General features: G+C 42.2%; 1 pseudogene; it reads right to left on the bottom strand.

Moving 5' to 3' along the window:
* Positions 1–26,498: 26,498 nt before the first annotated feature.
* LOC140342907 (ubiquitin carboxyl-terminal hydrolase 12-like) lies at positions 26,499–125,959 on the bottom strand (annotated as a pseudogene).
* Positions 125,960–135,407: the final 9,448 nt, after the last annotated feature.

Below are 135,407 nucleotides of genomic sequence, written 5' to 3'. Positions count from 1 at the left end.
GACCTGCATTTGCCTTATCCTTCTGTACCTTGCTTGATTGAAATTAACCCTTGCTGTGCTGTGCCGCTTTGAATAAACCTGATTCAAGGATATCTGGAGTTGGTTGTGGTTTGTGTGCCCAGGCGCATTACACTCATTATTATTCGTTTATCAACTCTGCTTTCCAACAGGATACCATTGACCAAATAATGAGGGACTATTAATATACAAAAAACCCTGTCATTCCAACCTTCTATTCATTACCAAAACTACATAAAGATCTCAAGGAAAAGATATATCGAAGATATCTTTATGGTTTGGACAGGCTCGGAGTCACTACTCAATTCACAATGTCATGCAATGCCCATGGCTGAAAGAACAACAGCAAATCAGACGTCCCAATATTACCATACACAAAATTAGACATCATATTGACTGTTCCACAATAGGTATCATTTATCACCTAATTACATGTATATGTGGAAGATTTTATGTTGGAAAGACCAAACTCGCACTGCGCGAAAGAATATATGAACATATATATTCCATCAATACAGGAAAAATGCTAACCCCAATTAGTTTTAACGTTGGTAAACAGCACAACTTCTGTTCTGTAATCTCCTTTTCAGCCCTGGAGAGGATTATCCCCAATCCTCGAGTTGGGGACACTGATAAACTATTATTACAGACTAAAACGAAATGGATAATTACTCTAGAGCCCTTATGCCACCTGGATTGAAAGACATGCTGTCCTTCAAACCATTTTTATGTATAAATCTAATATATTACACTATATCCAAAATAAAGTCCCTCAGTATCCATGCAAACTCACCAACTCTATATATGACTTTACAGACCTTTCTATTCTATTGCACTGTTAAACCGTTTTCTAGTGTCATCTAGTAACATTTGATCTCAATAAAAACCTTTTTGTTACCTTTGAATATATCCAACTCCCAACATATATGTTGTTACTATATACAGTTACACATTGTGGTATGTTTATTTATATAAAAGTGTTTACAATTCTTTAATAATTACCACCCATATAAAACAATAGTATGATGGTTCTCAGTTAATAATGTTTATATATATATGACTATACAGTAAGACCTGGAGCAGGAGTGACTAAAGGGAGAATAGGCGAAGAGGCTGCATGACGGGGAGAGGGGGGACACCAGAGGGGGTGAGGTCAAGGAGGGGATAAGTTGGACTGGGCAATAATTAAAAACAAAAGGAGGAAATAGTAGGTTGCACTCCAGCATGGTCAAACATGGCTTCAGGAGAGACTTCTTCAGCTTCTACGTGGTGAGGCATGGGGAGAGGAGGAAGTGGGGCCAACTAACATGCAGCCTCGATGGGTCTAGAGGCTATCCCCAGGGCTCACGGCCGCATAGGGAGCCCTACTAGGAACCATCCAGACCTGCCAGCTGGGCCATCTATGGCAGGGGCTGTGCAGAGGTCTGGGAGGAATCCTCGCTTAGGCAGAGCCCGCGTGGCTTGGGTGCACCAGTATTCCCTCTGGGGCCCCCAGCCACTGCTACAAGAATCCGGGAGTAAATGGCCTGCGGTAGTAGGTCCTTACCTGCCACCAGCACGGTCCAGCGTAGGAAAGTATCTGCAGCGGGTGCCAGCCTGTCTCCTGGTGCAGTTGGCACCTCAGGGAGCATCCAATTGCGTTCTTTAGTGTGTGCTACAGGGTTGCCAGTAACAAAGATGGTGTTGTGCAATTCTCGTTCTCGGGGGCGTGGTCTTGCGAAATGAGGACCAAGTCTCGATGACATAACAACGGAGATGGAGAAGGCAGTCCCTGCACCTCCGGACTCAGAAGAGGAGGGGGAGCTGCATTCCAAATGATTTGCCAGCACATGCAGGAATGGTCAGTGACAGCCAGGTTCCTGATCTCTGCAGGGAGGTAGTTGGTGCCAATAGACAGGGCAGCAATGATTTGATTGTCAATAGCGGGGCAGAGACAACGAACGAGAGGGGGGCGCAGGACCAGGTGAGTTTGGCGGATACTGCTAAATACGAAGTTTATGTATGCTTCGAGGGGCCTCACCTGAAAAAAGATGTCAAGGAACAGATATGGCGAGGGGAATTTGTGGACATTTTTTCACAAATTCCTCTAGTGAGGTTTCATTTTGATAGAATTAAGCTGGGTGAAGGGAAAAAGGGGGCAGGAGGAACAGCGTGCGGTGCTCGCTATTCCTCGCACGTTTCACACTTGGCTGCAGGGCTTTGAAATCTTGGCAAGTGTGATAGGTGAAAAGTCACCTGAACATTGCTCTGCTTTGTTCTGCTACTTGGATGCTGTTGGGGAAGCTTACAGGGTTTATGGGGGTGTGCCGTCAGCGCAAGGTGGTGCGCCCTTCCATAAGATGGGACCAGTACCACAAGGACATCAGCTTGTGGATGAAGCTGAGGAATCCTAGTCAGGCCGTGGTTCAGCCCTTTCATGGGGGGGCTGGCGGACTGTTTACCCCGAATTTGCCATCCGTTAAAAGGCGAGGCTTATGCTGGCTATACAATAAAAGAGCATGCAAGTTTGGATCAGTGTGCCGTTTCAGGCACGAATGCTCCTTCTGTGGGGGATCTCACAGTGCCTCTAGGTGCTTCCGCCAGGCCAGTGCCCGCAATGGCGACAATAGTGGAAAAAGGGAGGACACCGCTGAAACTAGGAAGGATGCCACCCTTTTTAAATAGGTATCTGGATAGGGCGGCGGGGGTTTTGGAAACAGGTCTGCGGGAGGGTTTCAGGATCCCTTGCTCGTTAGTGCGGGTTCCACCGGAGGCTAGGTTTCTGCAATCAGCTTGAGACAATCCTGAGATTGTGAGAGGAAAGTTGAAAAAGGAACTTGAACTAGGCAGGTTGGGGGGCAGTATCAGACCTCACCCCTGACAGACATAGTGGTGACACCTTTGGGACTGATTCCTAAGAAGGAACCTAATAAATTTAGCCTCATTCACCATCTCTCGTACCCACCTGGAGGGTTGGTGAATTGATCCTGGAGGCCATTGATCTTGATTTGTGTTCAGTCCAATACGGCTTTGATTGCGTATTGAGATGGGTGCAGCGATATGGGGAGGGCTCTCTGTTGGCAAAGGCAGACTTTGAATCGGCGTTTCGCCTGCTGCCAGTTCACCCGGACAGCATGCGTTTGCTGGGTATGCGTTGGGAAGGAGCTTACTTTGTTGACTGGTGCCTGCCCACGGGTTGCGCCATCCCCTTGATCACTGACCTTTAGTACTTTTGTGGGGTGGGTTGTGTGGGATCTGGCAGGGGTGAAGTCATTCACTATCTGGATGACTTCTTCTGTATCGGTCCGCCGCAGTCAAAGGTCTGGGGTGTTAGAGACTATGCAGTACATTACGGATTACTTTGGAACTCCACTGGCGAAGGACAAGACGATGGACCCATGTCTGTCCTGTCCTTTCTGGGGATACAGATTGACACTGTTCAAATGGAATGTAGTTTGCCGACAGATAAGCTAACTGACCTAAGGATGGTGATTGCTTGGGCATGTGACTGCAAAAAGATGCAGCTGAAGTATCTGCAGTCACTCTTGGGGAAGCTCAACTTTGCATGTCATATAATTCGGATGGGCAGGATATTCGAGAAGATTGGCTAGGGCAACGGTGGGGGTGCACTCACGGGTGCATTATGTACGGTTGGGGCGAGAGTTGAGGGCGGATTTAAAGATTTGGAAAGCATTTCTGGAAAAATTCAACGAAAGGTCAGTTTGGCAGGGAAGGGCAGTTATGAGCATTAACATGTAGCTTTTTATTGATGCGGCTGCATCTGCCGGTTATGGGGCCTACTTTCAAGGAAGCTGAAGTGGGTGGACGCAGGTCTGCTTTCCAATCTGGCACTGTTGAAACTGTTTCCTATAGTGTTGGCCCTGGAACTTTGGGGTCATAGGCTAGCAAACAAGAGAGTTCGCTTTCACTGTGACAACTAAGGTCTAGTTCAGGTCATTAACAGGTTTTCGGCCTCCTTCCCTCCTGTTATTCAGTTGATGAGGAAGTTAGTCTTGCAGTGCATGATGCGGAACATGTTTATTAGTGCGGTGCATATTCCACGGGTGTCCAACAAGCTTGCTGACGTCTCGTTTTCAGTGGGACACGTTCCAAATGTTGGCGACAGAGGCAAAATCAGCATGGCCATCCTTGTCCGGAGGGATTATGGAAAATTGCGGTCTGTCACCGTGGGGACATGGTCTTCATATGGTAGGGTATGGCAGGAATGGGGGACCTTTGCAGACAGTTGAGGTCAGATGGACAGGAACTGGAGTTTGCTAATGTGATCCTCTTTTGGGTATGTCGCTGTTTTATTTGGGGAATATCAGTTTCTGGTATTAATCAACGGATGGCAGCAATTGCTTTTCTCCTTAAAGAGATGGATTTTCCTGATTTCACAAAGAATTTCCTGGTTAGGCAGGCGCTGAAGGGTTACAGGAAGGGAGCGAGTTGGGGGCGACCAGTAATGTTTCAACTATTGTTGGGCATGCTGGAGAGCCTGAGGGGGATTTGTGTTAGTCAGTATGAGGTGTTATTGTGTACAGCTGAGTTCTCCCTCACCTTTTTTGGGACTTTCAGGGTGGGTGAGTTGGTGAGTCCTACTAAGACTACATGGGGGGGTTTGTTGAGGGAGGATGTGGTGGTGACAACAGAGGATAGTCTTTCTATCTGGATTAGGAGGTCAAAAGTCGATTGGGGAGAGAAAGGGTTTGGCTTCACTATTGGGGCAATTCGAGGTTCCAAGGCCTGTCCGCTAACAGCAGTGAAGGAGTTTTGTCAGGTGCATCTAGCCATAGGGGGTGCCTTTTTTTGGTTCATGAGGCGGAGTTACTGTTGTCAAAATATCAATTTGTGGCAGTCTTTAGAAGGTGTTTGGGAAAATTGGGGCTCAATCCTAAGGACTTTGCGTCTCACTCATTTAGGATTGGGGCAGCCACAGAATCGGACAAATGGGGTTTGGATGAACAGATGATAAAACGCATAGGTAGGTGGGAGTCTTGACGATATCGTCTGTATGTGAGGCCTCATTTGGTTTAAACCATGGGGGTGTTTCAGGGGAAATTGTGACGAGGGGTGGGGGGTGCATATGTTTACAGTAGTTGATGGTGGATACTCTGCATGTCGTTGTGTTTCGTTTCAGGCACAGGGTGGTGTCTCATTTGGATCCTCGGCCATTCATACGTACACTGGGGTGCCAAGTGAGCGGATGTAGGGCCGCAAAGCCGTCAGTTAGGTGTCCCACGCTCTGTGGGGTCGGTTAGATGGATCGGAATCCCTGGCATGCTTTGGAATCGGGTGGTGGCGGAAATTCATTGGTATGCTAGATTGGATAGGGCGCCTGACATTGTAGTGCTGCACATTGGGGGCAACTATCTAGTGAGAAGGCCATCTCGAGAATTAATTAAGGACATTAAGAGGAATTTTCTACATTTGAGTACCGCTTTCCCAGGTATTATAATATGGTCTGATATGGTGGCCCGTACTTGCTGGAGGCTGGCTAGATCTGTGAATTGGGTAAATAAGGCCAGAAGAAAGGTTAATCAGGAAGTTGGCTGCTTCTTTATGAGGAATGGAGGATTGGTTATTAGGCACCATGAGCTGGAGGAAGACACTTGGCAGTTTCTTCAGGGGGAAGGGGTCCACCTGAATGCGGTGGGCACCAATTTTTGGGCCCTGGGAATCCAGAAAGGGGTACATCGGGCTTTGCGGGTGTGTGGGGGGGGGGGCGGCGCAGGGCAGAGGGGTCACCCTGGCTACCTTATGGCGGTTGAGCTCCTCAGGGTTGGTAGGAGACACCAGGATGATTTGGATGTGGGAGAAGCCATCTCAGGTGCGGGGACTCTCAGTGTGATAAAGGAAGCTGGGGAAGGAGTTCCAAAGAAAAATGGGGATGGGCTACGCATGGGCGAGGAGGACATTTTTTGAGTCGGTGCAGGACGGCTGGGTGCAGGAACAGACGGAGTGTTAGCCCCTCTGGGAAGATGGCGGGGGATAAGGCATTTAAGGACCTGCAAACAGGGACGGGTAGGGTGGAAGGATTTACAGGTTGGAAGGAGTTTTGTTAAACAAGGTACAAGTCTGGTTAAATTATGTTAAGTTATGTTAGGAATATGTTAATTCATGTTATGGATGTTAAAATATTGAATAGAAGACTGGTTAAATTGTGTTTAATAAAGCGGCCTGAAAGGCCATTTAATCCATGCGTGGGTCTCTGTTATCATGAAGGTGGGGGGAGGGGGTGTAAGGGTAAGCCTCTGAGCTACCTACCATATTTTTCGGACCATAAGACGCACTTTTTTTCCCCCAGAAGTGGGGGGAAAAAGTCCCTGCGTCTTATGGTCCAAATGTATCAAAATGTATCCTTCCCAGCTGCTGTCCCGTCCCCCCTGTAGCCCCAGGAGGCGAGTGTACGCGCACACTCGAGTCCGGACCGCGGTAAACCGCGATCGCTGGCCGCGCGTACTTTCGCGCTTCCAGTGAGCGCAGATTTTTTTGATGAATCAGGGGCACTATGTTTTAACATTCAAAGTTTTAATGCCAGTAAATATAGCAAATTATGTATTACACTATGTTAACTTTATTAACAACTTTAACCAACAGATGTCAAAATTTTTCATTATTTTTAAATTTAATTAAAACTTTCCCCTCCTGATCTCTGCCCCCTACGAGGGACGGGAGAGCCCTAATTTATGGGCGCTATTAGGTTTGGCCGCACGGGATGTACCCTGTCCCTTGTTTGGGCATTTGAAGACATTTCCTTCATTTGCCCAGGACCTGCACTGGCGGAGAATTACTTTTCCCCCATATGTTAGGTGAGAGCTCAGCGATAGGGAGGAAACTTGCAAACTTACACACTCTTAAGGGAGGAGGATATTTTACTTATCACCTCCCTTTTTCTGATCACCACCACATCTGTAGGAAATATCACGCATGCTCAGCCTGCAAACAACTGTGACATATAAATCACATTGACATCAGGGCGGAAGACGGTTTCTAACCCAGCTTCTAGACTATGCAACACGTAAAGTCCTCGCACCTGCGCAAAATCCTAAGCACGCGCACCTTTAAACCAAACTCAGGGCGGAAGCCAGCGATGAGTCTGGTTTTTAATAGGACAACTGCGCATGCGCAAGCCTTTTCAGCGAATGCGCAGCCTCCCAATCAAGGACGCCAGTTTAACTATTTAAAAAGACGAGATGTCTGCAAGACCAGCTCTTTTGTCAGCTGGCTGCAAACATCTCGTCCCTACCACTATTCACCAACTGTACATATAGGTTACTCTCTAATTTTTCAATTGGTAAACATAATAATTGTAACTCATCTTCAAGAGTAATTTTCCCTGATTATCTTTGTTCTTCTCCAAAATAGAGCAAATTTAACAACCTGGGAATTCTTAGGATATTTATTTCTCTTTGTTTCCCTCCCCATATAAGGTCATTCATAGTATACTCATTTAAGAGCCTTTATTATTAAGTACAAATATCTTTACACCAATCTTACAAATTGCCTTTTAGTGAATTAAATAGTAATCAATTGCTCGAAAAACTATTCCTGTTTCACTATATTTTAATACATAGATTCTCCTCACAACAATATATCTATTACTGACCGTTTTCAATATACCTGGATGCATGGTAAAAGTACTAAGTACCTTTTATACGCAATCTCAATAATTACAAGTAGGTTTATTTCACGGACTATTCTTTATATCATACCTAGTACTTAAATGTTAATACTTTTTATCATCAATTATATTGAATGCACTATTATTCAGATTCAAGAATGAGAAATCTAGTGTATACTGAACTATTCATATAATACAGTAGGATCTTCCACTCAAATAAAATCAGATAGCCCTCCTTTGAGGTTTAGTATTTAATATTTTGAGGTTTTGAGCCTCTATAAAGAGTTTATATTCTTGTTATTCTTAAATCCACCTCATTGGTTCTAATACACTTCAGGACGAAGTCTAACCAGTTTGAAATACTTCCCATGATAAAAAGACCTTCTTTTTCTTTCCCACCACAATCAACTTAATCTAAGTAATAAATTACTATTAATATCGTTCATATACAACTTGTTTTTTGTCAAACCAGATATTAGTGTTTATCACCACACTATACAGCTAACATTATTAGGTTTTCAGTTTTCTCGATTATTTGAAATAAAGTAGTTTATGATCTTAACAGTATCAATATGCCATAAAAGCCACTCTCTTTCTCTCCTATATATTGGTCATCAAAGAGTTACAAGAGTTTGCCAATGAGCTCAGTCTCAGCTGTGTTTAGCAAAAGATTTCTTCTGCAAGTCACGCAAACCGCCCCCTCCCCCCCATCAAGTCTCCGTCCTGCACAAGAATGAGCAGGAAAGCCCCGTACGTATCTTGGAGTCGTCCTTATGTCCTTAACCTGGGCACTACCGGTATATGAAAAAGATAATAGGTAAATGGGAGGTAGACAATTACTGTGAACGGCAACAATCAAGACTGGTATTCAAAGGTATTAGAACCCAGTTGAATATTGGGCTAGGAAAAGTTATTCTAAATTGGAGGGGGGAGTGTGAAGTTATGGTCTTGTGTAGAGAGTGGGGGTATTTATCAAAGAAATATACAGTGATACCTCGGCTGAGTGACCCTGCTAACAAACTTTTCAGCAAGCTATTTTTTTTTTTTTTGCTTTGTTTGTGGTTAACTCACAGTGAAGATTTTATACAGTAACTTACACCACACTGCCTCATAATATGTTGAGACTGTTCCAATTGGGAAGCTGTTCACCTCAGCCTTTGGTGAGTTTATGACCTTTTATATTGTGCTTTTTACTATTTTTATAAAACTTATTTAAAATTGTGGGCAACATCCAGAACAAATTAAATGATTTTCTTTAGAAACCTGTGGGAAATCATGTTTCGGCTAACAAATGTGATTCCTGAATGAATTACTCCACTCGGTCACATATTGAATGTGGTTGAGTGTTCCTATGAGTACAGGTCTTATACTCTAAAAGAATATATATATATATATATATATATATTTTTATATATATATATATATATATATATATATATATATATATATATACCCCTATAATGCGTATTACTGTAATGGTTGATTGAAAGGAAATAAAAAGCATTTCCAATATAGTGAGGGAACATACTTACGGTTTCAAATGCTAGATTGCTGGGTTAAAATTGATCCTGTTTGTAGAAACTCCTGAAGGTGTCCCAATAAAATAGGGTACTATAGAAAATATGTGTGTATGATATCACATTCAAGGATTGGCTAAAAGCCTATTGGTGTAGGGTTTCAGGGATATTTCTTACCTTATATATTGTAACAAAGGATCGCTTATAATAAAAGCCAGAGCACTATAAGCAAGATAAGCTCCAAAGGGATCTGTGTGAAGGTTAATAACATTGATTTGTACGTGTTTATGAGGAAATAGACAAGTACATCTCGTAAAATTAAAACAATAGAATTATTCCGTGTCTGCGGAATACTCTAGTCCTTTGAGGTAATGGAGCAGCTGACTGGGAGTCACATGACCTAGACCAGGAAGTGAGCTGAGGAGGTGATCCCTTAGCAGAGCTGGTGCTGGCAGCAGGGGAGTGTAAGGTGGGCGACACTGAAGGGGGCACAGATCCCCTGGTCCTGCAGGGATCTGTGATAATCAGGCTGTCAGCATGACAGACAGGAGGGAGATGATTGCAGACAATGGTCCAAGATCATATGAGGGGCAGGGGACATGAGAGAGGAAGAGGGACTGAAAATGACCACTCACTCAGCCAATCGCCAGTGTCCCCTACCCCCCCATAAGTCACGACACTGCTTGAATGAGAGAGAAATCTGGGATTAAAAATGTTTTTTTTCATAATAAAAGAAACATGATGGTTAAAGTGTAACCATAGTTAGTTGGTAGGTTAGAGGAAATGTTTGGAGGTCTTGATATACCTATTGTCAGGGGGGAAAATAATAGGAAGTATGAAGATAGTATCATGTAGTGTTAAAAAATATTAATATGGATATTGGTGTTTATTTAGGGGATTAGAGATAGGGATTAGAGTTTTCTAGGATGATTTTGGTTACCAAATACATATCCGAAAAACGTATCCTATTTGGACTTAGAATACAAATATTTCCTAATGTCAAATACGTATACATTATTAAAACAGAATGAGAGGATGCTCTCAATCACTGCTCAAAGCAACTCATGAGAATCCTCATTAATTACTAGGAAAAAAGATCTGGCCATAATTGATGCAGAACTGCAAACATTACAATCCCATAATTTAGAAACACTAAGCTCACCCATGTTTGAAAACAATTTACAGAATTGAAGACACAATTGGAAAAATTAAATACTAACATCTTTAACAAAAAAGAAAAAAAAAAAACTTCAAAGGGACAAATGGGCCTTCATAACTAAGAAGGCCTACAAATGGGAATACACAGCTACTAATAGGAAGCACACACTTCCTGCTACCTCCACAACATCATCATCATCATCATCATCATCTACTCTTGCAGTAAACACAACCATTGACACATATTCACAACAAGTCACCACACTTGGCCTTAAATCTAAGTTTTTCTCCCAACCTCACCTTCTATCCATCTGCCTAACACGTCCCATGTAGCACGCACTGGAGGCCTCTCTTCTCACTACATGTACCACAATATTCAGTACGACCATGTTTCCCCGCTTATCACCACCTTTTGAGAGATGGGAGCATGTGCCTCAGCTGGACTAGCTGGGCGCACTCTATTTAAGTGATATTGGAAGTCACTTCACAGCCCACTACCATAAACACAATATTTGCATCTTCCATACCTGCCTCTGTTCAAAATACCCTTTTTAAATCTGGGAACCATCCCTAAAATTGACAAAACAATATGGGATTCCCTCCATGCTCAATTAGAATCTCCTGTCCCACAACAAAAAAAACTTGATTCTGCAATATCTAACAAAAGCCAGCTAGTGACAAATCAATTGGATATCATCAATCTGTCCTCATATACTCTGAGTGACAGAAAAGGAAGTTCTTTGAATGGGACTTTCCTTTTGTCTTTTCTTTTTGTTTCAAAGATCCCTAGTACTCGAAACAATGTTTAACATATCTAAACATATCCCAGTATAGGGAAATCTGCCTTAATATCCTGAAAAAGTATCCTGAAAAATGAGGGGTGGTACACTCCTATACTCAAAACCTCCATAGACCTCTTCAAAAAGGAATATCACTCAAACTTATGGACACTTTAGAGTTAGGTGCGATCCCAATCCTACACTCCCAACTTTTTATGCTCTTCCAAAAAAAAAAAAAAAAAAAAAAAAAAAAAAAAAAAAAAAACACAAAAGCATTCAAAATCCTACAGGACGCCCAATCGTGCCCTGCATCAACCCAATTGCATCAAACGCAAGCAAGTTTGTGGATGCAATCTTAAATCCCTTTATAATGCAACTTCCATCATACATCAAGGACAAAATTGAGTTATTGAAAATCGCTAATAACATGACAGTCCCACAGAACAAAATCCTTGTTGCGATAGGCGTGGAAGCATTATACAGTAGCATTCCCCACATGAAAAGCCTGGAAGTCATCTCCAATATATTAGATGACAATACCGACCTCTCCACAAACCAAAAAGGTATTGTTTTGACACTGCTAAGATACAACCTCACAAGAAATATTTTCACGTATGCTAGCACTATATACCAACAAATACAAGGAGTTGCCATGGACACCAGGTGTGCACCATCGTATGCAAATCTTTATTTAAGTAAATGGGAGAATGGCCTCTTCCTAAACACTGACATCACCATAATCGAAATTCATCCTATACTGGAAACGGTACATTAAGGATATTCTGATTTTTTGGACAGGCTCGGTACAATCCAAGAATTTATGGAATACATACAAACCAACCACTATAACCTAAACTTTACATTGGAGTATAGCACTACAAACATATCTTTTCTAGACGTGAGAATTGTCATAAACCCCAACTTGACTCTCTCCACTACCCTTTTCAGAAAAAACACAGCAGGCAATACAATCCTCCATGCCCACCGACCCCCTCTAATCAAGAGTATACCTTTCAGCCAATACCTGAGACTTGGATTTGTTCTAATCAGTTGGAGTTTATCATACAAGCAACTACCAACTACAGAACTGCAAATATGCCTCAATCAAAAAGGTTATTTTGAAAAACATCTATAAAGAAAAAAAAAAAAAAAATTACCAAAGAGTGTTAAACCTTGATAGACAGAAACTTCCTTTTCCAGCATAAAAAAACCTCCCAAACAAGAAGTTACTAGAATCATCACTTGTTTTAGTCATCATGAAACTTTGAGACAAATTTGTTCCAAACAATGGAACATCTTAAAAACAGACCCCCTTCCCAATCAAGACAAAGGAGATGAGCTTCTTTTTGTTTATCGGAGAGCTACATCCTTAAAAGATCACCTCTGTCGCAATACCTGTCTGTTCCTACAGCGGTCCCTGCTAAACCATCCTGCTGCATCCAGTGGCTGTGTACCCTGTCGAGCTGCCAAGCGCAGCACTTACTCTCTCTGTCTCTGGCTGACAGAGCATGCAGCACTTCCTGTCTTGCTCACACTAATACAGCACAGGGAGGAGGAGCTTCTTAAAGGGGCAGAGGCTATTTAGTCTCGGCAGTATTTGAGGGTGGTGCTGTGACATTGTACTAGCTACCTTGTTACTCTGTATTGTGCCGCTTGTTATTTCCTGACCTGACCCGACCCATGCCTGGACTCTGACTAAGCCTGCTTGCCGCCTGCCCTGACCCGTGCGGGGACTCGGACTACGTTTGCTGTTTGCCCAGACCTGTGCCTGGAATCTTCCCCTTCGGTCTGCCACCTGTCTCCACACCGAGCCCACTCCTGCTTACCTCCTCAGATAGGGTGACCCCAAGGGTCGCAACTTGGTGACCCCCAGCAGCAAAGAGCTCCAAGCTACTGGCCCATCACCCCTTGCAGGGTGCCCTGGTAAGGACCTGGTGTCACTTAGACTCCGCGTCTTGGGTGATTGCCTCTTGAGGAACTGTGCAAACAGATCACTGAGCTCAAAATTTCTGTACAAGAATTTGAAAGAGGTTACTTCCAATTGGAAAGCCATTTTCAAACCTTGCCTGCTCCATCAGCTCAACCACTAGCTCAGCCAGTACTCTTTGGATCCTTCCTTCCAGTCACACCTGAGCCCAAGTGAAGCAAAGTGACTTTTACGTCAGCTTATTGGCAGCAGTTCTGCTTCCCAAATTTCAACCAGCTATTGTACCTGGATACAGAGAAGAAAAGGCTCATTCCACCTGTTTACCATGACTTTTTGGATGTTTTTGAGAAAAAGGGGGCTGACGCTCTTTCCCCTCATCGTATTTACGACTGCCCAATTGAACTTCTGCCTGGAGGATGGTACCCGCTGCCCTCTGTATAGACTTCCGGGATCTTATTAAGGTGACAGTCAGGAATAGCTATCCTTTGCCACTTATTCCGGAACGTGTACAGAGGTTGAGATCAGCCAAAGTTTTCACCAAGCTGGTGTCGCAGGGAGTCTATATTCTAGAAGGAATTCAGGAAGGAGATGAATGGAAGACAGCATTCAGAACCTGCTTTGGTCACTTTGAATATGTCATCATGCCTTTTGGGCTCTGCAATGCCCCTGCTACCTTCCAGCATTTCGTAAATGACATCTTTCGTGTTTTTCTAGACATATTTCTGATAGTCTACCTCGATGACATTCTGATCTTTTCCCCATCCTTGGAGAAGCATACAAACCAAGTCAAAAAGGTCCTGGGTCGCCTCCTGGGTTCATGGGCTATATGTCAAGTCAGAAAAAAGCGAGTTTGAAAAAGACACCATCCAGTTTCTGGGCCTTATCATTTCCACCCAGGGAATCACCATGGATCCGGAGAGGGTATCAGCAGTAGCGTGGCCAGCACCGACCAACTGGAAAGGTGTACAACGATTTTTGGGGTTTGCTAACTTTTTTAGGAAGTTTATTAGGGGTTCTCTGCTATCGTATCCCCTCTAACGAAGCTCACAAGTCCACACGTTACCTTCACCTGGACACCTGAGGCACAGCCCACCCAGTTGACCCAAGCCTCAACCTCTGCAGAACAGGTGACTTTTGGATGTATGAAGGGAATATTTTTGTTCCTGAGACACTCCGACTTGCCACTATAGAAGTTTGTCATGACTACCTGTTGGCGGGTCATTTTGGAGTGTCCAAGACTCTGGATCTCATACAGCGGACTTTTTGGTGGCCAGAGCTTCCCCAGGATTGTAAGCCATTTGTGTCCTCACGTGCCACTTGTGCCCATTCCAAGAGTATGAGAGTTAAACCATGGGGATTACTTAGACCCTTGCCCATCCCAACCCGGCCATGGAGCATGTTATCTATGGACTTCATTGTGGAACTTCCCCCTTCAGGGCTGTACAACTCCATTCTTGTAGTCCATTTTGTCCCAATTAAGGGGACACCCTCTGCGTCAGCTGAGACATTCCTAAGGGGGGTAGTCAGACTCCATGGAATTCCGGATGATATTGTATCTGATAGAGGGGTGCAGTTCAGCTCCAAGTTCTGGCAAGAGCTCTGCAAGCAGCTTTGTATAAAAACTTCTTTGTCCTCTGGCTATGATCCCCAAAGTAATGGTCAAACAAAGAGAACTAATCAAACCTTGGAACAATATTCTCCGCTGTTTCTCAGCTGCTTCACAGGAAAACTGTGTGTCCCTGCTGCCCATGGCGGAGTTTGCATACAACAATGCTGTTCACCCAGCCACCTCTCCATTTTTGGCAAAATATGGATTTCATCCTACCTCGATCCCAAATTGCCCTGTTAAGTCTTCAGTTCCTAAGGTTCAGGATCATGCCGCTTTATTCTCGAACAATTTGAAGAGGATAAAGTCTCCCAAGCACAGGCAAGAACAAAAAGTGAAACTGAGAAGAAGAGGTGGTCTTGCCCTGAATTTAAGCATGGGGACCTTGTCTGGTTATCCGCTTCTAACCTGGGACTTTGCTGCCCCTCTAGGAAGTTGGGTCCCAAGTTTATTGGTCCTTTCCCTGGCTTGAAGGTCATTAACCCGGTGGCTGTCCGACTTACACTTCCTGAGTCCTTGAAGATTCAAGTATTCATGTGTCTTGTATGAAACTGGTTATACAGAGACCCTTGGCTGGCAGATTCTCTCAGCCACCTCCTCCGGTATTGAAGGCAATGAAGAATTTGAGGTTGAGGCCATCCTGGAATCTAGGAGGTCAGGGGGCCGTCTTCAGTACCTAGGTAAATGGAAAGTATTCGGTCCAGAAGAAACTCCTGGGAGCCTTCAGGTAATAGTAATGCCACCAGGTTGGCAAGGGCTTTTCTTCGGGCACACCCAGATAAACCAGGCCCTGGGGGCACCCGGAAGTTGCTCTTAAGAGGGGAGCATGGTCACAATACCCGTCGGTTCCCACAGCGGTACCTGCTAAACCATCCTGCTGCATCCCGTGCCTGTGTACCCTGTCAAGCTGCAAAGCGCAGCACTTATTCTTGGTCTCTGGCAGACAGAGCAAGCAGCATATCCTGTCTTGCTCACATTGACACAGCACAGGGAGGAGGCGCTCCCTAACCCCCCTGGCGATATTCCAAAGTGTGGCTCAGGATAAATTTTATATACCAAAAGCAGCAACCCTGAGCCACATTCAAGGTAGCATAAAAAGAATCCTACCTGCTCCCCATGATCCTGCGGCGTCCTCCAGCGAACCCTGGCCGGCTTCTGCATCACATCCTCGGTTTGCTGGACAGGTGTGGCCTTGGGGTAAATTTAAAGGAGATTACATTGTAATCTGCTTTTAAAACATTGATAACAGTGAAATATAAAAAATAAATGCAAAAGTATATCTATTATGCATCCAACAGCTTTGTCCAGTGCCCCGATTTACAGTTTTGTCCACTACCAGCCCTGACCTTTGCTTGAACTTTTCCTAACCTTTTCCTTATTTTCTCATTTGAGCACTTGTCCCTGACCTGGAACGTCCCTGACTTCTAACTGGAAACTTGACCACATCCATAGCTTCCAAAAGGCATCTCGGCAGCGCAAAAGCGGTTTTCGAACAGCTAGAAAGCAGCAATAGTGATGTGGAATCTAGCGATAGTGATTCACCAGGAAACTTTTCATCAGACAGTGAAAGTGAACACAGCAACGAATCTGAGTTCAAAGTCAGTAATGTGTGCACTTGGTGCTCTATTGACCTTGGTGCAGCCCAGGCAGTGCCCCCAAGATTCCCATTTCCTGGAGCACCTGGTGTGAAAATGGATGCTGAATTCGATGATCCCTTGGCATACCTGCAATTGTTTCTGACCGATAAGGTTATTGAAAAATAGTTGCAGAGACAAACAGGTACGCTGAACAACAATTAGCTGCTCCACACCGAGGGTTTGCAAGAGGCAGAAAGTGGCAACCAGTGACATAATGACATTTGGCTATTTCTGGGCTTAGTGATACTTCAGGGAGTGCTGGGCAAACCCTTGCAGAAGTGGTATTAGTCTACTAATAAATACTTGCCACGCCATTCTTTGACATAGTCATGACAGAGTACAGATTTACCCTGATCATGAAATATTTACACTTCGCAAACAATGAAGAATTTGATGAAACTACTCATCCTGCAGCCAAACTCAAGAAAATTTGGGAAGTATTTCAAACGATTCTAAAACATTTCTAATAGACCTATGTGCCAGAAAGAGACACCAGCATAGATGAAAGTCCAATGGCCTACAAGGGGAGGCTCAGCTGGGTGCAATACATGATTTGGCGCAAAATCATACATGCTTTGCGAATCATAAACTAGCTACATTTGGAATTCAGTCCTACACACTGGAAAAGGAACAACATTCAACGCAAAATAAAGCAACTATGGAATGGCAACAACTTCTGTTCTCTAACTCATTGAGCCATTGCTAAATCCGGGCTATTGTGTCACAATCGACAACTTTTATACTTCTGAACTTTAGGAGTTTCCTCTGCAACAGAAAACAGATGCGTATGGAACCACTAGGGCTAACTGGTGCAATATGCCATCAACGTTTGCTAAAAGGAAGCTGAAGACAGGAGAAATGGTTGCCTGGCAGAAAGGCAAAATTATGGCCCTGCGATGGCGTGACAAAAAAGATGTGTGCTTAATGAGTACAGTCCATAATGCCTCCACTGTTATGGTACGAACAAAAGGTGGGAAAGAAATCATGAAGCCACAAGTAGTGATAGACTATAATAATATCATGGGAGGTGTTGACAGAGCTGATCAAGCAATGACATTCTACCCAGCAATGAGAAAACAGCAAAAGAAGTACTACAAAAAGATCTTCAGCCATCTTGTTGTGCAATGCCTGTGGAATGCCTACATTCTCTACAAACAAAAGAATGACAGGCCTGTGAGTCATTCTGACATCATTTGGAAAGTTTCGAAATGTATTGTCAAGAACCACCAAACACCATCAATGTCCCTGAATGGACCTGAACGTCGTGCTGTTGCAGTTGTCAACCCGGACCGCCTGATTGGTCGTCAGTTCACGGACTACAAGGATGTGCATGGTTTGTTGCTCAAAGAGATGACAGTGGAAGGAAGATGAAAAGGGACCAGGTTCTACTGTCCTGATTATGACGTTAGACTTGGTGCAGTCCCATGTTTTAAAATTTACCATACCTATACCGGGATGTCTACTAGACCAATATGAAGTGTGATTGATTGATTACATTATTAAATTAAATTTATTGTTATATTATTTCATTTTCTTTATAATTATTATTTATTATTATTTATTATAATTTATGATTTGTGTTTTAAACTTTACCATACCCGGGAGTTATTCCTAAGAATTACAGGCCTACAATATTAAACAACAAAATTTCCATGCAAAACAATGTACCGTTTTTGGCATAAAAATACTGACATAATTAGACCGCCAGGGAGGTTAAAGGGACACAGGCTATTTAGTCTCAGCAGTAATTGAGGCTGATGCTGCGACTTAGTACCAGCTACCTTGTTACTCTGTATTGTGCCGCTTGTTATTTCCTGACCTGACCCGTGCCTGTAATCTTCCCCTTTGGTCTGCCACCTGTCTCCACACTGAGGCCGCTGCTGCTTAGCTCCTCAGGTAGGGTGACCCCAAGGGTCACGACCTGGTGATCCCCAGCAGCAAAAAGCCCAGTGGCCCCCAGGGTACTGCCCCATCACCCCTTGCAGGGTGCCCTCGTGAGGACCTGGTGTCACTTAGACTCTGTGCCTTGGGTGATCCCGTTCTACCTGCCTGGGGAGATCCCGACAACCTCACATCGAGTCACTTTATGGAACAACAACCAACTTGTATACCTCAGGTAAAAGGGACTTCAATGCCCATGGATAAATGAGGAACAGCGAATTATCCCACCCAATAGACAATCGTTTGCCTTTTTGTAAATTTTAACACTACAAGTGTTATTTACTTGCTCACCTGCCTATGTGGTTGTTTCTACATAGGTAAGATGAAACATGCTTTTAAAAAATGGATCTATAAATATGTTAATTCAATTACACATCGAAAAATTGTAACCCCTATAGGCTATCCTGTAGCCACTAAACAGAACTATAACCATAATATGACCAGTACAAAAAAAGAGAAAAACAGAAAGGGGCTTTCTTTGCGGCACTTCAAATTTTATAAATATATAAATAGATATAAATAGCATACATCAAAATATAATATAATAATGAAATAGGATGTGTATTACAGCCATGGAAATATTTTGGGTCTGCCCCATTAACATCATGGGGCGTTTGACAGTGTTTGATCAGTGTCAACGACCATATAGATGTGCATATACAAGATATTTTTTATATCAGTGTGAACGGCCATATTGTAACATAAGATATATTAAATTTTATCAAGCAAATAAAAATAAATGAAGGTGAAAAAAAGGCCTGAAGTTGATTTTTGCTTGTATGTGGAAGATTTTGCTGTGAACAGACAACATGGGGGCAAAGGAGCTCTCCATGCAGGTGAAACAAGCCATCCTTAAGCTGCATAACCAGAAAAACCCATCCGAAAAATTGCTACAATATTAGGAGTGGCAAAATCTACAGTTTGGTACATCATGAGAAAGAAAAAGCACTAGTGAACTCAGCAACGCCAAGAGACCTGGACGTCCACGAAAGACAACAGTGGTGGATGATCGCAGAATCATTTCCGTGGTGAAGAAAAAACCCTTCACAACAGCCAACCAAGTGAACAACACTCTCCAGGAAGTAGGCGTATCGATATCCAAGTCTACCATAAAGGAAGACTGCATGAAAGTAAATACAGAGGGTGTACTGCAAGGTGCAAGCCAATCATAAGCCTCAAGAATAGAAAGGTTAGATTTGACTTTGCTCAAAAACATCTAAAAAAGCCAGCACAGTTCTGGAAAAACATTCTTTGGACATATGAAACCAAGATCAACCTTTACCAGAATGATGGCAAGAAAAAATATGGAGAAGGCGTGGAACAGCTCATGATCCAAGCATACCACATCATCTGTAAAACATGGTGGAGGCAGTGTGATGGCTTGATGGCTTGGGCGTGCATGGCTGCCAGTGGCACTGGGACACTAGTGTTTATCCATGATGTGACACAGGACAGAAGCAGCCGAATGAATTCTGAGGTGTTCAGAGACATGCTGTCTGCTCAAATCCAGCTAAATGCAGTCAAATTGATTGGGAGGCGTTTCATAATACAGATGGACAATGACCCAAAACATACAGCCAAAGCAACCCAGGAGTTTTTTTTTTTTTTTTTAAAGCAAAGAAGTGGAATATTCTTGAATGGCCAAGTCAGTCACCTGATCTGAACCCAACTGAGCATACATTTCACTTGTTGAAGACTAAACTTCGGACAGAAAGGCCCACAACCAAACAGCAACTAAATGCTGCTGCAGTAAAGGCCTGGCAGAGCATTAAAAAGGAAGAAACCCAGCATCTGGTGATTTCCATGAGTTCAAGACTACAGGCTGCCTTTGCCAGCAATCTTTTTGTTCAACCCACTGAATTAAAGCTGAAAGTCTGCAGTTCAACTACATCTGGGTTGTTTCACTTAAAATTAATTGTGGTAATGTATAGAACCAAAATTAGAAAAAAGTTGCCTCTGTCCAAATATTTATGGACCTAACTGTATATTACTTTGATAAATACCCCCACTCTCCACAGTAGACCATAACTTCACACTGCCCCCTCCATTTTAGAATACCTTTTCCTGGCCCACTATTCAACTGGGATCTGATACCTTGGAATAACTCTTTTAATTGTTGCCAACAATATGGTCATGGGGTTGTTGATAGTAATTGCCTACCTCCCATCTACCTGTAATCTTTTTCATATACTATATATAGTGACATAATGCCCAAGTGTATTGGATGATTAAGAAACAGACTTGACACCTATATTCCTAACTACTCTACAACATATGTATTGGTGAATATCATTTTTACACTGATCACAATTTATATTTGTTATATGTTCAATTTATTAGTTTATGTATGTCTCAAGCTCCCCTCAGGAAGCCGATATGGTGAAAAGCGTTGGACCTAAAGAGACTTAAGGACTCCACCCACTAGGGTATACAAGAAAAAAGTTTGTCTATTTAACCCACCAGGATCCATCTTCTTCTTTTCTATATCAGAAGTGCATGTATAGTAAAAAAAAAAAAAACTATGCTTCTAATGAGAAATATTGTCACACTGTATATACTTTTTAAATATTGTCACACTGTATATAATTTGCACATTCTTTTGCCTTGTGTATGAATGCCAAAAACTCACTCTTGACAATTAGCATATTATGCAACTGCAGGAAAGGCAGTGGAAACTGTTTAGTTATCCTCATAATTCTTCAAATGTAATTACTGTAAAAATATGAAACACACAGCAAGCATGCTGGAGGAAAAAATGCAATGGGGGGGGGTCTTGTACATATAGACTTCTTTAGGTAAGAGCAAGGTGTACAGAAAGTTTTTAGAATGTATTTGTAAACTTTTAAAGCAAACATCAGTTCCAAGTATCAGAAGGATGGAAATGTCACTTAAAACCGATTAGGAGGCTTTCAACAGGCCTCAACCAGTTATGAAGTGTTCTGAAGCCTGCAAGCAGCTTTAATGTCACTGTTCGTGGTTCTATTAAAATCTGTATTTATGTATGTGAGCAGGCAAGTGAGCACTGTATGTGGAATGCAAGTCAGACACGATAACATTTTTTCTGTAAAGAGTAGGAAAGTGTGAACAAACTGCTCATTGTGTATCTGAATGCAATGTCTACACTCAGTTCTACATGGCATTTATAGAAGGAGATATAGTTGTCACACTGCCAACATCTGCATTTGTTGATCATTATTCATGGTGAATTGAATGATTCCTGGGCCTTAACATTCCAGGAAGTATCTGCCCTAGTAATTTATTGACCTGTATTTTATTATTATTTATTACACAGTATTTACATAGCACCATCATATTACCCAGCACTGTACAAAGTCCCATAGTCATGTCACTAACTGTCCCTCAAAGGAGCTCACAATCTACTATATGTTATATGTCATTAATATAGTCTAAGGTCAATTTAGGGGGAAGACAATTAACCTAACTGGATGTTTTTGGGATGTGGGAGGAAACCCACACAGACATGGGGAGAACCTGCAAACTCCATGCAGATGGTGTCCTGGCTGGGATTCGAACCTGGGAGCTAGCGCTGCAAAGGCCGGAGTGCTAACCCCTGAGCCACCGGGCTGCTGTATTTCAAAAAAGCATATGGTGTTCCTTTGTACAATGTGTTATTAACAGGAATGGATACAGTAGGAGGACTAGAGACTAAATGCACAATTTTAGCTGATTTATGACAGAAAATGCCTGAATAAATATGGCATATAATGGAAATCATGTCTCAGTCTGTATCACTAAATTTTAAAGATTCAAAGTGCAAAACAATTCAGAAAAACTTCCTGGAGAACATGGTCATATGACAAATACTAGATCTTTGCTAAAAAGAAGCATTGGGGTTCCGACAGAAAACATTCTCTGGCAGTCTGTCCCATTATATCATTCTCTAAAGTTTTTTTTGGCTAAGTTGACATGCTCAGTGCATCAGAATTTGCTCATGTGATTGCTTCCATTGCTAGGAAGGTATTAAGAGTTTTAGGCGAAGGTTATTTGTGACTTATTTGTGTCTGTATTTTTGTTTGTACAAGGTAATTGTAAGGAACTTACCCGTCCTGCGAGCCCGCGGTGTCCCTGGGGATCCCAGCCACAGAGGGAGACGCCGCTGTAGCAGGCAGCATGGCCGAGGCTGCTTCTCTGCTCGCAGCTTGTCTCTCTCTGCAGGCGGAGGGATCCGTCCTGGCCAAACTACTGTTCAACCAGGCGGCATCCCTTGCATCCCTTCGGACATGGTTACCGAAACTTCTGCTCTCAGCACTCCTTTGCATGTGCAAAGTAGTGCACGTCCTAGGGGTGCTGTGGGAAGAGGTGCACATGCTACCATGCGTCCCTCTTGTACCCCCCGAGGGCGTGGCACTCGGCTGCCTCGCCGCGGGGCGGGACATAGTTAGTTTGAATTCGGCCGCAGGGGATTCACTTAGTCTCCTATCAGACGGCGCCAGGTGGTGCAAGGTCATTGGTGACTCTGGCTATTTAAGGAGAGCCTGTCCTGTACACCATTGCCCGCTATAAGCCTCTGTTAACACAGTGTGCTTGGGTGCGTCCTTGTGTTGGTTTAAGTTTATCTGCTTTTGTCATCTCCATAGTGAACTGGTCTGAAGCTGACTCTGCTTGAACTCTGCCTGCCCTGACCTCGGATTGTTAATGACCATTCTGCCTGGTGCCTGCCCTGACCTCGGATTGTTCTTGACCTGTCTTTGCCTTACCCTCTTGTACGTCGCTTGTTTGGATTTAACCCTTGTCGTGCTTTATGACATTGAATAAAGCCTGATTGAAGGATATCTGGAGTTGGTTGTGGTTTGTGTGCCCAGGCGCATTACAGTAATGTTATAAAAGAGACGCTCAAGCAACCTAATCATACCTCAGCTAATCTTGCCCTGCAGGAATTGCAAATCAAAGCATCCCAGGATTTGGTAGCATGTGGACTTTATGACATGCTACAAAAATCTACACTTAATAGAACTACTTTTAATTTCTAGAGCAACCTATGTCATGCGGAAATGGTAACTAAGTACTAATATATGTCCTTTTTGGAATAAATTACATGAATGATATAAAGTGAGCAAATTATGCTCCTTTTCAAGTATTGGTTGTGAAGTTGCTATTTAAATTTTAAGGGGTAATCACAAGTTCCTTAGTTATTAACAAGTATACCACTTGAGATATTTTCCACTTGTTAGACATTAGAAATTAGCAATACAAGGTTACATCATACCAAGACCGTACCACTCATTTTATCCCATTACTGATTGTAAACACCATTCTATAAACGTCTATAGTTATCAGTAACCTAAAACTCCTGTTCAGAGAGGTGGCTTTTAGCACAGAGTGTAAAATAATTAACCCCTTTTTTCAATGTGTATACAGGAATTTCATACTGGATAGCCTACATCCATGCAGGACTCAGAAACCAAAATGGTGCAGTAGAAGATTGGATTTTTTACTAAAGGTAGAAAATCAGCTTAAATTATCTTTAGGTCCCAAGCCAGACTGTGCATTTAAATGTATATAAAAAATGATGTGTGTACTACACAAAAAGATATCTATGCCATTATAGTCAATTTCACTATACCTGCACAGATCTCATCATTAAAATTTGCACAATATCAGATATGATTAACTTCACCAAAATGCAGTTTGAACAGAGCCTTTTGTAAACCCATATAGCCACAATGTAAAACAAACATCTTCCTATGTTCAGTGAGAGGATGCTTTATGATGCATGCTCTTTTTCATTCACACCCTCACACCCTGCTGTAAAACAAATCAGAACTAAATTTCAAAAGCATGTTTAAATATCAACAATGGCTGTGAGACGCAAGTTTGTGTATATTAGCTTTTCCATATTGAGGAGGATGTGAATACTACTCTTACCTCCATACCTCACTAGTAGGCTGCACAAAACCCAGCTGCAGTTGGCTTGGAACAGATTAATCAAGAGCTGCTATAGGGAAGTGCAGCAGCAGTATGTAGAACCGATAGATACAACTTGTGTAAGCTTCTCACAGTCCAAGATACACTATACTATGCCACTATATATAGGACATACAGTTAGGTCCATAAATATTTGGACAAGAGACAAAAGAAAAATCCACACTGTGTAATTGCCCCCAAGAGTGTACGCAGCCTTAGCTGCAAACCAAACTTAGTATCAAACAAGCACCCCTCCACTGTGGATGATTTCAGGGTTCTGGTTGAGGAATTTAGGAAATATTAGAAACATTATACCTTCTGCATCTAGTGTCATTCCCTATAACCACCAAATTTGAAGAAGGATTTTCAATCTATAATTTTATATATACATCCCATGAAAAGTACTTTTATTTTTCACATAACAGAAGTAACCTTTTTTTTAACTATTATATACCCACCAATAGCATTCATTTTCCATGAATTTTTAGCATTCTGATCAGCTTATGCTCAAAGACAGCTTACCTGATGTTACTATACCTACATTTTTACATTATGGAAAAGAGTTCCCCCCTACTTTAACAGAACATATGAGACACTTTGTAGGGGAACACTACTGAGGAGGTGGGGAGGGGGGGGATAAATCTCAAAGCCGGGTTACTCACCCTATCAAAGTATACAATTTTTTATTGCAAAATGTCATAACCATTTTTAACCATTAACTTTAGTATCTGTAGGTTATACAGTTAGGTCCATAAATATTTGGACAGACATTTTTTTCTAATTTTGGTTCTGTACATTACCACAATTAATTTTAAATGAAACAACTCAGATGCAGTTGAACTGCAGACCTTCAGCTTTAATTCAGTGGGTTGAACAAAACAATTACATAAAATGTGAGGAAGTAAAGCCTTTTATTTACACAATGACTTCATTTTAGGGGCTCAAAAGTAATTGGACAAATTAAAAAGCTGAAAATAAAATGTACATTTCTAATACTTGGTGGAAAACCCTTTGCTGGCAATGACAGCCTGTAGTCTTGAACTCATGGACCTTCTTTTTAATGCTCTGCCAGGTTTTTACTGCAGCGGCTTTCACTTGCTGTGTGTTTGTGGGCCTTTCTGTCCGAAGTTTAGTCTTCAACAAGTGAAATGCATGCTCAATTGGTAATTGATAATGACATAACAAAGGAATTGCCCACACCAACCCATGAAATAGCCTTTGAGTCAATTGTCCAATTACTTTTGAGCCCCTGAAATGAAGTAATTGTATAAATAAAAGGCTTTAGTTCCTCACATTTTATGCAATCTTTTGGTTCAACCCACTGAATTAAAGCTGGAAGTCTGCACTTCAACTGCATCTGTGTTGTTTCATTTAAAATGAATTGTGGTAATGTACAGAACCAAAATTAGAAAAAAGTTGTCTCTGTCCAAATATTTATGGACCTAACTGTATATCCCATAGTAGGATGTGTTACACGGGCTCTTTTTGTACTAGCTTTCTGAAATCCTCTGTATATCAGCATTCAGAATGTGAGAGAAAGCAACAGAACTGGCAACCAATCAGGCTTTACTACATTGCACAGGGCTGAAAATACAACAAATTAAACTTGCAGATTGGAGGAAAGAACACAGATGTGATCTCAACAGAGAGCTAATGTTCCCTTGCTAGCTAATAGGTCTTGACCAGGCTGTATTAAACTGACCAATACTGAGAGGAATAAATGGTCAAGACCTTGACACTTTGGCAGAAGTGTCTAGAAAACTGGTTAAACAAAATTTCAAATCCTAGGAAAGTTGAGTCAATTATAGGCAGAAACATTTTAATTAGGTATTCAGCTGTTTGCCTACACTTTAAAGTACTGGGTGTGCCTCTTCTCATGCTACTTTTGGGTGTGTGGACACCTTTATATTATCCAGGCATTTCCAATGTAGGATATGGTTAATGATACAGAATGCAAGGGCATTTTAGACTATTATGTGCTTCCAATATTTGGTGACATGTTGGAGAAGTCGTGTTCCAGCATGACTGCTGAGGTGTATATAAAGAAGACGTGGTTTAAATAGTTTGGTGTGAAGAAATACAAATGGCTTTCAGTCAACCTCACAAAAACCTTTGGTAAGAACTGGAACAGCAATTGTGACACAGGTCTTCTTATTCAACATCAGTATCTGACAGAGCACTCTGAATAAACTAGCACACATTTTAACAGACACACTCCAAAATCTATTGGAAAGCCTTCCCAGAAGAGTGAAGGCTATTTTACTATTTTAATAGCAAAGTTGTTTAAAGTTGTTGGGAGGGGGGGGGGGGGGGGGGGGGCTCCTTAGTAATGCCCTTGGCAATGAAATGGGATGTCATATAGGTGTAATGGTCACAGGTATACAAACATTTGATAAGATAGTGTAAGTATATAACAACTTCCCAGGCATGTTTTTTATCTTTGGAAAATGAAAAAGGTAAAATATTGTATACATTTGACAAGTTCATATTTTAAACCCTACAACATAGATAAATAATTAGCTTTATTCATTGGTTTTGATCCTGTTGTCCGTTCCCTTGGCTAGTAATTTATAAACCAAGGCTGCAAAATCTGCACAGATCTGGAACTTCTTACATTACCCATCAATTGATACTTTTCATAACAAGTTTAGATTAACACAACTGAATAAAATCATAGAGTTAATTAAGGTCAGAATTTTTCTACCCGATCAATTCCCTTGTGCTCAAATGCTAAAATTTCTTTGCAGCCTTGGCAGTTTATGTCCAATTATGCAGAAATTTCTTAAGAGGATGACTTAAGTCACAAAAAGGTGCTAAATTCAAAATATATACTAAAAGAAAATTTAATAAAAAAATAGAAAAAAAAAAAAGGAAAGAATTAATGATCCCATTATTTAGCGTGCAGAACAGCAGCCTCTTAACACTCACCACAAGGAGTGTTACAGCAGACATATGGAGCGGAATCATTTGACTTGATATAAAACAGAACCAAGTTGGTTTGGAATACATCACTTTTTCTAAAATATAGAACCTTGCACTGTGAATGTACTGAGCACCAGACCCCAGCTGTCCTGTTTTACAGATAGTTATTATCATTGCATGGGTGAATTGTTATTCCCAATGATTGAGTTTGCCATTTCGAGGAACTTTATTACAGGATAATGCCAACCAAGTTTTTTCTAAGTCTAAATTTGGAAGGTTCTGATGCTTTGGGGTGATAGGAAAATCTTGCACATGATCAGAAGAAGATATACTAAAGATCTGACTTGTGTGGCTATCCAAATGTCGGGGGGAATTGGAATCAAATTCATTCTTCTAATTACTGTAAAGCAGGTATCTGAAGTGGCAGTAACACAGTTCCTTAGGTTTCTGTTGTCAGACTTTCATCCCTCTTTCACTGTGCAACAGTTTACCCTTCTTAAGAACCTGGCTTTTCTCAATTCTCATTATGACTCTCAATCTCTGGACTGGTAAAACAGAATATATCCTGACTCTGAATTTTTGGAAATGTCTGATGTTAAACCAAAGAAGTCTTCAATGGCTTGGGCATCAATTTTCTGTGAGAGAGAGGGAGGAAAAAAAAACTCTCGACTCAAACAAGAACATAGTAAACAAAAACATGTCTGTATAGTTAAAAGCAGAAGTAAACCCAAAACAATAAAATCACAGTTACCTTCAATCCCGCAGATCAAGGGTTGCACTTAAAATTTTAACTTTACATAAAAGGGTAGACAAGCCTTTTATTTAAAAAAATCTGAGTTTGGGTACACTTTATATATCTTTTTTATATATCTGTCACGCTCAGAGAGACAGGACCACTAGAGGGCGCTATGGCTTGCACGGAGGTGGTGTGAGCCCTGAGAAGGGCCAAGGCGCAGAGCCTAAGCTGTAACCAGGTTTTCTCTAGAGCCTCTGATGGTGAGGATGTTGCGGTTGCTGGTGGTTACTGCCAGGTTCCGGTCCTTGGGCACACCAAGGTGGGCAAAGCACGGTACCAAATCACTAGGCAGAAGGGTAGTCAAGGAAAGCCGAGGTCAAGACAGGTAGCAAGCAAGAGAGGTCAGGTCACACGCCAGGGGTCAATAGCCAGTGATCCAGGAGACCGACAGAAATGCCACTGCGGGCACAGGGAACACAGGAGACACTGGAAATAGCAGGAGGTACAGGTGATGCAGGGATATCCACAGGCAGACAGGAACACTGGAACAGCACAGGGAAGTTGGCTGGGAACCAACAAACTGGACAACGAAGGGTTGCTTACACAGGAGCTGGACACAGGAAACACTGGATTAAGCAACAGGTGTACAGGAACTATATCACAGAACTAGGGAGCTCGAGCCACTTAGGATAGACTTGTTGCACAAACAAAAAATACAGTTTGTGAGCTAGCTAAATAGCCAGGGCTGTTCAAGAGGCTATTTCCTGATTGGCCAGCGGATTGGACGGAGTTGATAAAGCTTGAAAACAGAGGCACGCCCAGCATCAGAACTGCAAGCATGCGCAGGAGAGAGATGCCTGTGCTATAGTGAGGAACAGGTAGGTGTGACAATATCTTCCTTTAATATCTCACTAATCTATAATGCCCCTATTTAGCTGTGAACTAGGTAGGTATGTCTTGGACACCCATGTATTCAAGTCAATACTATAGATTGGAATGTGAAAAAAAGGCTATCAAAACTGTGCATCTCATAGACAAACCTTTTAATTTTTTTAAAAAAGGAAAATAAACCAACCTCTACAATGTCGTCATCAAACAGCAGCCAAAACCCATGACTCTTTACAATGGTGATGTAGTGTCCGCGGTTTGGCCCACTGTTTTGGATTGAAAGAAAATAAGGATAAGAAATCTTACAAACACTTGTAATCAGATTCATAATCGGCTAAAAGCAAACAAGTACTTTCAGAGCCATTGTCCCTACACAAGTCAGATTTCAGAAGTTCTTTATTTTCTTCTGGCTTTAATAACTGTATGATTCTTTGGGGTTAGAGACTTATAAGACTGAAGCTAAAAATAGACAACTAGCATTCTATACTGTGTGTGTTCGGTTTTAAAGCTTGTAATCCATACCTGCCACAGTCAACTACTACAGCTACCAGGTCATACATTCGGTCTGGATTTGTGGCATCCCCCGAAGTGTTGAAAAGCCGAAGCTCCAATGAAAACACTATATGAAAACGCGATAGGAAAGTTTAGTATATCGGTGTAACTGGTCCATGTATTTAAACCTTTTCAAGTGCAGGGCTAAAATCGTCGGCAACTTCTTCACTCTCATCCTAACAAAAGATAAATATTATTAGCAGTTGGCTCTTTTTATGGGGAATAAACTGCACTCCGTGAGGATGATAGGAACAGCTAAAGTGGAAAAGAATGCTTCTGACATGGTTTAGACAGCTGATAGTTTTATAACAAACTCTACTAAGAGGAATACTTTGTGGAGCAGCCAAAAGTTAAGTAAGGTAACTGGGTGGCTTAACAAAATCTAGAAGATAGAGAAGCACGATTCATAAAAAATAGAATATGGGTGAGTCAGTGAGCAGATTTGTATGACATTAAGCGGGATACCCTCAGGATCATGACAATATTGTTCCTGCCCATAGTATACTTCTCCATTTAACATTTATTTCATAATTTAATGTCCAAACGTACCTTTTCTGTCCTTCCCGTTTGCTTCGACATTGCTCACAGTAATACTTGTATTCACTGCATAGTGTTTCTGTGTTGCTGAATCCCCTGCAGAAACACAACTTTAAGGTCATAAACTGCAAACAATCCCCCAGAACTTTGTCTATCAAGCTTTACAATAACTTGAATTAAAGATAATGTGATGTCAGTTTCTTACTAGAGTCTATTGACTCGATAAGGACTTCATGCCCAGGAAGTTATGGAGGTGAGTGTTTTGTACATAACACAAACTGCAGCAATGTTATTTGTGACTCATAACCGTGTAATCACACCACTCTGGTGACTAGCTGGTTCCTGTACTTTCTCTTTTTAACCACCTCCACTAATCGTTTTCTCCTCAGAGTCTTTTTTTCAACTACTCTTTCAGACTCCTGACAATGCTTTCAAGGGATTTGACTTCTAAGGAGATATTTGTACCCATTTACCAATCCCCCAGCTCGCTTCTTACTGTGAATTCTTGAGTTGCAGCAGCAGCTGATCATTTTGCGACGTAACAATTTGCCCTTACCCCAGTCTAAAAATTTTTAGGAAATATGTCAATATATTTTACAATACAATTATAATATTGTTTAATGATCATATAGATTATATAATAAAGAGTGACAAAGATTGTCGCTCAATTACCCTAAATTTGTCCACCTTCTCTGTGCTCTCAACCCCAATATACTGTAAGCTCTTCTGTATTCTTACAGTCTAAAATAAACTCTTCTATAAGCTCTTCCAATCCTTAGCCCAAAAGATTGTACGCTATTTGAGTTTCTGCATCCTTCATGTTATACCCTTATAGCTTTACTCCCTCTGTACACTCATATGTATGTAAGTTCCTCTGCCTTATGTATCTCTGGTGATGGCAAGTGAATGGCAAACAAGTGAATCAGCGTTTTTTTCCCTGCATTGTTAAAACATAGGTTCACTTTCATGAGCATCTCCAGGAATGCCAATCACAGTGGAAGAAGTGCACAAACCAATTTAATTTACCTGTGTGCATGCAGTCCCTGCCTAGTTATGGATCTCTAAAAAGTAAGCAGAGATCACAGGTTGTTGGGTAAAGCTTTTTAGCCACTCATTCTCCCCTTGTTTCTAATATGTTTTGAGCAAAGGTGATTCAGGATTATCATGGTAGGTGTCAAGGTGCAGAATGCCAGGAAAACAGTGAATGTCACCAGAAACAATTAGCTTTGAGCACTTCCAATTCATAGTTGTCATTCTCAAACCGATACTGGATGGAATAGGGACTAGAAGATCACCATTTGTACACAGACAGCTGCAATGAAGTGCAGTGCAGATAGGTCCAGCACACTCCCTGATGTCTCTTTAAGGAGAACCTGTCACCTGCACAATGCTTTTACACCAAGGGCTAACCAGAGCATGTGATAGCAGTAATGATTGTTGATTATGCCCCGAATTCTCTTGACTATAGTTACACTGTAAGGTGTCCTCTGATACACATGCCACTATTTTATCAACCAGGGCTCCCTTATAGAACTGTAAAAGAGTGCTACCAAATTACATTTTCTCTAAAAGAATCAAGAAAACGGCAGAACTGAGTTTAGCAGTAGTTTCAGCAGCAACTGTACAGTACTGAGTACTGAGTTAATTGAGCTGAGGTGAAGGACTTCCTTGGACCAACCAAAAATTCCTACCACGTTTATATGTGTTTTTATGCACTTTTACAAGCGTTTTAAAGCTTATCCTTAAAACGCTAAAAAACTTTTATAAACGCCTATGACACGTTTTACTGCGAATTGCCGCGATTTTACATAGGCGTTTATAAAAGTTTTTCTTTTAACCCTTACAGGGAATGAGTACTGGGGTACATAAAACCCTTTACTCATTCCCTAAAAGGTTTAAAATCTGTGTAAAAAAAAATTAGACAAGGCTTTAATGTTAAATTATTTTATTAAATGTGTGTGTTTGTGTAATTAAACTTTTTTTTTTTTTTACAGGTTATCCCAATGACAGGATGATTTTAGGGCTGCAATGAACATAGCCCTGGGAATCCTCCTGACAGTGAGGGATCGCAGGGCACTAGGGGTTAAATAAAGACAAGCCTCTCCATTCACCCCTAGTGTTCTGTGATTGGCTGAGGTTTTACGTTTCTCAGCCATTCAGCACTAGACATGAATGGGAGACTTGTGCCCATCCATCTCTAGTGTCTGTGATTGGCTGAGAAATAGGAAACCCCGATGTGACATGTAATACAGATAAAGAAAACATGTAACAGCTCCTCTAGGGCTGCGGGAGTAATCAGGGGAGCGGAGCTGTCAGCATAGTAGAGCTCTGCTGACTGCTCTGCTCCCCGATTGGCTGAGGAAAGGGAAATCCTGATGATGCTTGAGCTGTCATCAGGGTTTCCTATTTCTCAGCCAATCACAGAGCACTAGGGGTGAATGGAGATGCTTGTTTAGTTACACAAACACACACACATTTAATAAAATAATTTAACATTAAAGCCTCGTCCTATTTTTATTACACATTTTAACCCTTTCAGGGAATGAGTAAGGGGTTTTGTGTACCCCTGTACTCATTCCCCAGGGTGGGGTGGTGGAGATCTCGAAGTCTCCTTATTAAAGGGGACTTCCAGAGTCCAAAGTCCTGCTAAAAATGTTTATAAAAGCCCTCATTGTTTTCAATGGAAACTTTCATAAAAGCTTAAAAACGCTTGAAAAAGCCTCCATATAGTTCAATGGAAGCGTTTTCATGCGTAGCAAGTTTAAATGTTGCAAGCAACGTTTAAAATAATGCTCAAAACATGCCTAAAGGAAATGTCCTGGTGTAGATTAGCCCATTGGAATGCATGGGGACTTCAAACATGGGCTTTAAAAGCCTCAGGTTAAACGCTTGGGAAACAGTCCATGTAGACTAAGCCTTAAAGAGAAAACCTGAGCATTACTTTCACTTTACTGAAACCTTTAACCTTTCAAGGTTAAAAATGTCAGTTTTTAAACTTGGACAGATTGCTTTGAGCAACACAGACACAGAAATTAGGATCCTATCACACTGGATGCATTATTATTATTATTCAATCTAAGCTCCTCCAAACAGCTTGCCGATTAGGCAATAAAGACGTTGCATCACACAGATAAAAGGTAATCAATCTGCAGCTTAAAACAAGCTCCCAGCATTATACTGACTACGCTGTGCAATGAAGCACTCTGCTAGCAATGCTGCCAGTGCATCTAACTCTAATGTTTGTGGCAATATACAAAGCAAAGTCAAACATTAATTAAGGTATTTATAAGCTAGCTGTTTTCCCACAGTCCTCCCCAGCACAGATATATGACGGTAGGGGATACACAAAAGCCAACAAGGCTTCACTGCGTTTCCAAAATTATGCTCTTACATTGTTTCATGAGCAAGCAGGTAACACGAGAAGCACCCATGGGGAGCAATGGTGACACTAACCTGATTATGCATTGTACCGGCGATGTATAAAACACAAGAAAGCCTAAAAAAATATTGCATCAATACATACATAAAAATACACACTGTGTAATTGCCCCCGACAAAAAATCTGTATACATAGATATGACACTTCTCTCCCCCCCTCCCCGCTCCATAGAACCAAACAGCACTATCACAAAAGTTAAATGTGTGTATGCAGCCTTAGCTGCAAACCAAACTTAGTCTCAAACAAGCACCCCTCCACTGTAGATGATTTCAGGGTTCTTTTTTGGTTATTTGAGGAATTTAGGAAATATTAGAACATTTTATGTTCAATATTTCCTATTTCAAAATTAACTGATTTTATGTATTTCTGCTACTCATTCCCTATAACCACCAAATTTGAAGAAGGATTTTCAATCTATAATTTTATATAAATATCCCATGAAAAGTACTTATTTTTCACAAAACAGAAATAACTTTTATTTTTTTTTTTTTTAACTATTATATACCCACCAATAGCATTCCTTTTCCATGAATTTTTAGCTTTCTGATCAGCTTATTTTCAAAGACAGCTTACCTGATGTTACCATACCTAAATTTAAATTAAACATTTGGACAGACACAACTTTTTTCTAATATCAATTTCATTTCGAATGAAACAACTCGGTTGCAGTTGAACTGCAGACTTTCAGCTTTAATTCAGTGGGTTGAACAAAAAGATTGCATAAAAATGTGGGGAACTAAAGCCGGAGGCAGTGTGATGGCTTGGGCGTGCATGGCTGCCATGGCACTGGGACACTAGTGTTTATCCATGATGTGACACAGAAGCAGCTGAATGAATTCTGAGGTGTTCAGAGGCATACTGTCTGCTCAAATCCAGCTAAATGCAATCAACATTGATTGGGAGGCGTTTCATAATACAGATGGACAATGATCCAAAACATACAGCCAAAGCAACCCAGGAGTTTATTAAAGAAAAGAAGTGGAATATTCTTTAATGGTCAAGTCCGTCACCTGATCTGAACCCAATTGAGCATGCATTTCACTTGTTGAAGACTAAACTTCGGACAGAAAGGCCCACAAACAAACAGCAACTGAAAGCCGCTGCAGTAACGCCCTGGCAGAGCATTAAAAAGAAGGAAACCCAGCATCTGGTGATGTCCATGAGTTTATTTTCAGCTTTTTAACCCCCCTAGCGTTCTAATTCTGTCAGTTTTTTGATGCAAAAAGTGATCCTATTTTTTTTGCATAGAAATTTTTGTTTATATTGTCGGCCCGTAATTCTTAGGATTAACTTTTATCAAATACCATGCACATCCTTGTAGGTGCTGCCTTTTTCAGGGTTGGTGGGATGTATTCCACGAAGTGACGACCTGTCAGGCGTTCTGGGTTGAAGCACGACGTCCAGGTCTATTCATAGCCACTGATGGCGTTTGGTTGTTCTTGACTATGGATTCGGAAACTTGCAAAATGAAGTCTGAATGATTCACAGGCCTCTGACTATTTTTTTTGTACAGAACGTAGGCATTTCATAGGCACTGCTCAACAAGATCTCTGAAAATCTTCTTGTAATACTTACTTTGCTGTTTCCTCATTGCTGGGTAGAATGTCATGGCTTGGTCAGCTCTGTCGACACCTCCCATGGTGTTGTTGTAGTCAATCACCACCTGTGGCTTCATCACTTCCTTCCCAGATTTTGTGTGTACCAGAATGGTGAGGCATCATGGACAGTACTCATCAGGCACACATCTTTCTTGTCACGCCATCTTAGGGCCATCATTTTGCCTTTCTGCCAGGCAACAATTTCTCCTGTCTTCAGCTTCCCTTTTGCAAACAGTGCTGGCAGGTTGCGTCGGTTAGCCCTAACGGTTCCATAGGCATCTGTTCTGTGTCGCAGAAGGAACTCAAAGGTCACGAGAGGTGTAAAAATTGTCAGTTGTGACACAATAACCCTGATCTAGCAATGGCTCAATGAATGATAGCACTGAAGATGTTGCCAATCCATAATGGCTGTATCTGGGGTTGAACTGTGTCTCTTTTCCAGTGTACAGTACTGTATTCCAGATGTAGCCAGATGAGGATTCACACAGCATATAGGTCTTCACGCCAAATCGTGCCCTCTTTGACAATGGAAATCTTGGCGGTGCTGCCTGGTCTGCATCAAGGTCAATAGGACACCATGTGCGCACACCACTGACCTCAGGTCCAGAATCGTTGCTCAGTTCACTTTCGCTCTCCAAATTTCCTGGTGAATCACTATCGCTCGATTACACAAAGGACTCCAAATTGCTATCGCTGCGTTCAAATCCCTTTCAAAGGAAAGATTTTATTTATAAACAGTAAAGATTATTGTGATTTTAGATGAATGTATAAACCTACTAAAAATTCTAAAGCTACTAGTTAAAAATTATAATGTATATTTTAAAAGTTCTATAAGGATTTTTAAATAAATAGAAGGCATTTGCCCCAAGGAATTGTGCTGACAACAGATGATAGGTGATCGTTAATGTTGGAATATAGTTACATCTGTCTTTTTACTTAGGCAAACTGAAATGAAAACAAAGATACAAAAACACTGTTTCTTCTAGATATGCTGAAACAATCTTTAAGAGCCTTTTAACATTATTAATGTCATGCACAGGGCTCAGAACTTCATATAGCCAGGCTTGGCCAGGTAGTAGGTGCTCTGTAGAACAACTTGAGAAAGGTGTGGCTTAAAGTAGGGTCTAAGGAGTCAGTGGTGTTCATCAGAGAACCATCAAAGGGTAAATGGGCTCTGCAGGCCTAACAAGCCGTCATAGGCAAGACAAATGCAGAGTCAAAACCAAGACGTGCGTTCCATGGAAAAATTAATGTGGGAAACACTTATTCTGACCGCAATTACATCCACTCAAAGAGTCTCAGAGTTTCAATCGCTGTTGAGTCGAGAACCCTATATTGGCCTGTATCTTCAGAAAGAGTATGTTTACGTCCCTCTCCACAATCCCTTCCCAAGGTTTCATCAGCGTTTCATCCAAACTGGGAAGCAGTATTACCGGCAATGAATGAAACACAAGCAGAAATTCAGGAAGGGGGTAGACGAGTCAGAAAAGTTGGATATGGTTCGGATAATATCCACCTATTTACAGAGAACACAGAGTTTCAGAAAAGCGGATAATTTGTTCGTAAATCCCAGCGGACCTAAGGAGGTGAGGCGGCTCCTGCAAGAATCATTTCTTTCTGGAAATAATCAAATGGGCTTACTCCCTTATGGGCTTAACTCTACCACAAGAAATCAGGCCCCACTCAGTGAGAGGCAAGTCGACATCATAGGCTGCCTATGCAAAAGTTCCAGTGGAAACAATTTGCAAAGCAGCCAGCTGGAAGTGGCCCAATACGTTCATTAGACATTTTAAATTAAATGTCTTCTCAGACACAGACGCAACATTTGGCTCATCAATAATAAACTCTTAATATAAATAAATAATAAAAACTAAAGCTTTACAGAAAGTTTAAATGATAAATAAAAGAATTTCCTTTTTGTAGCAATATTAATATCTGGAGTTGTGTGTTTTTAGCCCTCCCTTCAGAATTTTTTTTTTGCTTGCTACATCCCTTAGGTGCACTGTTAGGAGGAGTGCCAGAAATAGGGAAAATTGTTGTCATACTTACCCATAATTTTCCTTTTCCTGGCAACTCCTCCTGACAGCACAGTTCCCTCCCTCTCTTTTGTCCTGTCGCAAGGCTTGATACTGAACAGGGAGGCTAGGAGGTAAGGGCTTTTTATTTTGGATAGTGGTCCTGGGGGGTCAAACAGGGCGGAGTTGACCCATAGGTGAGCTGTCAGGAGGAGTTGCCAGGAAAGGAAAATTACGGTTAAGTATGACAACAATTTTCCCTAATTTCACAGATAACAGTCATGATAAAATAGTTCACTGCTGTATTAATTAAGCCCACTGCAGAGTTGTCACTGGTATGAAGCTCATCTGAGCTATTCTGCAGCCTAAAATGTATACATCTATGTAATCTGGATTATACTTTTTATAATTTGCTTAGTGCTGATTTAATTAAATGAGGGTTATACAGTAAGATTACATTCTAATTATATAATATATATATATATATATATATATATATATATATATATATATATATATATATACATACACACACACACACACACACACACACATACACACACACACACACATATACACACACACACACACACATACACACACACATACACACACACACGTCCCCTGCAAACTGAGAATGTTGTAAGAAAGCAGAGGTGTTTACCACCCCATGCATGCTTCACACACCTGTCTACACTACATTTATTTACTAACTATTTTACAGCTATATGCCAAGTTTAATTAACATTTATGCAAATGATGTGCCATATATTTTAAGTAAAATTGCTCCTGATCCTCATTATATCTGCAAGTACTAAAATGTATAGCCTCTTAATATAATAAATATATAGTATAATAATATAATATTATAAAACCAGTAAATAAAACTCAAGGCGGTCTGGGGGTACCTTACTTTAAAACACTACTACATAGCAGCCCAAATGTCACGGTCCCTTCCGTGACTGAGGTTAGAAGATCTGTGAGACAAGCTACACGTGAGGTTATCTGACAGTCTGATTGTTTTTACTTGTTTCTGTGTTGTTGTTTGTAATGACCACACCCCTTGTATTAGCTGCAGCTGGTGGTCATTACTGCTCCTCTATTTAGTCTGGCCTTACACTTCATGCTATGTGGTTGATATTCACTTCTGGGATGTGAAGAGCTGGTGTGTTGTACTCTTCAGGGTTCCTGCTTCTCTATTTGTTTTCTAAAAGTTGAACTACTTTTGGTGTTTTTGTTCTTTAGTTGTTACTAGGCCTCAGGGAGACACAGATTCTTTCATCAGGGAAGGAACCAGTAGTCTCAAGCCCAGTCACTACTCCTAGGGCTATTCAGGGTTACTAGGGCCTAGGTTCCCGTGTATGAGTATTCCCACCATCAGGGGATATTCATACTGTCAGGAGTTAGGGCTAGGTTAGTGTCACGGACAACAGGGAGGGGAGGGAAACAGAAGGATAAATACAAGGGACTAGGCCTCCAATGACTAGGGAAAAGGGATTGGTCACCACCTGCAGACACCCTAACCTAACCCTATGATGGTGGGAATACTCATACACAGGAACCTAGTCCCTACTAGCCCTGTATAGCCCTAGGAGTGGTGTCGGGCTTGAGACTACTGGTTCCTTCCCTGATGAACGACCCAGTGTCTCCCTGAGGCCTAGTAAACAACAAAAGAACCACAAAACACCTAAACACCAAAAGAAATTCAACTTATCTTACTAGCAGATAAATAAACAGGAACTCAGAACTTATCTTAGTAGCAGATATATAAACGTGAACTCAGGATGGCACACCGCACCAGCTCTTCACTTCCCAGATGTGAAATCGGTTTTCAGTTTCCTGTATATGGAAGAATATGTATGCCCACACAGGGCACAACTTATGATGAAGAGAGTGTATTGTTAAATGTCATTATGGTTTTAAAAATTAATAAAAAGTTTGAAATATAAACAGCAAGCAATACGCTGTTACTCCTTTAATAGCTGGACCAAAAAAGGGAGCGATATCCTAACGGGGTGATAGTTCTCCAGAAGAGACCAGCCAGGCCGCCAACATAAAAAGATTGACCCAAGAACGTCACCTATGCCTGCCTCCGAATTTCTCCCAGTATAGGTTCTCTTTTACTGAAAAGTCCAATGCAGGACGGTCTAGGAACTGGCAAGGGTGCATGGGCCAGAAGACGGGGGGGATTACATATTCTTTGCTAGGTAGTCCAATCCTTTAAATCTCATTTCTGTATACCGCAATCTGTCTGGCGTTCAACTTTAAAATATGTGAAATCTATCATGTGAAGGTATTCTTATTAAAAAGCTAAACAATCTAAATTAGAAAATCCTAGTGGCAACAAAACTATGGAAATGCGTGCAATGCCGCCACTAGGATAGCAGGTGCTAGAAGCACACACAATAGATCGCACAATTTAGAAACTTTACTAATGTACAAAAAAAAGAAGATCATTGTAAACCTGATGTAAAAGTATTTAAGATCACACGCCATGTCAGAAATGGACGAAACTCTTTTTTTTATATATATGCGCCTTTTGGGGGATTACTTATTCGAACACATTACACTGCCTTGATAAAGTAATAAGCACAAGTTCATGAACATTGTACCGATATAGGTAATTAATGCTATGCCCAAATAAAGAAATTATGTTTTTCTAATGAAGAAATTTATGTTCTAGTGACATTCCTTGCAAAATACTAGAGAACTACAGTGTACCCTAGAGACTTGAAGATATTTAGAATGCTAGGAGGTAATCAGTTGTAAGTGAAAACAAGTTTCTATACATTGCCAGTGATTACAGCATAAACAGGTAGTTGGTACTAAAATCATGGGGAGAAAATATGAGTCATGAAAGAAATGGGTCAAATAAAAGAGGAAATAGTTTAAATACAGAGTACAGAAATAGATTGCAGAAGAAAACTTAGAAAGGATGAATTTATAGTCAACCTGTGGGTGAAAATGTTCTAAAGCTGTACTTACCTTAAATAGATGCTACCCTACCCCCTCCCTCCTGAACTCTCACAAGAAAAAATGCCTGCATGTTGTCTCCATCCCCCCCGCCCCCACCACCACATAGATCTTTAAAAAGGTAGGCCACTTTTAAAAATTTACTAACATTTCCAGGGTCACTTCTTTAGTTATTACTATTCTGTCTTATGAGAATGGAAAGGAGTCTTTGTCATACTCTACTTCATCCAAAAGTAGCTGCAGTGCTCAAAGCCTCCAAAGTGCTGATAACCTGATGTTATGGAAATACCCATTTGTGTATTATTTTCAAGTGACATAAGGTGTTCATCACAACACTCACACTACGTCCTGTGTTCCAGGAGGACTAACTCTCCTCTACATGACATTATCAAGTTAGTACTCTCCTCTACCTGGCGTTTCCTGCATCTATCCCACAAAGCCTCAGACAAGTAGCTAAGTTGCATTTCTGACACACACACTAATAAACTTGTGTAAATCAGGTGTCTTGCTAGTAAGAGAGGTCTTTGGAGCGCTGAGCTACACAATAATTGTACTGTAAAGACAAACAAACAGGGCAATGTCCAGTTGACCACAGTAGACACTGGCAAAATATCCAAGTGAAAAATGTGGTGCTAAGTATTTTCATTGACCTAATTCTGTTCTTCTGTAGTGTAATAACCAAAGAACAGGTTACAATTCTGAACTATTCCATTATTCGTCTTGCATCCATTTTCTGTTTGTTAAACATGAGGCAGCACTTGTGTGTCATTATCTGCATACCATTCTCTTTCCTCAGCTTGGAGATGAATTTCTTAGGGGGTATAACCCCCACTTTCTTCTTTTGCATTGCAATGCTGTTAAAAAGATCGGCCAAACACGTGAGCAAGTTTTCCTTCTTCCGTGGCTGGACCTTGTATGCCAGAACATTCTCCCGAAACCGGCGACAAAAATAAAGTGCTTGTAGAACAGAGTTGCAGTAGCAGGTGTTGCCAAACTATGAAGAACAATAACAAAAAAAAAAAGACAATCATTTCAATCTTTAACCTGGAAAAAGGACTTAAAACAACACTAACTTTAAAAAGTTTGGTTCCCACCATACGCATGCTCTGTATTTTGGGCAACCGTAAATATTAGACATAAAGAAATTATTGAGACATATTGTGATACATGCAACATAACTCCCCTCAAAATGAGAGTTACATATTTTGAGGTCCACAACATATACCAAGTAATTGCATAACAAAGCAAAATCATTCCAGCTGCTGTAAGTAACATATGAAACTGAAGCGTCCTCTAGATTAATGCCCAATGTACAGGAACTCTTTCTCACTCCAAATCAGGTCCTTTCCTTATTTTACTTGCTATACCTGTTTGAACAGACTAGCAAGCCACATAACTTTGTTTCATATTGTTATTTTTTTTTATGTTCCTCTTTCTCTATTTGCATACCTAAATACTGTAACAAAAATGAAAAATGTTTTTTTTAACAAAAAATATTTCTTGCATAAAAATGGTTATGGGGGGGGGGGGGTTCATCCTCATTAGTTTGCACGATTGGCTTAACAAAATGACAGGAGAGACACAAGGACGGCTGTGGCTCAGTTCTCTTTAATTCCAGTACACACCTCGAGTCTACACAAGGAGGTGGAACTTCACAGGAAGTAGGTGGTGAGCAATCTGTTAACAAAATACTAAAAGGCACAAGAGGTCCTAAAAGTCTGTATAGACAGGTGCACAGCTACAGCCAAACACAGCTACACAATGGGTTTCTGAATTTGAAAGGTTTAAATCAAAAGCCAATAGCTATAATTTTCACTAATCAACATGATTGCTTTGAGATTTTGCCTTGTTTAATTTTGGCTTTAAAGTTTTGCTGCAGTTGCAGAGAATGACTGCTTTAGTAGTGGCACCTTTCTACAGCTGAGAGCCGTCATGTTAAATGATTAAAGGAACCTGGATTTACAGACTGGAATCACAACCTTTTACTGCTAAAAATAAACAGCAATAGGGATGAAGTGTCTGAAAAACATTGACTTAAAGTGATGTCCAATACATAATTATGCTTCCTACAGGAGTGCATAAATGAACATTTCTTGGAAAAAATTCCAATAGATAAAAATTATTAGGAAATATGCTTTGCCCACAAGTGTCCCCAGAAATAACTATATTTAACGGAAATAAGATTTATTTATATTTTCAGCTTAGTGAGAAGGCCATCTCTCCAACTGCAGACACCAGCATTTTAGCCAACCACAATAATAAAAGTCCACTTAAAAGCAAATGACGTGCAGCTAGAGAAAGTGGGAACCGTGCTTTTAGTTATTTTAGAAAAATATTTTATTTATAAATAGGAGCCTAAATTATTTACAGTGAAAAGAAAGAAATGGTACACAATCACATAAGTATTTATTTCATGCATACAACTTATTTGTGACATTTAAAGAGGTTTTCCACATTTGAAAAGAAGCTGGAAAACCAGATCCTTACTGGTCCACTGAAGCTTGAAAGAGGACACATAGGGGCATGATTTAAAAAGACTCTCCAAGACTGAAGAGGATACACTTTCATCAGTGAAGCTTGGTGATGGAATGGATCTGGTCCAGGATTCAAAACATTTGTTAGCAAATGACTTTGAAGAAATACATTCCAGGTTTGCTGAATCACACAGCTTCACTGATTTAAGTGTATTTGCTGCAGCTTTGAAGAGCTTTTATAAATCAGGCCCACTGAATGAAAGTTTTTTGATTATGCAGGGTATTTGTTTTTTTATTAAATCTACTCAACCCTGGAACAATGCAACTAAGTTTAGAAGGTTTAATGTGCTTCTGCATTGACTGATCAGTGGCAATGCAGTCTTATATAAAGCATGTCACAGTGCACGGTGTTCCAACATCGTTGTCTTGTTTGCCCACCACCTTGTCCTTGTTACCAGATGTCCATCCTTGGACCAACTTTGATAAATGCCAACCAATGCGCACAGAAAACACTCCACACCTGCCATTTCAGAGATGTTTAAGCCCATATTGTTTAGCCACCACAATTTGGCACTTGTAATAATCACTCTTTACACTTGTCCATTTTTCCTGCTTCCAATATATCCTTCCCTCCTAGGAACTCACGGTTTACTTTCTGCCTAATTTACCTACTCCTATGGCACTTCAAGTAGAAAATCAGTTTGTGCTCTGTGCTATTACTGACATTATACATTAAATTATAATATTAAGGGACTTTCAAGGGCGGAGCCTGCATTTTATTAGCCCTCCGACGTGACTCATTGAAAAGTCCCTGCTACGGAGCCGCTGCAGAAGATTTCTGACCTCACCTGGTACCAGTTTGTTTCTCTCCTCACGCAGCGTAGGGGAACTCTGTGCCGGAGTCAGTGCTCTATTCAACAGGTGCACGTGAGTGGCGGCCATCTTGGCCGCGTGGCATGAGCACTCTTTATTGATTCTACTACAGCGCTAACTAATACTGCCAGTCACAGCTTCCAGGAGATTACTGCCCAAAGGATTTATAGTTTCCCTTTTTTTGGCTACACTTCTATCTTTCTTGCTGCTACATGGAGCCTGGTGATATCCCTGAGGGATTCTCAACACAGGAGTGAGTACTGACTGCAAGTGGTTTGCCTTGCCTGAGGCCCTACTCCTTCTCACTACCCCAAACATTAGTTGCTTGTACCTGACTCCTGTGCACTGTGGCACCTTTACACCGTTGCCGATTTCCATTACTGGCAGTTTCTTTAGTGCTTGATTCTAATGTGTTGTGCTGCAGTGGCTTGACTCTGCTTTTTCTTTATTGCCTTGAATCTTCAAGCTCATTCATAAAAGTATCATATAGCCATTGTCTGCTCCCCTGCATCGTACATTAACAAGTGGCAGATCCTGGTGCTTTGTCAAAAGACGTTCTATTTTAAGTGATGTACAAGTACATAACCGGTTCTACCCCGGGTATTGTGGGCAAACACAACAAGGCTAAAGGAGAAGTACACTCCGCGGCACGTGACACAGCCCTTAATTCACCTGCACATTCCTTATCAGGACAGGATCCATATTTGTCATCCCATGGACATGTCTAACGCTGAACCTGCACTACCAGAGTCACAACAACCCTCCTCTTCCACCGTTCAAGAGGTCTTTAATCTTTTGTCACTCACCATACTTTGACAAAAAATTTGATTCACTGCAGTCCTCAATTGACTCGGCTTTACAACAAATTTCCAGCAATACAACTCGAGTGGGGGGCCTAGAACAAAGGACTAGCAACTAAGAGGATCAAATCTTATCACAACAATCCACCATCTCTTTGCAAACAACTCAACTTGCATCGCTTACAGAAAAGTATCCTGGACCTGGAGAATCAATACCACCGCTCTATCATCCGTTTCCTGAGGATACTGGAATAGTTTAAATACCCGGACCTTCTGAAATTTGTTACAGTGGACCTCATGCGTGCACTTTATCTGAACCCACTCTCCTCACGCATGATAGAACGCATTCATCGTAATGGCCCAGAAAAACATGCTTCTAATACAAGGCCTTGTGCAGTGATTGCGAAGTTTTTCCATTTCATAGATAAACAACAAATTCTCTCTGCCTATAAAAAAGGTAGATCCAAATCCAAGTCAATGGGTACAAAATTCCCATATTCCAAGATTTTTTGGCCGCTGTTACTCAGCAACAAAGAGTGTTTTCTCTTGTGTTTAATTGGCGGTGGATAATAGCTATGCTTTGCACCCCTCTAAGTGTTCTGGTTACTGAAGTCCACTTGTCACTTTATGTTTATAGATTTCAACACTGGCTATACTACTGGACAAATATCACTGGATATTATTTCAGATCTCCTAAGTTTAGTGCCTTCCATTAACCAGGGAAGGTTAGGAAAGTTCTACGTTCATTTAAAATAAAATGTGGTTTGCAGTGTAATACATTTGGCAGATTTTTATACATTTTTTGGTCGTTTTTCAAGGTTTGCTCCAATTTCAAATAGGGCTGTTTTCTTATATACTATATGTATTGGTGTATGAGGAAGTGACTAGAGCTATTAAAACCCATAAAACTGGGGAAAACGCCGGGTCCAGATGGTCTAGCGGTGGAATTTTTTAAACCTTTGGATACATATATTTCTCCCCTGCTGCTAGATATATACAACGGTATCTTGGAAGATCAAATTTCTTTTCCTGGTTTTACCCAAGCCCATACTTCTTTAATTCCTAAACTGTTCAAAGATATTGAGTGCCCCTCGTCATATAGACCCATTGCACTACTTAATACAGAATACAAAATGATGGCTAAAATTATGGCCAAACGCCTACAACCGATGCTAACTAACTTGTTAACCAACCACCAATTGGGTTTTATAAGTAACCGTCTGATTTCCATAGGTATCAGAACAGCCATAGCAGCAACTACTCTTCCATATAACAAAAATAATGTACTCTTGTACTCATGTACTAAGTCTTGACGTTAAAAAAGCGTTCGATAAAATACTTTGGCCCTATTTACATTTACTGCTGGAGCTAAGGAAATTTGGAGCTCACTTCTAAACATATGCAAAATTTCTATACAACCATCCCACCACACATTTTATAGTAAATAATCAGCTCTCTCAGCCTATAATAATGCACAGTGGAACGCTAAAGGGTTGTTCCTTGTCCCCACTAATATTTAATCTGGCTTTAGACCTGCTACTACGTTTGTTGGAAGGAGATCCCAGGTTTTCGGGGATAAAATTCGGCACTACTGAAATCAAACTAACGGCAATTGCAGATGACTTACTTTTATTTATCTCAAACCCGAAAGACTCTCTTAGTAGTATTTGGGTCTCTTTACGAAATTCCAAGAAGTATCAGGATATACTATAAACTTTGATAAATTTGTAGCACTTTTTCTTTTCCCTAAACATAAACCCAACTGGAGTTTGTCCTACCGATTTCAATGGGCAAAATCCTATTTTAGATATCTAGGTGTGCTGATCCCAAAAAATCCAGCAAAAATCTACACTCTTAAGTTTGAACAAGCTATTCGTTCAATGTAGAAAGATTTTAGGTCGTGGGCTTCCCTCGCTCTCACATTTATGGATAGAGTCGCACTAATTAAAATGGTTTCTTTACCCAGACTTTTATTTTTATTTCAGACCCTTTCTTAATTTCTACCACCCCAAGATCTAAAAATAATTAATTTTTTGTTCAGAACATTTATTTGGGGATGAAAACATGTAGTAGCCAGCCGTATGATTTTGCGACAAACCACACAAAATGGTGAGCTGAATTTACCAGATGTGGCCCTGTACAAGCAAGCTGCGTTATTGCGCATATTAAAGTATTGGATACATGGCACTTCATTTTATACCAACCTGCAAGTGGATTTCTCAATATATTCTCCATGGAACCCCTTAGCTTTTTTTACATACCCACGAAGAACTTTTACCCGAGGAGGATCAACCTAATCTGTTGTTTTTTTCAGTGGCAGGTGCCGCATTCCTTACGCAAGGCGGAGTCGCTTAATACTCCTTGTTTCTCCTTCTCTAAGGCAATGTTGAGTTTGCCCCAGGATTTTCCCTCCTCTGCTCACTGATTGTGCCGCAAGGGGTCTTACTTCGGTCCGGCTATTGCTCGATCCAAAGACTCACGAGGCTTATTCCTTCCCGGAGTTGAGGAAGAGATTCCCCTTTGTGTGTCACGGATAAGGGGAGGGGAGGAAAACAGAAAGATAAATACAAGGGACTAGGCCTTCCAATGGCTAGGGAAAAGGAAACGGTCACCCCCTACGGACACCCTAACCTAGCCCTGATTTCTGACAGTATGAATATCCCCTGAAGGTGGGAATACTCATACACTGGAACCTAGGCCCTAGTAGCCCTGAGAGTGGTGACTGGGCTTGAGACTACTGGTTCCTTCCCTGATCAAAGAGCCAGTGTCTCCCTGAGGCCCAGTAACAACAAAAGAACAACAAAACACCAAAAGTAGTTCAACTTAATTAGCAAACGGAGGAGCAGGAACCCTGAGGAGGACAACACACCAGCTCTTCACATCCCAGAAGTGAATATCAACCGCATATAGCATGAAGTGTAAGGCCAGACTAAATAGAGGAGCAGTAATGACCACCAGCTGCAGCTGATACAAGGGGTGTGGTCATTACAAACAACAACACAGGAACAAGTAAAAACAAAGAGACTGTCAGATAACCTCACGTGCAGCCGTGGGACCGTGACATTATGTCAAACAGAATTTCTTTGCTTACTCAAATAGGAGTCTACGCTGTACGGGTAGCTAGGGTATTGATGGCACATGATTAGAATAACCCTCTAGATACTATGCTACTACCCACCCCCACCTTCCCCCTACATGGTTTCAAAGCTATCTATATATTTTTTTAAAAATGGAGGTAGATTACTCTACAGCAAATGTAGGCATGGCAAAATGGCAGAACCATTTCCCCAATTTACCGGTAACAAAGATTTTACAAATGTATAGAGTGTCATGGAAAGCGATACCAGCTGTCCAATATCGAGAAATATTTTTCCTGATAAAAATATTTTTTATTTTTTTTACGGTTCAGAATGAAGTGGACAGAAGCTGCCATACACAAATAATCAAAAACAAAACTTTTTTTTTGAAACTTGGGAAAGTTTTATTGACACTTAATTCCCCTACAAAAATAAAGTTATACAACTGTTTCCATCATACTACCTGGTATTTAAACAGAGTAATGGAAAATGACTCTCCCATACATATCAACTAATTTTTAAATCTCCAATTCTTTTTTATTTTTACTTTTTGTTTGTCAAAAATACTTTATTTCTATGCCCAAATGTATACGATTTCATAGTTTGATTAGTTGTATTTGAAGGTATACGTTTGCCTACGACAGTTTGAAGTTGTTTGTATATATGTTTATCACTGTGAAACCTCAAATAACAAATATATATTAAAAAAAAATATAATTTTTTTTAAGGAAGGTGGGGAAAATCATCAAGTTTAGGTCTTAAAAGGAGACATATCCCACAAATACTGGACCTTTTCCATATTCTCCGATTCTTGCTGTCCCAACTCTACCTTAGAGAAGTCAGACATCTTTTATCAGGCTGCAAAGTTTCTCCTAGAATGACCCAGATTGGTGAGAAGTAGGCCCAAGAAGAAGTTAAGGAACCTTCAAAGACGCGAAGGAATGAAAACTTAATGTAAAGGAACGAACACCAAAATTTGCTCACTGGTAGAGGCTAACCCTCTTCATCCATTTAAATGTAAAGCGATGCGTAATATGTTGGCGCTATATAAAAACTGTTAAATAATGAGAGATTTAGGGAAGTATATAGTTCTGTATCAGAAATAAGAAAATATATTTATACTTTTTATATTTTAAAATTCAATTTAAATGCACCACATAACACAAAGTTGCTGAAATTAGATATCCTTAGTAAGCCATAATGTGCTTGACACAAAAATAAATGACAAACTTAAAACAATGGAAAGTCAAGATATATTTAAATAATATATTTCTCTCCATTCAAGATAGTAAACATATAGTTAGCAGTAGATGATAAATGTGTAGAGGTTTAATCTTTAGATACTGGTCAAGGAGTTTTTTTGTTTTATTTTTTTAATAGGGTGAGCAGTTTGGTAGGGATCCCAGTAAAAATACTTGTCTGCAACAAAAAAAAAAAAAAAAAAAAACCTACAAGACATATAAAACTATAATGACCCCCTATACATTTAATAAAATACTTTTAAATGTTAACATGATGTGTGTATACTATATGAATCAACATTCTGCATGTACAGTTAGGTCTATAAATATTTGGACAGAGACAACTTTTTTCTAATTTTGGTTCTGTACATTACCACAATTAATTTTAAATGAAACAACTCAAATGCAGTTGAACTGCAGACTTTTAGCTTTAGCAGCTTTATTTCAGTGGGTTGAACAAAAAGATTGCATACAAATGTGAGGAACTAAAGCCTTTTATTAACACAATCACTTCATTTCAGGGGCTCAAAAGTAATTGGACAAATTAAAAAGCTGAAAATAAAATGTACATTTCTAATACTTGGTTGAAAACCCTTTGCTGGCAATGACAGCCTGTAGTCTTGAACTCATGGACATCACAAGATGCTGGGTTTCCTCCTTTTTAACGCTCTGCCAGGCCTTTACTGCAGCGACTTTCAGTTGTTGTTTGTTTGTGGACCTTTCTGTCCAAAGTTTAGTCTTCAACAAGTGAAATGCATGCTCAATTGGGTTCAGATCAGGTGACTGACTTGGCATTCAAAAAGTTTCCACTTCTTTGCTTCAATAAACTCCTGGGTTGCTTTGGCTGTATGTTTTGGGTCATTGTCCATCGGTATTATGAAACGCCTCCCAATCAATGTGACTGCATTTAGCTGGATTTGAGCAGACAGTATGTCTCTGAACACCTCAGAATTCATTCTGCTGCTTCTGTGTCACATCATGGATAAACACTAGTGTCCCAGTGCCATTGGCAGCCATGCACCCCTAAGCCATCACACTGCCTCCGCCATGTTTTACAGATCATGTGGTATGCTTTGGATCATGAGCTGTTCCAGGCCTTCTCCATACTTTTTTGTTGCCATCATTCTGGTAAAGGTTGATCTTGGTTTCATCTGTCCAAAGAATGTTTTTCCAGAACTGTTCTGGCTTTTTTTTTTTAGAAGTTTTTGAGCAAAGTCCAATCTAGACTTTCTAATTCTTGAAGCTTATGAGTGTCTTGCACCTTGCAGTGCACCCTCTGTATTTACTTCCATGCAGTCTTCTCTTTATGGTAGACTTGGATATCGATATGCCTACTTCCTGGAGAGTGTTGTTCATTTGGTTGGCTGTTATTAAGGGGTTTCTCTTCACCTCTTTCTTGATTCTCCGTACAGCCACCACTGTTGTCTTCCGTGGACGACCAGGTCTTTTGGCGTTGCCGAGTTCACCAGTGCTTTGTTTCTTTCTCATGATGTACCAAACTGTAGATTTTGCCACTCCTAATATTGTAGCAATTTTTCGGATGGGTTTTTTCTGTTTTTGCAGCTTAAGGATGGCTTGTTTCACCTGCATGGAGAGCTCCTTTGACCGTAAAATCTTCCACATACAACCCCCCCCCCCCTCAGATTAACTCCAGGCCTTTTATCTGCTTAATTGATAATGACATAATGAAGTACTTTGAGTCAATTGTCCAATTACTTTTGAGCCCCTGAAATGAAGTAATTGTGTAAAATAAAAAGGCTTTAGTTCCTCGCATTTTTATGCAATCTTTTTGTTCAACCCACTGAATTAAAGCTGAAAGTCTGCAGTTCAAATGCATCTGCGTTGTTTCATTTAAAATTGATTGTGGTAATGTACAGAACCAAAATTAGGATAAAGTTGTCTCTGTCCAAATATTAATGGACCTAACTGTATAGGTGTAAGTGTTGCTTTAGTTCTTCTGTCATTCATACACTCTGGATATATTAAGCGGTCACTGCCCAATAACCAAGACATACAAGGTTTACTTTTTTTTTTTTTTAACATTTTGGATTTTATATGCAAATAAAAGAAAATAACACTTACATTGACCAAACCAAAGTAATGTTCATTTATAGGAAACTGCTCTGGGCCAATCTCTTTTTCCAATGTTGAGGCATTAGTGCCCTGTAAAAGTAATCAGAAATAACATATTTACATTTTATTTCAAGGTTAAATACATGACATTTACATCTAATAAATATAGCATACAGCTAAACATCATTACTGTTTTTCTCTCTGAATATAAAGCGGACCTAAGCTAAGAATTTTTACTTTACATAAAAGGGGTGGACAATCCTTTTATTTAAGGTTTTTTTTTCTTCTGCATTAACCCCTTTTTTTTTTTTTTTTGTTTTTTTTTTAGTGCAACACCCTTTCTGTAGCACCTCCCCTTTCTGTCTTGATCACCACAGTAATCAAGATAAAATGGGAGCGCAAGGCCTCCCTGAATACCTACGTCACGCATCCTGGGAAGCTCTTGGCTGCTCCTTCTGCTCATGCAGAAGGAGCCCTTTAATCAATAGAGCAAAAAATTGCCAATCTCACAGTCCATGCAATCTTTTTGTCACGGTTCTGCAAGGTAGGGTGGTGAACCCTCTGTGTCACCAGCTCAGTTGGCAGAGATGTGCCCAGGGCCCAGAGTCTAAGCAGCTGCCTGGTCTTCACCAGAGCCTCTAGAAGTCAGGGTGTTGTGCTGCGGGCAACTGCCAGGTTGTGGCCCCCGTGCACACAGAGACAGGTGACTGTTGACAGGCAGGAATAAGGCGTGGTACCAGAAGGAGGGACAAAGAGTAGTCAGACAAGCCAGAGGTCAGGGCAGGCAGTGATCAGGAGTACTAAAGGTCAAGCCGAGGTTGAAACACAAATAATCAGGAACAACAGGATCAAACAACAGGGACCTGGAAGCAGAGCCAAAGGAACTTCTTGTTCAGGCAACTTCCTGTTGCCATTCACTTCCTTTTAAGGAATGGTCATGTGATGGATGGAAGCCATGTGACCTGCTGCATCCCATCCTACCACCAGAAGGGGTCCTGGAGACGAGGTTGGCGGTGTTCACACCTCCACCAGCAGGGAAAGTGTGTCTGCGGAACACTCTAGTCCTCTGAGGTAATGGAGCAGTTGACTGGGAGTCACATGACCTAGACCAGGAAGTTAGCTGAGTAGGTGATCCCCTAGTAGAGCTGGTGCTGGCAGAAGGGAGTATAAGGTCAGTGACACTGAAGGGGGCACATATCCCCTGGTCCTGCAGGGATCTGTGACAGTACCTGCCCTATTAGGGCCCCAGCCATCCCAGCCCCGCCTGGGTTTTTGGGGAAACTTGGCATAGAACTCCCTGAGTAGGCAGGGAGCATGGGGATCCTTGCAAGGGACCAAGGAAGGGTCCTCAGGGCCGTAGCCTTTCCAATGCACTAAATATTGCAGCGATCCCCGGACAATTCTGGTCCAAGATCTGTTCTACTTCATATTCTTCTTCTAAAGCAGCAGGGACAGGAAAAGGAGGTATAGTCTTCCTAGAGAATTTATTGAAAATAACCAGTTTAAGAAGTGAAACATGAAAGGAATTATGGATTTTTAGAGGAGGCGGCAGTTTCAACTTGTGCGTGACTGGATTATTCTGAGACAGGACAGGAAAAGGACCAATGAAACGTGGAGCCAACTTGGGAGACAGCATCTGTAACCGAATATTTTTTGTAGAAAGCCAGACCTTATTGCCAGGGGAAAACTGAGGTGCAGGGGATCTTTTCTTGTCGGCCCATTTCTTGTAGCATAGAGAGGAGTGCTTTAAAGTCTCTTGAACTTGTCTCCAAACCTGCTGAAAGTGGTCAGCGGTAGCGGCTGCAGCAGGAACATCAGACAGTGAAGGAACAGGAGCAGGGAGCTTGTAAAGAAAGGACTGTGACCTGTTGACCCATTGGAGCAATTGTTGTGAGCTAGCTCAGCCCAAGGCAGAAGGTAAGACCAATTGTTTTGCTGGGAGCTGACAGTATCTCCGCATGTACATTTAAGGGATTGGTTCGGCCGCTCCGTTTGCCCGTTAGACTAGGAGTGGTAGGCAGAAGAGTAGTCAAGCTTGATGTCCGAAAGGTGACAGAGGGCTTGCCAGAAGCGAGAAATTTGGCCACCAATATTTGTGGTTGATTAAGTCGAAGGTTTTGTGTTGCCCTTGGTGACAAGCAAACTTAGAAGCATGTCCCCATTGAAGGACCAAAGGGCGCTGGCTCTTTTTAACAAATGATTTCCCAGGAGGAATCTGGTCCAGCCGGACTGGAGCCATGGGCATAATTCGAGCAGGGTCAATAACGAAAGTGGGTCCTCCTTTTTAAAGGAGCGAGAAAGGGCATCAGCCTTAATATTTTTGGAACCTGGACAAATACAGGAGTATGAAGTCAAACCTGGAGAAGAGTGCCCACCGGGCTTGACGAAGATTTAAGCGTTTTTCTGATTGTAAATACTGCAGATTCTTGTGGCCGGTGTATATGGTTACAGGATGTCGAGCCATTCCTCTAAGGCAAGTTTGACTGCAAGAAGATCGCAGTCTCCGATCAAGTAGTTCTTTTCAGCAGGAGAGAACTTTTTAGAGAAGAAACCAGAGGACCTCAGCTTGTCTGCTGCATTTCTCTGGGAACTGCGCCCACTCCAACAGAGGAAGCGTCCACTTCTAAAAAGAAGGGCTGAGAGGTGTCAGGGCGAACCAAGGCAGGCGCTGATGCAAAGGCCTTCTTCAATAAATAAAATGCCTGGAGCGCCTCCGGTGATCAGACTTTACAGTTACTACCATTCTTGGTCATAGCTGTAATTAGGGCAATCAGTGTGGAATAGTCTTTAATAAATTGCTGGTAGTAATTGGCAAAGCCAAGGAATCTCTGGACAGGTTTTAGCCCAAGTGGTTGTGGTCAGTTTAGCAAAGACGAAAGATTGTCAGGATCCATGTGCAAACCGTTTGCAGACACAATGTACCCCAAAATGGAACCTCAAAGTTCAAATTGGCATTTCTCCAGCTTGGCATACAGTCTGTTTTCCCGAAGACGTTGCAAGACCAAGTTAACATGGTCGCGGTGGGTAGGTGGACCTTTTGAGTAGACCAGGATGTCGTCCAGGTAGACGACCACACAGACATAAAGGAGGTCCCGGAAGATGTTAACAAAATTATGGAACATCGCTGGCGCATTAAAGAGCCCAATTGGCATTACCAAGTATTCATAATGGCCATCCCAGGTGTTGAAGGCAGTCTTCCATTCGTCCTCCTCACGAATGCAGATCAGGTTGTAGGCACCGCGCAAGTCCAACTAACTTGGTAAGGACAGATGCCCCTTGGAGTTGGTCAAACAGGTGAGATTAGGGGCAGCGAAAACTTGTTCTTGGTTGTAATCTTATTCAGACCTCTATAATCGATGCAGGGACGCAGGGATGCAGGGACGCAGGGAACCATGCTTCTTTTGCACGAATAAGAACCCAGCGGTAGCAAGGATGATGATTTGTGGATAAAGCCCCTCTCCAAATTCCCCTGAATATATTCGAACATGGCATTCGTTTCCGGGATGGAGAGAGGGTACATTCTACCACAAAGAAGAGAAGAGCCAGGGAGCAGGTCAATGGCGCAGTCGTATGGATGGTGCATAGTAAGCATCTCAGCTTATTGCTGAAAACATCTGGAAATCCCTAGTATGGTCTTGGTAAGCCAGGCAGAGGTGAAGCAGCGGCAAAAACCGGGAAGTAGCTTGGGAAGACACTCCTGGAAGCAGGTGGCACTCCACAAAAGTATGTCTCCAGTGTTCCATTCAATGATGGGGGCATGTCTGCGTAACCATGGCAACCCCAACAAAACTGGATGGATGACCTTGGGAACCCACCAAGAAGGAAATGGCCTCAGTGTGCAGAGCTCCAAGTTTCATGGAGAGTGGCACGGTGACATGCTGGATGTAGTCAGGTAGAGCAATGCCATTAACCATGGAGACCACCAAAGGCTTGGATAGGGGCACCACAAGGATGTTGTAATCGGAGACTAATTGTTGGTTGATGAAGTTTCCAGCAGCGCCAGAGTCCAAAAGGGCTTGGGTCCAGAAATGGTGTCCGTCAGTTGAGATCCTGATAGGAAAAGTTATTTTAGACAGTGGAGAGCTAATAGGGAGAGGTGCTCCCTGGGCAAAACCAGGCACTGTGTTTGGGGCCTTCAATGGACAATTGAGCTTGTAATGGCCCTTCCCTGAAGAAAGCCACCTTGGTTCGTTCTGTGGGAAAATTCCAGGGCTGCAATTCAAACTGAATTTGGCATTGGTTAACAAATCCACAACAGAGCTTGGGGTCACCAGAGTAGCAGGGGGGGGGGTGGTAGGAATAAGTGGAGTAGGCGGAGTAAGGTGGCATGGTGACTGGAGCTGTAGCGGGTACTGGAGTCCCAGGTAGAGGGGCTGGAGTTGCAGTCGCAGAGGTAGGAGACTGGTTAATGGCAAATTGGAGTTTATTCAGACGTTCATCACACCTCCGGAGGAAGTCCACAACTTTAATCTGAAGAAACTCTTGTTTTTTAATCTGCTCACACAGGTCCTGCATGGAAATAGGCAACAGAATGTCAGCAGGGTCCATGTCCTGAACAAACTATCACAGTTTTGCAAGGCAGGATGGTGGACCCTCTGAGCCTAATTAATCAAGTAAAATCAGAAGCTCGCTCACGCGCGTATTTACTGTCCGAAATCAGCCGACAAAAACCTATTTATCAACCCGGCATTTATCAACTGAAATGCTGGCTCGCTCCGAGCTGCGCATCTCCATGAGCTTGACACTGGCGAGCTTGCATTAAAAGTCACTGTTCCCCTAAAAAATCATTTTTTTTTTTTTAAATAGCACACATCTTACATTTAGCCCTAATTAAAAATATTTGGGCTGTTCAAATATTTCAAACTAATATATTAGCTAAGAAATAAGCATATTTTCAAATGACCTATTATTTTCAGGTTTGGAAAGAGTTAACTGATTTGTAATAATAATAAATATAAAAATAAATATATATATAAAAAACTAAATATATACAAATATAAAAAAAAATATAATACAAAATATAATAATCAAAAATGTTAAGTTCTATTAAACACACACACAGTGTTCTCCCCAGAAATTTTTTTCAGCCGGGTGGTGGGAAGCTGTTGCCAGGTGGTCAAAAGGGGGGGTGTGGTTGTTTATGCCATGGGTAATCAGTAACCTCTTATTGTTTCAGTGTTCTACCTTCTCCCAATAATTTGTTTCAACTTTGTAATGCCTGCCCCGTTAGTATATCCAATTTTTCCATTCTATGTATTTTGCCACAATTGTCCTATGCCGTATATTGTGACCCAACTTCCTAGTGTTCTAAGTTTTAAGAGTGTAATCCTTTGTAGTAGTGTAATAGTATAATGAATGTGGTGTAACAAGTTAGGCTTAGTTCATATTCGCAGCAAAAACATTTACCCCTTCTGAGTGACTTCTGGCAACTGCTAGGCACCTAGGATTGGTAACAGGGGGTAAGTTCTAGGCACCTAGGATTGGTAACAGGCAGTAAGTGCTGGGCATCTAGGATTGATAACAGGCTGTAAGTGTTGGGCTTTTTCAGAGCTAGCAGTTTTTTAAGCAGCAGTGGTTCTTGGCATGAGGAATGGACAAATGTAACCTTACTGCCGGTGTGAATTCAGCCGTACTTCAGATGTGCTCCTGACGCTACATTTAGTTAACCCCCCTAGCGTTCTAATTCTGTCCGTTTTTTGATGCAAAAAGTGATCCTATTTTTTTTGCATAGAAATTTTTGTTTATCTTGTGGGCCTGTAATTCTTAGGATTAACTCCCGGGTATATTAATTATATTTATTATATTATAATCATAAATTATAATACATAATTATAAAAAATATTAAAATAATAGACTACAACAATGTAATTTATTCGAAAAAAAAGTATTTTATCAAAAATTTCTCACTGAAATTTCCCAAACAAGGGTGCAATATTATTGATAAATAATATATAAATTAAATGCAGATTTTAGAAAAAAAAAATATTTACTTTTTTAGTAGACATCCCGGGTGTGGTAGATTTTGAAGCAGGGTGCTGCACAAAGTCCAACATCACAGTAAGGACAGTAGAACCTGGTTTCTTTGCCTTTCTTCCTTCCTCTGTCATCGGTCTTTGAGCAGCAAACCACGCACATCCTTGTAGGTGCTGCCTTTTTCTGGGTTGGTGGGATGTATTCATTGAAGTGACGACCAGTCAGGCGTTCTGAGTTGACAACGGTGGAAGCATGACGTCCAGGTCTATTCATAGACACTGATGGTGTTTGGTGGTTCTTGACTATAGATTCGGAAACTTGCAAAATGAAGTCTAAATGATTCACAGGCCTCTATTTTTTTTTGTACAGAATGTAGGCATTCCATAGGCACTGCTCAACTAGATCCCTGAAAATCTTCTTGTAATACTTCCTTTGCTGTTTCCTCATCGCTGGGTAGAATGTCATGGCTTGGTCAGCTCTGTCGACACCTCCCATGGTGTTGTTGTAGTCAATCACAAATCTTGGCGGTGCTGCCTGGTCCGCATCAACGTCAATAGGACACCATGTGCGCACAGCATTGACCTCAGGTTCAGAATCGTCGCTCAGCTCACTTTCACTGTCCGATGACAAATTTCCTGGTGAATCACTATCGCTTGATTCCACAAGAGATTCCAAATCGCTATTGCTGCTTTCAAATTCCTCCATGCGCTTGCGCCGGCGAGATGCCGTTTGCATGCCATGTGGTCTCCAGCAATCAGTCAGGAACAATCAAGGTCAAAGACAAGGTGATGAAATGATACATTTAGGAAGTGATTTGCATGCGTGCATCGCATCTAACTTCGGATGCGAGCAGCGGCGTGGCCGGGCGGCATTTAAAAGCAGATTACCCGGTAATCTGCTTTTAAATTTCCCGCCCGGTCACGCCTCCCAATGGACAGGCGCCCTGGCATCACAGCGGGAGCCCAGGGCAGAGGTAAGAGGGGCTTCCAAAGTTACCCCGAGTGTGACTCGGGGTTACCGCTAGGGGGGCTCAAAGGGAACTTTTGTGAAAACTTTTTTTTCACTTGATCCTTTTAAAAAAAAGATAGCCCAGCAGGCCCATGCTGGCTCAAGGACTCCTAGTTGCACTTTCCTCTGAAACAGCAACCCCAAAGTTCAATTTCATAACTTTTTACATTTGTGACCCTCATATCTTAAAATTCTTTAAAGCTGGGGGGCTGAAATTGTAGTAACTAGTATCTATGAGGGTCCCCTGCACACCCAGATATGGAGGTTTGTACACAAAGAGCAGTGGATACATTTTACAGGCAGCTTTTTTTCTTTTTTTTTTTTTTAAAGAAATCCCAGCTGCCTGTGTCTCCTTCACATGAAGGCTGAACTGTGTGATCACCTCTCATCGGCAGCAATCCTCTGAACGGATGACAGGTGAGCACAGAGCAGCCTCACTGAGATCCGTGCAGAGGATGAGAGCTGCCGAGGAGAGCTGGGCGGGGGTATTCACAGCAGCTGGGCTGAGCAACTGGCTAAAACCCTCTGGGGAGAACTATGCACACACATTTAATAAATGACTTGAACATTAAAGCCTACTTTGTTTTAATTTATTATTTATTAGATAGCTGTTCACTGGTGTACAAATGTAAAGGATCATATCAATAAATGAATATGGAATGTCAAACTGTCAAAAAACAAACAGCCAAATTGCATAGACTGCGCATTTCCCAATGAGCAGGTGGGTATTTGCTGTGTTCTACTAATCTATGTTGCTACATTTCATACTTTGCTTACCATTTAGCACAATAGATGGTTTTGTTTTTAAAATTTGAATGTTTTAATGTCCATTTTGCAATTAGGAAGTCAATGTTAATGCTATGTTATTATATTTGTGACCATATTGTTTCATTCCAATAATATGTCTATATTACCACCTTTAAATGTTTGTCCTGGATAAATATTTTCTAATCCAGTTTTTCACCCTTGATAGGTCAAAATAGCATATTGGTTTGGTAAGTATTTTTGGAATGCAATATTTGTTGGGCCACTTTTGAACTAATTTGACTTTATATGGAAGTGTTTAGTGGCGTCTGTGTGGTCTCAACATTTTAATGTGACCTTTTAAGCAAATGGGTTTATTTTGAATAAACTTTTTTAAAACACTTTGTAGTTTGTTTTTTGGGGGTTTGTTTTTATGTGATCTACTTTACAATCTCCTAGGACCTACAATTTAAAAAGTCAATGATGTTTGTTTTTAAGCAGTTCTCCTGGATTGTTTGCCCGGCTAAAAACGGCACGACTGGCTTATTAAAACTCCGTTGTTTGATGGGCATAGTTGTGCACCAAACCTCAGGAGTGTGATGCGCATTGTTGTGCGCCAAGGCAGAACCGCTATGTGCGCGTGAAGTGTGTTCTATCAGTTGAAAAATGCGCCAGCCAATTTTCCAGAGAAGGATCCTCATTCGGGTAAGTTTTTCTTTTTATCTGTATAGTGTTTGTTTTGCTTCTTGTGCACTAATGTATGTACATACATGCCTATATATATGTATGTATGTATTTATGTGTGTACACATACATATAAAATTATAAATTATAGGAGGAAATAGGCAAAGAGGATTTTTGGGGCATATTGCTTAACATGCTTCAAATTGAAAATATTGCCTATTTCTTCCTTTGATTTCTGATGTCATGGGTTTGGCTCCAAGCAACATTCATGGATAATTTTGCTTCTGGTTAGAGGAGGAAACCCCCTTCATGTGCTTCCACTACCAAGCTGAGGTGAGTAAGTCAATATATAGTGGGCCAAGCTCTAAAATGCCATTTAAACCTGCATAAACACCCTGAAAGGCTGGAAAAGCAAGAAAATATATTTGCCACAAAGTCTATTTGTCCCTGAAAGTTTTAGATACTAGTACTATTTGTTTTATGTAAACATCCAAATAATGCATGCAATCCAGTATTTAACCACCTGGGCGTTTCACTGATGTCTAGATTTCTGTACCAAAAGCGGTACACTGTTTTTCATAAATTTTTTTTTTTTTAAATTGTAGACCTGTAAGTTACAGAAATATGTCCGAACAAGGGTCTAGTAGATATCATTTTAAAAAAAGTTTGAAACACACAATTATGTAAAAAAAAATAAAAAAAATAAAATTAAATCAAAAAAACACAAAAATCAGCTTAACCCCCCCTAGCGTTCTAATTCTGTCAGTTTTTTGATGCAAAAGTGATTCTATTTTTTTTGCATAGAAATTTTTGTTTATATTGTGGGCTTGTAATTCTTAGGATTAACTCCCAGGTATGATAATTATATTTATTATATTATAATCATAAATTATAATATAATACATAATTATAAATAATAATTTAAAAAAATAATGAAATAGACAACATCCTTCCATCACCATCAGGTGTGTTAGAATGAGTATGCAACTCAGCTGGACAACTAATTCACAACCAGTTTGGACAACAAGTGGAAATGTGTTTGTATACAATAGGGCCAAGATCAGGCAGCACAGCACAATGACAACAAACCTATAACACTACTACAAATGAACAGACGAGTTGTGTGGCAGCAAATCAACATGAGTGCAAATGAACTAAAAACCATGACCATTTATTCATAAAAGGAATATGTACATAATACATTCAAATACCAATATGTGACAATGTGACTTTGAGAATGGGACAAAGGCAACGAGGGGGGTCAAGTAGCAGTTTGGAGTGGAAACCATGCAGACATTTGTACTCAATACTTCTGGGAAAAAAATGACAAAACATTGCTGGAGAATTGCTAAACAACAGAAACCATCATTACAAACCAGACACAAAAACATTGCAATAAAAGATGAAACAATAATGAGGATTACAAAGTCACATCAATGCATTAAATCAAATCTGGGTGGGTATTCCAGCATGAAAATGACCCAAAACACACAGCCAAGGCAACAAAGAAGTGGCTCAAGAAATACCACATGAAGGTCCTGGAGTGGCCTAGCCAGTCTCCAGACCTTAATCCCATAGAAAATCTGTGGAGGGAGCTGAAGGTTCGAGTTGCCAAACATCAGCCTCGAAGAAACCTTACTTACTTGGAGAGATCTGCAAAGAGGAGTGGGACAAAATCTCTCAGGTGTGCAAACCTGATGGCCAACTACAAGAAACGTCTGATCTCTGTGATTGCCAACAAGGGGTTTGCCACCACGTACTAGGTCATCTTTTGCGAAGAGATCAAATACTTATTTCACTCATTACAATGCACATCAAGCTCTGACTTTTAAACACTGGGTTTTTGAAGGTTCTTTTGTTATTTTGTCTCTCACAGCTACAATAAACCTACCATTTACAATTATAGACTGGTCATTTCTTTGTCAGAGGGCAAACATACAAAATCGGCAGGGGATCAAATACTTCTTTTCCTCACCGTATATATTTAATAAATATATGAATTTATTAAGTTTATGCACAAATAATAGCTAGTCAGACAGTTTAATTAAGGAACAAGTTGAAACGTGAAATACACAGCAGTATTGTTTGGTATGAATATAAGAACTTAAATCAACAAAGTATACAGTACATGAAAATAATGTTGTTAGTAGGTAAACCCTGGTAGTAATATAATAATGGTTAGTACATAACCCTGCAATTACAAAACAGCAAAACAATATAACAAATACAGACACATTTAAGACAATGTAGGGATGCATAGGGGAATATCTTAAAGCTACCTGTTAAGATGTTATTTGGTAACCCAGGAGCCTAGTTCCCACAGGAAAGACCTCTATTCTCTCAGCTCAGCTTTTTTGCATGGAAATTTATTTTAGATTGTAGGCTATAATTCCTAGGCATAACTCACCGAAATATGTCCAAAATTTAATAAATTTAAAAATAAACTTTAAAAAAAAAAATGTAATGTAATGTGTTGTAACTGTACAACAGAAAATGCCATTTACCCCTCCTGAGTGACTACTTGGCAACTGCTAGGCACCTGGGAGTGGTAATAGGCGGTCAGTGCTGAGCTTTTTCAAGCAGCAGTGGTTCCTGGTGAGAGGAAAGCGAGGGGTAAACGCATGACAAGTGTAAAGGGGGATAGCAAAGTCGTCTTACCTCTGCCGGCCAGCCAACCAGAACGTCCCGTTACCCATTAACCCTTTAAGAAATGCACAGAGACCTGTCTTGGATATAACTGGCCATAGCAGCCTTTTATTAACAAAATATAAAACATTAATAACTTTTTCTTTATAAAATGCCCAACAGCAAACACCATATAACAAATACATTCCAAAGAACTTCAAGTTTGTTTAAAACATGTCTTTTTGACGGTCCATGACAGTACCACTACATCCCTAACTGTCACCTGGATACTCCTGCACACAAAATTAGGCCCCAGCCGTTAACACACCGGCTCAGGGACAACACGCAGGTATCCCCCCAAACCCACCGGGCCTCACTACAACCCAGTGTTCCAAAAACCCCACTATCATGGACCACCAAAAAACCGCCACAAGCATGACACCTTAGGCTTGAGCGCACCTCCACACCTTAGGACCCCTCTGCAGGCCATCCTGCAGACCCAACATCCAAAGGTCCGTTCCAACCGCATTGAGATGCACCCCATCATCCCGTAAGAAAAGACGGGGCTCACCTTCCAACTCTCTATGACGGACCACCAATCCTCCAATTCTCACGAAAAATTCACTGACCGCCTTATTAAGTTTAATGCGTGCCTTATTCAAACGATCGACAGATCGTGCACGCCGCCATGTCAGTCTCGCCACCATCTCGGACCATAACAGGACCGTGTCAGGAAATGCAGACCGCAAACGTAAAAAATCAAATTTTATATCCTTCAACAAATCCCGCACAGGCCTGGACCCCACATCATTACCCCCAGCATGAATTACCAAAACAGCAGGTGCAAGATCCAAATGAACATATCGATTGATCTCAGGAATCACTCGGCTCCACTGCATGCCACGTACTCCAATCCACCGGACTCTGGCTTCACCCTGCCGAAACCCCATCTGCCGCCCATTGTGGCGCACCTCCGCCCGTCAGGCTGCCCCAGAATCCAAATCAGGCATTCCTTAGAATCTGTAATGCAAAACAAAAGAATACTATACAACCAGAAGCCCCAAAAAAGCCCCACTCACCAACCGCAACCATTGTAATAACACCGGAACCCAGCCCTCAGAAAGTCCCACAACCCCCCTTTGACATACTCACCTACAGCAACTGCGGCCGAATATACAATTTGAAACGATTGGACTCCCAACGACCAATCTGCTTGATGGCCTCATCACCCAGACCCCACCGAGCCGCCTCAGTAGCAGCCCCAATGCGAAACCAATGCGAGGAATATTCCTCAGCCGCCCGCCCCGTAGCCCGCACACACTTTGAAAACACTGCTCCAAACTGAAAACCTGTCAGCGGAGACCCATCTCTATGTACAAGGAAAGGGCCCTGCCCGGGTCCGCGCACCTTCAAATACTGGCGAACCGCCCTCACAGGGCAGGCCGCCGACCCCGGCAGCGCACCCAAGATCAAACAGGCACCCCGCCCTCCTTGATCAGTTTTCGAATTCCTAATCCAAATCTGCACCCTATGCCCCTGCACACTCACATCCCTCCGAAACAAGCCGCCAAACTTAGCTCTGCTCGGACTAACCACCTCCCCCATCCTCAGTGCCGCAAAAAAGGTAACCGTAAATGCCGCCCTAAAGCCACTTCAAACGAATCCACACAAATACCCGCCAAACTACCCAACACTTCCAACAGCATAGCAAAGGCAACCAGTCTCCTAGTATCTCTCTTCACCCCACCTTTTCTATAGCCCTTTAAAGCCTGTCGTACCAAAAAATTTTTTTTGTGGTCCTCCCCCCCTTCCAACTTAAATAAAAAGGCCCATGCAGACAACTTCTTTGCCATAACATGACCCGACACCCCTTTCCGAAAATTAACAGCCAGAAACAACAACAGCATCAGCAAACTCTGCTTAACATCTAACCCCCCCACCCTCTTGTTGCACAATCTCAAACCATTCATGCCACGTGTGTACATACGCCTTCCACGTTCCTTCCGCCACCGACCGACGAATCCCTCCAACCAAAACCGCTAGACAATCGTCCACAGATCCGACGGACAAGGAGTGCCCTGACGATCCGCCCCTGGAACCAGCTCCCGGAACCGCACCCACTGGGAACGAGAAAGAGAATCAGCCACGTCATTATCCTTCCCAGGCATGTGCACCGCCTTCAAATAAATATTATGACACAAACACAGCAAGACCAAATGTCGCAACAATCGCACAACCGGGGGTGAATTAGCGGTATTGTTATTAATCGCCCCCACAACCCCCAAATTATCACAATGCAAACAAACTCTTGTATTACCCAGCTCCTTCCCCCAGATTGCCAAACCACCACCACTGGGAACAATTCCAGTAGCAATTTTTGCACAAACCGGCAGCCACCCACGAATCTGGCCAAACCTCTGCACTCCAGGGACCAGCCCAATAAGCCCCGTAACCAGTGCTCCCCGCCGCATCCGTGAACAGGTCTAGCGCCACATTAGACACCAACTCCGCCATCCACAGCGTCCTTCCGTTGTAACAATCCAAGAACTGCATCCAAAAGCGCAAATCCTCCCGCAATTCACTGGTCAACCGTATGAAATGCCCCAGAGAGCGAACACCAGCCGTAGCAGCCGCCAACCGCCTACTGAACACTCTCCCCATCGGCATAATGTTGCACACAAAATTCAATTTTCCATATAGGGATTGCAAGTCACGCAAACGAATTTTACACAACCCATGAGCCCTGCGCACCGCCACACGCAAATCGTCCACCTTTTCGTCCGGCAACCGACATTCCATTGCAGAGGAATCCAAAACAATCCCCCAAAAACTCAAAACTGTCCGTGGCGACTCCATCAGCCGCCAACGGAACCCCAAACGACTCCGATACCTGTTGCAACGAGCCCAACAGAGCAGCACAAACCCAGGAACCTGGAGGACCAACACACAAAAAATCATCCAAGTAATAGATGATCGAAGTCAAACCGGACAACATCCCGCACCACCCATTCCAAAAAGGAACTGAAAACTTAAAAAAACGCACAAGAAATAGCCCAACCCATCGGAAGACACTTATCCACAAAAAAGGCCCCCTGCCATTCACAACCAAGCAGCCTAAAACTATCCGGCAAACAAAAAGCTGCTTCAACATCTGCCTTCACCATCAAACAACCTCTCCCTGCCGTTCGCACCAATTCCACCGCCGCATCAAACGAGGTATAACATACCCTACACAACTCCGGATCAATCCCATCATTCACCTTTGGGGTAGGATAAATGATGAATCATCCGAAACTTGTTGGGCTCCTTTTTAGGCACCACTCCACACCACGGAGACACAACCAAACCTGAAAGCGGAGGTTCGACAAAAGGGCACGCCATGCGACCCAACTCAACCTCCTTCCGCAGTTTGGCCGTCACCACCTCAGCATGCGCAAAAGCGGAACGCAAATTCTTGGATCGGGGGGGGGGGGTGAGACAATGGACAAAACACACGGAATACGAAAACCTTCAGAAAAACCAAACCACAACAACCGAGCCCCCTCCCTATCCGGATATCCATCTAGAAAGGGGCGCATTTTTTCCACCCTCACTGGGGTCGTCCCTTTTTCCCCCAGGCTCCCCAATCCGCCCTCTACCCTTGTTAACGCAGCGCACGGCCCCGTGGCCTCCCCCACAAACCGAACACTCGTGTTTAAAGCGGCTGGTGCCGCCAAAACGTCACGTTCCCTCATTAAACAACCAGGAAATTCCCTTTCACTTCCCCGCCGAGGGGCCCGCCGCACCGGGACCCCCGGCTGTCCCAAGAAAGGACTGCGATCCCCAGCGTGTCGATGTCATCAGGCGCATGCACAAATTAATGTCTTTGTGGTCCCACCTCATGCCAGGGCTCGTGGCCTTCCGCTGACGAAACTGTTCATCATAACGGAGCCATGCCACACGCCCATAAACCCGATAAGCCTGGCTTATCGCGTCTAAGTAACAGAAAAGAGCGGAGCAATTATCCGGCGCCTTTTCTCCAATCAAGCTAGCTAAAATGGCAAACGCCTGCAGCCAATTCTGAAGAGTTCGAGGAATGGAGCGCCAAGCGCTCTTTTCCTCATTCGCCCTCTTACCCTCACTCACCTTAACGTCCCGGGCTCCAAAACGCTCCACTGGTAACAGGGAAAATATCTCCACATATTCACCCTTCCATATCTTTTCTCTGACCTCGGCTTGCAAATGCGCACCTAAAGGCCCCTCAAAACAAATATAAACCTCACCTTTTGCTGCATCGCTCACCGACGAAGGCACCCCGCCATCCTTCCGTCCATCACACTCGCGGTCCACACTATCCGCAGCCCCTAACCCCGCGTGTACGGAACCCCCCGATACCAAGGACCCAGGAGTGGACAAACCACTCCCCCCTTTTGCCGCCACATCCCTAAATCCCCCTGACCCAGCCGGACCACCTGCTACCGGACCCGAGACACCCCCTGAACCCCCCACCAACGGAGGTGGGGGACAACTCTGCTCTCCTAGTCCAAAACTAAATAACAAATCCCGCAAACCCTGTAGCAGTCTACCCTCTGCCCCGACACGAAAACACCAGATCCCCGCACACCACTACCCCCCTCATCAGTAACAGCCACATTCCCCCCCTAAATGAGGACCCCACACAGGGTGGGACTCACCCGGCTTCACAAGGCTCCCATGCCTTGCAGCCGCAGGGTCCACAGGAGCGCCGTCCTCAACGTCCTCCTCCGATGCCGACAGCTCGCCCTCTGACAAAATGGTCCCCTGCGTCACCTCCTCTTCCGCATTCGCATCTTCCTGGACTTCCGGTCGCATCACCATGACGTCACATGCGGGTGCCACCGAAGAACTGGAAGTGCGGCCTGGAACTTCTGCCCGCCTCATTTTGCGTAGAATCTCACCAGGAGTGGATGCAACTGCCTCCAGCGCTCCACCAGACATCCGCTTCCCACTGGACACCACCAACGAAGCTCTCCTCTTCTCCGAAGGACCGACCGCCGACGGACCACGATCCGGTCCCGCCCGTCGGACACTCCCTCGCCGGGCCTTCTTCCCGCCACCGGATCTCCCCGGGGAAATGGCCGCGCGCTCCCGCTCCATGGTGCGAGCAGACCGGGATCTGACAGGCAGACCCGGGGACACTTCTGCTTGGGGGTCCCGCCTCCGCCGAGGATTCCTCCCGGCCCGCCCACCACTCAGGCACCCGTTGCGTGGGGGGCACGGAGGGTCCCTACTGGGGCTCCTAGGATGGCGCTGGAACCCAGGGGCCAAACTGGGGCTGAGGCGCACCGGCGGCCTGGACAGCCGTGCCCGTCTAGAGCGTTGGGGACCCGCTTGGCCCTTCTGCTCTAGCCCCGGCCCCAAGGTCTTCATCTGTGACTCCAGCCACTGGACACCACGAACTGCCGCAGCTGACCTGATGCGGTCCAGCAGGTCATCAACGGACGCCATAATGTCAACTTTCACCTCTGCTTTTTCAAATTTCTGACCTATGCCCTCCTACCTCTGCTCTATATATACCGCTGTCCTTTAACCCCACCTCTTACTTACTCCACCCATCACCCCATATATCTTAACCAGTCATTTAACAAGTTATGTCCCCGCCCTGCTCACCCCCCTGAATCCACCAACGGCTGCTCGCATCACCCGGAGGATGCGAGCATCACATCTTGGGGGTGATGCAAGCAGGTATAGTAAATTCCGGGGGTGATGCCAGCTGGAAATCGCTCAAATTCAGAAAAGAAACTCTACATCAGGAGTTGGCAAACTCCGGCCTTTAGGCCAGATCCGGCCTAGCTGGTAGTTCGCTCCGGCCTAACGCCCCCTGGCCGATCCGGCCTAATACCGGCCAGCTCCGGAGGTGCGGATTGCCGGCCTGATTTGCCAGGGGCGTTAGGAACTACCAGAGCCCCAATGCTGCCTCCTTGCTGTTGCTCCCCTATTTACCATTGCCAGGTAAATAGGGAAGGCTTCCATGGTGGTGGGCGGAGCCATTAGGGCAGGACTCAGAGTCTGGCCCAATGTACTTCGCCCACCCCTGAAATGGCCTAGTGGCCACAAAAGTTTGCCTACCCCTGCTCTACATCTTTAAATAAGTTTTAACATCTCAAGGGACTTAAGGTCTCGACAAGGCTGCGCTACATTTCAATGGACTTCAAAAAATTTTTTTTTCAAGCTAACTATGCAAATTATATGTAAATTGCAAAGCAAATTAAACTGCATGTGTACAAATTGTGACCTGACATAACAATAAGGCGAGGTGAGGTTATTCTATCGCAGAAAGGGTATCACTTGTCCTCCAATGAAGGACCTGCCACATAAAACAGATAAAGGCAGATATTTGAAGTCCAGCCTGGGTGACAACTATGGCTCCCTCCAGAGATAAAGTTAAGCGAGTATAGCCACTCACAGGCAGGAAGTGTGTTGTTCACAGGATTACCAGGGGAAAAGAAGAGTAAAAAGCCTGAAAAGAATAATGCTGCTACATTGCCAAATGACTGGTAAGCTTATATTTTTGTTCCAGGGGCAAAGACATTTTTAATGCTTCTGTTAGGGGAGGAAAAAACAAATATAACCCACAAATTGAACTGTTCAGACAGGCAAAATATGATGCAACATAAGGGAGCTCCAGTTCTTATAACCAGAAACTGTAGCGATAAAGACAGAATGGGAGCGCAGAGCCTTCTGAGATACTCATGCCATGCATCCCAGGAGGCTTCTTGCTGCTTCTTCTGTGCATGCCTAAAATCGGCATGTGCAGAAGGGGCTCTTTCTTCAAAGGGGGAAAAAAAAGTGCCAATCTCACTGCACATTTTAAATCGCCACTCTTCCCCCCAAACCCCATTTACAACAGGTAGACACCTTATGCTTTGTTTTTCTGCTAAGGGGACAGGACACCTTCACCGCATTGAAGGGACAATGGATGGGACCGTGTACTATCAAATCTTGGGTGAGCACCTCCTTCCCTCAGCCAGGGCATTGAAAATGGGTAGTGGATGGGTATTCCAGCATGACAATGACCCAAAACACATGGCCAAGGCAACAAAGAAGTGGCTCAATAAAAAGCACATGAAGGTCCTGGAGTGCCCTAGCCAGTCTCCAGACTGGTTGATAGGAGATCAAATACTTATTTCACTCATTACAATGCACATCAAGCTCTAACTTTTGAGCACTGGGTTTTTGAGGGTTCTTTTGTCGTTATTCTGTCTCTCACAGCTACAATAAACCTACCATTACATTTATAGACTGGTCATTTCTTTGTCAGAGGGCAAACATACAAAATCAGTAGGGGCTAATTTTCCAGGACTAAATGAGGTCCTAAGTTTTCAATCCTACCTTTAGGACCTATATATATATATATATATATATATATATATATTCAAAATATAAATTGAAATGTATATGATAGAAAATGGCAACAAAAGGTGCCAAATATGATAATTATATTAACAACTTTGTAATTCATTGATTTGGTATTTTACCTTAATGTATTGATGTACTATGACTGGATTAACTTTGAATATCGAGAAGCAACAGTAACTAAGTTGTTTACTGAAATTCCAATGTAAAATATTGATATATGTATTCTATGTACAAGTTAACTATAATGTAATTTCTGATGTGGATGTACAATGCAATGACACCGGCAAACTCATTTTGCTTGAGGGGAAATTATCCCTTTTTAATCTCCACTTTGTACATGGGAGGAAAAAAAACACTACGTTCATCCCTTCAAACCGTCAGGTAGTTTATCTGGCTGGGGAATAGGTTGTTGGTGTGCTCCCTGTGCGCCTTATACTTAAGGGCTATAGGTACATACACAGCATCAAATAATGTAATATTAGTTTGATGATCCTATCTTATTTTTCGAAAACAATACAAACTGAGATACATTCTAAAAGCTGCTGTCCTCTCCTCCTCTTACCCTTTGGGTGGGGCCACATGTGCTACAAACCCCAGGTACATCCACATCTGAAAGGGAAAAAAAAAGATTTTTGAAGTTTGATTGTTTAAAATTGATTGAACATTGTGATTTATAGTGAAATTATGTATTTTTATTATAGATATCCCTGTCTTTTCCTGAAGAAGCGGATTTATCCATGAAAAACGTTGATTCAACAGGGCGTACCTCATTGATTGGGTAACCCGGACAGGAATTTTCTTGTAGTGTTTGTTGCACATTCTTAGGTTCTTTTTACATAGTTACATAGTAGGTTAGGTTGAAAAAAAAAGACATCAAGTTTAACCACTAGGGAAATAAACATATCCCAGATATAAAACCCTGTAAGACATAGTTGGTCCAGATGAAGGCAAACAAAATCTGCTTCAACAGGGGAAAAAATTCCTTCCTGATTCCATGAGGCAATAGGATGTTCCTTGGATCAACAGTCACTGTTATTTTTACTTTAAAGCTTACAGTGAAGAATCCCTTACTTATCTGGAGCTTAAACTTCTTTTCCTCCAGACGCAAAGAGTGCCTCTTGTTCTTTGTAATGATCTTAAAGTGAATAATGGGGAAGAGTTTTCTATATGGACCGTTTATATATTTATACAGGGTGATCATATCCCCCCTTTACCGTCTCTTCTCAAGGGAGAATAGATTCAGTTCAGCTAATCTCTCCTCATAGCTGAGCTCCTCCATTACTTTTATTAGTTACCCTTCTCTGCACTGTCTCCAACTCCACAATGTCCTTTTAGTGAACTGGTGCCCAAAACTGGACTGCATATTCCAGATGTGGTCTGACCAATGATTTGTACAAGGGCAGGATTATGTGTCCTTCCCTGCAATCTATTCCTCTTTTAATACAGGAAAGTACTTTACTAGCTTTAGATATTGCATCTTGGCATTGCATGCTGTTATTAAAGACTATGGTCTACCAGAACCCCCAGATCCTTTTCCATTTCTGACTCCCCCAAGTGTATTCCCCCTAGACAGTATGAAGCATGCATGTTGTTAGCCCCCAAGTGCATAACTTCATATTTATCTATATTAAATGTCATTTGCCACTTGGCTGCCCAATCAAACAGTACATCCAGGTCTGCTTGTAGATTACAGACATCCTGTATGGACATAATTCCATTACATAGTTTGGTGTCATCTGCAAACACAGAAATGGTACTTTTAATCCCAAACTCTGTATCATTGATAAAGATTTAAAACAGTAAAGGTCCCAACACTGAACCCTGGGGTACGCCACTAATAACCTTAGACCATTCAGAGTATGAATCATTAATTACAACTCTCTGCATGCGGTCTTAAGGCCAGTTCTCTATCCATTTAGAGATTGACTTTTCTAAACGTATCGACCCTAGCTTCCATATTAACCGTCTGTGGGGTACAGTGTCAAATGCTTTAGCAAAGTCCAAGTACACTATATCAACGGCTATTCCACTGTCTATCCGTTTACTTACTTCCTCATAAAAAGAGAGTAAATTTGTTTGACAACTTCAGTCTTTCTTGAAGCCATGCTGACTATCACTTATAATATTATTTTCTAACAGAAACTGCTCTATGTGGTTTTTTATCAAACTGTCTCTAAGACCTTTAAAACTATGGACGTTAAACTAACGGGCCTGTAGCAACCTGGTAATGACTTTGCTCCCTTTTTAAAGATAGGAACCACATTGGCCTTATGCCAATCCATTGGTACCTTGCCAGTGACTAAAGAGTCTCTAAAAATTAGAAATAATGGCTTTGAAATAACCGAGCTCAGCTCTTTGAGGACATGTGGATGTAATCCATCAGGTCCTGGTGCTTTGGCAATCATATCAATTCTGAGCCATTGTGACTAATTTAGGGCAGTGACATTGCTATTGAGAATTTGCTAACAAAAGTGTTTAGTAAATCTGCCGCTATCCCAAGTTACCAACCCAGCAACATCCTTTAAGGGGCCTACATGCTCAGATCTGATCTTTTTGCTATTAATATATTTAATAAAAAAAAAAGGTTTTTGAGGTTTGCCTTACTTTCCTTTGCAACCTGTCTTTCAGTTTGAAGTTTTGCACATTTTATCTCCTTTTTACATCTTTTGTAATATTCTTTATAGTTTTCAAATGATGAATGTCAATGTCATTTTTTGTCAATGTTTTTAATGGTATTTATTAAAGTTATGGTTCTTGATATGTTAAAGTTTTTGAGGGGAACCCCTCAGACCTCCATTTTGTGTTATTTAAGGTTTATTTACGGTTAATTTATTGGTATTATGTGTTTAATTTTTGTTGACACTTGATTTTATTGATGTTTATATTTACATTGAATATTTATATGTGCCATTTATAGGAATAAAGTTAATAGTTAATATTTTGTCATAATAAAAGGCCTACGGGCACCAACATATGGTGGTGCGTTTATTTGGGGTTAAATTGCTAAAGTGATAAGTGGGTATCAAAAGGGAGATGGGGGTGTTATAGAGAGGGAACGCAAGTCTGCGTAGCTATGTTTTGCCACAGTCATGATCTAGTGCCTTGGCATTTTACAAGTAAAGGAGCACAGTGACACAGTGAGCATTGACACCATAGGCCAACATTGTTTTACAGAAAAGATTAGGAAAAACAAAAACATTAACTTTTCTGGCGGTAATTTTCCCACCTGGTCCCACCTCCAAGCTGCACACAGATGCCCAGCCGGCATCTGCTTCCCTTGGCTTTGCGTCCCTAATGTTCACACGCCGAGGATGCAAATGCCGGCCAGGCAACACTGGAGAACGCCGCGGGCACGGCTTATCAGGTAAGCTTTTTAAACTCCCTGGCAATTCCACAACAAGTATGGCTCGGGGTTACCGCTTTTGGTATGGAGAATTCACCCCGAACCAGACTTACCGCTAGGGAAATTAAAAAACAAAATAATGCAATCCACCACATCCAATCATCAGTAAACTATTATTTTCCATTTCAGTTTTGCTTGGGTTTGCATACATAGATCACTGCAGTGAAAAAAAAAACTGCCCCATGCATTTTGGCAGCACATCATCAAGCTAATGCAAGAACAATATTTTTGAGAGAGTATATTAAAAAGAGATTATTGCAGAAAAAAAAGGGATGTTCCTTCTGAAATAACTGTTCTTAACCGCCCGATCACTACCCAGCTCTCACCACTTTCTGTGCAACTGTCCAACCAGGCCAGTGAGTAGGAGAGAATCAGCTTCCCCTCCACCTATTAGTCAAGCTGAGCTGCACATGTGCCGGGAATGAATGAACGCCCACGTGCCTGCATGGGCATTACGTTATCATACTGTATATTAAAACATGGGAAATTACAGTTAGGTCCATAAATATTTGGACAGACAACTTTTTTCCTATTTTTGTGGGCCTTTCTGTCCGAAGTTTAGTATTCAACAAGTGAAATGCATGCTCAGTTGGGTTCAGATCAGGTGACTGACTTGGCCATTCAAGAATATTCCACTTCTTTGCATTAATTAACTCCTGAGTTGCTTTGGCTGTATGTTTTGGGTCATTGTCCATCTGTATTATGAAACGCCTCCCAATCAATGTGACTGCATTTAGCTGGATTTGAGCAGACAGTATGTCTCTGAACACCTCAGAATCTTGGTTTCATCTGTCCAAAGAATGTTTTTCCAGAACTGTGCTGGCTTTTTTAGATGTTTTTGAGCAAAGTCTAATCTAGCCTTTCTATTCTTGAGGCTTATGAGTGGCTTGCACCTTGCAGTACACCCTCTGTATTTACATTTATGCAGTCTTCTCTTTATGGTAGACTTGGATATCGATACGCCTACTTCCTGGAGAGTGTTGTTCACTTGGTTGGCTGTTGTGAAGGGGTTTCTCTTCACCATGGTAATGATTCTGCGATTCTTCTCGGCCTTTTGGCTAAGATCAAGTGTAGTATCTACCTTTGCCCTTAGGGGTGTTGAAGCTTTTTAAGTTGATACGGTGGCTCTCGCTTGGTCTATCCCAGCCATTTGGTCCCGGTGAGGTACCCTCTACTCGGCCCTGTAGGATCGTCGATTAAATTCGGCTTCACCTACTTGCTGCTATTGGGTTAGAGGCTTAGCCCTTGCCAGGAACGAGCTTGCGATCTTCCCTTCCCCCCCACTTTTGTGTCACTACCCCGGTAGTGGACACCAAACTGCCTTTTCAAAGGCAAAAGAGCCCGGAGAGCCCGAGGAGCCACAGAAGCCGACCATCGAGGCCATCGAGGAAGCCGACGCCAGAAGCCGAAACTGCAGCCGAGGCCCGAGAGGAATGCGAAGATGGCCTCAAGAAGCAACAAGAAAAGAAGAAGCACTCAGAACAGGCCCAAGCCAGCCGGGTGCAGGAAGAGAGACCCTCCACCTCCACCTCCGCCCCAGCAAGACCAGCCCCAGCTGCAGGAGCAGAGGCAAGCGGAAGACGCCAGACGGCAGATGGGGTTCCAGCCCTGAAACCCTGGATGAAGTAGACGGTCGTCCTCCAACTGAAGGAGGTGAACGGAAGGGTCCCAGACATGACAGCGGAGGTCTTCGGAAAGGAAGATGGTCATCGACCAAGGCTTCTCCAAGGCGGAGACCCTCTCCATCCAGGCCTTCGTACGAGGAATCTTCTACGTCACATTTGTGTCCCTACAAGTGTGCAGAAGATATTGGGAGAAAGTGAAGGCGGCAGAGCCCGGATCTCCTTTCGGCAACTTTGTTGCCAACTCGCCCATACAACGGGAGGAAAGAAGAGTCACGGTGTCCATGCGTAGCCCTCACATCCCGGGACAAGACATCGCCACATACCTGAAGAGGTTCTGCACGGTGCCGAGAGCGCCAACCCGGATCCTGGACGCCAATGGCTTCTGGACTGGTAAGTGGACCCTCACTTGCAAGCTCAGGAGAGACGCCACCACGGGGGACCTCCTGCACTTGCCCCAGTGCATCAACCTCGGCCCATTCCCCGGAATCCTCCACTACGAGGACATGCCCCGGACCTGCAGAAGGTGTGGAGCAGAAGGCCACGTAGGTAAGGATTGCCCCGCAGTGTTCTGTAGACTCTGCCGTGTTACAGGGCACGAGTCCAAGGACTGTCCTTGGACTAAGATCTACAATCCCTGCGGGGGAAAAGACCATTTGTACCGGGAATGCCCCAAGAGGACCAGGTCCTATGCTGGGGTATTAAGAGGCACAGGAAATGGAGGCGACAACCACGGACATGACAACTGAGGGGGACCATCCACCAGAGGTGAGCACAGACCCCCAGATGCTCGCAGGCAGCCTACCTCCCTACCGGTCTCTACCAGACCATCCTCCTCCAATACCAGCCCCCCCAGGACCCCACCCAGGCCACCCGAAGTTTCACGCTTGACGCTGTCCACAATCTCGTCTGCGGCCGTCTTCTGGTCGTAGACGGTTCGTGGGCAGGAGAGCCAGTTAGGCTCATCAACGTGTACGCCTCCCCTGAGAAGAATGAGCGGCTGGAACTTTTCCAGACCCCGAGGACCCAAGAACTCGCAACCACCAGGGCAGTAATAATGGGTGGTGATTTCAACTGCCCAATAGAGGAGGACGGGCGCAGCTCAGGAATCATGGCAAAGTTGGACGTTACCTCCCGCCTTCTCAAAGAGATGGTGGCGGAAGCTTCCTTGAAGGACGTCGTAGGCTCCATCGGAAGCGGCGCCACAAACTACTTCTGGTGCCGTCCCGATGGATCCGTCCGCTCAAGGATAGACTTCATCTTTACATCCAGAGAGGTAACGCACAACAGCCACTCCATGGTTCCCTGCTTCTTCTCAGACCACAGGGCCCTTCTCTTCCAGGGGGACCTCGGCAAGGGCTTCGGCCCAGGCCCAGGTTCCTGGAAGCTGAACACCGCCCTGCTGGAAAAAGAGGAACTGATGGAGGAACGGAGGGGTGAGGAACGGAGCTTCTTTCAAGCGAGGGGTCGCCAGCAGGTGTACGCAAGGAAGAGAGGACTCAAGAGACTCCAGCGTGAGCTGCAGTCCTTGCAGGACCTCTACCAATGCGGCTGGGACGTTAGGCGAGACCTGGAAGAGACCAAGAAGCGCTTGAAACAGCACTTTGAGGAGGACGCCAGGCGCATCATCTTCCGTTCCAAGGTGGAGCATCTCGAGAAAGTTGAGAAGTGCAACTCTTTCTTTTTCAGGAAGCTCCATTCTGGCCACACCCCCCTCGCCGAGCTGCGCGACTCGACCGGCGCTCTCCGGAAGGGTAAGTCAGAGGTAATGGAAGTTGTCAGTGACTTCTACTGGAACCTCTACTCACCCAAAGAAACAGATGACGACGCTGTGAACCGGTTCCTGTCAGGTATCACCAACACCCTTGATCCTGCAGGCACAGCGTCCACGGACGCTCCCCTCACTATGGAGGAGCTGACCTCGGCCGTCAAATCCTTTAGGCGAGGCAGGACCCCGGGGTGCGACGGTCTCCCAGCGGAACTCTACGTAGCGCTGTGGGACCTCGTAGGTCCGGACCTGCTCGAGCTGTACGAGGAGTTGGCGGAGGAGGGCAGAATGCCGCCATCGCTGAGGGAGGGCATGATCACAATCTTGTATAAGCGGAAGGGCGAGAGATGTGACCTCAAAAATTGGCGTCCCATCTCTCTCCTCAACGTGGACTACAAGATCCTTGACAAGGTACTGGCCAACCGGCTAAAGAAGGTCTTTGGACAGATCATCCATCCGGATCAGACGTGCGGAATCCCAGGGCGAAGGATTGCGGACAGCCTCGCACTGGTCAGAGACATGGTTCACTACATCCATACAGGACCGCAACATACACGCCGCTCTGGTCAGCCTTGACCAGGAGAAGGCGTTCGACTGTGTCACACTGGCTCATGCTTAAAGCCCTCCGTAAGTATGGTCTGGGTGAAATGTTCTATTCGTATGTATGAACCTTGACATCCACAGTTCAGTGCTGGTGAACGGCTGGAAGACTGACCCTTCCCTGTCCTCTCCAGGGTCAGACAAGGCTGCCCTCTGTCACCTCTTCTTTTTGTCTGTTGTAAAGAGTTCTTCGCCGAATGCATCAGACGGAACCCAGAGATCAGAGGGATCACCGCACCAGGTCCAGACAGAAGGGAAGCGAAGTGCTCGCTCTACATGGACGACATGACGGTGTTCTGCGCGGACAAGCGTTCCATCGACGTGCTCGTCCAGATCTGCGAAGACTTCGGCCGAGCTTCAGGGGCAAAAGTCAACTGCGGGAAGTCAGAAGCCATGCTCTTCAGGAATTGGTACCTGCCTTCCTCTGCGCCCATCCCCTTCAACATCCAACCGGACTTCATCAAGATCCTTGGCGTCTGGTTCGGAAAGGAAGGAGCAGCCCTGAAGTCTTGGGAAGAGAGGCTGTCAAAAATGAAGCAAAAGTTCGGCCTCTGGAGCCTCAGAGACCTCACCATCGAAGGGAAGACAAGACGCTAGTACAGCGAAATCCTCCGTGTGTTGCAGTACCTCGCCCAAGCCTGGCCCCCACACACCAACACCTGCAAGGCCATTACGAGGGCGACCTTCCACTTCATCTGGGGCTCAAAGATGGACCGAGTAAAGAGAACGACCATGTTCAAAGAACATCGGAAGGGCAGCAAAGGAGTCACGGACATCGCGACGATGCTGAGGATCTTCTTCGCCTGCAACGCCGTAAGAAGGACACTGGTGGATCGATCTTCGACTTCTACAGGGAATGCCATGTCAAGATTCTTCCTCCTCCCACTCTAGAGGAGCCTAGGATGGGACAGCTCTGTGCCGTACAACTGGGACACACCTTGGTTCTACTTGGACAACTTCAAGTTCATCAAGGAGAATGAGCTGCAGGGCGTCAGGCCCGACCTGTGGAAGCCGAAGACCATCTACAAGCAAATCTGTGGAAAGGACTCAATGGAACCTGTACCGGGTAGAAACGTAGTCACCTGTGAAGAAATCTGGATCAACATCGGGTCCAAAAGACTTACCAACAGGCACCAGGATTTGGCCTGGATGGCGGTCCAAGGAAGACTGCCCTTGAGAACTTTCATGCATGCCAGGAACTTATGTAGGTACAGACACTGCCCCTTCTGCGTCATCGAAGAGGAGACGGTCCTGCACGTCTTCTGGCAGTGCCCCTACGCCCAAGCCGTGTTGAAGACCATGGAACAGGAACTGAGCCAATTCACCCCGAGAACAGCCATCACGTACTGCGCTATGCTGTATGGTCTGTTCCACGGCGAATTCACGGAAGAAGAAGTCGAAGGAGCTTGGAGGGTTTTGAACTGTATTAAGGACGCTATCTGGTGCGCTAGGAAGCACCTTATCCTCCGGAGGGAGAGAATGTCCATCGAGGACTGCCGCAGACTGTCCCTCAGTCTGATCAGAGACTACACCCTCATGGACTTTCCGGAAGAGGACGTCTTAGAAGGCCCCCCTTCCCTCCACCCCCCCAAGTTCCCTTCAGACATGTTTAAAAGTGTGAAAAGTGTGTATTTAGTTTTGTAAGAGCTCAAATAAAGCTTCGGGAGGAGCTCTTAGGGATGGTTTCAGACTAGTTTAAGGTGTGGATTAACAATCTGTCGGGGTGGTTTGCGGTACAGGGCCGCAGTATGTAGGGATGTATGTATTTATTTGCAAGTGTGTTGTGGGGGATTGTAATGTAGTGTTATGCGCTGCGTCGCAATTCCATGTATGTATGAACCCTGATTGTATTGTTTTAGAAGTATGTGATTAATAAAGCAATTTATTCAATCAAAAAAAATTCACCAGTGCTTTGTTTCTTTCTCAGGATGTACCAAACTGTAGATTTTTCCCCTCCTAATATTGTAGCAATTTCTCAGATGGGTTTTTTCTGTTTTTGCAGCTTAAGGATGAAGGATGGCTTGTTTCACCTGCATGGAGAGCTCCTTTGACTGCATGTTGCCTGTTCACAGCAAAATCTTCTACATACAAGCACCGCCACTCCGCCCCCCCCTCAAATCAACTCCATGCCTTTTATCTGCCTAAATAATAATGACATAAAGAAGGAATTGCCCACACCAGCCCATGAAATAGCCTTTGAGTCAATTGTCCAATTACTTTTGAGCCCCTGAAATGAAGCGGTTGCAACTAGGAGTCCTAAATTGAAAGTGCAAATTGGGGACCCCGGAGCCACTAACATAGCAAGGAGTATTGGGGTGGGGCCCCTAAATATATACCCATCACAAATCTATACCTATGAAACTACTGTCTGCTTCTCTTCTTTGTACATCAATTTCTCTGAGGGGGGGTACAAAACTGAAAATGTAGGTGCAAGTGTCGGGCACATTCTTCCCTTACAATCTCATTACTACAGCATTATTAGAACATAAAACACTCTGCCCATCAAAATGGGCCTCCCTGCCCTGTTACACATTCCTGTCCACTTAACTAACATTCTGAAATTCAACTGGGGAATGGGGAGATGTAAGAAACCAAAAATATAGGAACAAGTGGGGAACATCTTTGACTAACATCCCCTAAAACTTTACTATAGTATCATTAGAAAATGAACTCTGCCCACTAAGTTTTATTGAGGTTGAGGTACAGGAAGGTTACAGTCATGTGTAACAAGGAAGTGCATTTTGATGGTCATTTTTTTTTAATGTTGTAATGATTTCAGTTTCCTATGCCTCCATGTGTACCTTAAAAATTTCAAGTTAATACAACCAACGGTTTAGGAGATCTGAAGGTTTGAACACAGCGAGTTGTTAGGCTGCAGAATATCACAAGCAGCTTTTACACTCACATAGCGATCACACTGCGCTGCCGATGACATTACACACTGCGGATAAACGTCACAGACAGTGTTTTTATATAGAAGATGGGCAGTGATGAGAGGAGGTCACTGTTGTCTTGTCCCCATCTGATATCACATGCATGATGCTATTAAAGCATCGCCACATTTTTAACATTATATTAAATGTGTTATGTATGTAATGGATGTTATGTATGTTATGTAATGGAAAAATGTGTGCGTTTTTTCTTTTTTTTTTCTTTTTACACTTTTGTGGGGAGGACCTCTCCCTTTCAGTCTTCATGTATTAACAAGTAAATTCCTGTCTACACCAGATCAGTGGGCTCCAAATTGAATGGGGCAAAACGGCACCCAACATTTTTGAAAGATTTAGAAGTGTTGAAGGCTGAAAACCTACCTGGAAGAGTACAGACCGATTACCCACAAAGAGGTAAATATTCACAGCCTTCTTTTTCTTCACAGAAAGAAAAATACTTTTGATTTTCTAGGGAAGCTATGTCTCTTTGTCCTTGGAAGCGGAGATCCCACACTCCTTTGCAGCTGTCTTCCATGTAAAAAGTAGCACGGTCTTTCCTAGTAGCGAATTCATGGGAGATGCGACCGGCGAACTATACAGTATTAACCCTATTGTGACAATAAAGAAGGAAAAGCAACTCATTGTATCCCGACGCATTTTGCCTGTTGGCTTCTTCAGGGGATTTGAAAAACGTTTGTTTGCAGTCTATAAAGATAGTGTATATACATAGAGATCGAACGTTGGAGTGTAATTAGTTACCATCATACTTATATTAGGATAGAGAATAATCATATAACAAATTACATACATGACCAAAATACATATATATCAGACAATCGCATAATGTTTATACTGATCAGTCAGTATTATGGACCTCAATTGGGTCCTAACTTAACGTAAGGTATAAAAATATTAATATAGAAGTGTACTATGGAGACATAAAAATAGCGGATAGAGCAAAAAAAGATAAATACTGGATTACTTGAGGAAAATTGTTAAGGAGACGAAAAAGAAAAAGGTTTGAGGCTCAGAGATAATAATTTGAGAAACTAATTATGTATTGATACAGTTTTGATTCATACATAATTAAGCCATACACAAATTTACAATATAATATCCCCAGTCAGGTTACAGTGTCACCAGACTGGGATATTGTTGCTAGACAAAGGTATCCTAACCCAAACGGTAGGGTGACCGGGTTAGTCAATAAGGTCGCAACACATTTTGCCCAGTGAGGCTTCCTTAGGGGTATAGTAGTATAATGACTGTACGGTCTGCGTATACATTGAAAAAACAAAAATATATAAACATGAAAATAAACAGTTATCATTAAGAATTCGATTCAAACCACATTGATTACCATAGCTTTTTAGTAAATATAGAGCAAATTATCTGATGAGTTTTTAAGAGTCAGTATAATACATATTTTTATACCAGATAATACACTTTAAGGGATATCTCTCTAGCTTACATTATTGTAGTGTATAGCTAACGATAAATAGGAAGTGTATTGCTTCCCAGTTTGTTTGTACAGTGTTGTAAATATACCTTCCCTATATATACTATTTCAAACAATAAAGTATAGGGTGAATAAACTTACGTTTGGGTGATAGGAAGTTGCGGTCACATAAAGAGGTAAGTGTGGTATATTTAACAGTAGTGGGTGCTGTTAGAAAGTGAAACATTCAACCGATATGAAAAAAACTCTTTCAGTTTGCCGCAGGTCCAGGTCATCTGTGCCTCCTTCTTGCTCACCCTCCTTGCAGCCCCCTGCTGCCAGCACCATCTCTGCCTCTGGATCCAACACTCTGGATACTTCCTGGTCCAGGTCAGGTGATTCTCTGTCAGCTGCTCCCTTGCCTCAGAGAACCAGGGTATTCCACAGACGCACTCCCCCTGCTAGCAAAGCATCTGTATAACACCCTGAGACAATCTCAGCAACAGCACTCCCTCTGCTGGGTCCACCACTTGGCCTTGCAGAGTTGTGACACTCTTATAATGCAATATAGTGTATCTGCTTATAGGCCAAGTATATAGTATATACATACCGCTGAACGTAGAGATATAGGTATACTGTAGGAACAATTAAGCCAAATTTGAAAGGAGATAATTGCAGGGGTCAGTAATGGAAAAAAAAGTAAATTCCTCCATCAGTGTTAATTGGAGTAAAACTGTTGATGAACATCGATATTCTAAGGTCTAAAAAGGATCAGATGTTGATCCGCCATTACGGGGTGAATGAATCTACAGTGCGATACATCAAGAAAGAGGAAGCAAACATCCGCAAAACTGCTTCAATAACCTTCAATAAAGAAGCAAAACGTGTGGTAACTCCACGTAATAAGAGAATTGTGAAAATTGTAAAGTATAAGTACTGTTTACATATGTAAAACATTGTTGTACCCGCATACACGAAAATTCCTAGGGGGAAATCCTACTTCGCGGTTTTTCAGCTTTCGCGGAAGGTTCTGGTCCCCTTTAACCGCAAAAAACGAGGGATCACTGTACTATCGGTTACAAATCTTTTTTGTAAACGTCATCACTAGAGACAATTCCTTTTTAGAATTGTTTACCCTTCTGATTAACAATATTTACTTAGCGACAAGCCATTAACTTAACCCAAATACCAACCTAGGTACACCATATACTCATATATCCAACAACCAATATTATGATTGGTGATATATTAAATTAAATTACAAATGCAATGGTAATATACCATGCGAACGCATACAATGGCTATACACCATGAGAATGCACCACCAATGCATTTACATGGTACCATCTAAATTCTGTCACAACTTTTTCTCTTTTCCCTTTTATAAGCACAGTAATTCCTTCGGCCTAGATCACCTACCTTGTACCTCATATGGGAAACAACCCATTGTTGTTGGTTACTGCAAATTTATGATTGATTATATATGATTTCTTACAAAATTGAGCCACACCTTACACAACCAAAAACTATTGCACTATTACTATATGTATGTTTAAGTCACTAAGACAATGAGCCCGATTCATCAAGCCAAATCAGAAGCGCGCACAGGTATTCACAAGCCAGAATAGGACGGCAAAAACCTATTCATCAAACAAATTTCGGCCGGTGGGAATACGCTGGTGTTTTCTCCCGGCAGTTATCAACTGAAATGGTCGCTTGCTCCAAGCTGTGCATCTCCGGCAGCTCGACACTGGCGAACTGGCATTAAAAGTTACTGTTCCCCTAAAAAACATTCTTTCTAATGGCACACATCTTACACCTGGCCCTAAATAAAAATGTTTGGGGTGTTCAAATGTTTCAAACATATATATTAGCTAAGAAATAAGCATATTTTTAAATAGTTACATAGTAGGTTAGGTTGAAAAAAGACATAAGTCCATCAAGTTCAACCCCGAGGGAAATAAATATATACCAGATATAAAACCCTATAAGAGATAGTTGGTCCAGAGGAAGGCAAAAAAAAACCCTGGTATAATTTGCTTCAACAGGGGAAAAAAAAATCCTTCCTCCTGATTCCATGAGGCAATCGGATGTTCCCTGGATCAACAGTCACTGTTATTTTTACTTTAAATCCTTAATTCCCAGTTATATTCTGTGCTTCTAGAAAAAAATCCAGCTTTTTCTTAGCGCAATCTATAGTAGTTGCTAAAACTACTTCCTGAGGAAGCCAATTCCACATTTTCACAGACCTTACAGTGAAGAATCCCTTCCTTATCAGGAGCTTAAACTTCTTTTCCTCGAGACGCAAAGAGTGCCCTCTTGTTCTTTGTAATGATCACAAAGTGAATAATTGGGAAGAGAGTTCTCTATATGGACCATTTATATATTTATGCAGGGTGATCATATCCCCCTTATACGTCTCTTCTCAAGGGAGAATAGATTCAGTTCAGCTAATCTCTCCTCATAGCAATAGGGCAGCACAGTGGCTCAAAGGTTAGCACTCCAGCCTTTGCAGCGCTGGGTCCTAAGTTCCAATTCCTGCCAGGACACTATCTGCATGGAGTTTGCAGGTTCTCCCAGTGTCTGCGTGGGTTTCCTCTGGGTACTCCGGTTTCCTCCCACATCCCAAAAACATGCAGTGAGGTTAATTGGCTTCCCTCTAAATTGACCTTAGATTACATTAATGACCTATGACTATAGTAGGGACATTAGATTGTGAGCTCCTTTGAGGGACAGTTAGTGACACGACTAAGGACTTTTTACAGCGCTGCGTAATATGATGGCGCTATATAAATACTGTGTAATAGTAATATTATTAATAATAAATAATATTATTATTATTATTATTATTATTAATAGCGGAGCTCCTCCATTCCTTTTATTAATTTAGTTGCCCCTTCACTGCACTCTCTCCAATTCAACAATGTCCTTTTTGTGAACTGGTGCCCAAAACTGGACTGCATATTCCAGACGTGGTCTGACCAATGCTTTGTACAGGGGCAGGAAAATGTCTCCATCACTGCAGTCTATTCCTCTTTTAATACAAGAAAGTACTTTACTAGCTTTAGATATTGCAGCTTGGCATTGCATGCGGTTATTAGGTCTATGATCTACCAGAACCCCCAGATCCTTTTTCATTTCTGACTCCCCTAAATGTATTTCCCCTAGTCAGTATGAAGCATGCATGTTGTTAGCTCCCAAGTGCATAATTTTACATTTATCTATATTAAATGTTATTTGCCACTTGGCTGCCCAATCAAACATTACATCCAGGTCTGCTTGTAATTGAAGACATCCTGTATACTTCCGATACATAGTTTGGCGTCATCTGCAAACACAGAAATGGTACTTTTTTTTTATGAAACTGAGTTTTTATTGAAAAATTTTTTTACAAATACAACAAAAGAAACAAAACAAAAAGAAAAAAGGAAAAACTACCTTGTAGCGCCAACAGTTGTGAGGGTGGCATGTGTAGTGGTAAGGCCTCCGTTTTGGAGGAGTTCACTTTATAGCCTGAGGCAGTACCAAAGGGGTGCAATTCAGCCCATAAGTTCGGGAGGGAGTTAAGAGGCTGCGTCAAAGTTAAAAGTACATCATCTGCATATAGAGATTTTGTAGGAGGAGCCCTTCACTAGTACTCCCTAAATATTGGTATTAGCTCGGATCTTAGCAAGTGGTTCGATACTAAGCACTAATAGCAAGGGGGATAAGGGACACCCTTGCCGCGTACCATTTTTAATTGGAAATTGCGCTGATGAGGCATGAGGTAGTTTGACTGATGCTGATGGACAAGAGTAGAGGGAACGTATGGCGCCCAGGAACGGTCTAGAGAACCCCATTTTGGACAGCGTGGAGAGCATAAATGGCCAGCTAAGTCTATCAAACGCTTTCTCCGCATCTAAGCTGAGTATCAGTGAAGAGAGCTTGCGTTTATTGAGAATATCAATAATATTGATTACTCTGCGAGTATTATCACTAGCATGACGAAATGGGATAAAGCCAGTTTGATCCCTGTGCACTAGGTATGGCAAATATTTGGAGAGCCTATTAGCTAGAATTTTAGAATAAATTTTAAGATCCGAATTTAGCAATGCAATAGGTCTATAATTCGTACACTCTAGAGGATCTTTACCTGGTTTGGGAAGAACAGTGATATAGGAGCATGACATGGAAGGCGGGATAGGTTTACCTTGTAAAAAGTAAATAGGGGAGCAAGTGTGGCAAAAAGGTTTTGTAATATAAGTAAGGTATCCCGTCAGGGCCTGGGGCCTTATGTGAAGGGAGGTGAGAGATAACCTGCGAGACCTCCTCTCCAGTAATTGGGCTGTTAAGGTGTTCCACCTTCAAACAGGGAAGATTTAGGTCTGCTAGATATGAGTCAATAGTAGGTTGTAGCCTGGGGCCCATATCACTTTGTGCCTGATGTACCGTGTGGTACAAGTGTGTATAGTATTGTTCAAACCGGGAGGCTATATGGGAGAGATCATATCTAAAAACACCTTTCGCATCCTTAATGGCCATAGGGGATGAGTTCATTTGTGTGTCCCTCAGTTTATGTGCCAATAGCGTATCGGCCTTGTCGCCCTTATGAAAATAGATTTGTTTAGTTCTTTTCATCAGCCAGCTAACTTTCCTCAACTCTAGGGTTCGTAATTTAGAGCGGAGGGAAGTCACCTCCCGCAGGTGAGCCAGAGATGGACTATTAGTAAGTCGTTTCTCTGCCACCTTTAATTGGCAGATACGGGAGCCAATTAAATTTTAATTTAATTTTAATACGGGAGCTTAGGGCCACACATTGACCCCTGATCACCGCTTTGTGAGCTTCCCAAAGGGTGGATGTGTGAGTCACTGAACCTTTATTCTCTGTAAAATAATTTTGTATGCCCGCAGTGAGCGACAGTTTAGTTTCTTCTTTTTTAAGAAGAAAGTCATTCAGTCTCCAGTGGCAGATCCTGGTCTTAGAAGGGGGAAATAAAACCTCCAGGGTGATCGGAGCATGGTCCGACCATGAAATAGGATGTATATCCGCGGAGGCACTATTTCTCAGTAACCAAGGTGAGGAGAGGTTGCAGGAGGCATCGTTGTTTTAGGGTGTGCCATGACAAGTCCTGAAAAAGCTGTAAGGGGGCTCTGTCAAATTCCAAGTTGCGCATATTCCGTGCAGCAGCCATGATCTCAGTTTTCAAATATGCATCAGCTAAGTGGCAAATTGTCCATATCCTATTGTCCATATCCTCTATATGATGGTACAAATCTCTGATCTTCAAATGGTACTCCCAAGATTTGCGGATATGAGCTCAATTAGCTTGGTGCAAGTTTTCATCTATAGCTTCCACTCTCCCAGCCAGAGACTGCAAATCAGTGCGGAGGACAATTTCAGAGCGAAATGTTGCCCAAACCTCAGTTATCAGAAGTTAAAAATCAGCTTTAGTAGGCAACATCTGGAGGTAAGTCTGCCATGTATGTGGCAAAGCGTCCACTACCTGGCCCTGATTCTGCTTGCAAGGGTGAAATGGCTCTACAGGAGCATGAGCCCCTAAGGGACCTGTCCCACAAGGTAAACTGGGTGTGCACGATGAAAGACCCAGGGGGGGAAAACCAGCTTTCAGCGGTCTACAGGGTGCTGGGTTAGTTATTACTTGGGTGCCCCCAATTGTCCCCAGCATAGGAGAGGAAACCGCCTCAGGTCTAAAGGCTAAGGGCACAGTATCATCCAGGGGGGAGCAGGAGGTATTAGGTGAAGCAGATGAGTCCCAGGAGAGGGTGGGGGCTCAGAGCAGGGGGGAGAGACTCACCCCTGCAAGCTCCTCTGCAGCCTGGTCGTCCCTGCCCTGCTGCAGGATGATTTGGATTGTCCACTGCGGAGCCTGAAGAGGCTGCCAATAGGTCAGCTGCTGTGAGGAGATGGTGTGCAGCTGAAGACTCTTCTGCACGCCACGTGTGCTGAGGAGGGGAAGAAGCCGGCGCCATCTTAGGATGCTGGGGAGCAGCTGGAGCGTCTCCTATGAAAGCTCTAATCAAGGGCTGAGAGGAGCTGTGAAGGGGAGTGGGGAAGCCTCCCTCCCTTAGACCTCTTCTGTTTGCCCATGTGAAGCCTCAGATGCCGGTGGAGCTGCTGAAATCGAGCGGGTGCCTGGAGAGCAGGAGAATCAAGCAGCCATCTCCGGAGACAGCCAAGCCACACCCCCCCAGAAATGGTACTTTTAATCCCAAACTCTATCATTTATAAAGTTGTTAAACAGTAAGGGTCTGAACACTGAACCCTGGGGTACACTACTAATAACCTCAGACCATTCAGAGTATTAATCATTAATTACAACTCTCTGGTTGCAATCTTTAAGCCAGTTCTCTATTTACAGATTGACTTTTCTAAACCCATCAGCCCTAACTTGCATATTACCCGTCTGTGGGGTACAGTGTCAAATGCTTTAGCAAAGTTCAAGTACACAATATCAACTGCTACTCCACTGTCTACCCGTTTACTTCCTCATAAAAAGAGAGACAGAAGTTGTCAAACAAATTTGCTCTCTTGAAGCCATGCTGACTATCACTTATAATATTATTTTCTAGCAGAAACTCCTCTATGTGGCTCTTTATCAAACTCATCAAGACCTTTCCAACTATAGACATTAAACTAACGGGTCTGTAGTTACCGGATAATGACTTTGCTCCCTTTTTGACAATAGGAACCACATTGGCCTTACGCCAATCCATCGGTACCTTTCCAGTGACTAAAGACTCTCTAAAAATTTGAAATAATGGCTTTGATATAACTGAGCTCAGCTCTTTGAGGATACGTTGATGTAATCCATCAGGTCCTGGTGCTTTGTCAACCTTAATTTTTCCCAGCTGTTTCTCAATCATATCAATTACGAGCCATTGTGACTCATTTAAGGAAGTGACATTGCCATTATGAAATTGGACTTGAGCTCTGCCATTTTCCTTCGTGTACACAGAGCTAAAAAAAAAAAAAAGTGTTTATCCCCAGTTACCAACCCAGCGACATCCTTTAAGGGGCCTACATCCTCAGATCTGATCTTTTTGCTATTAGCCACCCTAGGGGTAATCCCGAGTGTGACTCGGGGTGGCTTTTACATGCAAAAAGCGGTAATCCCGAGTCACACTCGGGGTAACTTTAGAAGCCCCCCTTACCTTTGACCTTCGATCTAATGGTCCCGCTGTGATACAGGGGCGCCGGTCCGTCGGGGGGTGTGGCCAGGCGGGAAATTTAAAAGCAGAATACTCAGTAATCTGTTTTTAAATACCACCCCGGCCACGCCACTGCTCGCATCAGCAGCGAGATGGGAAGCACAATGCAGAAGTGCTGCATTGTGCTTTGCATCTCTCTGGAGATGAAGAGCAGCAGCTCCAGCGTGTGTGAGGCAGGCGGGACATCAGGAGGATGTGTCATCTTCCGGGTGATGCGAGTGGTGATGTATTGGGGGGTGTGTCTGGGAGGGAAATTTAAAAGCAGATTACAATGTAATCTGCTTTTAAATGGTTTTTACAGTACAAAAACACCACACAACATTAAATAAAAATACAAGTACATTTTTAATTTTATTTTAAGATTACATTGTTGTCTATTTCATTATTTTTTAAAATTATTTATAATTATGTTGTATATTATAATATAAAAAATAAATAAATGTATCATACCCGGGAGTTAATCCTAAGAATTACAGGCCAACAATATAAACAAAAGCTTCTATGCAAAAAAATAGGATCAGCATTAGAACGCTAGGGGGGGGTTAATATATTTGAAACATTTTGGGGGGTTTGACTTACTTTCCTTTGCAATCGGTCTTTCATTTTGAAGTTTTGCACATTTTATCTTTTGTTATATTCGTTATAGGTTTCAAATGATGGTGATCCTTCATTTTTATATTTTTGGAATGCCCTTTTCTTGTTCGTTATCACTTTTTTAACATCAGCTGTGAGCCACATAAGTTTAGGAGGCTAAAACTAAAACCTATTAACCATTGGAATATATTTTTCAGTTTTCTTGTGTGGAGCAGACTTGAAACATTCCAATTTCTGTTCTGGGTTCTTTGAGGACAATATTGTCTCCCAGTCCAAGTCATTGAGAGCCGTCCTTAATAATGGAAAATTTGCTCTCTTACATGTTTTTATCTTTCCTGTTTTTGTGTCCTGTTTACAGCTTACATTAAATGAAATCATATTATGGTCACTGCTACCCAGATTCTCTTTTATATGCACATGTGTTATAAGCTCTGCATTGTTAGAAAGAACTAGGTCCAGCAGAGTATCATTTCTAGTCGGGGCTTCTATAAACTGTACCATAAAACTATCTTGTAATAAATTCACAAATTTCCTCCCTTTTGCTGTTCCTGTAGTGTCATTACTCCAATGTCAGGGTAGTTGAAATCTCCCATGAATAAAACACTTCCACTTTTTGTTGCTTTTTCTATCTGTGCTAGTAGTTGATTTTCTATTTCTTCCTTAGCACTGGGGGGCCTATAGCAGACTCTAATAATTAATTGTGTGTTATTCAACTTCACCCCTAATGCCTCAACCTCATTGCTTGTTCCCCCGCAATTTCTTCTTTCACATTCACTTTCAGATCACTTCTCACATACAGACAGACACCACCACCCTTTCGTTTGACTCTGTCTTTACGAAAGAGAGTATACCCAGGAATATTGACAGCCCAGTCAGGTGAAGAACAAAGCCAGGATTCAGCAATGCCAACTAAGTCATAATCCTCCTCACTCATTAAGGCTTCCAACTCTCCTATCTTGTTTGCTAGGCTTCTAGCATTGGTGATCAGGCTCTTTAAACCATTACTGCTTTTACCATCATTGTTTGCCAAATCTAGAAACATATGTATTTTCATATTTTTATACTATAAGTAATATGTAGTTCTATATAATTATAGATGCAGATATAGGGCTGAAAGGGTTAACATATGTGTAGAAAAAAAAAAAGACAAGGCTTTAAAGCTTTTTATTTCATGTGTGTTTAGTGTAATTTTTTTTTAACAGGTTAGCCCACAATGACAGGATGAGTCTCATAGCTGCATTAATTTATGAGCGGAGCTGTGAGACTACTGACAGTGTGGGATGCCCAGGCGCTAGGGGTTACATGAGGACAAGTCTCCAGTCTTCAGCTCTAGAATTTCTAAGAGTGCTAGACCCCGCTTGTGAGCTTAGCAATCAATGTGGTTGGATGTTGTGCTTGGCAACCTGGACCTCCTTCCATCACCATTAGGTGTGTTAGAATGAGTATGCAACTCAGCTGGACAGCTAATTGACAACTAGTTTGGACAGCAAGTGGAAGTGTGTTTGTATACAATAGTGCTAAGATCAGGCAGCACAATGACAACAAACCTATAACACTACTACAAATGAACAGACGAGTTGTGTAGAACAGTGGCAGCAAATCAACTTGAGTGCAAATGTCAGACCATTAAAATAAAAAAAAAGAAAAAAAAAAAAGAAAAATATGTACATAATACATTCAAATCCCAATATGTGACCATGTGACTTGGAGAATATGACAAAGGCAAAGAGGGGGTTCAAGTAGCAGTTTGGAGTGGAAACCATGCAGACATTTGTACACCATATTTGTGGAAAATATGACAAAACATTGCTGAAGAATTGCTAAACAACAGAAACCGTAATTACAAACCAAGCACAAAAACATTGTAGCAAAAGATGAAGCTAACAATAATGAGGATTACAAAGTCACATCAATGCATACCATTCAAGCAAACTTACTAGATTAATCACCCCCCAACATTCTTCCATTACTGATCCCTGCAATTATCTCCTTTTGAATTTGGCTTATATGTTCCTATAGTATAACTATCTTTACGTTCAGCGGTATGTATAGATACACTAAATTGCATTAAAAGACTTTGAATATGTTTCACTTTCTAACAGCACCCACTGCTGCAGAATATACCTCACTTACCTCTTCATGTGACTGCAACTTCCTATCACCCAAACGTAAGTTTATTCACCCTATACTTTGTTTGAAATGTAAAAATACCCTACCTATTTATACTAACACTGCACAAACAAACTGGGAAGCAATACACTTCCTATTTATAGTTAGCCATTCACTGCAATAATGTAAGCTAGAGATTTATCCCTTAAAGTGTATTATATTGTTGTATTATTATTATTGTTATATGTATTATACAGACTCTTGAAAAACTCAGATAATTTGCTCTATATTTACTAAAAAGCTATGGTTATCAATGTGGTTTGAATCGAATTCTTAATGTTAACTTTCATGTTTATATATTTTTGTTTTTTCAATGTATACGCAGACCATACAGTCATTATACTACTATACCTGAGGAAGCCTAACTGGGCGAAACGCGTCACAATGTTATTGACCAACACAGTCACCCTATTGTGTGGGTTAGGTTACCTTTGTCTAGCAACAATATCCCAGTCTGGTGACACTAACCCGACTGTGGATATTATATTGTACATTTGTGTATATCTTAATTATGTATGGATCAAAACTGTATCAATACATAATTAGTTTCTTAAAAAATTATCTCTGAGCCTCAAACCTCTTTCTTTTCGTCTCCTTAACGATTTTCCTCCTTGAATACCCAAAGGGGTGGCTCTTCCAAAAAACCCAATGTACAAGGGAGGAAGATCTTTTCCACAATACTGAATTAATTGCTTACTTTAGATAGAATAAATCATAGAGGAAAATTACCACGGTGGCTTAAGTAAAAAATTGTCACAATGTAGAATCTATGATGGAAAAAGTGGTTTTGAGTATTGATATCAGAGGATTTCATGTTAAGGGGAGGGAATGTAGTATTTATATAAAAGAATAATGAGAATAGTCCATGAATGGAATGAGGGAATACCCAAATAGATATGCATAAATACTAGGTGCTTTGTAGGAATGGTAACTGTCAATGAATTATCAGAAAGCAATTGATGTTAAAGAGGAACAAAACCCAAAACAGCAAAAAACTAAATTCCACTTACCTTTAATCCCGCAGAGCAGTCCGATCGCTCTGGGGGTGTCCGGCTTCGGGTCCCGTGTCATCCTGGCATTTGTCCTGGAGCCAGCCCTCCGGGCGCTGCTATCTTGTTTTCTTCTTCCTGTTCTTTTTCCTACGCCACCCGACCCAGGCGTGAGATCGGGTAACGTAGGATGAAAAAACAAAATTTGCAGATCTCACTGCACATGCGCTAGATCGCCAAATTTTTTTAGCACAAAAAGGCTCCTGCAAATGCCCAAGTTGCTCGGGCATGCGCAGGAGCGCCCAAGAGCCGAACAGGATGCCTGACGTAGGTATCCCAGGAGGCTTTGCTCTCCTATTCATTCTCGACTGCCTAGGTGATCGAGAATTAGAAGGCAGTGCTGCAGTAGTGCACTTAAGAAAAAAAAGAAACACGGAATTTTTACTTAAAATAAAAGGGTTGTCTACCCTTTTATGTGAAGTAAAAATTGTGAATTTAGGTACGTTTTAAATTTGGTTTGTAGGTGAACCTTTAACAAACAAGTATGTAGTATGTACAGAGATCAGAATAAATGTATTTGGAAAAGGTAGATATAGTTCATGAGTGCACTTTCAGTAAGCAGGTAAAATGAATAGAGAGGAAACAAAATGAAAGACGAATTACCTGTATAGAGAGCGGAGTTAAAGTCTGTGCAAAGTTCGGCACGCGGGAGGTGCTGCTGGGCTGTGTGTCAGGACGGGAACAAAAAAAAAAATAAAAAAGCAGTCCTTATTAGGCTGTATGTGTTCGGGCGACCGGTGCACATGCCGTTGCTATCTAGTGTGAATACTTCCACCCACAGTTCATGCCAGGTGAAGTAGATTGAATGAAATTACATCATTGTTGTGTGGTAGTGGTGTTGCCTTGAATAACCAGACATCCTAGTGTTAGGGACTGAGCATGTGATATGTGCTGCTGACATAGTATAGGTTGTAAATGAATGTGAAGTATAAATGGGTGTTGTGGAGGTAGTGTTAATCACGCTGAGAAATTTGTAGAATGATGAGCAATAAAAGGTCACCGTATAAAATGTGTGCTAGAAGAAAAAAATGTTTCCCCCTCTTCTGTTTGCAAATAAATGACCAAGGGTCTCTTATTGAGTAAGGAGATATATGACATACTGCTCAAAGTATAAACGTCATGGTATGTAACGGTGTATTATAGGGACATAATAAAATTATAGATAATTAGTAACTATATAAATGTTGCAAAAATGTTACAAAGAAAAAAGGTGTGCCAATCAATATAATAGTATCAAATAGATGAATACACAATGTTCGAAATTAAAGAACCCAGAGTGTTAAAATTACAATTTCAAACTAAAAGTTACAGCTTGATACAAAGATTCCTATGAAAAAGGGGCACCTTCAAATGTTGATGGATTCATGAAGCTATGAATATGTCCCTCCCCAAAGGAACTATACATCGTCCCAAGCATTATATAGACTGTCACCTGAATCCCATCACCTGCGTCAATGGAGCATACTATGTGGGGAAAAACTGAACGGCCTTTAAAAAACGTATTTACAAACACATCTACAGCATTACTAATGGTAAAATCACTAACCCCTTCAGTTACCACTAAACATAAGATCCATCTGTAATTTCTGTTTTTGGACTGGAACATATACCCCCCAATCTGAGGGGTGGGGATATTGAAATTAAGCTTTTATAGGAGGAATGTAAGTGTATTGTAAATTTTGAAGCAACTAAGGCCCCTGACCTTAATGATATGATCAGTTATAAACCCTTTCTTTTCAAAACATATGAGTCCTAGAACCCAACATCTACAGGACTCCACATCATTCTGTCCACACATGCCTTCTTAACTATATGATCAGCATTAACGCATTACAATCTTTATATCTAAATTCCGGGTTTAGATACATGATAAATGATACTTAATGACTTGTCAAATGTCGGTTACAATTTTTATATTGCCCACAATTGATATAGGAATCTATCGCCCCTCCTTCCTTTGTATATTATGTGAGATCACCCGTAGCAACTGGGTCAGAAGACAGCAGACTTCAAAGTTGCAGTTGAAAACAGGCTCCTGTCTGTCTATTTATTAGAATTTTAACAAAAGAAATGGCTCGGCTCAGCAACTACCTACCATTACTAAGATAGTTAGAGAAGGACTAACAGTAAAGCAGTTTAAAGCAAAACCAATACAAGGCAGTCTTTAGATCACAAAACAAGCATGTTCCACTCACATGTAATCGTTGCTGGCGCAAGGCAGAGCTCTGTTCCCCCACAGCTCTGGGAACTAACAGCTGCCTCCTAAGCCCCCATCTAGCTTGCAACACAGTGCTGATACTCTTCCCTCAGCCTCTTGATGATCACTCTCCCAGCCTGGATCCCTCTTGTTTTTGCCAGCCTCCGATTGCTCACTCTCAGCCTGGATCCCTCTGGATGATTACTTCCTCCTCTCCTTACACCTGAGTGCAGGTGCATATTTACCCAGTCAGGACTGGGTTGGGCCAAGGAACCCACCCTTTCACGCCCTTGGACGGCTCCAGGGCCCTAAAGAACCAGGTTTCTTCCTAGAAACTTGCACAAACCTATCTACTCTCTATACCAGGGAACACTTTCCCTGACATTCTTTATGCATTACATTATGCATGACATGCCTGCATTATTATTGATTATGTAATATGACCAACTGACATTTCTGATCATTGTATCCTTTTATGCAATGTATATTCTGTATCAAGCTGTAACATTTTTTTTGAAATTGTAACTTTAACATTCTGGGTTTTTTTAATTTTGAACATTGTGTATTCATTTATTTGGTACTATTATATTGATTGGCACACCTTTTTCCTTTGTAACATTTTTGCCACATTTATATAGTTACTATTAATCTATGTCACTATAATACACTGTTACATACCATGAAGTTTATACTTTGAGCAGTAATGTCATATCTCCTTACTCAATAAGGCTTAGTCCACACAGACGTTTTCCCCAGCGTTTAACCTGAGGCTTTAAAAGCCCATGTTTGAAATTCCTATGCATTCAATTGGGCTAATCTACACCATGACCTTTCCTTGAGGCACATTTTTGAGTACAGAGAAAGTTCCTTACAACATTTTAAAAGGTAAAACACAGGGTAAACGCGGAATGAATTTAATGGAGGAGGCTTTTACAAGCATTTTTAAGCTTTTTATGAAAGCTCCCATTGAAAACAATGGGGGCTTTTAGAAGTGTTTTAAGCAGGACTTCGAAATCTGGCAGCCCCCTTTAAAAAGGGGACTTCCAGATCTCCACCACCCCACCCTGGAGAAGGGGAGTACAGGGCTACATAAAACCCCTTGCTCATTCCCTGAAAGGGTTAAAATATGTGTAAAAACTAAGACGAGGCTTTATTGGTAAAGTATTTTATTGAACAAACTTTTTTTCTTTACAGGTTATCCCACAATGAAAGGATGATTCCCACGGCTGCATTCATGACATGAGCACAGCCGTGGGACTCCTAACAGTATGGGATCCCCAGGCACTAGGGGGCAAATGAGGACAAGTCTCCCCATTCACCTCTAGTGCTTTGTGATTGGCTGCGGAAAGGGAAATCTTGATGGCGCTTGAGTCGTCATCAGGGTTTTCCTTTTCTCAGCCATTCAGCACTAGACTTGAATGGGGAGACTTGACCCCCATTCACTTCTAGTGCTAAATGGCTAAGGAAAGGGAAACCCTGATGGCGCTTCAGCCATCATCCAGATTACCCTTTTCTCAGCCAATTACAGAGAGGAGCAATCAGCGGAGCTCTGCTATGCTGACAGCCCCGCTCTCCTGATTGCTCCTGCAGCCCTAGCGGAACTGTGGTATGTGTTCTTGGATACATAACACATGTCACAGCTCCTCTAGGACTGCGGGAGCAATCAAGAAAACGAAGCTGTCAGCATAGCAAAGTTCTCATCAGGGTTTCCTTTTTCTCAGCCAATCAGCACTAGATTTGAATGGGGAGACTTGGCTGGGGAGACTTGTCCTCATTTCCCCTCTAGTGCCTGGGGATCCCACACGGTCAGTAGTCCCACGGCTGTGCTTATGACATGAATGCAGCCATGGGACCCATCCTTTCTTCGTGGGTTAACCTGTAAAAAACAATAAATAAATAAAAAAAGAAGGTTACACAAAACACACACATTCAATAAAATACTTTAACATTAAAGCCTCATCTTAGTTTTTACACATATTTTTAACCCTTTCAGGGAATGATTAAGGGGTTTCATGTATCCCTGTACTCATTCCTTGAAAGAATTAAAAGTAAAACTTTTATAAACACTTATGTAAAATCACAGTAAAACGCACCACCCCCAGAAATTACTATTGCTGCTCGCATCAGCAGTTAGATGTGATGCACAATGCAGAAGTCCTGCATTGTGCTTCGCATCTAACTGCTGATGCGAGCAGAGGCGTGGCCGGGACCCCAGGTGGTATTTAAAAGCAGATTACTCGGTAATCTGCTTTTAAATTTCCTGCCCAGCCACGCCCCCTAATTCAGAAACGTCTCGGCATCACAGCGGGACCATTAGATCGCCGCTGGAGCGCGGGGCAAAGGTAAGGGGGGCTTCTAAACTTACCCAGAGTGTGATTCCGGATTACCGCTTCTTGCAAGTGAAATCCACCCTGAGTCACACTCGGGATTACCGCTAGGGGGGTTAATATGAAATCCTCCAATATCAATACGCAAAAACACTTTTCATTATAGATTCTACATTGTGACAATTTTTTTTACTTAACCTTCCTATATACTTAGCTTACTGTTACTATCCATGATGTTAACTGGTTGGTTTTGACCCGTGTCTTAAATCAGCCATAAAATACCTTCAAAACAATTATTTTTTATCCCAATTTGTTTCTTACCTCTTGGTTACCTTGCTAGGCTTCCTTATCCATGAAAAGATTGGTTTTATTATTTTTGGTAAAATGTTTGGTAAAAAAGGGTAAAATGAACCTCAAGACAATTATAGAAGTAAATAAAAGGTTGTTATGTTACCAGACTATTAACCACCTGGGCGTTACACTGAGGTCTAGATTTCTGTTCCAAAAGCATTACAGTTTTTCATGAAATTTTTTTTTTTTAAATTGTAGACCTGTAACTTACAGAAATATGTCCGAACAGCGTTCTAGTAGATATCGTGAATATAAAAAATGTTTGAAACACACAATCATGTAAAAATTGTAACTTTGTAACTTCATTGTAACTTTTTGAAGCCCGTACCAAGGTCGGGCTTATCGCTTAGGTGGTTAAGGGGTATTAAAACACATCTCTTAAATATTTTTTTATTTCTTTTAAAATTTTCTTATTTATTTATTTTCTATTTAAATCTATTCCTTTTGTGCTGGTTAATGCTGAGGCAGGACTGGCTGAGAATGCTGGTGCTGATGCTCTTTGTGTTGTTGGTGACGTGGATGGAGTGCTTGGCGAGCTTTGCAGCTCTCTGACAAAGGCTGCAGCGACTGGGTCTCGGAGGAACCTGTTTCCTCTACTCAATGAGCGCCTTGACAAGGGAATTTCCTAGCTCCTCAGGAAACATTCTCCGCTTGTTATTTTTGGTTCATATCCACCCCAGGTGGATGTGGGTCCACAATACAAACGCATTGTACGTAGACTCGACTACGATGTTATAAAGCAAAACCATTGTCCATCTCCTGGTCATTCGCTGACAAGTGTAGGTGGCAGTCAGCTTGTCCAGGTTGTCCACACCTCATTTGGTATTATTGTAATCCAGGATAAGTATGGGTGAAAAGTGGACATAAGTATCACACGCCGAGTTCTTCCTGGACAATATGAAAGAGTGGTGGTGTCAGTAAATACAAATTTTGAAAAAAGTGGAGCCCTGCCCTTCACCTGCAAAATTTTGGTTGGCAGCTCAGGTTTATTTTTTTTCATTGTGCCTACCATGGCACGTTTCCTTCTGAGAAGTTATTGTCCAAGGTCAAAGCTGGTAAAAAAAAAAAAAACTAAAAAAAAAAAAAAAAATTGTCACCCGTGATATTGTGACCCCGCAGTCCAGTAGTCATATCGAGGACTACACGTTTTCCTTGTTTTTTCTCTAGGATGCCACTTGCAGGTTTGCCTGTGTAAATCTTGATGCCACTTACTCTAGTCACAGCAAACCTTGTGATCCCAGGGGTCATTTTGATGGCATTTTCAGCAGCTTGTCTGCCATGTACATCAGGAGATACTGAACTCCAACAAATGTTACCACTTTTGGATTTGAATGTTGCAGCAGGAATGGAAGCAGCTTCAGCAGTGGTGGCCTCCTCATCAGATGTGTCTGTGAATTCTGGTTGATACTCTACTTCTTCTTCCGTCTCAGAAACCTGTTCGTCCGTATCGCTATGCTGGTCTGTATCCTCTGTCTCATTTTCATCCAAGATATAATCCATAATTTCACTTTTTGTATATCTTCTATTCATTTTTGCAATCTGCAGCAAATAGGAGATATATGCTTTGCAAGTAACAAGACAGGCTGGGTACACACATGCAATAATTGTCGTTGGAAAGGATCTTTCACAATCCTTTCCAATGACTAAGGACTGCACGATGCATGAATGAGAGCTGTACATACAGCACCGTTCTGCTCTATGGGGAGGGGAGGGGAAGAACGATGGAGCAGCACCTTGCTGCGCGCGCTCTCCCCCTTTGCTTCCACTACGATCGTTCAACGTCCATGGATACTCCAGGACTGTCGTTCGGACGATAGGCGCTGTACACACACCATATTGTCGGGTTTTAGTGTGTGTATGATTTGAGTTTTGGCACAAATTATTGGTATATAATCTTATATTATAACTGGGTCGAAAAGGACCATAAACAACACAAATATCAATTTTCACCACAGCATTTTATAATTTAGTGAAATTGACTACTTTTGTTTTATTTTGTTTACATAGAGGATCCTGACAAAGTAATACAAAAACTCACTGCAATAAACAAATTTATGTGTTACTTATATATTAATTTAAAAAATGAAAACAGGTCGTAAATCACCGTAACTACCACTATGGTAATTCAATATTTATCTTTTTTTGCTCTATTCACTATTTTTATGTCACTATAGTACACTTCCATATAAATATTTTTATACCTTACATTAAGTTAGGACCCAATTGAGGTTCATAATACTGACTGCTCAGTATAAACATTATGCGATTGTCCGATATAAGGATATAAGTATTTGATCCCCTGCTGATTTTGTACGTTTGCCCTCTGACAGAAATTACCAGTCTATAATTGTAATGGTAGATTTATTGTAGCTGTGAGAGACAAAATAACAACAAAAGAATCCTCAAAAACCCAGTGCTCAAAAGTCAGAGCTTGATGTGCATTGTAATGAGTGAAATAAGTATTTGATCCCCTATCAACCAGCAGGATTTCAGGCTCCCAGGTCTCTTCCCTGTATGCAGGTAACAAGCTAAGATTAGGAGCACCCTCTGTAAGGGAGTGCTCCTAATCCAAGCTTGTTACAGTACCTGTATAAAAGACACCTGTCCACAGAACCAATCTATCAGATTCCAAACAACAAGATTGTAGACCTACACAAGGCTGGACTGGGCTACGCAAATGGAAGAAACACAAAATAACGGTCAATCTCCGTCGGTCTGGGGCTCCATTCAAGATCTCCCCTCGTGGAGTTGCAATAATCATGAGAACGGTAACAAAGCTACCCTGAACTACGGGGGGGAACTTGTCAATGATCTCAGGGCAGCTGGGACCATAGTCACCAAGAAAACAATTGGTAACACACTGCACCGTGAAGGCCTGAAATCTTGCAGAGCCCGCAAGGTTCCCCTGCTCAGGACAGCACATGTACAAGCCCGTCTGCAGTTTGCCAATAAACATCTGAATGATTCAGGAGAACTGGGTGAAAGTGTTGTGGTCAGATGAGACCAAAATGGAGATCTTTGGCATCAATTAAGAGAAAAACGCAAAAAGATGGGTTTTTTTGGCAACAACATATATATTTTGTATTAATGATTACTTCTCATAATACATAACAAATCAATGCTTAGAAACAACTTGAAACACAGGTCCAGATCATTATCATTTCGGTTCTGTGGGGGCACTAAACAAACTACTAACAGGTATACACAACACAGTCACAATCATGTCTCATTTAATGACAATAGTGTCGCATACGTAAGTTACCAAACGCGTTTCGCCTGATTTAGGCTTCTTCAGGGGTGACGTTACGTTTTAGCGAGGTTGAGCATGATTACTTGGCAGTATCTAGGTTACAGTAAGTACAAAATATCAAATTAGGAGCAATATATCAAAATTCATTATATGTTCTTCTATAATGGCATAAGGTAGTGCATGGACCATGGGCTATAGTTAAGAGAAATGTCAAATCATGATGATATTGGTTCACTGAATATACATATCTAGGATACTTATGTCAAATAATATTCAAAAGTGTTTACTTGTACAATAATCCTATGCAGGATAAATAATTCATACATATCATAAAGAGAAAAAAAATATTGGTATATAATCAAATTTGGTTCATATTAATAGCGATATTAGTGGCTGTCATAAAGGAAGAGAGAAGAAAACTTACACACAATATATCCTGAAGGAATACGTAAAACATCTGAGGGGATCAATATCCCAGACGAGTCAAAAATGTGGGGAAAACACTTCCCTTAGGAAGGAAGGGGCTTAGAATGAGCACCCAAAAAAGGGCCAACAAAAAAGACCTACAATAATATAAGTATATATAGTAAACAACTGCGACATAGTATAAAGGGTTCAGAAGTATAACTAATAATTATATTACACAGTAATGGGAGGTAAGTATTTGGTAATAATGGGTAATAAATTACTGACATCCTAAGGACTATTAAAAAAAATATTCATTGTTAGTGAATATAAATAAAAATTTTTATCAATGGTTTGTAAGATCATCTATAAGGATAGAGATATAGGTGAATATAGAAGTGATTGCCAATGATAGGTGAATCAATATAAGAAAAAATATATATTAAATAAGACTAAATGTACTAGATGTACCTTCAGGTCCTGTGGTGTCAGAGCACAGAAACCGCAGCCGCAGTCTGTGTGTATAGCTGGCGCGATGCCGAGTGAGTGGAGAGGGAAACTCCGGGAGCTGCCTCCATATAGGGTATTGTAAGGAGCTGAGGAATTTTGCTGATTCTTGTAGTTAATTATTTTTGTACTTTTATGTTTTGTAGATGATTGAATTATGTTGAAACTAGTTGTACTCTTCTTATCAGTAAACTAGCGTCTGCTCCCCCCTTTTGCCTTCAAACTCTTCCTGTCCTCCCTACGGCCATATATCTGTTACTTTGACAAAAATATCTTGTTCTAGGAGAACCACAAAGACATCTGTTATGTCTGCTAATTGTCTGTAGTCATGTGATCATGCCTTTGAACTGTTATATAAACTGTGTGCAAATAATAAAGTTTTGAGAGTGATCTAACCACACATTAAATTGCATGTGTTACACCCTTCCAGCGCAGTAAACAGAAGCTATTAGAAAGAGGGACAGTTGATCTGGGATCAATTGATAGAAAATTTTTTCAGCCGGGTGGGGGGAAACTGTAGCCGGGTGGTAAAAAAAAAAAAAAAAAAGGGCGGGGCTAGACACAGCAAATTTGGAGCTCCTAGTTATTTATGCCATAGGTATCCAGTAACCCCTGCTATTGTGTCAGTGTTCTACCTGCCCTATACTTTGTTCCAACTTTCTAATGCCTGGCTTGTTAGAATGTACAATTTTTTCCATTTTTTTGTATTATGTCCCAACAGTCCAGTGCTGTGTATTTTTATCCAACTCCTTTGAGTTCTATGTTTTAATAGTGTAATACCTTGTAGTATTGTAATATTGTGAGCAAAGTGGCTTAACAAATTAGGCTTAGTTCACATTGGCAGTAAAAAATGCCCCTCCTGAGTGACTACTTCTTGGCAACTGCTGGGATTGGTAACCGGTGATAACTGCTGGGCACCTGGGATTGGTAACCGGTGATAACTGCTGGGCACCTGGGATTGGTAACCGGTGATAACTGCTGGGCACCTGGGATTGGTAACCGGTGATAACTGCTAGGCACCTGGGATTGGTAACAGGCAAGTCCTGGGCTTTTCAGGCCTAGCAGTTTTTCAAGCAGCATTGGTTCCTGGCGAGAGGAATGTGAGGGGTAAACGCAGCAAATGCAACCTTACTGCCAATGTGAATTCAGCCTGACTTCAGATGTCGCCTCCTAGCGCCTAGGTAACACAAAGAGCATCATGTATGTGATCGCAGAGGAGGCAGGACAGCCAGTGCCCTCCTCATCACTGCCAAAAACAAAACCTTCCTGTGAAATTTTTCCTCCCACAGTATGATCGCTGTGTGTGTAAAGTCTGCTTGTCATGTTCTGCAGCCTAACAACTCCGATTGCGTACAATGCTTTAGATCTCCTAAATTGTTGGTTGTAATTACGTAAAATATTTAGGGTACACAGGGGACTCTCATAGCTACTGATAACCAACATTTCTTTTTTTAATTTAAAGAATTTCAAAATATGAGCTCATGAGTTTAAAAACTTGTGGAAATTGGAAGATTTGGGTTGATGTTTTATAAGAAAGTGCACCTAGGAGCCCAAAATTGAAAATGCATAGTAAAAAGCATTGGGCTGGGCCCCCTAAATATTTTACCTACCTTTCACCAAACTATACCTGTAATACTATGCTGCCCTTTCTGCTTCTGTTCTTTGAATCCCAATTTATCTGGAAGGGGAGGCGAAGGAAACTGAAAATGTAGGTGCAAGTGGGGGACACTTCTGGCTAACACCCCCCAAACTTTCATCTCCATGGCATCAATACATAAAGTCTGCCCATCAAAACACGCCGCCCTGTTACCCATGACTTACCCTACCAGTACCTAAACCCCAATTTCATTTTGATGGGCAGAGTTTTTTATGTTCTAATGATGCCATAGTGATAAAACTTTATGGGGTGTTATCCACAGATGTTCCCACCACATTTTCAGTTTTCTACACCTTCCCATTTCAGAGAAATTGGTGTTCAAGTGTTAGAAGTGGGCTGTAATGTGTAACATGTGTTTGCCATAGTAATGAAATTTTAGTGTGTGTGTGTGTGTGTGGGGGGGGGGTGGAAATCGAAAATTGTCCCCCCCCCGCACCTACATTTTCAGCTTTGTACACCCCACTATTCTAGGGAAATTGGGGTTCAAAGAAGAGAAGCAGACGGAGTAACATAGTATGACAGTTATAGATTTGTGAGAGATAAGTATAAATTTAGGGGCCCTTCCCCAATGCTCCTTTCTATATGTGTGTCCCCGGGGGTCCCCAATTTGCATTTTTAATTTAGGACTCCAAGGCGCACTTGCTTTTAATACTGCAACCCCAATGTTGTATTTACACAAGATTTTACAGTTCGGATCCCCAAATCATGAAATTTGTAAAAGCTGGGGTGCTGAAATTGTGAATGGTGCTAACTGTAAGTGTTCTCTGTGCACCCTGAAAATTCTCTGTGCACCCTGAAAAGTCATTATGACATACCATTAAGGGGATATGAAGGTTTATACACAGAGCTGTAAGGCTAAGGAATGTGACATGCTGCATTTACACACACTGCTTTGATGACGTCATTACACACGCCCACTGGGCGGAGACATTGTTTGCACGATGTGTTTTTTTTTTCCCAAAAGACTTAGCACAGCTATGAGAGGGGGAGGGACATCCTGTGTCCTGATCTCTTCATAGCTTTGCTATGCTCTCCTCACTCCACCTGGCTCTAATCAGCAATCAGCTCATATCAGCGGAGAGCAGAGCCGCCTCTCCGGTGTCCATTCAGAGCTGCTGAAAATGTGCCGGGCGGAATAATCACAGCAGGTGGGCGGCCCACCCCCCAAAAACAGGCTGGGGAGAACTATGGGTATGGGAGGCGGCGTTCCGGAAGTTTACCTCTGCCATGAGGGAGTCACTGACATAGGAGAACGTCAGGACGTGTGGGCGTTGCTGGGAATGGGAGGTGTTCCAAAAGAATCCTCCCATCCAAATGACGTTAACAGAGGGGAGGTGTCCCCAGATCCAAGCCGGCTCAGTGCCCTGATGGAGCGCATCCATATGGAAGCGGCTCCCGGAGTTTCCCTCTCCACTCACTCGGCATCGGGACAGCTATACACAGACCGCGGCCTCTGTGCACTGACACTACAGGACCTGAAGGTAGAACCAGTACATATAGTCTTATTTAATACCGTATTTTTCGGACCCTAAGACGCACTTTTTTCCCCCCAGAAGTGGGGGGAAAAAGTCCCTGCGTCTTATGGTCCAAATGTAGCCTAAACATGTTTCCTTCTTACCTCTCATCTGTTCCTCTGTGCCCGGGCCGACTTCTCCACAGTTTCCTCCTCTGCTTGAGCACGGGTATCCTCCCCAGCTGCTGTCCCGTCCCCCCTGTATAGTTTTTTTCTTCATTTCCCTTCTCTAAAAACTGGTGCGTCTTATGGTCCAGTGCGTCTTATGTTTCGAAAAATACGGTATATATTTTTTCTTATAATGATTCACCTATCATTGGCAATCACTTCTATACTTACCCTATATCTCTATTCTTATAGATGATCTTACAAACCATTGATACATTTTTTTTATTTATATTCATTAACAATGAATATTTTTTTAAATAGTCCTTAAGATGTCAGTAATTTATTACCCATTATTACCATATACTTACCTCCCATTACTGTGTAATATAATTATTAGTTATACTCCTGAACCCTTTATACTATGTCGCAGTTGTTTACTATATATACACACTTATATTATTGTAGGTCTTTTTTGTTGGCCCTTTTCTGGGTGCCCATTCTAAGCCCCTTCCTTCCTAAGGGAAGTGTTTTCCCCACATTTTCTGGGATTTTGATCCCCTCAGATGTTTTACACACAACATACGATATATCCTGAAGGAATATGTAAGTTTTCTTCTCTCTTCCTTTATGACAACCACTAATATCGCTATTATTATCAGTGTTCTCCCCAGAAATTTTTTTCAGCCAGGTGGTAGGAAGCTGTAGCCGGGTGGTAAAAAAGGGGGTGTGGCAAAACACGGCAAATTTAGGGGTATTCAAATCAGCCGGGCGGAGCAACCAGCTAAAAAGCTCTGGGGAGAACTATGATTATGAACCAAATTTGATTATACACCAATATTTTTTTTCTCTTTATGACATGTATGAATTATTTATCCTGCATAGGATTATTGTACAAGTAAACACTTTTGAATATTATTTGACATAAGTATCCTAGATATGTATATTCAGTGAACCAATATCATCATGATTTGACATTTCTCTTAACTATAGCCCATGGTCCATGCACTACCTTATGCCATTATAGAAGAACATATAATGAATTTTGATATATTGCTCCTAATTTGATATTTTGTACTTACTGTAACCTAGATACTGCCAAGTAATCATGCTCAACCTCGCTAAAACGTAACGTCACCCCTGAAGAAGCCTAAATCAGGCGAAACGCGTTGGGTAACTTACGTATGCGACACTATTGTCATTAAATGAGACATGATTGTGACTGTGTTGTGTATACCTGTTAGTAGTTTGTTTAGTGCCCCCACAGGATTGAAATGATAATGATCTGGACCTGTGTTTCAAGTTGTTTCTAAGCATTTGTTATGTCTTATGAGAAGTAATCATTAATACAAAACATATATGTTGTTGCCAAAAAAAAAAAAAAAACATCTTTTTGCGTTTTTTCCTTTAATTGACTATGTCCAGGGTTGGCATATAGGCTCACTTATAGGGCCTGTATATATATCATTTCCACTAGATAAAAACGTAAACACTTTAGTTTCATCTTTGGCATCAACTCAACTCGCCGTGTTTGGAGGAGGAATAATGCTGCCTATGACCCCAAGAACACCATCCCAACCATCAAACATGGAGGTGGACACATTATGCTTTGGGGGTGTTTTTCTGCTAAGGGGACAGGACACCTTCACCACATCAAAGGGACAATGGATGGGGCCATGTACCATCAAATTTTGGGTGAGCACCTCCTTCCCTCGGCCAGGGAATTGAAAATGGTCGTGGATGGGTATTCCAGCATGACAATGACCCAAAACACATGGGCAAGGCAACAAAGGAGTGGCCTAGCCAGTCTCCAGACCCTAATCCCATAGAAAATCTGTGGAGGGAGCTGAAGATTCAAGTTGCCAAACATCAGCCTGGAAACCTCACTGACTTGAGGAGGATCTGCAAAGAGGAGTGGGACAAAATCCCTCGTGAGATGTGTGCAAACCTAGTGGCCAACTACAAGAAACGTCTGACCTCTGCGATTGCCAACAAGGGGTTTGCCACCACGTACTAGGTCATCTTTTGCGAAGGGATCAAATACTTATTTCACTCACTGTATATGTATTTTGGTCATGTATGTAATTTGTTAAATGATTATCTAAACTCAGTGTACATTATCCTAATATGAATATGATGGTAACTAATTACACTCCAATGTTAAATCTCTATGTATATACACTATCTTATGTACACTATATGTACAGACTGTGAACAAACGCTCTTCAAAACCCCTGAAGAAGCCATAAATTCACTAATGGGAAAGACTGTTTGAAAATGCAGTGTTGCTTTATCTATATGAACACCTTTAACTCCTATTTGGTAAAAAATATATACACCTATTGAAAAATATATGTAATTGCTTGCCGCATTTAAACCCTAGCTATCTTTGGTCCTTAGTTCTATTTACTTCATTAGGGGGTGGCCATCAACTTTCTGAGGAATACGATTAGCATTATTCCTAAGTCATTTCTGCCACTACATTACCCAACCGGCACAGCTATGGAGAGCTAGTTAACAGTATTTATGTACATGTGGATTAGGTCATGCAATCTCCCTTGCTGTAGGGTTAATAAACAAACCAAGGCATGGTGTAGACTGCATGATAATCTAAAGCTATATAATAATGGAAACAAGGTGCCCTACAGTCCATCTTTATCTGCACTATGGTCCCGGTTAGCATTATTATAAAAAGTAAGGACCTACAGAGGAGACTCTGATCTCTGTGCCAGGAGTTCATGAAACCTACCCTTATATTATCAGGTTGTATTCCATAACCTGTGAAGCTATGTACAACATAGGAGCGAGGCTATGTACACACGTGCAATAATTGTTGTTGGAAAGGATCTTTAACGATCCTTTCCAACAACTAACAACTGCACAATGCATGAACGAGTGTTGTACATACAGCACCGTTGTTCTACGGAGAGGGGAGAACGATGGAAGGGCGGCACCCCGCTGTGCCCTCTCCCCCTTCACTTCCATTAGGATCGTTCGTTGTACACACACCAGATTCTCGTCCGATATGGGCCCTGAGTCGATTATCGGACGAGAAACATTATACATGTGTACGTAGCCTGAGGAAAAAACCTGGCTGGGTTAACTCACATGGTCACCTAGTTGGTGGTCTTGTTATCCTATGCTGGTAGAGATAGATTCCAATCCTTAAGTGCCCATTATATTCTAATCTGCTAATTACAGTGACATATGACTGTCTGTCCTCCAAGTGACTTGGCTGGTGCCAAGTCTGGGAGACTGATCACCTGTGAGAGAGTGAATGGGGTAATATATATATTATTTTGTTGTAGCCCCCAATGTAGCGGTAGTTGGGGCAATTAACTTAGCTGTGATGTGCTTTATATACAGAATTGTTTATTAAGGTGTTGACTGACATTAAGCCGGCCTTGTATTCAGCTGATGGAATGACTTAAAGAGGAACTAAACTAAAAACTGCCAAAAAAAAAAAAAAAAATCTGGTCGCAGTCGCCGCCATCTTTGTCTCTTCTCCTGGGTTCTTCACCCGATCCAGGCACAAGATCGTCAAATTTTTCTCTTTGCGCATGTGCAGAAGGAGCACCCAAGGGTCTCCCGGGATGCATGACGTGGGTATTCTGGGAGGCTCTGCGCTCCCATTCATTCTCGATCACCTAGGTGATCGAGAATTAGGGGGCAGTGCTGCACTCTTCTTTAAAAAAAAACAAAACAATTTTTACCTTCGACAAAAGGGTTGTCTAACCTTTTATGTAAAGTGAAATTTCTGAGTTTAGGTACGCTTTAAGGAAGCCTCATACTGCAATCCAAAACACCCAGTGGCCAGACACCGACCTGTCCCACCCAGGGATCACATGACCAACACACACACACACACACCACTCTCTACTGCATTGTAATGGTCCCAGATAATGCCAAGTGTTCAAATTTTTCCATCAGTCGCTGCCCTCCGAATTACTCCACATTTGGATATTTAATAAATAAAATGCGACATTTTTAAATATAATCTGACGGTGACGGTAAGGGTAAGGGAGGCAGCTGGTGACTGGTCCGTACAGATGGAGGAGCTGGATTACCTCTCCCCAGTGCAGAAAGGTGTGATGGGCTGTGTCCAGGTATGGAGGTCCCCAGCACTAATCCTAGGACAGGGGGGAGAGACATCAATTCCTCCCCGGGCTCCCCTGCCCTCACACACCCAGCGCCCTGTCACCCCGACTTTCACTCACCATGGTACAGATCGAAGCGATCTTGCAGACTGTCATTAGTACGTCCATCCGCCCTCCTCCGCCATCGCTATAAGTAGCGGCTAGTTCCCATCCAGTAGAAGGACCTTGAAGTGATGGCAACCAGAGAGCCGGAAGTGGGCGGGCTTCACAGATCAAACCTAAAGCCTGGGAAATTGCAGTTGAGAGGCAGGAAAATGGATTCTCCTTACAAAGCAAAAAAAAAAAAAAAAAAAAAAAAAAAAAGGTATGTTACTGTGTGGTTTATATATTATAAGCTGTAAGGTTAATTCTGGTGTCTTACCCTTATTATAGGGTGCACTGGTAGTTATGTAGGGGGATATAAGATTGCAGGGGGATATGACGGGATGTTAGATGATTGGAATGCATTGGTATTATTGCAGAATGAAATGGGGTTGAAGGGAAGTGTCAGACAGGTATGGGGGTGAACTGGTATTATTGCAGGGGATATGGAAGGATGGGGAAAAGTGGGAACAGGTGTTTTGTATACTGGTGTTATTGCAGGGTAATAGGGGGGTACAGGAGGGGGAGGTGATGGGTTGCACTCCTATTGTTGAGGTGATATGGGGGTACAGGAGGGGGAGAGACAGGTGATGGGGTGCACTCCTATTGTATGGTAATAAGGGGGTACAGGAGGGGAGAGACAGGTGATGGGGTGCACTCTTATTGTATGGTAATATGGGGGTACAGGAGTGACACAGGTGATAGGGTGCACTCCTATTGTATGGTAATATGGGGGTACAGGAGGGAAGAGACAGGTGATGGGGTGCACTCCTATTGTTGTGAGGTGATATGGGGGTACAGGAGGAGGGGGACAGGTGATGGGTTGCACTCCTATTGTTGAGGTGATATGGGGGTACAGGAGGGGGAGAGACAGGTGATGGGGTCCACTCTTAATATTGTGAGATAATATGGAGGTACAGGAGGGGGGTGATCAGCATCAACCAATCACAGAAGACAGCACACTGAATAACTGGTTAGAGAGCCTGGGCGGGGGATGAGCTGTGAGGGAGTGATGTGGATGGCATGGTAATTTGCCATACACAAGATGGCCACTTTCATACATATAATGTTTAATTTTTCATTGGTGCAAACTGACTCAGCCAGCACCACTGTGGGGTTTGCTTTAAGTGGATTCCATATTCTAAATAACGACCCACATAACCCCACATGTGGGAAAGTGGCTCAGGTGGAGGGGTGAAGGTCTGGTTTTTGCCAGAAAGTGAAAGTGATCAGACAGGTAAGATCCCTTTCTGCAATAGTGACCTTCCTGATCATACAAACTTGAAAGCCTAGCTCAGAGGAGAGGTAAATCAACCACATAGGTGCATGTATGCATACCAGAAGCAGTGGTTGTTAAATATTCGTGTGTGTGTGTACAAGTAGATTTGTAAACATGTTACAGTCAATCTGCACCATCTCCTCTAGTTGCAAAAACACATATGTAATGCAAAGGCCAGCCACACTGGATAAAGACTCATTAGGTTTTTTGGTAGGTCCACCTATGTAGTTAAATTTGAAGCTGATTGTACACTGAAATTGACATTTGTATGGTGAGCTTTATAGTCATTATGTGACTATATTGGATGAGTTCACAAAGATATTCAGCTTTGTATGTAGCTAAGATGTTATACAAGGAGAGTAAGCAGGAGCTAACCAATGTCATTAAGGTTATTTATTATAGATTATGGGGTTTTGTTTGCTTGTTATTTGCTACGAGCAAGAGTTGGGTTAGGAAACTTTGTGTCACTTTCCATGGCACTGTGATGGGATCCAGTCCGTGTCATTTCAGACTAATATATACCCAGGTTCTAAGAGCAAGTACCGTATGTTCTATGGTTATCTTGAATTATAGGTTCATATGTTCTGATTTAATCAACTTTTTTTCTTCATTTTACAGCTATAACTGGACAGCATTGGGATTCGGATTTTGTTTCCTCCAAGTATCGCCAAGAATGTTTAGCATTGAAAGCTATGGTTCCACAGCGCAGATCAGTATTTTTTGTATTTTAGTCTTTTATTAAATATATTTAATAAAACAGATCTACATACATTAAGTAATATTTACATTTTATGTGCATTTTTACACATAATAAAGTACTATTTTAGTCCATTACTTATTTACTTCATGCTTAGTTTATTACTTATTTACTGCCATATATTTTCTGCATATTTGTGTCTCAAGAATTCCAGTATTTCATGTATACATGTAGTGCGAGAAATACATAGGCAGCCCTTTCTGACCTCTCTGTGAAAATTCTACTTACCTGGTGTTCAAGACTGTATGAATCTAAAGAAGTCTGAGGCTAGGTACACATGTGCAATGGTTCTCGACCAATAATCGGCTCAGAGCTAATGTCGAACCAGAATTTTGCATGTGTACAGGGCTCATCATCCAAACGACCGTCCTGGCGGATCCACGGCTGACGAACGATCATAATGGAAGTGAAAGGGGAGGGAGCGCAGTGGCGTGCCACTCTGCCGTTCTCCCCCACCCCTCTCCGTAGAGCAGAATGGTGCTTTATGTACAACGCTCATTCATGCATCGTGCAGTCGTTGGATAGGATCGTGAAAGATTCTTTCCAATGACAAATAATGCACTTGTGTACATAGGCTACAAAAAGTCAGAAACCTTTTGCACACCTGTAGTAGCTAATTGAATGAAAAATGTTTCAGTTTCTGGCTCCGCAATGATACCAGGAAACTATGATTCTTTTGGTTGGTGATACCACCCATTTTTGATTTCCTAGTATAGGATTCTTAATGGCATATTAAAATTGCTGCATTGTAGTAACACTGTACAGAACATTCAGTGCAATTCATTCTGAATGGCACCCTAATGCAATATGGGGACTGATGTGCTATGCAGTTTAACATGTGCAGTGTGCTGCCTGATGGCACATGCTCCTTCAAGTTGTATTAGGTAGCCCATTCATAGTGGACCCTGTTGTGAATGGGCCTTCAATGACATCCAAATGTAAAAAAACACACACACACACACACACGCCAAAAAATGTCAGTGGGGGCAGGGGCTGTTGCCTAGCAATGGTGGGGTGAGGATGCAGCTCCGTGCCTGACCCTGCTGTTTTATAGTCCAGCTGTTATCCCACCCTGCCATTCCTCACTTGCCTCCCCCCCTCACTAAGCCAGGCAGACGCAGCACTCTTACCTAATCAAAGCAGCCATCCTGCACGGGTCTCTCACAGTATTTTTGTGGTGTAGAGACCCAGGCATTCCAGATTTTCAGTCAAAGATGGTGCCCAAACATTCTGCAGGTCCCGTGATCCTATGTCTCCCTCTGCAAGGATTTCTTACTACAAATTCATACAAGTCTTCAGAACTCTACCATTACCTTAACCACAACTGCAGAAATAATATCAGGGTTGGAAGCCAGCCAGAGGCTACCTCATCTTCAGATCTGAAAGTACCATCACTGCTATCTTCAATTTCCTATTGGATAAACCCCTGAAATAGCTTTGGAGATTAAGTACATCGGGTCCCTGACTCCATGTCACAGTCATCCTCTATGCCCAGTAATGTGATCTGTAGAGTTCACTTTTTTTGCTGTAACAATTATGTAAAAAGCATGGCTCAAAGGCCAATTTGATTTTGATGGAGCTGAAATCCACCTACTGCTAGATATGTTCAGGCACACTGAAGATGCACCTGCTACTTGACTTAGTTAAGTACAGTCCTGCTACATACAAATGGGGTCATCCTCATCACTCTGTGAAAGCCCAGGAACAGTCCGCACTGGGTGTAACGATCCCTACTTCTACGCCAGATGTACACCCAGCGGTCTGGGCGGCACACAAACCTTTCATGCGGGTGATCCTGATTAGCCATGGAACACGTTGCATAAAAGAGCATGTAATATCCCTTTTGCAGGTATTCAGATTCTAGAGTCCTCCCAGAAACAATTCAGTTTTGCTGACCTTGACTCCAAACTGTTAGCTAGAGAAGCACTGCTAACTTGATAAGGCTAAAGCTGCTTCGACAAAATGCCAACGTACTTTTTTGGGGTTTGTAAACAATTGCAGTAGAATTTTTGCTAATGCTGTTTCATCTCAAAGGAATGCTCCTTTGGTTTAGTCTCCAAAGTTGCATCTCTTTCTCCTTCATATAGGGTGTGGATGGAATATGAATTTCAAAAGATCTTTTGTGTCTTTTTTGCCCTTAACTCCTACATCGCTTACGTCAAGAGGTCTCCAAATGAAATACAGGCACCTTTTTGTGGTTCATCAATTGTAAAATTCAGAAAATGGAGGTACAGCCTAAATCTTCTCCAGGCCCTACCTATTGCTGTTCTCTCTGTGTATATCACACTGCCATGGTGTAATGATAGTGTACCCCCCTCTCTCTGCTCTCATCCAAGTTGACCAATATCTTAACCCCACTATCCCCACTCTTTCCTATACTTGGCAGTCCTACCTTCTGTCCCAGCCTGGTGGACTCTTGATACAGATACTTAGCAGAGCAAGCCACTTCATTTGCTTGATTTTTTTTCACAGAACCTAATGGCCCTCCATATCAGGGATGAAAGATGATCTCAAGTTTGCTCCACTGGGTTTCTGGCACATTATCCATCTCAGACATTTTATATGCTTTCTTCCATCACCAGACCAATTTCTCTGTTCTTTTACTGTTTTGGAGCAATTTTGTTCAGGTCGTGGTCCTGTACATCAGGCAGTGTCCTTGCTATATGTGGCCATGATTGTTCCAGAACCTGATTCTACTGTACTAACAAAGATGGGAAAGGGACTTTGGTATGGTTTCTCTTTGCCCATAAGTCCACTATGAGTACTGTCTACCAAGACCTAGGATACAAAATCCTCACTCTATGGTACACTTTTTTTATCCAGTTTTCAGTGGAGTCTCAACACTTTTATCCTGTTTTTCATTGTTAAAGTCCCACAGGTGTTGATACTGCAATGAAGGGCTAGGCATGTTCCTTCATATATTTTTTGACTGTCCCCAAAAAAACTTTTTTCTCAGGTTTATCACAGTATGCAAATAATTTACAGATCATGATAACCTTTTTGAGCTGGCATTCTTCATGCTTCTCTGGTCCTGCCTACAGTAATTTTCTGCTCAATCGCCAAGGTATTATGTCTCGGGCATGTATTCCAGCTCTCTCGAGTCAACTGGGGACCCCTTCTGTAGTTTTATGATTCTCTAAATCATATATATTTAGGTTGTTGTATATGAGCATACTATTTCCTATCCTTATACCGGAGCTAACCACTGGTAGGTATCATAAGGTCTGTGTACTGGATGGGAATTAGCTTAATCATATATGAGCAGGCTATTTCCTATCCTTATACCTGACCTTACCACTAAGGAGCATGGTATAAGGATAGGAAATATTCCACTCATTTATAATCAGACTAATTCACATCCAGTACAAGGACCCCATTATTCCTTAGTGGTCAGGTCCTGTATAGGGATAGGAAATAGCCCACTCATATATGAGCAGGCTAATTTGCATCCAGTGCAAGGACCTCATTATTCCTTAGTGATCAGGTACAGTAGTTGGATAGGAAATAGCCCACTCATAAATATCCAGGATAATTCTCATTTAGGGACAGCATCGCAGGTTGGGGGGCGCCCACTGCAGGGCTCATCTTAGACGGTGAAATGCCCAGTCTTGAAACGAGATATCCAGGTTTTGACGGTGCTGTAGGAAGGACACTTTTCCCCCAGTGTTTGTGACATCTCAATGTGAATGTCCTTTGCTGACTTTCCCTGGAGAAACAAAAACTTCATGACGGCCCGTAACTCCAACGACGTGAAACTTGCTTGTGCCTCTGCCATTACAGCCTCTCACTAAAAGAAAAAACAGTTTTAACAATCACAAAGACCTGATATTTGTACAGTTACATACTAAGATATTAGGCTGTCATATGCCCCCACACTCATTTTCTATTTCATTTGGAAAGGGGCAAAGCCAGGATCTTCTCAGCACCCCTCTGTAGAGTATAATATACGATAGAGCAACGGTCGCCATCCAGACATCCTTGAAATCCATATACTGATTTGGAATGAACAGAGCAACTTCAGGAGTGGAGAAAGCAAGAGGCCTGATAAGCGTGAGCTTGGCCAGGCATTTAGAGTGACACGAGGGACCCCAAGCCAATACCTCGGGAGTAGACCAATCAAGCACAGGAGAATGCTGTTGAAGTCATGGGGGTCCCTGAAAGACTGCAGAGGTGGCCTGAGGAAGAGCAAGAAAAATAGTCTTGTGGTGAAGCACCAACAGACATTAGTATAGGTTTGGTCTGGAAGCAGAAAAGTCCACATGACAAAAGGGTACCATCCACCGCAGAGATGCGCAAAGGCTGGGATAACAGCTCTATAGGCCAAGCACATTCCCAGACCAGGGTAGCTAAGATGAAATTTCCAGCTGCTCCAGAGTCAATGAAGGCCTCAAGGGCAAGCGTGGAGTTGTTCTGGTGAAGCTGGATGGCTACGGAGGGATGCCGAGTGGAGGGGAGAGAAAAGTGACCTAGCATGTCCCCCACATAGCATGCTAAGCGCTGAAGTCCCGGCCTCTGTGGGCAAGATTTAATAAAGTGTCCTCTCTGTCCGCAGTAAAGGTAGAGACCTGAACATAGAGGCTGAGACCTTTCCTCTGGCAACAGTCTTGAGGTTCTTGGGTTCTTCTGAGACAGGAGGAATAGTAGAGGCAGGAGTTTTCAGAGGCCACTGAAATGACAGTGCCAGTCGCAGTACAAAGGCCTTGCGTGAGCAAGATTTCTCCTGGAAACACTCTTGGAAGCGAATGTCAATCTAAATGGCCAGAGAGATCAAGTCATCCAGAGACGAGGAAATCCCCCGACCAGCCAACTCATCCTTCACGCAGCCAGAAAGGCCTTGCCAGAAGGTAGGAGGTGTGGAGGTGGCAAGTTTAGCGCAGAGGCCACTGTGATGGCAGGAGGTCGGGCCTGGGCTGGTGATACGGCCGGTGCACTGGAAGAAACAAGCAGTTAGTTCAGGCGAGCAGTGAGAGCATGAAGCTGAGGAACCACCTGGATTTCTGTAGATTCCTGGGTGTCAAGCCTCTGGGTGAGTACATGGTTGGAATCTGCTGAGGTCTGGGAGGGTGTAGTAGGATGGTTCGTGCAAACTGTCACACTCTCGGATACAGGGCCACCTGGGGGCGCTACAACTTGCACAGAAGTTGTGTGTGACCTGAGCGGGGTTGAAGGGTGACCTGCTGGTTACTGCCAGGTTGCAGTCCTTGGGCACCCCAGGGTGGGCAGGATGATGTATGGTACCAAATCAATAAGCAGAAGAATTGTCAAGTGAGGACGGGGTCAAAGCAGGCAGCAAGCAAGAGAGGTCAGGTCACAAGCCGGGGGTCAAATACCAGGGATCCAGGAAGTAGACAACGGTGACACAGGAGCCACCTCAGACACAGGAACACACGAGACACTGGAAGCAACAGGAGGTACAAGTGACACAGGGATAACCACAGACATAGAGGAACACTGGAACAGCACAAGGAACTTACATAGTTAGTCCATCAAAATCAACCACAAGGAAAATAAACATATCCCAGATAAAAACCAGAGGAAGGAAAAAAAAACCCTGGTACAATTTGCTCCATCGGGAAAAAAAGTTCTTCCTGATTTCATGAGGCAATCGGATGTTCTCTTGATCAACAGTCTCTGTTATCTTTACTTTAAAGCTTTCATACCCAGTTACTGTATATTCTGTGCTTCTAGAAAAGCATCCAGTTTTTTCTTAAAGCATTCTATAGTGGTTGCTGAAACTACTTCCTGAGGGAGCCGATTCCACATTTTCACAGACCTTACAGTGAAGAATCCCTTCCTTATCTGGAGCCTAAACTTCTTTTGCTCCAGACACAAAGAGTGCCCTCTTGTTCTTTGTAATGATCTTAAAGTGAATAGTTGGGAAGAGAGTTATCCATATGTACCATTTATATAGGGCAGTGGTGCCCAACCTTTTTTCATCTGGGGGCCGCATTTGACATTGGGATAAAACGCACAGGCCACAATGCAAACAAACATTAAAGATGTATGTTTAAAAATAGAATAGTTTTGAAATGACAAATCAAAAATTTCTCACTCACCATTAGATGCTTTTTTGATTGGTGCAACATTTTATTAATGAAAGATACAAAACTTAATCTATCATACAGTGCTGGACGGTCATTTATTGCTTCCCGCTCACTATTCCTGTACCACATAGCAGAAACTTCAGTTTACAATGCGTCCTGTCAGTTATAGGGGGCCGCTAACCTTTTTGTACCACAAAATCTCTGCAATGGATACTTCCAGAGAAATGCAATTCATGTGACAGATATCCAGTGGGTACATGTTCTTATTAGTACATCTTCAGGTCATTACATGTCCCTGTTCCTGAGAAATTAGGGTTCACAGAAGGTAAGTGGCCAGATATGTGTGATAGGGTAGAACGGTATGATAGGTATCATACTTATCCGACACTTATCTTACATATTATACCTACAGCTACCCTTTCAGGAGAAATTTGGAATTAAAGAACATAAGCAGACATTTATATGTGACAAGGCACCATGGTATGGTAGCAGTGATAAAATTTATTCTGGGGGGGGGGGGAGGGCCACAAGAGTCCCCCACTTGCAGTTACATTTCCCTTTTCCTACTGAGAAAATGGGGTTCATAGAGAGTAAGGGGATAGCTATGTGTGACAGGGTAGCATTATATAATGGGTATAACATTTTATTCGGGGTGGGGGAGGTTGGGGGCAGAAGGCATTTCCTACTGGCTCCCATATTTCTAGTTGCCAACAAGTCTTTGTTCCAGAGAAATTGAGGGTCAAAGAAGGTAAGTGGCCAGCTATGTGTGACAGGCACCCCACCATCACACCGCAGCATCTGCAGATCTGACTCCAGGCCGGAGTGAGCAGTGCTGAGCATCTCCCCCTAGACAGCGTTCTATGGCATGAGGAACCAGTAACTGCACTGCAACCTCACCGCTAGTCTGAACGCAGTCTTGAAGTTTTCTGAACGAGCAAGTATATATTGGTGGCACTACAGCACAGAGCAAATTGACAGTACCCTAATGCTCATTGCCATGGAAGTGGGACTCAATTTGGAGACCCTGGTCTTGAAATAGCCCCCCTTAATGTGAAAATATCCCCACCTATTATTAGGATTTTTTGCTTGTGACCCAGTATATGGCAATTTGGTATGTTTAGGGGGCTGAAGTTGGGTTTAGTGGCAGCTCTTGGTGTCTCCTGTGTATCCTGAAAATTTCACATTTCTATCGCACTCACTGTAGGAGGTATAAAGGTTTATACATGGGGATAATGACAGCAGCATGCACACAGTTCTTATGCTGCTGCACAAAGTAGAATTATCTTACAGTACAAAGTGGGCGGGGAGCAGCTCCCTCTCCTGGCAGCACGATCTCCTAGAGAAATACATAGAAAATGCGTGTCCCATGGACCGCAGAGAGGGAATCAGCAGAGGGTCGGTCCTAGCAGCTCTGTGGGCCAGAAGTGGGCCATTGGTTGGGCACCCCTGATATGGGGTGATCATATCCCCCCTTAAACATCTCTTCTCAAGGGAGAAATAGATTCAGTTCAGCTAATCTCTCCACATAGCTAAGCTCCTCCATTCCTTTTATTAATTTAGTTGCCCTTCTCTGCACTCTCTTCAATTCCACAATATCCTTTTTGTGACCTGGTGCCCAAAACTGGACTGCATATTCCAAATGTGGTCTGACCAATGCTTTGTACAGGGGCAGGATAATGTCTCCATCTTTGCAGTTAATTCCTCTTTTAATACAAGAAAGTACTGTGCTAGTGTCACAGTAGCTGCAAGGCAGGATAGAGGACCCTCTGTGTCACCAGCTCAGTGGGTAGATACAAACACAGGGCGCAGAGTCTAAGCAGCTGCCTAGTCTTCACCAGAGCCTCTAGAGGTGAGGGTGTTGTGCTGCGGGCAACTGCCAGGTTGCGGCCCCCGTGCACGCCGAGGCAGGTGACTGCTAACAAGCAGAAACCAAAACGTAGTGCCAGAGGGAAAACCAAAATAGTAGTCAAACGAGCCAAAGGTCAGGGCGGGCAGCAAACAAGGGTTGTCAGGAAACAGGCAAAAGGTCAGGACAGGCAGGGAACAGGAGTTGTCAGGAAACAAGCCTGGAAGCAGAGCCAAAGCAACTCCTTTTTCAGGCAACTTCCTGTTGCCCTTCACTTCCTTTTTAAGGGCAGGGCATGTGATGAATGAAGCCTTGTTTTGCTCACTGTTTGGCTTGTGAAAGAAGTGGACTTTTAATCAAGTGGAGTTAGAAAAAACAGGAGGCTGATATTTTGCATATTGTGCATTTGGGCGTTGTGTTTGCTTGACTGTCAGTTTTGTTTTAAACAGCTTTTTTTTCCATGCTGACCTCCAAGAGGGAGTGGTGAAGGCTTCACAGGTGATTTAAGTTCCTGTGGCACTCATTTTGAGCTTGCTCACTGTTTGGCTTGTGAAACAAGTGGATTTTTAATCAAGTGGAGTTAGAAAAAACAGGAGTTAAATCCTTATAGTAACCACAAACTGTAAGTAAATGTAAACAAAAATTGTAACTGGGAAAATGAGTGGTAGCAAGTTTGGTTCAGTGCACAGTCTGCCATATATATGCACAAATGGAGTAACAGCTCCTAGGTGAATACCGCTATGACAGATGTGAGCAAGTCGCCTTTCTGGTATCTCACATTGGAGAGCTGGAGAAGCACATTGCAACACTAAAATCAGCCGATCACCTTGAGAGGGGTCTCCTGCTCACTGAGCAGGCAGTTATTGGCTTAGATGTGGAGGGTGGAAAGGTTAATCAGGATGAACATGTAGGGAGTTGGGTTAATGTAACTAGAGGGAGTGGTAGGGGCACCCAGAAAAGGCAGGCCAGCCCTGGGTTTGAGCACCCCAACATGTGGTGGCAACTCTAGATGTTACTGCTACCCCTAACAGCCGGGAGAGCAGCACATCTAGTAGTGGTGGGGAAGGCAATGCAGGAAGGAAAAGACAATTTGTAGTCATAGGGGATTCTATCATCAGGAGGACGGATAGAATAGTTTGTCGCCCAGATCCCTTCAACCGAATGGTTTGCTGTCTCCCTGGTGCCAGGGTTCGGCATGTGGTAGACCGAGTGGACAAATTACTGGGAGGGGCTGGACAGGACCCAGCTGTCTTGGTCTATGTTGGAACCAATGACAATATAAATGGAAGATGGATGAACCTTAAAAATCAGTTTAGGGAACTAGGTTTCAAATTGAAGAAAAGGACCTCCAAGGCTATATTCTCTTTAATAATGCCTGTGCCATGCACAACACATGAAAGGCAGAGGGAGCTTAGGCAGCTAAACGCATGGCTTAAGTCCTGGTGTAATAGGGAAGGGTTTGGGTTCATAGAGCACTGGACTGACTTTTCATTGGGGTACAACTTTTATGCCAGAGATGGTTTGCACCTAAATGAAAGGGGGTCTGCTGTGCTAGGGGAAAGATTTAGAGAATGGTGGAGGGATATTTAAACTAGGACAGAGGGAGGTGGGACAGTCAAATAAGGTGGCAGAAAGGTTATTCAGGGGTCAGACACCAGTGGAGGGTGGATTGGGGATAGTTGGGGGAAGGATTATGGATAATTTTAAGGAGCTTCCCATGTTTCAAACAAACATTGGATTGTGCAGTACTAGTGGTACTGAAAAACAAAAGGATTTGGCAAACAATGATGGTAAAAGCAGTAATGGTTTAAAGAGCCTGATCACCAATGCTAGAAGTCTAGCAAACAAGATAGGTGTTATGCAAGCGGGTGTGGACCCACTGTGCCACTGACCGGGTACACTCCAGAGGGGCGTGACTAAGCAGCTACCAGGTCTTCACTAGAGCCTCTGAGGGTGAGGATAGGTTTGGGCTGCGGGGTAGCTGCCAGGTGCGGCATTGCTGAATCCTGGCTTTGTTCTTCACATGACTGGGCTGTCAATATTCCTGGGTATACTCTCTTTCGTAAAGACAGAGTCAAACGAAAGGGGGGTGGTGTTTGTATGTGAGAAGTGATCTGAAAGTAAATGTGAAAGAAGAAATTGGGTATGGAACAAGCGATGAGGTTGAGGCATTATGGGTGGAGTTGAATGTGGGGATGAATAACACACAATTAATTATTAGAGTCTGCTATAGGCCCCCACTGCTAGGGAAGAAATAGAAAATCAACTTCTAGCACAGATAGAAAAAGCAACAAATAGTGGCAGTGTTTTATTCATGGGAGATTTCAACTACCCTGACATTGGACCTAATTCATCAAGCAGAATCGGATGATCGCTCGCGCATTCGTATTCGCGATCCGAAATTGTACGCCGTCGCGCTATTCAGCAACTAAAAAAGCTCGCGGCCGGAGCCGCGCATCTCCGGCAGATTTACACTGGCGAGCTTGCATTAAAAAATCATTCTTTCTAATGGCACACATATTACCCTTAGCCCTAAAAAAAATGTTTGCGCTGTTTAAATGTTTTAAACATTTATGTGCGCTAACTCCTTAATCGCGCAGCTGAAATCTAATCGCCTTAATTGGCAGATTCGCGCCCCCTATTGCTCATTATTATGAAGGCAGGAATCCGGCTGGCAGTGAGGAGGCGAGTGTACGCGCACTTGAGTCCGGACCGCGGGAAACCGCGCTCGCTGGTCGCGCGTACTTTCGCGCTTCCAGCGAGCGCGGATTTTATTTATGAATCAGGGGCAATATCTCAAAGGGCAGAAGAGTTAAAGAGTCATCCAAAAGATGGGCAAAGACCACTATGTCTCTGTTTCCATAGTTCAAAAGCCTTATAGGCTGGACCCTGGGGAAAACAGGGCGTGGTATGCAGAGGAGTGTTAACCGTTGGACCCATGCAACAATGAAACAGCTTTTTTATTTCTCTCCATGCTAATAATGTATCCCTTAGCAAAAGATTTTTAAGTAATATAGGTGGCACAGATGAAAAAGAACTATTCAAAAGACCCAGTAGAGACCAGGGTTGAACCAAGCGAGTCTCTAATTTTACTATAATTATACTATAAATTTAACTTCAGTATATTGAGATGTACCGTGCCACCAATCCTTGACATGTCTCATAAGGCATGTGTCACGAACAAGACACTTGAACAGGAGGTGGACCCTCTGTGCTACCAGCACGTTTAGCCAAGGTGATATCAGAAGCGCAGAGTCTAAGGTACCGCCCCGGTGTTCACCAGAGCACCCCGCAAGGGGTGTTGGGCTTTGCTGCGAACGGCACCCAGGTTGTAGCCTTCAAACTCACCCCTGCAGGTAGCAGCTGACAGCTGGAGATAACCGAAGACGAAGTACAAAGTTGACAGGCACATTCAAAAACCGAAAACAGGACCGGGTCAGGGCAGGCCGAGAACAGACACGGTCAGGACAAGCCAAAGTCAGGAACAGGAAACCAGGACTGGAAAATGAATGCTCACAGGAACCTCAGGTAGTAACACCTATTGCTGAGGCAATAAGTGTCTCACTGAGCCTAGCATATATAGGGAGACTGACAGGCTAGCTGGACGAGGACTAGAAGGACAGGTGAGAATCAATTAGCAGGAAGGGCTCGGCAACGCCCCCTAAGTCCAGAGCCAGCAGAGCAGCTAAAGCAAGGTGGGAACAGCTGCTGCTAATCAGACTATCAGGAGGACAACAAGTACCAGATCAGCAGTGCTGCTGATCTGTGACAGCAGGCTAAATTATATTTACGTAGATCAGGGAAATTAACTCCCAAGTTGTCTTTAGAACAGATAAATTTAGATCTGGTAATACAGGGAGTCTTGCCCTGCCATATAAAAGAAATAAATGCTGACTGAAGTTTTTTAACATCAGTGTGACGCCGAAGAAATGGTAAGGTTTGTAATGGGTAGAGCAACTAATCATTTTAACAAGGTGGCAGCAACCCATTAGTGACAATGGGAGAGATTTCCGTTGAGAGAGCTCGGCTAGAATTTTAGATATAATGGGAGAATAGGTTCAATCTTTACATATCAGGAACATTACGGGAAACTGAATCCCCAAGTACATTAAACAAGAGTTTGCAATTCTTATAACCAGGTTATTTCTAGTAGTAAAAAAAATTGGGGGCGGGGTTGTATGTAAACAGAGGATCTAGTTTTTGTTGTAGTTAAATTCGTAATCCTGAGAAGGAGCTAAAATAAGAAATCTGGTGAATAATGGAGAGAAGATCTTTAGTCGGGTCATTAAGAAAAAGCAGAACATCATTCGCAAACATTGCAAGACTTATTCGACCACCTTTTATTTCTATACCTTCATAGATTTTACAATCATAAAATGACCTGGCCAGAGGCTCTAAAGCCAAATTAAATAATATTGGGGAAAGGGGGCAACCTTGACGGGTCCACCTCCCCAAGGGGAAAACTTGAGATTGGACTCCGGCCACCAGAATCTGACCTGAAACAGCAGTAGGATAAGAATACATAGATGGAAAAAAATTGCTATATGCCCACCAAATCCAAACTTGGACAGAACTAAATTTAACTAAGACCACTCCACACTATCAAAGGCTTTTTCTGCGTCAAGTGCCATAATGGCAGCTGACGCAGGAGTAAGACCCGACAAACGGGCGTGTTGAAGAACTACTAGTAATTTCCGTATATATTATAGGTAGTGGATTTACCTATGATGAAACCGGCTTGTGCAGGGCTAACTGTGGGAGAAACTTAGCTAGGCAATCTGCCAGGATCTTAGAGAGCAGTTTAACATCTTTGTTCAGTAATGAGATTGGACGATATGATCCTGGATCCAGGGGATCCTTCTGTTTTTTTAGAAGTACTTTTATAAAAGCTAGTTTTCTAGATACGTAGACTGGGAGAACATGCTGTTATACAATGTGGTAACAGGAGTAGAAACCCTGTTGGCCAAGATTTTATAGAATTCGTCAGACAGGCCATCAGGGCCTGGCGCTTTCGCGTTAGATGAGTGCTTAATGGCCGACAGAGTTTCCTCCTCCGTAATTGGCGAGTTAAGAATACACAAATCCGCTGCAGATAACTGTGGAAGCTTTAGCTTATCAAGAAAGCTTGGCCTTGGGCCACATTACTTCCTTGGGTAGAATAAAATTTTGTGTAGTAAGATGCAAACACTGAGGCAATACCCCCAGGTGTTTTATGTACGACCCCTTGGGGATCCTTAATAGCCATAACGCGCAGCGGCGTCCGGTACCCCCTTGCCAGATTGGCCAGTAGTCTACCAGACTTATTTCCATATTTATAAAATTCAGCAGAACGGTATGACCTAATCATGGTATCATACTGGCCGATCTAGAAATCACAAGCTCTTTTTGCTTGCAACCAACACTCCTTATCAGAAATGGAAAGAGACGACTTGAAGGCCAGGTAAGCCTGGCGTGCTTGAGAACAGACCTCTCGATATCTTGCAAGCGTCTGTTTCTTCTTGGATGCAACATAGGCCATAATGTTGCCTCTTAGTACCGCTTTTGCTGTGTCCTAAAACAGTGCGGGGTTAGACTTGTGTTGAGCATTATGATATTCATAATCCTGCCACCGATATACCAGATTTTGTTGAAAAGATTCATCTTTGGCTAGAAAGGAGGGAAACCTCCACACAAAGTCTGTCTTATGTAAGAAGCTATCAGTGAGAACTGAGGAGACAGGTGCATGGTCGGATATTACCAACGGATGGATTTTAGTGGTATCAAGTTTACACAGTAAATCATCAGAGACCAAGATGGTGTCTATCCTCGACATTGTGGAATGAACTGCCGACACGTGAGTAAATTCACCCTCCAGTGGGTGAAGGTGTCTCCAAGAATCAGTTAACCCTGCTGCTAACAAAAAAGATTGTTATGCCTTCGCGTTATTGGAAGAAACTCCTTGCTTGGGAGGTGGTGGATGCCTATCTTCAATAGTAGTAGACAAGGCATTAAAATCTCCTGCCACCAAAAGAGAGGTGTGTGGAAGCAATTGGAGGGTACCCAACAAATTATTATAGAAAACAGCATTGTCCAAGTTGGGACCGTAGACCGCCATTATGGTAAGGGAGTTAGCAGGAAATTGGAGGGTGAGCGATACCCATCTGCCATCTATAGCATCACATAACTTTGCAGTTATAATATACTGTAATATTTTATGCAGCAGGATCAGAACTCCAGCACGTCGCCCCGCTGCCGGGGCTCCCCAGACTTTACCCACCCAATTTTTTTGCATTAGGTGGAATAGAGAAGAGGTAAGATGTGTTTCTTGTATGATGGCAATATCTGTTTGTATCTTCTTTAAGTGCCTAAAAACTTTTGTGCGTTTAGCAGGGGACCGAAGGCCCTTAACGTTCCAGGTTCCAGGCTTAAGGAGGTACATATAAGAAAAGACCTTCAAGAGCATGTTGTAGGCACAAAAACAATGCCACACTGTCATCCCAGCTGAGCGGCAGCATGGTAAAGGAAACTGCATTCAGTTGCAAGGTCAATAGAAAAAAATAGATTGAGGAGACCCAGTAGTAGTAAAGCATCTGGTACAGAAAAATGGGGTTGTGAGTTCCAAAATAACACAAACAAAAACAAACTAAAAGTTTCAAAACATATCACAGCTAGAAGACTTCCTTCTTCCCCAATGTGGGATATAATAAGAGGTGATGTTAAATCGCTGGAATCCTCCCCCTCTGCTCTCCTGGTTTCTTCAAGCATTGCATACAAAGATAGGACAAAAAATAGGAAAAGACAAGAGGAAAACAAACTAGCTCTAATTTATGCAGTGTTGTAGTATAACGGATCACTTGCTCCATCCAGTGGGTAGAAAACACACAAAAAAAGAAGAGTCTTGTAAATGCCATGTTGTGAATGAAAGTTCAGGTTCTTATACAAACAAGCAGCAGGAGAAGGTAGTAGCTTATATAGATAATAGATATTGTGCGTGTTTAAGATCGCGGTGAAGAAGATCTGGAGGAGCGCACAGAATCGTTTCTAGACAGTTGATCCCTGACCGGTGAAGATGGATTATTAGCAGGCAGAGATTTGATGAAGTCAGCCGCCTCCAAGGGGTCTTTAAAGAGTTGTGGTTCCATGTCAGGGAGGAATACTTTGAGCACTGTAGGGTACATTAAGGCGAACCGAAATCCTTTCTCAATGAGTTGTTTGCACAGGCAGAGAGAAGGCCCGTCGGTGCTTGGTAGTGTCCATGGAATAATCAGAGAATAACAAAATTCTAGTATCATCAATGCAAAAATGGTCATGTCCCCAGTATGCCCTTAATAAAAACATCTTGTCTGTGAAGTGGTGATATTGCACTAATATAGGACGAGGAAATGGTTTATTACGCTGGGGGGGGTCCCAGTCTATGGGCCCTCCCTATCTTCATGGGTGCTTTAAGCCCCAAGGATTTAGGGAGAGTGATGGAACAGAGTTTCTCCAATTCAGAAGGCTTATATGACTCGGGAACACCAATGATGTTAAAATTATTGCGGCGTGCTCTATTTTCCATATCTATAACTTTTTCCTGCAATTGCAAGTACTGATCATTCATCTGCTGCTGTTGTGTACGGGTAGACAATAAATCTTCCAAATCGCTAATGCGTTGTTGCATACTTTGCAGCTCTTCTCCATGTTTAGTGACAATTTCTGTTATAGCCTGTAAATGCTGTTGTAATGCCTCTTTATTATCCTGTATCAGAGTAGGCTTAAGAGGACTCTGTCCTACCTGGACTGGAAACTCATCCGCGTGGTCCCGCATGGCGTCGGCCATCTTGGCCTGTGTAGTCTTCTTCCCTGCCTGCTTCTGTTGGGATCGTCTGGAGGACTGGGAGCCAGAGATAAAGCATTCCATCCATCCTCCGCTGTCCGCTCTCTCACCCCACGGAACAGCAGGGACGCAGAGTAAAGTTAGAAGGGCACGGAGGATGGATGAAGCCAGAGCCGCTCTCCACATTAGGCGCCGGAACCGGAAGTCGAGTGATGTGATGTTTAATATTGTTTGCTATCCTTGCAGGGCCGGAAGGATTTTCAGCAGGGGGAGATTGTAGCAATGTAGTCATTTCACTGCCTGTTTATGCATTAATGTATTCAGTCTACTAGATTGTAAGCTCTTCGGGGCAGGGTCCTCTCCTCCTGTATCACTGTCTGTATTAGTCTGTCATTTGCTATCCCTATTTAATGTACAGCGCTGCGTAATATGTTGGCGCTATATAAATCCTGTTTAATAATAATAATAATAATAATGATAATTACTGCAGTGTGTGTTTTGCCATGTTCCAAGATGGCTGCTGTGCCCTCAGCACTTTGGGAAAGAGGTCATAAGTACTGACCTAGCCTGGGGCAGGGATTCTTGGGTAAGCTCTGGAGAAGGACCTGGTCTGGAGAGTGCGAGCGCAGAGAAAGTATAACTTCAGACTGTAAGTTATGGCACAATCCTCCCACTGAGACATACTGAAAGGACTATAATATATTTACACTGCTGCTGTTTGAAGATTGCAAAGTTTGATGTTACACTGGATTTCATATGTTGTTACTATTTATTACAGAGATTCTTTCTGTTAATACAGTGTGGATTATTGTCTATGAGTATACTATTCTCAACTGGGACCTCACTTGTTACTCGCAAGACCCAATTGAATGGAGGCACTGCGCTTATGAGAGATTTCATCCTGTTTCCACAGAAAGTAAAGGCTCTGCTCCTGTTCTTCCACATAGGTTGCGCCACAACACATCAGTAGCCTGCAGAGTGGGTCAGAATAGGGCCACACAATGTTAATAACATTGACAACTATGCTGATATCTTTCATAGAAGGCTCATAACTTAATGTTATAATATTATAGAGGAGCTCATAACAGCATGTGATCTCTTTTTATTATCTACATGATAAACCAAATCTTGCATCAGGCATGATTTTTTGTTAAGGCATAATAGTCGGTATGAATGTTTATTCATTTTTGTATAAGGATATTATTAGTGATTTCTTCACATATAATAATTCTGTCAGTAACTATCACCATGAAACTGATACAAATATGTAACCATATATTACTAATATGTAATAATTTACATACTATGATCTTATTACCATGTTGAAGGTTTAAACTACGATGTTATAACCAGACTGAAGGTTCAAATTGTATGTCAAATTATGTGACATATAGTTTCTCTGTTTAACAATGCATGAATTTTATTTTCATTCTGGAAGAGGAGAGGATACACTTTTCACAGTGAAGCTGTGTAATTTAGTAAACATTTGCAAATAGCAATGACTTTGAAGGGATCCATTCCAGGTGTGCTGGATCCCTAAGCTACACTGTGAAAAGTGTATCATCTCCAGCCTTGTAGAGCTTTATTACATCAGGCCCATAGTCTTTACTAATTATGAACTAGGGTAATTTATATTGTATTATCAGGTTGGTGCACTTGGCCATTATGCACACCACTGTTCCATCATAATTGTACAGCAATCACATTTTACCATCCACCACACACTCTTTACTTTTCCACTCCCACATCCCCTCCCACCACACACATTTTTCATTCACAGGTCCGTTGGATAATCCTAGTTTAGGAATGCGTACTACCAGCTGATTGGGTGTGTACAATGACATCACAATCAGCTGTTTCTGCCCTGTCTGTGTGTGCATCTCCTAATGTTTTTCAATTGGATTTTGCTTCAGCGTGAGCTTCCTGATAGTGTGTGTGTTCTGTAGACCTCAGATATCGGCTGTGCTGTTCCCTGCCCACCTTGTACTGTGAAATAATCCCACTCCTCGTACAGAAGTATGAGATCTGTGTCTGTATCCATGCTGCTGTCATTACCCCAACGTATAAACCTTCATATCTTCAGGGTACATAGGGGGCCATGAGAGCCTAATTTCAGCCCCCTGAACATTACATGTTGCCAGATACGGTATCTTAAACATAAAACCAAAAAACAATCAGGGATCTTTTCTCAGTTAAGTGGACCTAAAGTTAAAATAAAAAAATGACACCTTTACTTGCACAGATCTGTGACATATGTTGCTGTACTTGTCCAAAAAAAAAAAAAAAAGGACCGATCTCACTGTGCATGTAAGATTGCCTTCTTTCTTTTTTTACGGACAGGAAAGTCTCTCTTGCGCATGCTTGTTCTCGGAGCCTCTCGTATCCCAGGAGTCTTTGCACTCCCTTTCAGTCCTTACCGGTGGCGGTAATACCAGAACGGGAGGGGCTTTTTTTTTTTTTTTTTTTTTTTTTTTTTTAAGAAAAGGCATTTAATGAAAAAAAAAATAAAAAAAGAGTTATCTACCCTTCTATATTAAGTAAAAAATTGTGGTGATCGGCTATTTCAAGACCAGGGTCCCCAAATGGAGTTTGCATATTAGGGACCCCTATTTGAAGCACCACAGCGCACAGACAATTGGCAGTACCCTAATGCTCAATGCAATGGAAATGGAGTCCCGGGAGTCTGTAATATGCAAACTCAATTTGGGGACCCTGGTCTTAAAATAGCCGATCACCACAATTTTTACTTTATATACAAAGGTAGATAAGCCTTTTTTTTTGTTTCATTTATTACCTTTTCTTAAAAAACAATGCAAAGCCCCTCCCATTTTGTCATTACTGCCACTGCGGTAAAGACTGAATGGGAGCACAGGGCCTCCTGGGATACACATGCCCTAAATCCCAGGAAGCTCAGAGAACATGAATGCGCAGGAGGGACTTTTCTGTTAGTGAAAAAAGAAAAATGGTGATCTTACACATATGCATATGAGATTGGCACTTTTGACAAATACAGCGGCGTAGGTCACAGATCTGTGCAAGTAAATTTGTTTTTTATTTTTACTTTAGTTCCTGTTGGAGTGCACAACATGAATTGTATCAAATCAGCACTCGGGGTGGAAAAAACTTGCAAAAAGCAGTAACCCCGAGTCAGACTCGATGGTAACTTTGGAAGCCCCCCTTACCTCTGCCCCGCGCTCCAGCAGCTATCGGACTATCCCGCTGTGACGCCGGGGCGCTTGTCCGTCGGGGGGCATGGCCGGGCAGAAATTTGAAAGCAGATTTCCGAGTAATATGCTTTTAAATGTCACCCGGATCCCGGCCATGCCGCAAGATTTCTGCAGGGTGCATCGCATCTAACTGCGGATGCGATCACCAATAGTAAATTCCGGGGGTGATGCCAGCGGCGATTTCCGGCTGGCATCACCCCCGGAATTTACTATAGCTGCTCGCATCACCCAGGGAATGTGACACTCGCAGCCTCCGGGTGATGCGAGCAGCTTCGTTGGTGGATCTAGAGGAGTGAGCAGGGCGGGGACATTGCATCACCCGGCAAGATCTGTGACATCTTCCTGGTGATGCGCTGGAGTGATGTATTCTGGGGGCGGGAAATTTAAAGGCAGATTGCTATGTAATTTTACAGTACAAAAACATGAAAAGTTTTATAATAAAAGTATAAAAACACATTTTAGTGCACCAAGCATCATTGCCCAGTGCCCTGATTTACATTTTGCCCACTATTAGCCCTGACCTTGATCTGACCTTTTGATAAATCACTTCCTGAATGTATCATTTCATCACTTTGTCTTTGACCTTGATTGTTCCTGACTGATTGCTGGAGACCACATGGCATCCAAAAGGCATCTCACTGGCGCAAGCGCTGTTTTAGAGGAATTTGAAAGCAGCAATAGCAATTTGGAGTCCCTTGTGGAATCGAGCGATAGTGATTCACCAGGAAAGTTGTCATCATACAGCATCAAGTGAACCGAGCGAAAATTCTGAGCCTGAGGTCAGTGCTGTGTGCACATGGTGTCTTACTGACCTTGATGCGGACCACCGGTGCACCTGGGATGAAAAATGAGGCTTAATGCGACGACCCCCTGGCATACCTGAAGTTGTTTTTGACCGATAGTTATCGAAAAAATTGTTGTGGAGACAAACAGGTAAGCCGCTCTTGTGTTTGCTAACTTTTTGCTAAATTTTTTTTATTCAAACGTGTGCTGCTCTGTGTTTGCTAACTTTTTTTAAAAAAAATTATGCCAACATGTGTGCTGCTCTGTGCTAACTTTTTGAAATGTTTTACTATTTTTTTTTTTTTTATGCAAACATGTATGCTGCTCTGTGTTTGCTAACTTTTTACATTTTTTTATGCCAACATTTATGCTGCTTTGTGTTTGCTAACTTTTTGAAATGTTTTGCTAAATTTTATGCAATACATATACAAAGAAGAAGATTTTACATATGTTATATATCACATAGGCCACATCCCTTATTGAACCCAGAAAAAAAAAGAATATATGGTAAAGAACACCAATTTTTGTAGCAGGATTTTTTTAGGCCAATATCAACAGCATATGTTATAAAAATAAAATTTTACTAATATTTACATTAAAAGGCTCAGTTCCAATACATAAAACCCATTAAGGGATACATTGTGGGTTAATTCTCTACGCGTTTCACAGAAATATCCGCTTCCTCAGGAGAGAGAATCTACAACCATAAAAAAATTACATTATCATAAATTCAATTATTACTACATTAACAGAATACATTAAAGAAATACATTAAACTAAACATATTATACATCAATGTACCTGATGCTTCTGTTTTTTTTCTAACACTCTCTGTTAGAATCAGTAGTGGGGAACAGATCGGTATTCATGGCAGTGAAGCTGTTATCTGCTTTTATCTGGTATCAACATGAATATGATAACATTTTAAATTATCCATCCCATCATGTTTTACATGTTTATTAGTTCCTAATAGCCCATTATTGCCCACTTTAAATGGATTTCAAACAATGTTGCAAAACCGTGCTCCAAGCCCCATTGCCAAACAACTTTAATGTGATGCCAACCAATTAATTTATAATCAGTTATACAGCATGCATATCTCTTTACATTCATGCCAGCATGTGGTTAATATTATTGTAGTTAAAACCACCACACTGATAATGTGGTAACCAACCCATATTTGTTCCTTTTTCACCACTTTGTGCAGATTCACTGGGGTTAGCAACCCACTTACTTTATATCACATCTAGTTGTTATTACAATTCCTTCAATTTTAATGTTATTTCTACTAGTCCTACAAAAAAGGAATAAGTCCATAAATGCCAGAAAATGACAGACTTCAAAAGGACTCAAAGCGATTCTTACTTACAATTTTAAATGGAACGTGAAGCAAACAATAATACCATACTGAAATCTCTCAGCTGAGCCACACGTTTACACACCAGCTCCCCTACATGCTGCAGTCAGCGTCTCATGTGTCAATTCAGTTTCTTATGAAGGGAAGACCCTCCTACATCATCCGCCCGGGTCCTGCCCTTCAGCACATACACACCAGTCATTAGTAACCATCTGTGTGTGATTACTTGAGATTCTCATGCACCCAACTTGTGCCCCGACCTACGCCAACCTGTACCGGGGGGTTGGGAAAGAGAACTTATGTCGGATGATGCCCTCTCCATATACCTCCACCACATCTTGTGGCAGAGGTATATGGATGATGTTTTCATCATCTGGCAGGGGTCTGAGAAATTATTGATGGAATTCTATAAAAAAATTCAGAAAAACACTTATAATTTAGCATTTACGTTGCAATATGACAGAACAGTAATATCATTTCTTGACTTGGAAATTGCAATTAGTCCAGATCTATCTATAGTAACAAGACTTTTTCGTAAACCCACCGCAGGAAAATACGATATTATCTGCAAAGAGCGCTCATCCAGAATCCTTAAAAAGAAGTATACCATTCTCGCAATATTTAAAAATAAAGAGAAACTGTTCGAGGGAGGAGGATTTTGAGATAGAAGCAAGAGATCTGCAGAATATATTGATGGAAAGAGGATATACTAAAACTACCCTTAAAAAGGCATATAACAAAGTGAATGAAAAGGTAGATCACAAATCCTGTTCCCAAGGACAAAAAAGGGACAGGATACTGAATTGAAAATCATCACACGTTATTCAGCTCAACATCAAATGGTGAGGAGTATTTGTGTCGCTTTTGGCCCATACTCACCTCGGATCCTAAAACTAAAAAGCATAAAGGGTACCTATCCTAAGTTAACGTTTAAAAAACTACCTTCTTTAAGAGATAAATTAGTGAAATTAATTTCCAAAGGAATAAGGAAAATCAGTGTAATGGAGACAAAGGGGGAACCTATCCATATGGTGAATGCACACAGTGTGCATGGATCTATACTAAGAGGGATCAATTTGAAGTAGCAATCAAAAAGCTTCCTAAGCTAAAATATGTAGTACATTGTAAAACTGAGGGCATCATATATTTGGTATTTTGTAGTTGTGGTTGTTTTTATGTGGGTAAGACAAGAAGGGAGTTTAGGAAACGAATTTATGAGGAGGTGATTGGGATAGATTGATCCTACAAAGAGAAAGTAAATGGATTTATTCTTCGAAAGCGAACCAATATCCAGGCTTGAATGAGGTATTAAGTTTCAAACCTTATCTACAGTAACAGCAAGGGCAAATATGGAAAGTACGTTTTTTTTTATGCCAGTTGATGACAATGGAATTGATGAGCCATAGCAAATTGTGTAAATATAGGACATTAGGTGCTGTCCATTTAGGCAAAAGTAAGTGACTTGATAAAATAATCATGTCAATAAAAATCATATTAGTCTACATATGAAAAATATAGAATTTATCTATTATGATAATATCTTGAAATTCGATATGTATAAAGATTTCTTTGTTTTGGACTCAATACAGCTATTTTGTATTGAATCCAATACAAAGTGATTTGAATTTCCCGCCCCGCCTCCCGCCCGCATGCACCGATGTCACTCGGGAAACCCCGGAGATCGTCAGTGTACACGCTGGGAGAAGACAGAAGAGGACGGATGTCTCCGGAGGAGCTGCGGGGACAAGGTAAGTGTTTTTTCAGTTGTAATCTGATTGTCATACAATGTTGTATGACAATCAGATTGCACTGTAACGCTTGTTTCGATTTTTAGCTACCCCGAAGCTGGTACGAGGTAAACGCTTATAGCACGTTTTCTTACCCAGGTTTGGGCTAACCGCCCAGGTGGTTAATGATACTATAAAACCTAACTAAATATAGGGTAGGATATGTGTGTGTATTATTTATATATATATATATATATATATATATACACACACATACATACATACATACATACATATACACACACACACACACAATCCTGTTGTGCACAATAATTATATTACTTTTTTTTTAATCGACCTAGAAAGAGTAGCAGAAGAAGCCACAACACCCTTATTGTGACTATTGGGGTAAATTAGGAATCCATTCTGTGAAAAGACAAAATGGCTTGCAGCTAGACACCAAACACCTCCAAGGTGTATGGGGCAATTCCCTTAGGAAGAATCTAGGTCTCAAGAAAACCTTGTAAGAATAAGAAGACATGACACATGACAGAGCTGTTAACTTGTATACTCCATTAGCCAAATTCATAGCAACCATTTGGGCCAGAGACAGTAAGGAGATTTTCCTAATAGACTCAGGTATTTTGCAGAACTGCTAGAAGATACAATTAGAGAAATATCATGTGTGACCTCCTATATAAATTAACAGCAAGGAGGTATTATGCCCAAATTGTTCAGTGCTGTGTATTTTAATCCAACTGCCTAGTGTTCCATGTTTAATAGTGTAATAGTGTGATCAATGTGGCGTAACAAGTTAGGCCTAGTTCACATTAGCAGTAAGATAGATAGATAAAACAAAGCTTTATTTCGATAGATAGATAGTTAGAAGGTTTATAGAGATCGATGGATAGAAAGATAGATGCATAGATAGATAGATAGATAGCAAGTGGGATTCGAATTAAATATCTGTATTTTTTTTACAGAAATAAAGAAAATTTTGGGGGTTTTTGGATAGATACTAAGTGCTATCAGAATGAAATATCTGTATTTTTGGATAGTTAAATATATACATTTTTCTGGCTTTTGTGATATATAACAAGAGGTATAATTTAGGATACCTCTTGCAATCTATCACAAAAAAAACTAAAAATGTCTGTATTTCTGTAAAAAAAGAATACAGATATTTTGTTATGATAGCACTTGGAATCTATCCCAAAACCCATAAAAAATTCAGTATTTCTCTCCAAAAAATACAGATATTTCATTCTGATCCTACTTTGCTATATATCTCCAAAGCCATAAAAATGTTTCTCTCCCAAAAATCTAGATATTTAATTCTGATAGCACTTTGTATCGTTCTAAAAGACCATAAAAATTCTCTATTTCTCTACAGAAAATACAGATCTTTAGTTCTGATCCCACTTTGCTATATATCCCTAAAGTCATAAAAATTGATGTATTACTCTACAAACAATACAGATATTTAATTCTGATAGCACTTGGTAGTTGGTATCTATCCAAAAGGCCATTAAAAATTTTATATTTTTCTCCAAAAAAACTACAAATATTTTATTCTGATAGCACTTGGTATGTATCCTAAAACCCATAAAAATGTATGTATTTATGTGAAACAAGTACAGATTTTTAACTGTGATAGCACTTGCTAGATATCCACAAATGATAAAAAATGTATGTATTTCCCTGCGGATTCCACCAAGCCTGTTCCATTTTATGTGGTTTCACTAGATAGTAGGTATGAAAAGTGTGATTTTCGTTAATCCATTCATGTCTCAATTAGCTACAGCTTCTATACTGTCCATGGAGGTGATGGCCTCAACCTCCAATGCGGTCCACGCTCCATCACAGGGCCCACCGCCTCCTACTACTGCTGTTACTGCTGCTGCCTTCCCAGTACCCAACTCTAGATGCAAGATACTAATGCCGTCCACACTTTGTCTTAGAGCCCACCACCTCCTCCTGCTGTAAATGATGCTGCTGCCTGGCCAGTACCCGACTTTAGATCTTAGATACTAATGCCGTCCACGCTCCATCTCAGAGCCCACCACCTCCTCCTCCTCCTCCTGCTGTAAATGATGCTGTCGCCTGCCCAGTACCAAACTCTAGATGCCAGATACTAATGCCGTCCACAATCCGTCTCAGAGCCCACCGCCTCCTCCTCCTCCTCCTGCTGTAAATGATGCTGCCGCCTGCCCAGTACCCGACTTTAGATGCCAGATACTAATGCAATCCACACTCCGTCTCAGAGCCCACAGCCTCCTCCTCTTCCTGTAACTGATGCTGCCACCTGCCCAGTACCCGACTGTAGATGCCAGATACTAATGTCATCCACACTCCGTCTAGGGGCCCACCGCGTCCTTCTCCTCCTCTTGCTGTAACTGATGCTGCCACCTGGCCCACTGACTCCTCCTCCTCCTGTAAATGATGCTGCCGCCTGCCCAGTACCAAACTCTAGATGCCAGATACTAATGTCGTCCACACTTCGTCTCAGGGCCCACCGCCTTTGAATCATGCTGTTACTG

The sequence above is a fragment of the Pyxicephalus adspersus genome, chromosome W (genome assembly GCF_032062135.1).
Source record: "Pyxicephalus adspersus chromosome W, UCB_Pads_2.0, whole genome shotgun sequence".
Classification (NCBI taxonomy): Eukaryota; Metazoa; Chordata; class Amphibia; order Anura; family Pyxicephalidae; genus Pyxicephalus; species Pyxicephalus adspersus.
Note: the sequence above shows the minus strand (reverse complement) of the source record. Positions and strands in the feature narration are given on the sequence as shown.